General features: G+C 41.5%; 2 protein-coding genes, 2 long non-coding RNA genes and 1 pseudogene across 8 annotated transcripts; 2 read left to right on the top strand and 3 right to left on the bottom strand.

Moving 5' to 3' along the window:
* Positions 1–46591: 46591 nt before the first annotated feature.
* Positions 46592–83166, bottom strand: SLAMF1 (signaling lymphocytic activation molecule family member 1). Of its 2 annotated transcripts, XM_033197152.1 has the most exons (8): positions 82778–82969; positions 73230–73568; positions 70993–71277; positions 59968–60057; positions 59375–59457; positions 55345–55418; positions 48383–48475; positions 46650–46683 (listed from the first exon to the last, which is right to left on the bottom strand). In XM_033197152.1, exons 1-8 carry the CDS (start codon positions 82851–82853, stop codon positions 46650–46652), a joined length of 1074 nt encoding a protein of 357 aa, XP_033053043.1. In that variant the 5' UTR covers positions 82854–82969. The 2 variants fall into 2 exon arrangements, with proteins under 2 accessions (XP_033053042.1, XP_033053043.1); XM_033197151.1 differs by lacking the exon at positions 59375–59457 and having other exon boundaries at positions 46592–46683; positions 82778–83166.
* LOC117075093 lies at positions 64477–70977 on the bottom strand. Its single transcript, XR_004433842.1, has 2 exons — positions 64922–70977; positions 64477–64881 (listed from the first exon to the last, which is right to left on the bottom strand). It is a non-coding gene; the product is annotated as an uncharacterized LOC117075093 (long non-coding RNA).
* LOC117075092 lies at positions 83108–102055 on the top strand. 3 transcript variants are annotated; one of them, XR_004433840.1, is made up of 4 exons: positions 83108–83248; positions 83386–83480; positions 91427–91934; positions 101225–102055. It is a non-coding gene; the product is annotated as an uncharacterized LOC117075092 (long non-coding RNA). The 3 variants fall into 3 exon arrangements; XR_004433839.1 differs by lacking the exon at positions 101225–102055 and having other exon boundaries at positions 91427–92216; XR_004433841.1 differs by lacking the exons at positions 91427–91934; positions 101225–102055 and adding an exon at positions 85862–87940.
* Positions 102056–104860: 2805 nt separating this feature from the next.
* Positions 104861–107178, top strand: LOC117074106 (annotated as a pseudogene).
* A 7827-nt stretch (positions 107179–115005) lies between these two features.
* Positions 115006–131554, bottom strand: CD48 (CD48 molecule). Of its 2 annotated transcripts, XM_033197154.1 has the most exons (4): positions 131384–131551; positions 121129–121431; positions 117498–117755; positions 115006–115396 (listed from the first exon to the last, which is right to left on the bottom strand). In XM_033197154.1, exons 1-4 carry the CDS (start codon positions 131463–131465, stop codon positions 115317–115319), a joined length of 723 nt encoding a protein of 240 aa, XP_033053045.1. In that variant the 5' UTR covers positions 131466–131551; the 3' UTR covers positions 115006–115316. The 2 variants fall into 2 exon arrangements, with proteins under 2 accessions (XP_033053045.1, XP_033053044.1); XM_033197153.1 differs by lacking the exon at positions 115006–115396 and having other exon boundaries at positions 116719–117755; positions 131384–131554.
* Between the last annotated feature and the right edge of the window lie 9919 nt (positions 131555–141473).

Below are 141473 nucleotides of genomic sequence, written 5' to 3'. Positions count from 1 at the left end.
TTAGGTGAATGGTGGTGGGGGATATGGAAGAGGAAAAATGTTTTGACGTATGATAGGAGATTAAAAATTGTAGCAATTAAAATTATATAATTATAGTTATATAAAATGATCACAAATACATGATTATGTATATAATCAACATGTCATATTATTTAATATAATCAATATTAAGTATTATATTAATAATATATAATTATATTTATATATGGTACCATAATATGTAATTATATAATACATTAATACATAATATAATATAACTATATATATAATTATGTATAATTCCATGATATCATCATGAAACATTATGATTATGATCACACCTTATTAGGGACACAAAAAGTGTTTGATAAAAATTAAAGTTGAAAGAGATTTTTAGACTATTGAATCTATTTTGCAGATGGAGAAACTGGCTCAGGAGGAGAGGAAGTGACCTTTCCCTATATCACACAGTGAATTAGTGAACTGAAGTAAAAGCCAGCAAGTGTCACTTGGCAAAGACTGTGGCTCCTGGGCATGAGAGACAGCAGGTGCAGAGGCATGCTTAGGTGGAACTGAGCTAGATGTAACAGGACTATTTCTTGTAGAGGGTCTTCATCCTGGTTAACAAGAATGCGAGTGATTGTGTAATGTGTGTATGGGAGACGTTGTCTGGGAATGGTGATAGTAATGAATATTTGTGCCCAGAAGCTAAGCAGTTTGACCCAGCTGTTTTGGGGAGTAACGGGAAGGCTGAGGACACTACCCCTGAGACCTGGGGGATGTGTACAGCTTTTTTTTTTGACTGAGATGAGTCCTCATGCCAGGCAGCTCATTCCTAGGTAATCTGGGCCTCTAGAGTCACTCATTAAATAATCTTGCTGATCATCTCCCATATATACTTACATAATACTGCATATAGTTGACCCTTAAACAATGCAGGGGTTTGGAGTGCTGTCCCTTCAAACAGTCAAAAGTCCATGCATAAATTTTGACATCCCTAAACTCAACTACTAATAGCCTACTGTTGACTGGAAGCCTTGCCAACAACACAGTTGATTAACACATATTCTATGTGTCATATGTATTATTTACCATATTCTTGCAGAAAAGTAAGCTAGAGAAAATAAAATGGTATTAAGAAAATCATAATGAAGACAAAATATGTTTACTGTTCATTCAGTGGAATTAGATGATCATAAAGGTCTTTATCCTCATCATCTTCATGTTAAGTAGGCTAAGGAGGAGAAGGATAAGGAGGAGCTGATCTTGCTGTCTCAGGGATGACAGAGGAAGAAGAGATAGAGGTAGAGAAGGTGGAAGAGACAGGCATAGTCGGTGTAACTTTTCAGAAATACATTTAATTTTTGTCTGACTTTTTTGCTTGTTCATTTCTCTAAAAATGTTTCTATATGGTGCCCCTTCTTACTTCTACCATTTGTTTTAGTTTTAGTGCCTGTATCATACCACAGAAGGGCCTATGTCATAAAAGAAGTGAAAAAGCAGTCCCGAATAGTCAGAAGCCTTCTGCCAGACTGTCTAATGTCAGCTTGTTTTCTGGCACTGCTGCTTCTATGTCTTCTTCCTCATTGTTTGATCCTGGCTTAGAAGCATTCTTCTCCATCAAATCATCTTCCGTGAATTCCTCTGGTGTGGTGTCTATTCGCTCTTGAATTTTGACAAGATCTATTTCTTGAAACCCTTTACCCCACCTTTTTTTTTTTTTTGCCATATCCACAATATCTTTCATAATTTCCTTGATTAGCTCTGTCATAAATCCTGTGAAGTCACGCACAACATTTGGACACAGTTTTCTCAAGCAGAGTTTATTGTCTCAGGCTTAACGGCTTTCACCACTTTTTCTACAACAATGATGGCATCTTTAATGATGTAATCTTTCTAGACTTTCATGGTGGCCCTCTCCTGGGCTTCTCTTCCAAGGCATTGACAATCCTTTCCATAGAGTACGTGTATAATGAGCCTTAAAGGTCCTTATGACCCCCTGTTCTAAAGGCTGAATTAGAAACATGTTTGGGGACAAGTATATGATTTCAGTGCCTTTGCTGTTGAACTCATGGGGCTCTGGGTGGCCAGGGGCACTGTCCAATATCAAAATAACTTTAAAAGGCAGTCCCTTACTGGCAAGGTATTTCCTGACTTCAATCACAAGGTATTGATGAAACCAATCCAGGAAAAGTGTTCTTGTTGTCCAGGCTTCCTTGTGGTACAATCAAAACACTGGCTGCTGGTGTTTATCTTTTCCCTTCAAGGCTCAAGAGTTAGCAGATTTATAGATAAGGGCAGTTGTGATCATAAACTCAACTGCATTTGCACAAAACGGTACAGTTATCTAGCCCTTTCTGCCTTAAATCCTGGTGCTACCTTCTCTTCCTTACTCATACATGTCCTTTGTGGCGTTTCGCCATCCACCCACCCACCCCCACAGAATAGAGCACATTCATCTGCATTAAAAACCTGCTCAGGCAGGTATCTTTTCTCCACAAGGATTTTCTTAATGGTGTTTGGGAAGTCATCTGCTGCCTCTTGATCAGCAAGAAGATGCTTCTCTTGTTATCTTTTTTTTTTTTTTTTTTTTGAGACGGAGTCTGGCTGTGTCGCCCAGGCTGGAGTGCAGTGGCACGATCTCGGCTCACTGCAAGCTCCGCCTCCCGGGTTCATGCCATTCTCCTGCCTCAGCCTCCGAGTAGCTGGGACTACAGGCGCCCACCACCACGCCCGGCTAATTTTTTGTATTTTTTAGTAGAGACGGGGTTTCACCGTGTTAGCCAAGATGGTCTCGATCTCCTGACCTCGTGATCTGCCTGCCTCGGCCTCCCAAAGTGCTGGGATTACAGGCTTGAGCCATTCTCTTGTTATCTTGACATTTTTAAGCCAAGCCTCTTTCTAAATCATCAAACCATCCTTTGCTGGCATTAAATTCTCCAGCTTTAGATCCTTTGCCTTCCTTTTGCTTTGTCATGTAACAACTTTGCTTTTTCTTGAAACAAACTCGAGTCTATAGGTATGCCTTTTTTATAGCCTCATTTTCAAATGAGATTAAAAGGACATTTCACAAAAAATACATGGTTTTTGAACCTGTTGGTGTAGTCGCAGAGATGGCTTCACAAATTCCCTTTTTCCACAATGGTCCTTACACTGGATTATTTTATCTAGAAATGGCAGGCAACAGCAACTGCAGTTGCAGACTCCAATTTATGGTACATACCAAGCAATTCAAGTTTTTCTTGTCATGTCATGACTTTTCTCTGCTTCTTGGGAGCAATTCCAGCATCACTAGTGGTACTTTGTATGGGTCCTATGGTTTTTATTCAAGGCTTATGATATTGCACTAAACATGACAAAAAAATTAATGCAAGAACTGGCCAGGCATGGTGGCTCATGCCTGTAATCCCAGTACTTTGGGAGGCCAAGCTGGGCAGATCACAAGATCAGGAGATCGAGACCCTCCTGGCTAGCATGGTGAAAGCCCATCTCTACTAGAAATACAAAAAATTAGCTGGGCATGGTGGAATGCACCTGTAGTCCCAGCTACTCGAGAGGCAGGAGAATTGCTTGAACCCAGAAGGTGGAGGTTACAGTGAGTCAAGATCACACCATTGCATTCCAACCTAGGCGACAGAGCTAGACTCTGTTTCAAAAATTTAAAAAAAGCAAGAACTGAGAGAAGTCAATTCTCATTTCTCTCAGTTCCTGTATATTTTTGTTTATGGTGATATGTAATTTACTGGAGAGACCAATTTCTTATGTGGAAATGGTATTACAAGATTTTTAAATACTGTGTATTTTATTTTACGTTTATGTAACTTAATTTTTTATTATTCTACTTTAAGTTCTGGGTTACATGTGCAGCACGTGCAGTTTTGTTACATAGGTATACATGTGCCATGGTGGTTTGCTGCATCCATCCACCCGTCACCTATATTAGGTATTTCTCCTAATGCTATCCTTCCCCTAGCCCCCCCTCAACCCCCACAGGCCCCAGTGTGTGATGTTCTCCTCCCTGTTTCCTCCCTGTGTCCATGTGTTCTCATTGTTCAACCCCCACTTATGAGTGAGAACATGAGGTGTTTAGTTTTCTGTTGTTGTGATAGTTTGATGAGAATGATGGTTTCCAGCTTCATCCATGTCCCTACAAAGGACATGAACTCATTCTTTTTTATGTCTGCATAGTATTCCATAGTGTATATGTGCCACATTTTCTTAATTCAGTATGTCATTGATGGACATTTGGGTTGGTTCCAAGTCTTTGCTATTGTGAATAGTGCCACAACAAACATACATATGCATGTGTCTTTATCATAGATTGATTTCTAATCCTTTGGATATATGCCCAGTAATGGGATTGCTGGACCAAATGGTATTTCTAGTTCTAGATCCTTTAGGAATTGCCACACTGTCTTTCACAATGGTTGAACTAATTTACACTTCCACCAACAGTGTAAAAGTGTTCCTATTTTTCCATAACCTCTCCAGCATCCGTTGTTTCCTGACTTTTTAATGATCGCCATTCTAACTGGTGTGAGGTGGTCTCTTTGTGGTTTTCATTTGCATTTCTCTAATGACCAGTGATGATGAGCATTTTTTCATACATCTGTTGGCTGCATAGATGTCTTCTTTTGAAAAGTGTCTGTTCATATCCTTTGCCCATTTTTTGATGGGGTTGTTGACTTTTTTCTTGTAAATTTGTTTAAGTTCTTTGTAGATTCTGGATATTAGCCCTTTGTCAGATGGATAGATTGCAAAAATTTTCTCCCATTCTGTAGGCTGCCTGTTCACTCTGATGATAGCTTCTTTTGCCGTGCAGAAGCTCTTTAGTTTAATTAGATCCCATTTGTCAATTTTAGCTTTTGTTGCCGTTGCTTTTGGTGTTTTAGACATGAAGTCTTTTCCTATGTCTATGTCCTGAATGGTATTGTCTAGGTTTTCTTCTGGGATTTTTATGGTCCTAGGTCTTACATTTAAGTCTTTGATCCATCTTGAGTTGATTTTTGTATAATGTGTAAGGAAGGGGTCCAGTTTCAGTTTTCTGCATATGGCTAGCCAGCTTTCCCAACACCATTTACTAAATGGGGAATCCTTTCCCCATTGCTTGTTTTTGTCAGGTTTGTCAAAGATCGGATGGTTGTAGATGTGTGGTGTTATTTCTGAGGCTTCTGTTCTGTTCCACTGGTCTGTATATCTGTTTTGATACCAGTGCCATGCTGTTTTGGTTACTGTAACCTTGTAGTATAGTTTGAAGTCAGGCAGCATGATACCTCCAACTTTGTTCTTCTTGCCCAAGATTTTCTTGGCTATATGGGCTTTTTTTTTGGTTCCATATGAAGTTTAAAGTAGTTTTTTCTAATTCTGTGTGTGAAGAAAGTCAGTGGTAGTTTGATAGGGAGAGCCTTGAATCTATAAATTACTTCAGGCAGTAAGGCCATTTTCATGATATTGATTCTTCCTATCCATGAGCATGCAATGTTTTTCTATTTGTTTATGTCTTCTCTTACTTCCTTGAGCAGTGATTTTTGAAGAGGTACTTCATATCCCTTGTAAGTTGGATTCCTAAGTATTTTATTCTCTTTGTAGCAATTGTGAATGGGAGTTCACTCATGATTTGGCTCTCTGTTTGTCTGTTATTGGTGTATAGGAATGCTTGTCATTTTTGCACATTGATTTTGTATCCTGAGACTTTGCTGAAGTTGCTTATCAGCTTAAGGAGATTTTGGGCTGAGACGATGGGGTTTTCTCAATATACAATCATGTCATCTGCAAACAGAGACAATTTGACTTCCTCTCTTCCTATTTGAATATGCTATATTTCTTTCTCTTGCCTGATTGCCCTGGTGAGAACTTCCAATACTATATTGAATAGGAGTGGTGAGAGAGGGTGTCCCTGCCTTGTGCCAGTTTTCAAACGGAATGCTTCCATTTTTTCCCCATTCAGTATGATATTGGCTGTGGGTTTGTCATAAAGAGCTCTTGTTATTTTGAGATATGTTCAATTAATATCTAGTTTATTGAGAGTTTTTAGCATGAAAGGCTGTTGAATTTTTTTTAAGGCCTTTTCTGCATCTATTGCAATAATCATGTGGTTTTTGCCATTGGTTCTGTTTATGTGATGGGTTACGTTTATTGATTTCCATATGTTGAACCAATTACACAATTCTGACTGAAAAATTAAAACTGGGCAAACTTACCACTCAATGAGTGCCAAAGTTGTTGCTCTCTGATCAGCTAAAGGCAAGAGCAAAGCTTTCAATGGAAATTTTAAAGCAGCTGGATGATCCCACTTTGAAAATGCCTTGTAGAAGCATTTCTTCAAAGAATTATAACAGGAGATGTAACATGGCTTTATCAGTACCATCCTGAAGAAAATGTAAAATCAAAGCAATGGCCATTGAGAGGTGGAAGCTGTCTAGTCAAAGCGAAAGTGAACCAGTCAAGAGCAAAGGTCATTGGAACAGTTTTTTGGGATGTTCAAGGGCATTTTGTTATTGACTTTCTAAAGGGTCAAAGAACATTAACATTTGCTTATTATGAAAGTATTTTGAGAAAGTTAGACAAAGCTTTAGCAGAAAAATGCACAGAAGAGTTTCACTAGAGTCTTTCTCTACAACAAAGCTCCTGCTCATTTTTCAATAGGAAATCATTAGGATCCACTTTACTGTCCTGATTTGGCTTCTTCTGACTTCTTTTTGTTTCCTTAATCTTAAAAAAATCTTTAAAGAACACCCATTTTTGTTTAGTTAATAATGTAAAAAATACTACATGAACATGGTTAAGTATCCAGGACACTCAGTTCTTCAGGAATGTTTTAAATGGTTGGTATCATCACTTACAAAATTGTTTTGAACTTGATGGAGTTTCTACTGAGAAATAAAGTTTACATTTTTAGTTTTTCTTTTTAAATTTCATTTTTCGTAAATGTTTGAAGTCCGAGATTGAAGAGATTGGTATTTCTGGATGGAAATAAAAACCCAGAAGGGAACTAAATGGAAGTTCTAAGTTCGTTTCAGCATTTAGGTTTGCAACAAGAAAACATACTAGTTTAATTCTTGTTCTTTAACTTTTCATCTGGAAACACTTAAGATTTTCCCTTTATTATGGAAATTCAAGATTTTACCAGGATGTGTCCTGGTGTGATTGCATGGCATATTTCTGCCTGGAATCTATTGTATTTTCAGTCTGATGGTTCAAATCTTTCTTTAGCAAAGGAAATTTTTCTTCTGTTTCTTTGATTATGGCTTCCTTTTTGGCCTTTCTACTTGCTCTTCCTAAAAGTCCTCCTAAATATTTAAAACTATCCTCCATATTGCTGAATTAATATCTCCTAATTTTTCTCTTTGTCTTCTTGCTTTACATTCTGATAGAGTTCCTTGTAGACACCCTGTGGAATGTCTTCCAAACATGGGTTTTCAGCTATGTTTATTGCTTTCAGCTATTTGGTTGAGTTTTAAAATTTGGTAATATGCTTTCATTTCCAAATCTTTTCATAGCCTTCAGTTGCACCTGATTCATAATTATCTTTAATTCCATGTTGGAAAATTCTCTATACTAGAGAAAGGGTAGATTAAAAAACAAAACATAAGAATAAAACTCTGGAAAACAACTATAACTGAAAGAAAAGAGAAGAAAGAAAGAATTGTTAAAGCAATAGGAAGAAAACAGGAGAGGTGATGTCACGAAAGCAAAACAAGGAAGGGTTTGAATAAGAGAGAAATATGAAAACATTTTTAATTCTGCAAACAAAAGGGAAATGAAAAAGTACATGCAATTTTTATAGTGTCAAGCAAAGTTTAGGCTCTGAGTAAGCAATACAAAAAAACCAAATAGCATAAAAAGACTCCAAAAACATTTGCCTCTGTGACCATAGCTTTGAGCTTTACGATAAAATCATCAGGATGAATAAGCTAACTACTCTGATTTGATCACTATAGATTATATACATCAAGACATCACTATGTACCCCATGAATATGTACAATTATTATTTGTCAATTTAAAAAATTAATTAAATCTTTAAAAAAAGAAGACTACACACTCTCAAATGTTGGAGTCAAAAACTTGAGTTTCAAATTCAGTTTTGCTACTTACTGAGCCAAATACTTGTATTAATGTCAGGTGGTCAAGTTGAATACTTGTCTTAGTATCAGGTGGTCAAGTTGAACAACCTCTGAATTCTTTTTTTTTTTTGACAGAGTTTTTGCTCTTGTTGCCCAGGCTAGAGTACAATGGCACGATCTCAGCTTGCTGCAACCTCTGCCTCCCAGGTTCAAGCGATTCTCCTGTCTCAGTCACTCGAGTAGCTGGGATTACAGGTGCCCACCACCATGCCCAGCTAATTTTTGTATTTTTAGTAGAGATGGGGTTTCACCATGTTGGCCAAGATGGTCTTGAACTCCTGATCTCAGGTGATCCACCTGCCTCAGTCTCCCAAAGTGCTGGGATTACAGGCGTGAGCCACCACGCAAGGCCTGATTTCTTATCTAAAGGTTATTTAGGATAATTGAATGGGAAAACAACTTTAAACTAATTAATACAGGAATCATCAAAGTATAGCCTTCCTGCCCCCTGTTTATGAATGTAAAGTTTTGTTTGTTTGTTTTTGAGACCTAGTCTTACTCAGTAGCCCAGGCTGGAGTGCAGTGGCATGATCTCAACTCACTGCAAACTCTGCCTCCTGAGTTCAAGCGATTCTCCTGTTTCAACCACTCGAGTAGCTGGAATTACAGGCATGCACTACCACGCCTGGCTAATTTTTGTATTTTTAGTAGAGACAGGGTTTCACTATGTTGGCTAGGCTGGTCTGGAACTCCTGACCTCAGGTGATCCACCTGCCTCGACCTCCCAAAGCGATGGGATCACAGGTGTGAGCCACTGCACCCAGCCCATAAATGTAAAGTTTTATTGGAACATAAAAACAAAACAAAACAAAACAAAAAAATGGTCATGAGGAAAGTGAAAGGAGGAAATCGCAATTTAGATGAGAACCAAAATAAAGTTATAAGATGGCACCGTGATGCAAGTAAATGAAGGCTTGGGAGAAAAGGTGAAGGATCAATGCCCCCACCCCTCAGCTGTGCCACCCTGATCAGGTTTCTTAACCGTTCTAAGTCTTGTTTTCCTCATCTATAAAATAAGAATTGCCATATTAGCATCTTAAGTTTGTTCTGAGTATTAAATGAGAATGTCTGAAAACACTTAGCAAAATGCTTGGCACATTATAAGCTTTTAATAAATATTCCTTCTTAATAGCATTATCACTAATAGATTAATTAAAATACACCATTTGGACATTAGTGATCTGGAAAACTATCCACCAGAGGGCAACAGATTGTAAAAGATTGGGCACGAAACACTAAGACAGACAAAATTATCATTTATTGAGTGCTAGGTTTGTTTCCAGGGCTATGTTCAACACCCCCACATGACAAACAGTGAAAGAATTGGGATTCATTGGCCCGGAAAAGAGAAAACCTAGTGAGGGGGCTGTGATTAAGGCATCATGTGGATCAGTGTGATAATTACGGCCAGGTATTTGAAATGCTGGTGTTTGGTGTCAAGGAGTCTCCATGGACAGAACTAGTAAACAATAAATGTTACTCCAGGAAAGTAGAGCAATTCAACATACAGATTTTCCCTCTAACAATTGTAGTCATCCCAGAATCAATAGTTCAAGCCAAGACTGGATGGACCTTTGACATAAATGTTATTGTGGGAATTTCTCATTGTGTGGTTGAATCTTGAATGTCCAAAAACAAACACAGTCTCTCTCTGTTGTCCAGGCTGGAGTGCTCTGGCATGATCTCAGCTCACTGGAACCTCCATCTCCCGCTTCAGGTGATTCTCCTGCCTCAGCTTCCTGAGTAGCTGGGATTACAGGTGTGCACCACCACGTCCGGCTAATTTTTGCATTGTTAGTAGAGATGGGGTTTCGCCATGTTGGCCAGGCTAGTCTTGAACTCCTGATCTCAGGTGATCTGCCCACCTCGGCCTCCCAAAGTGTTGAGATTACAGGCATGAAGCACTGCACCTAGCCAAAATTTTTTCATTCTTATGCAATCTTCTCAGCTACCTAGTGTACAGGGTCATGAATTTAAAGGTTGTTTATCTAATAGATTGTGCTTTTCTAGCTGACTCAAAAACACTATCAGTAGCAACATGTGAGTAACCTAACATGATAAATATCAGTAAGGGAAGGGCTAAATCTTATGAGAATTTTGGTATTTTCAACATCAAGCTGAATTGAAGGACTTAATCACTTTCTCTGTATCAGCGTAAGGAAATCTATTTTGGGGTAATGTAAAACAAAGAAGCTTGGGTTTACCTGTTGGTCAGAAAGACCATGAAATGTCAGCAAAGGCTTAGTAGCATTTTCTCCAACTACTTAGGGAAAACAATGAAAAGAACAGCAAGTCCCCTACACACACACACACACACACACACACACACATATGTGCCCATACATTTCTTAGGTTATTTGCTCAGAGACAATTATTAGCATCTAATCTGCATCTTCAAAGCATAGGGAAAGGTTCTGCTTTTAAATAAAACCTTTTTTTCGCTTCCTTTTTTCTCCTCTCACTTCCTCTTTTTCATTCCTATTTTTTCAAAACTGATTTGAAGAGAAGATAAGTGAATTAATAAGACTCATGTTAGTTTGAAAAGACATTCTTAATAATTCCAGTAATCTTGTATAGAAAAATATAGCTGAAAAACTAATACAACTATGTACCAGAATTATTCTATTTTTGTTATTCTATTTATGTTACTATTTATGCTTACAAAAAGACAAATAAAGATCAAATAATATGTGAATTAAGCAGAATAAGGAAGAGAAAAACTAATGTGTCTACCAGAACGATGCTATGGTGGCTTTGAATGAAAAGTCAATCTTCTGGTTATTTGGACTCTATCCCTTTACCTCCATCCTGCATCATCAATTTCTGCCTCATTACTGGGCAGCAACACAAACACACATAGATATATACTTTATAACCGAGTTGCAAAAATAATACATCCTGACCTCGCTTCTTCCACTGTATACTATCTCATTTTCTTTCCTCTTATTAAAAGCAAAACATATTTTTTAAAAAGTATTGTCATCTCTCCACTTCTTTATTTTATTTTTAGCCTTCTCTGATACAGCCCCTGAGTCCACTAAGGCTCCTTCTGTCAAGTTTATCAGTGATCTCTATAGAACTCTATTGGTGAGTTCTTTATTCTCCTCCTTCTACAGTAAACGTATATATATTTTTTCTTTTTTTGAGATGGAGTCTTGCTCTGTCACACAGGATGGAGTGCAGTGGTGCAATCTTGGCTCACTGCAACCTCCACCTTCCGTGTTCATGTGATTCTCCTGCCTCAGCCTCCTCAGTAGCTGGGACTACAGGTGTGTGCCACCACACCTAGCTAATTTTTGTGTTTTTAGTAGAGACAGGGTTTGACCATGTTGACCAGGCTGGTCTCGAACTCCTGACCTCAGGTATCCACCTGCCTTGGCCTCTCAAAGCGCTGAGATTACAGGAGTGAGCCACTGTGCCTGGCCTAGAGTAAACATATAATTTATTATCCAAACCGGGAGATGTTTGGGATAAAGAAGCACTAAACTAATGAATGTTATTTGATTTTTTTGAAATATTAATATATTGGGTGAAAAAATATATATATATACTTTTTTTTTTTTTTTTTTTTGAGACGGAGTCTCACTCTGTCGCCCAGGCTGGAGTGCAGTAGCGCAATCTCGGCTCACTGCAAGCTCCACCTCCCAGGTTCACGCCATTCTCCTGCCTCAGCCTCCCTAGTAGCTGGGACGACAGGCGCCCGCCACCACGCCAGGCTAATTTTTTTTGTATTTTTAGTAGAGACATGGTTTCACCGTGTTAGCCAGGATGGTCTGGATCTCCTGACCTCGTGATCTGCCCGCCTCGGCCTCCCAAAGTACTGGGATTATAGGCATGAGCTACCGCGCCTGGCTGAAAAATATATTTTTATTAAATTGGTAAACTGTTAACATAGTTTTATTAAAAACATTTTCATAAATAATTTCTACAAATAAAATATATGTATGCTTATTGAGGTAAAATCAAAATTTTATTTATTGCTACTTATATATTAAACTATATTTATAGTATTGGTCATCTGACCATCAACAACAACATAAATAGAATAATTATTCCTGGTACATAGGCACAGCGTTGCAGTTTTTTGGCTGTATCTATCTCTTATACAAGGTCACTGGATTATTTTTCTAAAAATGTACTTTTTAACTAACTTTGATCTTATTACTTTAATTATCTTATAAAATTACCTGTAAATTCTTCAAATTTGCATTTTGTGGTTTTTTTAATGGCAACCACCATTCTGTGGTGAGCTAGCAGATTTTCCACTTGCCTTGCAGAGCCCTTCACCCTCCTGCAGACTAAGTGACTGGCACCTGGTGTGTGAGGAAGCATGGTGGCTGCAGCCAAGGTCACAGTGGCAGAGGCAGTGGTGCGGCCTATAGCCAGGGATTAGGGAGAGAAAACTGTGCTGGACAAATGTATTGGTGCCTTAAATGGCTCTTCTTTATAGACTCAATATTTTAAATTGAGAAACTAACTTACCTGTAAGGCCTGGGGTACTTGGTAAACTTAGAGTAAATTCTGCTAAATGTTCTGTGTTTTAGTCTGTTTGGGCTGCCATAACAAAATACAATAAACCGAGTGGCTTATAAACAACAAACATTTACTTCTCACAGTTCTAGAGGTTGGGAAGTCCAAGAGAGGGGTTGGCAGATTCAGTGTCTAGTATGAGCCTATTTTCTCGTAGAAGACGCCTTCTCTCTGTGTCCTCTCATGGTAGAGGAGAAGAGCTAGCTTTCTGGGGTCTCTTCTATCTATTTTTTAAAGTTTCATTTTATTTTAAATTGACAAATAATAATTATATATTTATAAAGTACACTGTGGTGTTTTAATACATATATACAATATGGAGTCGTGAATTTAGGCTAATTAGCATACTAATCACCTCAAATATTTATCATTTCTTTGTGGTGAGAACATTTGAAATCCTGTTTTAGCTATTTTGAAATAAACAATACATTATTATTATTTTGTTATTCATTATTTATTTTTTTGAGATGGAGTCTCGCAATGTCACTCACACTGGAGTACAGTGACATGATCTTGACTCACTGCAAACTCCACCTCCCAGGTTCACTCCATTCTCCTGCTTCAGCCTTCTGAGTAGCTGGGACTCCTGCCACCATGCCCAGCTAGTTTTTTGTGTTTTTAGTAGAGATGGGGTTTCACTGTGTTAGGCAGGAACAGTATATTATTATTATAGTCACTGTGCTGTGCAATAGAGCACCAGAATTTATTACTGCTAACTAAAACTCTGTTCCCATTGACCAACATCTCCCTTTTCCCTATCAACCCCCACAATCCCCAGACTGATAATCACTATTCTACTCTACTTCTATGAGTTCACCTTTTTTAGATTCCACATATAAGCGAGATCATATGGTATTTGTCTCTCTGCACCTGGTTTATATCACTTAACATAATGTCCTCTAGGTTCATGACAGAATTTTCTGTTCTTTTTGTTTTGTTTTGTTTGTTTTTTGGGGGTGAATAGTATTCTATTGTGTATATGTAGCACATTTAAAAAATCTATTCACGCACTGATGGACACCTAAGTTGTTTCCATATCTTGGCTATTGTGATCAATGCTGCAATGGATATGGGAGTGCAGACATCTCTTTGATATACTGATTTCAGTTCCTTTGAGTATGTGCCCAATAGTGACATTGCTTAATCATGTGTTAATTTTCTATTTAGTTTTTTTGAGGAACCTTCATACTGTCTTCTAAAATGGCTGAAATTACAATGCCACCAACAGTGTATAAGTATTCCCTTTTCTACATCCTTGCCAACACTTATCTTTCATCTCTTTGGTAATAGCCAATCTATTGGAAAAAACAAACAACCCCATCAAAAAGTGGGTGAAGAATATGAAGAGACATTTCCATTCTTTTGCATTTGCTGAGGAGTGTTTTACTTCCAATTGTGTGGTCAATTTCAGAATAAGTGCAATGCGGTGCTCAGAAGAATGTATATTTTGTTGATTTGGGGTGGAGAGTTCTGTAGATGTCTAATAGGTCTTCAAAAGAAGATATATATGTGGCCAAGAAACATATGAAAAACAGCTCGTAATCACTGGTCATTAGAGAAATGCAAGTCAAAACCACAATGAGATACCATCTCACACCAGTTAGAATGGTAATCATTAAAACGCTAGGAAACAACTGACGCTGGAGAGGATGTGGAGAAATAGGAACGCTTTTACACTGTTGGTGGGTGTGTAAATTAGTTCAACCATTGTGGAAGATGGTGTGGCAGTTCCTCAAGATTCTAGAACTAGAAATGCCATTTGACCCAGCAATCCCATTACTGGGCACATACCCAAAGGATTATAAATCATTCTACTATGAAGACACATGCACATGTATGTTTTTTGCAGCACTATTCACAATAGCAAAGACTTGGAGCCAACCCAAATGTCCATCAATGACAGACTGGATAAAGAAAATGTGGCACATATATACCATGGAATACTATGCAGCCATAAAAAAGGATGAGTTTATGTCCTTTGCAGGGACTTGGATTAAGCCTGAAACCATCATTTTCAGCAAACTAACACAGGAACAGAAAACCAAACACCTCATGTTCTCACTGATAAGTGGGAGTTGAACAATGAGAACACATGGACACAGGAAGGGGAACATCACACACTGGGGCCTGTTAGTGAGTAGGGGGCTAGGGGAGGGATGGCATTAGGAAAAATACCTAATGTAGATGATGGGTTGATGGGTACAGCAAACCACCATGGCATGTGTGTCCCTATGTAACAAAACTGCACGTTCTGCACATATGTCCCAGAACTTAAAGCATAATAATAATAATAAAGTCAGAGGAATTACAAAGTCTTTATTTTTAAAGGCATCAGAGAGTCTTTAAAGTGTAAGCGATGGGATACAATCACCCAAAATTCCAGAGAGGCAGAACCTTTCTCAGGTGACCTGACATCACCAACAATTTATTACCTTGAGGGGAGAGCTGGGGGGAGATTTGCTGATTCTAGACATGAGCTGAATATTGAACTTAGTCTAGGCTGAGGAGGAAAGAACAATAAAAATTTTCTTGACTGTGTAAGTGTAGAGGGAAAATTTGGAAGCTGCTATGGTCTGAATGCTCCACCCAAAATTTGTATGTTGGAAACGTAATCACCAATGCAACAGTATTGGGAGGTGGGGCCTAATGGGAAGTGTTTAGGTCATGAGGGCTCTATGTTTAAGAACGGATAACTGACAGTATAAAAAGGGCTTGTTGGAATAAGTTCATTCTCTTCTGCTCTTCTGCCATGTGAAAACACTTTATGGCCCTTCTGTCTTCTGCCATGTGAGGATGCAACAAGTAGGCCCTCAAAAGATCCCAGCACCCTGATTTTTAATTTCCCAGGCTCAGAACTGTGAGAAAATGAATTTCTATTCTTTATGAATTACCCAGTTTCAGATCTTCTGTTATAGCAGCACAAATGGACTAAGAAACCTGAGGTGGTCCCTAACACATGGCTGATTTTCTCACAGGACATTTACTAGGTTCTAGGAGTACATGGGAGTCTGGTGATCTAGATCTAGACAGATGTCTTCTAAAAGTAGAGTGAAATCTTTCACAGTCCTGCATACTGTGAAAGAGGCTGACTGTGGTGGTTTCTCCCCTAGTTGATTTGCCAAATTTTGAAGTTATATAGTATGGGAAACTGAGGAGCTGGGCAGAGAAACTCTGAAAAGAAGGGCTAGCTCTCCTATTGTCTTTCAGATTGGAGGAGATGGATGCCTGACAGTATCTTAATCAAAGGCCCAGGAGGCCACCTTCAAGGAATAGGGTGAAGCAAAGGCAGATTAAGCTTTACGTAAATTGAAATCCAGGCCAATGAAGCTGGATCCCTTACTGCCATGAGGTGATCAGTCTCTTATATCTGCCTAAGAGAAAGAAGGGAAAATACTATCTGGTGGAAGAAAGTATAACTTTAAGCATTTCTGGTTCTTTTATATATAATGCACAGCATTGAATTTAAAAAATACCAGGCAGACAAAAATATGATTGATAATCAAGAGGTAAAAAGACATTAGAAACAGACCTATAGATATTAGATTAGGATACAAATATGTTTAAATAGCTATAATTAATGTTTTGAAGAGAATAGTGGAAAAGATTTATACAATTGGTGAAAATACATACACAATAGGTGAAAATTCTCTATAGAGATATTTCAACAGAGATTTTGAATTTATTGAAAAATAAGGCCAGATGCAGTGGCTCACTCCTGTAATCCCAGCACTTTGGGAGGCTAAGGCAAGTAGATTACTACAGCCCAGGAGCTCGAGATCAGCCTGGGCAACATGGCAAAACCCTGTCTCTACAAAAAAATACAGAAATTAGCTGGGCATGGTGATATGTGTCTGTAGTTCCAGCTACCAGGGAGACTGAGGTGGGAAGATTGCTTGAGCCTGGGAGGTCAAGGCGGTAGTGTGCCATGATCATGCCACTTCACTCCAGCCTGGGCAACAAAGTAAAACCCTGTCAAAAAACAAGGAAAGAAAGAAAAGAAAAAGAAAAACAAAAGGAAAAAAAAGTGAATTGGATATTATAAGAGATAGGAAAAACAAAAACAAAAACAAAAACAAAAACAAAAACACACCATATGGACCCTGTGTCACATAATACCCAACCGTCCTTCTTCTCTTTGAAGAGACACCAGCTTAGGCACATATTGGAGACTGTCTCTTCTGGATTTGCAAACCAATATCACTAATAATGCTCTCCTTCCTACTATTTGCCATCCTGATCATCTTTCGGACAACATAGCTCTCAGAAAGAATGTTTCTGTTAGCCCCGCTAAGGTGTCAGACTTTCAGTCTCCCTCCCAGGAACCTATCCTTCCTAGATCTAGATAGATCTAGACAGGGCAGAGAAAGCCTGGCTGTTTATTTCACCAATGCAGACTTTCTCTACAGATGCAAATCTCCTCCACAAAATGCAGCTTCGCAGGGCTATTCTCATCTTCAGGTCATCTGAACAGCCATCTTGAAATATGTCAAAAAGTATATTTGGGAATGAATTCTTTTTTGTTTCCTTTAGTGATAACAAGTTGCATAGAAATGACAGTTATTTTCCGATATTTGAAAAATTATTATGCAGAAGAGGAATTAGGTTATTCAGAGAAAACCACTGGGAGAAAGTAGGCAAGTTCCAAGAAGAAGTATTTTAATGTACAACAACTTGACTCTCTAGCAATGGAACCTCTCTAACAATGAAACATGAGAAACCTCTTTAACAATGGAAATGTACCATTGTTAGCTCTCTAACAATGGAACATGAGAAACTATTGTGAGAGAGTTCAGGGAAGACATGGAGAATGTTTGGCCAGAGGAGGTGTTGGGGTTAGAGGGAGGGGGCAACAAATTATACTTCCTCTACTCCTGACTTGGAATCAATTTTAAGATAGACAGAAGATTCACACAGATGGAGAAAAAGTGTCAGCTCTGTTGTTGATAAAGCTGGTTGGCAAATGTGGCTTTAGGCAAGTTAATGCATGATTCACACTCAGGACCATACTTGGCACTTTCCTCAGTATCTTTCTTTTCTTCTTTCCTGAGTATCTTACTATGTTGCCCAACCTAAAGTGCAATGGCTATTCACAGATGTGATCATAGAGCACAACAGCACTGCAGCCTGGAACTCCTGGGCTCAAACAATCCTTCCCCCTCAGCCTCCTGAGCCACTGGGTCTACAGGCATGTGCTGCCACACCCAGTTTATAAGACTATGTTTCTTAAAATACATTTTCAGTCTTAGTTTGCTGCTGTTTCTCCATTCCCCTTTACCACTTGATACAGACCTTCTTGATTACTCTTTTTTCCCAGTTGACTGAAATTCTGTTCAGGATAAGAGTACCTCTTTTTGGCCGGGCGCGGTGGCTCAAGCCTGTAATCCCAGCACTTTGGGAGGCCGAGACGGGCGGATCACGAGGTCAGGAGATCGAGACCATCCTGGCTAACACGGTGAAACCCCGTCTCTACTAAAAAATACAAAAAACTAGCCGGGCGAGGTGGCGGGCGCCTGTAGTCCCAGCTACTGGGGAGGCTGAGGCAGGAGAATGGCGTGAACCCGGGAGGCGGAGCTTGCAGTGAGCTGAGATCCGGCCACTGCATTCCAGCCTGGGCGACAGAACGAGACTCCGTCTCAAAAAAAAAAAAAAAAAAAAGAGTACCTCTTTTTAAGACTAAATAATGCTTCCTTCCTGATTCCTTCTCTCCCAAAGTTGGCAGTAAAGTGTTGCTATACTACCATATTAACACATCTTAGGGATTCCAGAGAGCCCTCAAGGGGACATCAAACAAAATTCTCAGACAAGCCTTTAACAGAACCTATGGAGAGATGGAGGAGCACGCTGATGAAAACACTAGACCTTAAAAGTTCTACTAGACCCTTCCTTGTCCTTATTGTGAAGCACCTGCAGAATCCCCTTCACTGCCATTCACACACAAATATCTGGCAAAAAATGGTAAAGACAAGAGATAAATTTGTTTTTTATAGAGAAAGTTGGATTATTAAGGAAGGTCAGGAGTAGGAATTAAGAGAAGAATCAATGTCTCTAACTGTTTAAAGGATTTTCAGAGAGAAGAAGGATTAGATCTCATTTTACTCAGCTCCTAAGAGAAGAGAGGAACTAGTGAAGGTGAGGGGTGAATGGAGGGGGCCATGATAAGAAGATGGATATTTGCTTCACTTAAAAGACTTTCTTACAAGCAGGAATGTACTCTGCCTTATTGGGAGAGTGATTGTCCCCCTCACTAATGGAAGTGAAGCCTAGGTTACAGTGTCAGGGGTGTGGAAGAGAAGATCCAGGAATTTGGCCAAGAAATGACAGCATTAAGTGCTTTTAAGGTCTCTTCCAACCCTGACTATTCACAATCCTGTCAGTAGGAATGTTTGATCTGTGACCTCAAAGATGTTTTGGAGCAAGAAGTGGCAAAATAAATAAATAAATAATAAATAAATAAATAGCACCACCCTCCATTTGACATACAAATCTTTATTTAATTTTGCTTCTTTCATTTTACTTTTTAGTTTTCCAAATCATCTCATGCAATCCTCCCATTTTATAATCCATTATTAAATTCAGTGGCCCTTTCTAAGCTGTCTCCTTTGACAGCTGATGTGGGTCATTGTTTTGTCCTCCTTGGAATCTCTTCTCCTACCATCTGTGACAGCAAGTTATCTTATTTCCATCCTTGACTGTGTTTTAAATTCTTCTGCCTTTTAATGTGGGTAGAACATTATCAATGGCCTACTTTTTTCTCTTTCTCTCTCTAGTCTCAGCTTCAAAGTGTGACTACAATGGAGGTAACGCTCATATCTTGGTTATATTTCTTTTTTCTGAGATACACTGTCTCATCATTTGCTGCTTCATGAGAATTTCCTACTTCATTTCCATTGTCACTTCAAACTTTTTAACCTAAAATAAACTTACCCCTCTTACTTAAGAAGAGAGTTGGGTGCACCTTCCATGTGCTTACCGAAGACCCCTCACTTCCTCTGTCATTAGGGTGACTACCCACCCTAGACACTGCCCCAACGTAATTATTTTTAAATTTCTTTTATTTCAATAGTTTTTGAGGTACAGGTGGTGTTTGGTTACATGTATAAGTTCTTTAGTGGTGACTTCTGAGATTTTGGTGCACTCATCACCTGAGCAGTATACACTGTACCCAATGTGTGGTCTTTAATCTCTCACCCCCCTCCCACCATTCCCACTGAGTCCTCAAAGTCCATTGTATCATTCTTATGCCTTTGTGTCTTCACAGCTTAACACCCACTTATAAGTGAGAACATACGATGTTTGGTTTTTCATTCCTGAGTTACTTCAATTACAATAACGGTCTTCAACTCCATCTAGGTTACTGCAAATACCATTATTTTGTTCCTTTTTATGGCTGAGTAGTATTCCATGGTATATATATATATATATATATATATATATATATATATATATACATACATATATATATATATATATATATATACCACATTTTCTTTATCCACTCATTGATTGATGGGCATTTGGGTGGGTTCCATATTTTTGCAATTGTGAATTGTGCTGCTATAAACATGCATGTACAAGTGTCTTTTTCATACAATGACTTCTTTTCCTCTGAGTAGATACCTAGTAGTGAGATTGCTAGATCAAATGGTAGATCTACTTTTAGTTATTTAAGGAACATCCATACTCTTTTACATAGTGGTTGTATTAGTTTACATTCCCACCAGCAGTGTAAAACTGTTCCCTTTTCACCACATCCACACTAACATCTATTATTTTTTATTTTTGGCCATTCTTGAAGGTGTAAGCTGGTATCGCAGGGTCATTTTGATCTGCATTTCCCTGATTATTAGTGATGTTGAGCATTTTTTTTCATATTTATTGGCCATTTGTATATCTTCTTTTGAGAATTGTCTATTCACGTCCTTAGTCCACTTTTGGATGGGGTTATCTGTTTTGTTTTGTTTTGTTTTTTGCTGATTTGTTTGAGTTTCTTGTAATTCCTTGAGATGTGACTTTAGTCCTTTGTCAGATGCACAGTTTTTGAAGATTTTCTCCCACTCTGTGCATTGCCTGTTTACTCTGCTAATTATTTATTTTGTTGTGCAGAAGCTTTTTAGTTTAATTAAGTCCTCTCTATTTCTTTTTGTTGCACTTGCTTTTGGGTTCATGGTCATGAAGTCTTTGCTTAAACCAATGTCTAGAAGGGGTTTTTGTGACGTTACCTTCTAGAATTTTTATGGTTTCAGTTCTTAGATTTAAGTCTTTGATCCATCTTGAGTTGATTTTTGTATAAAGTGAGAGATGAGGATCCAGTTTCATTCTACATGTGGCTTGCCAATTATCCCAGCACCATTTGTTGAATAGAGTGTCGTTTCCCCACTTTATGTTTTTGTTGCTTTGTCAAAGATCAGTTTGTTGTAAGTATTTGGCTTTATTTCTGGGTTCTCTGTTCTACTTCATTGGTCTGTGTGCCCATTTTTTTAAAATTTTTATTATTTTTTTCATTTTTATTTTTTTGGAGACGGAGTCTCGCTCTGTCGCCCGGGCTGGAGTGCAGTGGCCGGATCTCAGCTCACTGCAAGCTCCGCCTCCCGGGTTTACGCCATTCTCCTGCCTCAGCCTCCCGAGTAGCTGGGACTACAGGCGCCCGCCACCTCGCCCGGCTAGTTTTTTGTGTTTTTAGTAGAGATGGGGTTTCACCGTGTTAGCCAGGATGGACTCGATCTCCTGACCTCGTGATCCGCCCGTCTCGGCCTCCCAAAGTGCTGGGATTACAGGCTTGAGCCACCGCGCCCGGCCTGTGTGCCCATTTTTATACTAGTGCCATGATGTTTTGATGATGATAGCCTTGTAGTATAGTTTAAAGTCAGGTAATGTGATGCCTCTAGATTTGTTCTTTTTGCTTAGTCTTGCTTTGGCTATGTAGGCTCTTTTTGGGTTCCATATTAATTTTAGGATTGTTTTCTCTAGTTCCATGAAGAATGATGATAGTATTTTCATGGGAATTGCATTGAACTTGCAGATTGCTTTTGGCAGTATGGTCATTTTCACAATATTGAGTCTACCCATCCATGAGCATGGGATATATTTCCATTTGTTTGTGTCATCTATGATTTCTTTCAGCAGTGTTTTGTAGTTTTCCTTATAGAGGTCTTTCACCTCCTTGGTTAGGTATATTTCTGAGTATTTTAGTTTTTTTGCAGCTATTGTAAAAGGGGTAGAATTCTTGATTTGATTCTCAGCTTGGTCACCATTGGTGTATAGCAGTGCTATTGGTTTGTGTATATTGATTTTGTGTCCTGAAACTTTACTGAATTCATTTATCACATCTAGGAGGTTTTTTGGATGAGTAGGGTTTGATACCTTCTACAATTACACCACCAGTGAACAGCGACAGTTTGACTTCCTTTTTACCAGTTTTGATGCCCTTGATTTCTTTCTTCTGTCTGATTGCTTTGACTAGGACTTCCAGTACTATGTTGAATGGAAGTGGTGAAAGTGGGCATCCTTGCATTCTTCCAGTTCTCGGGGGGAATGCTTTTAACTTTTCCCTGTTCAGTATAATGTTGGCTGTGAGTTTGTCATAGATGGTTTTTATTACCTTAAGTTATGTCCCATCTATGCCAATTTTGCTGAGGGTTTTAAACATGAAAGAATGCTGGATTTTGTCAAATGCTTTCTCTGTGTCTAATGAGATGAGCATATGATTTTTGTTTTTAACTCTGTTTATGTGGTGTGTCACATTTATTGACTTGTGTATATTAAATTATCCCTGCATTCCTGATATGAAACCCACTTGATCATGGTGGATTATCTTTCTGATATGCTGTTGGATTTGGTTAGCTAGTATTTTGTTGAGGATTTTTGCATCTATGTTCATCAGGGATATTAGTCTCTGTAGTTTTCTTTTTTTGTTATGTCCTTTCCTGGTTTTGGTATTAGGGTGATACTGGCTTCATAGAATGATTTAGGAAGGATTCCCTCTTTCTCTATCTTTTTGAATAGTTTCAATAAGATTGGTATCAATCCTTCTTTGAATTCCTGATAAAATTCAGCTGTGAATCTATCTGGTCCTGGACTTTCTTGTTGTCGGAAATTTTTAAATTACCGTTATTTTTATCTCGCTGCTTGTTATTGGTCTGTTCAAAATTTCTATTTCTTCCTGGTTTAATCTAGGAGGTCTGTATGTTTTCAGAAATTTATCCATCTCCTCTCAGCTTTCTAGTTTGTGCACATAAAGGTGTTCATAAAAACCTTGAATGGTCTTTTGTATTTCTGTTGTATTGGTTGTAATATCTCCCATGTTGTTTCTAACTGAGCTTATTTGGATGGTCTTCTTTTCTTGGTTAATCTCACTAATGGTCTATCCCTTTTCTTTCTCTTTCAACAGACCAGGTTTTTGTTTCATTTATCTTTGGTATTGTTTTTTGTTTGTTTTAATTTCATTTAGTTCTGCTGTCATCTTGGTTGTTTGTTTTATTTTGCTGGGTTTGAGTTTGGTTTGTTCACGTTTCTCTAGTTCCTTGAGGTGACCTTAGATTGTCTATTTGTACTCTTTCAGATTTTTTGATGTATGGCTTTAATGCTATGAACTTTTCTCTTTGCACTGCTTTTGCTGCATCTCAGAAGTTTTGATAGGTTGTGTCACTATTATTGTTCATTTCAAAGAACTTTTAAATTTCTATCTTGATTCCATTGCTGATGCAAAGATCATTCAGGAGCAGATTAATTTCCATGTATTTGCATAGTTTTGAGGGTTCCTTTTGGAGTTGATTCCCAATTTTATTCCACTGTGGTCTGACAGAGTACTTGATATAACTTTGATTTTCTTAAATTTATTGAGACTTGCTTTTCGGCCTATGTTCCACATTCTGATGAGTAGAATATATATTTTACAGTTGTCGAGAGTTCTGTAAATATTTGTTAAGTCCATTTATTCTAGGGTATAGTTTCTTTGTTTATTTTCTGTCTTGATACTTTCTAGTTCTGTCAGTGGAGCATTGAAGCCCCCCACTATTATTGTATTCTGTCTATCTCACTTCTATTTATTTATTTATTTATTTTTTATTATACTTTAAGTTATAGGGTACATGTGCACAACATGCAGGTTTGTTACATATGTATACATGTGCCACGTTGGTGTGCTGCACCCATTAACTCATCATTTACATTAGGTATATCTCCTAATGCTATCCCTCCCCGCTCCCCTCACCCCCCAAAAGGCCCCAGAGTGTGATGTTCCCTTTCCTGTATCCAAGTGTTCTCATTGTTCAGTTCCCACCTATGAGTGAGAACATGCCATGTTTGGTTTTCTGTTTTTGTGATAGTTTGCTGAGAATGATGGTTTCCAGCTGCATCCATGTCCCTACAAAGGACATGAACTCATCCTTTTTTGTGACTGCATAGTATTCCATGGTGTATATGTGCCACATTTTCTTAATCCAGTCTGCATTGATGGACATTTGGGTTGGTTCCAAGTCTTTGCTATTGTGAATAGTGCTGCAATAAACATACGTGTGCATGTATCTTTGTAGGAGCAAGATTTATAATTCTTTGGCATATACCCAGTCATGGGATGGCTGGGTCAAATGGTATTTTTAGTTCTAGATCCTTGAGGAATCGCCACACCGTCTTCCACAATGGTTGAACTAGTTTATAGTCCCACCAACAGTGTAAAAGTGTTCCTATTTGTCCACATCCTCTCCAGGACCTGTTGTTTCCTCACTTTTTAATGATCACCATTCTAACTAGTGTGAGATGGCATCTCATTGTGGTTTTGATTTGCATTTCTCTGATGGCAAATGATGAGTATTTTTTCATGTGTCTGTTGGCTGCATAAATGTCTTCTTTTAAGAAGTGTCTGTTCATATCCTTTACCCACTTTTTGATGGGGTTGTTTGTTTTTTTCTTGTAAATTTGTAAATTTGTTTGAGTTCTTTGTTGGTTCTGGATGTCAGATGAGTAGATTGCAAAAATGTTCTCCCATTCTGTAGGTTGCCTGTTCACTCTGATGGTAGTTTCTTTTGCTGTGAGGAAGCTCTTTAGTTTAATTAGATCCCATTTGTCAATTTTGGCTTTTGTTGCCTTTGCTTTTTGTGTTTTAGACATGAAGTCTTTGCCCATGCCTATGTCCTGAATGGTATTGCCTAGGTTTTCTTCTAGGGTTTTTATGGTTTTAGGTCTAACATTTAAGGCTCTAATTCATCTTGAATTATATTTTGTGTAAGGTGTAAGGAAAGGACCCAGTTTCAGCTTTCTACATATGGCTAACCAGCTTTCCCAGCACCATTTATTAAATAGGGAATCCTTTCCTCATTTCTTGTTTTTGTCAGGTTTGTCAAAGATCAGATGGCTGTAGATGTGTGGTATTATTTCTGAGGGCTCTGTTCTGTTTCATTGGTCTATATCTCTGATTTGGTACCAGTACCATGCTGTTTTGGTTACTGTAGCCTTGTAGTATAGTTTGAAGTCAGATAACGTGACGCCTCCAGCTTTTATCTTTTGGCTTAGGATTGGCTTGGCAATGTGGGTTCTTTTTTGATTCCATATGAACTTTAAAGTAGTTTTTTCCAATTTTGCGAAGAAAGTCGTTTGTAGCTTAATGAGGATGGCATTGAATCTATAAATTACCTTGGGCAGTATGACCATTTTCACGATATTGGTTCTTCCTATCCATGAGCGTGGAATGTTCTTCCATTTGTTTGTGTCCTCTTCTATTTTGTTGAGCAGTGATTTGCAGTTCTCCTTGAAGAGGTCCTTCACATCCCTTGTAAGTTGGACTCCTAGGTATTTTATTCTCTTTGAAGCAATTGTGAATGGAAATTCACTCATGATTTGGCTCTCTGTTTGTCTGTTATTGGTGTATAAGAATGCCTGTGATTTTTGCACATTAATTTTGTATCCTGAGACTTTGCTGAAGTTGCTTAACAGCTTAAGGAGATTTTGGGCTGAGACAATGGGGTTTTCTAAATATACAATCACGTCATCTGTAAAGAGGGACAATTTGACTTCCTCCTTTCCTAATTGAATACCCTTTATTTCTTTCTCTTGCCTAATTGCCCTGGCCAGAACTTCCAACACTATGTTGAATAGGAGTGGTGAGAGAGTGCGTCCCTGTCTTGTGCCAGTTTTCAAAGGGAATGCTTCCAGTTTTTGGGCATTCAGTATGAAATTGCCTGTGGGTTTGACATAAATAGCTCTTATTATTTTGAGGTACATTCCATCTATACCAAATTTATTGAGAGTTTTTAGCATGAAGGGCTGTTGTATTTTGTCAATGGCCTTTTCTGCATCCATTGAGATAATCGTGTGGTTTTTGTCTTTGGTTCTGTTTATATGCTGGATTACATTTATTGATTTGTGTATGTTTAACCAGCCTTGCATCCCAGGGATGAAGCCCACTTGATCATCGTGAATAAGCTTTTTGATGTGCTGCTGGATTCAGTTTGCAGGTATTTCATTGAGGATTTTTGCATCGATGTTCATCAGGGCTATTGGTCTAAAATTCTCTTTTTTTTGTTGTGTCTCTGCTAGGTTTCAGTATCCGGATGATGCTGGCCTCATAAAATGAGTTAGGGAGGATTCCCTCGTTTTCTATTGATTGGAATAGTTTCAGAAGGAATGGTACCAACTCCTCCTTGTACCTCTGGTAGAATTTGGCTGTGAATCCATCTGGTCCTGGACTTTTCTTGGTTGGTAGGCTATAAATTATTGCCTCAATTTTAGAGACTATTACTGGTCTATTCAGGGATTCAGCTTCTTCCTGGTTTAGTCTTGGGAGAGTGTATGTGTCTGGGAATTTATCCCTTTCTTCTAGGTTTTCTAGTTTATTTGCAGAGAAGTGTTTATAGTACTCTCTGATGGTAGTTTGCATTTCTGTGGGGTTGGTGGTGATATCCTCTTTACCATTTTTTATTGCATCTATTTGATTCTTCTCTCTTTTCTTCTTTATTAGTCTTGCTAGTGATCTATCAATTTTGTTATCTTTTCAAAAAACCAGCCCCTGGATTCATTGATTTTTGAAGGGTTTTGAGTGTCTCTCTCTCCTTCATTTCTGCTCTGATCTTAGTTATTTCTTGCCTTCTGCTAGTTTTTGAATGTGTTTTCTCTTGCTTCTCTAGTTCTTTTAACTGTGATATTAGGGTGTGATTTTAGATCTTTCCTGCTTTCTCTTGTGGGCATTTAGTGCTACAAATTTTCCTCTATACACTGCTTTAGATGTGTCTCAGAGATTCTGGTTTGTTGTATCTTTGTTCTCATTGGTCTTGAAGAACATCTTTATTTCTGCCTTCATTTTGTTATGTACCCAGTAGTCATTCAGGAGCAGGTTGTTCAGTTTCTATGTAGTTGAGCAGTTTTGAGTGAGTTTCTTAATCCTCAGTTCTAGCTTGATTGCACTGTGGTCTGAGAGACAGTTTGTTATAATTTCTGTTCTTTTACATTTGCTGAGGAGTGCTTTACTTCCAACTATGTGCTCAATTTTGAATAAGTGTGATGTGGTGCTGAGAAAAATGTATATTTTCTTGATTTGGAGTGGAGAGTTCTGTAGATGTCTATTAGGTCTGCTTAGTGCAGAGCTGAGTTCAAATCCTGTATATCTTTGTTAACTTTCTGTCTTGTGGATCTGTCTAATGTTGACAGTGGGGTTTTAAAGTCTCCCACTATTATTGTGTGGGAGTCTAAGTCTGTTTGTACATCTCTAAGGACTTTCTTTATGAATCTGGGTACTCCTGTATTGAGTGCATATATATTTAGGATAGTTAGCTCTTCTTGTTGAATTTATCCCTTTACCATTATGTAATGGCCTTCTTTGTCTGTTTTGACCTTTGTTGGTTTAAAGTCTGTTTTATCAGAGACTAGGATTGCAACCCCTGCCTTTTTTTAAATTTTCATTTGCCTGGTAGATCTTTCTCCATCCCTTTATTTTGATCCTGTGTGTGTCTCTGTACATGAGTTGGGTCTCCTGAATACAGCACATTGATGGGTCTTGACTCTTTATCCAATTTGCCAGTCTGTGTCTTTTAATTGGAGCATTTAGTCCATTTACATTTAAGGATAATATTGTTATGTGTGAATTCGATCCTGTCATTATGATGTTAGCTGGTTATTTTGCTCATTAGTTGATGCAGTTTCTTCCTAGCATCGATGGTCTTTACATTTTGGCATTTTTTTGCAATGGCTGGTACCGGTTGTTCCTTTCCAAGTTTAGTGCTTCCTTCAGGAGCTCTTGTAGGGAAGGCCTGGTGGTGACAAAATCTCTCAGCATTTGCTTGTCTGTAAAGGATTTTATTTCTCCTTCACTTAGGAAACTTAGTTTGGCTGGATATGAAATTCTGGGTTGAAAATTCTTTTCTTTAAGAATTTTGAATACTGGCCCCTACTCTCTTCTGGCTTGTAGAGTTTCTGCCAAGAGATCTACTGTTAGTCTGATGGGCTTCCCTTTGTGAGTAACCTGACCTTTCCCTCTGGCTGCCCATAACATTTTTTCCTTCATTTCAACTTTGGTGAATCTGACCATTATGTATCTTGGAGTTGCTCTTCTTGAGGAGTATCTCTGTGGTGTTCTCTGTATTTCCTGAATTTGAATGTTGGCCTGCCTTGCTAGGTTGAGGAAGTTATCCTGGATGATATCCTGCAGAGTGTTTTCCAACTTGGTTCCATTCTCCCCATCACTTTCAGGTACACCAATCGGATGTAGATTTGGTCTTTCCATATAGTCCCATACTTCTTGGAGGCTTTGTTCATTTCTTTTTATTCTTTTTTCTCTAAACTTCTCTTCTCACTTCATTTCATTCATTTGATCTTCAATCACTGATACCCTTTCTTCCAGTTGATCAAATCAGTTACTGAAGCTTGTGCAGGTGTCACGTAGTTCTCATGCCATGGTTTTCAGCTCTAGCAGGTCATTTAAGGACTTCTCTACATTGGTTATTCTAGTTAGCCATTCATCTGAAGGGGTGGCCTGCCCCTCCACACCTGTGGGTGCTTCTCATTAGGTGGAACGAGAGACTTGAGAAAAGAAATAATACACAGAGACAAAGTACAGAGAAAGGAAAGCGGGGCCTAGGGGGCCAGTGCTGTGCTTACAGAGGACACACACCAGCACGGTCTCTGAGTTCCCTCAGTATTTATTGCTCAAAAGATAAGGGAGTAAATCAGCAGTAAGACATACAGATACACGGAGATGTTCCATTTCCCAGGGACGGACAGGAGACAGATGTTTTTCTTTTACTGAGATTTAAGAGAATGGTGGTGGCCTTTAACCACAAGCAGCCTTTAGGCATTTGTTTAACAAAGCACATTCCTTACAGCCCAAAATCCTTTAAACCTTAATTACCACAGCTATGTCTCTTGTAAGGACAAGATTGGGGGTAGGGTCACAGATTAACAGCATCTCAAATACAGAGCCAAATGGAGTCTCTTAATTTACTTCTTTCTATATAAACACAGTAACAGCTGACCTCTCTTTTCCCCACATTTCCCCCTTTTCTTTTCAACAAAACCACCATTGTCATCATGACACTGAGATTATATACTTCACAAAGTAATAGAATATTACAAAGTAAGTGGGGGCAGGATGAGATCACAGGATGGTGTTAACATTAAAATTAAAATTGCTAATGAAATTTTGGGCACGCATAGTCATTGATAACATTTTATCAGGAAATAGGGTTTGAGAGCAGACAACCTGACTGACCAAAATTTATTAGGTGGGAATTTCCTCTTCCTAATAAGCCTCAGAGCACTACAGGAGGTGGGGGCTTATTTCATCCCTTCGGCTTCAACTGTAAAAGGCGGCACGCCTCCAAGGGGGTCGTTTATAGGCCTTCCCTCAGAGCGCATTCTCTTTCTCAGGGATATTCCTTGCTGAGAAAAAGAATTCAGCGATATCTCTCCTATTAGTGTGCAAAAGGAGAAGAGATATGGCTCTGTTCCGTCCGGCTCACCAGCGGCCAGTTCAAGGTTACCTCCCTTGTTTCCTGAACACCACTGTTATCTCGTTTTTTTTTTTTTTTTTTTTTTAGGATGCCCAGTTTTCATATTGTTTAAACACACATGCTCTACAAACAATTTGTGTAGTTAAGGCAATCATCACAGGGTCCTGAGGTGACATATATCCTCCTCATCTTACAAAGAAAATGATGGGATTAAGAGATTAAAGACAGACATAAGAAATTACAAAAGTATAAATTTTGGAGAACTAATAAAATGTCCATGAAATCTTTATATTTTATGTTTTTCTGCTGTGGCTCCAGCCAGTCCCTCCGTTTAAGGTCCCTGACTTCCCACAACATTCTTTCTCCCTTTTCCTCTATATAAATGTGTCATGGTGATGAAGGCTTGTTCGTTCTCTCGATTTTGGCGAAGGATTCTTTGACTGTTCCAGCACACTAAAAACAAACCGATTAAACAGAGACACATAATTCCAAAATTTACTGCAGTAGAGTTCCCAATAGACTTAATCCAAGTCATGGGGTTTAATCCATAAAGATTTTTTGTCACTTGATCTAACGCCTCAGCTCCAGGCACAATATTTAAGTGACTCTGAGAGGCTTCAAAAATCTGTTGTTTTAATTTAGAAATGTCTAAAGTGAGATTATCTTCTCTTCCCTGTAAATGGCGTCTAACCATGTCCCAGTGATGTTTAGACTCATTATAAATTTGGGGTGTAATACAAAAATCTGAAGTATTCCAGTCACACTGTAACTGGAAACGATGTTCCAAGCTCATGAGTCTATCTCCCATCCAAATGACAGTTTGTCTAAGGTCATTAATTTGATTTGCCAATTTTTGATCGATACCAGATTGTGAATTCCACAACCTTGTGGAATTCTTTTGCCAATTGTCAACAAAGCTTACTGTCTGAACAGAAGAGTGCAATGCAACTCCTGCCACAGCGGCTGTAGATGTGACTGTAATTAATCCCATAATCACTGTAATTAAAGTAAAAATGAATCTTTTGGATCTATTTAAAATGCCTTTTAATACTTCAGTTAAAATATGGATGGATGGCGAGGCCTCCCATGGTCGATCCATGGACACAGGGATCCACACGCCTTCTCTTGCTCTCACTAGCAGAATACGGTGCTGCCAATCAAAAGTCAAATCAATGCAAGTAAACAATCTGCAATTTTCAGACGTTATAGTTTGGGAGTCTGGTTTAATAACTATATTTCCTATGACTAACATATAAGGGGGCTTTACACAACTTTGTAAAGGAACTGTTAGACTGGAATTTCGGTTGATAGAGTAAAATGTCTTATAATCTCTTGTTTCTATAGTTTGGTTTCCAGACCAAATTCTAAGGTGGTATGAAGCCACAGTAAGCCTCCATAATTCTGGATGTTCAGGACCAAAAACAGGACTTATTATTTTTGGTCTTGGAGTAGAGATTCCCTTTTCTCCCCATTTCCAAGGGTAGAAAGACTGTAATTTTTTGTGTCTATGTTTGTCTACATTTTCTGTTAAGTCACTATCAACAGTTGGACTCACTAGTGCACTGGGACAGAATTGAGTTTGTCCTGTGCAATCGTGGTAGAATTGATCTCGAGGTGCCCAATCTATAACAGTTCCAAATGTATTGTTTTGTAAAATCACCGCACTATCGCCACACATTCTTCCCAAACTAAATCTCTTGTTTCTATGGAAATCTCCTTGGGGCAAGGTTTTCCTTTTGGCCTAAATTTTAATGATCTTTGATAAGAGAAGTCTTGTAAATAGTTTACCTGTGGTTTGAGTGACATTCTGCTTACCATGTGATAAGTAAATTTACAGGTGGGATTGAGAGTAGGTACTTCTATCAACCAATTTTAGATAGCAGGCATTAAACACCCTGGTGCTTTCCCGAGACATATAGGAGGATAACGATACCCAATGGAAATATTTATCATCATTCCTTCTTCCTCCGGTTTGGCAGGGCAACGATCATCTGTGGGACCAGCTACCCACACACTATTATTAACATATACTTCAATAGGATTATCCATCCATGTGACTGCCCGAATCAAGGACGGGAAAGGCACATAGGCCCAGTAGGTATAATTAGCTGCAGCTGCTCCTGCAGGCATGGGGAGACTTACCACCGTTGATACAACCATTAAAGCTGCAAGCAGCATTTTTTCTGAGGTTTGTGTCACCTTTGTGCTAGCTAGGCTTTTTCTAGCCAACAGTGTCAGCTTCTTTCACTGTGCCCAGGTCGGCAGCTCCACCTTCTTGGTGCGTGGTGACTTTATCTGTTTTTCTAATATCACCACTTGATTCATCCTGCGAGTCAATGGTGCTCGATTGCAGTGTTTCCGTCTCCGTGGAGGTGCTTTCCTTTGCATCTCCGATGGGTTCATTGTAGAACTTCAAATGTCTAGTGGGTATCCAAATAGGAAGCTGATTTTCTCCTGGTGAAGCACAAGCAAAACCTCTTCCCCAGGTTATCACCTTCCCTATTTCCCGTGTCCTATTTTGTTGTCTTTCCACCAAATCAGTTTTCCTTCATGTGGGCTGTTCTTTTTACCAGGAAGATGTTGTCTGCAGAAGTAGTAGTCTGATTTCTATAAATGTTTAAAAAATTTAAAGTATAGAGTGCTAGATTAAGCTGCATCTGAGGAGAGGTACACTCCTTACTGTCTCCCCCTTCTTTTTGTTTAACTAACTGAGTTTTGAGTGTTTTATTAGTTCTTTCAACTATGGCCTGTCCTTGGGAATTATAAGGAATTCCTGTTGTATGTGTAATATTCCACTGATTTAAGAATTTTGGAAAGCTTTACTACAATAACCTGGTCCATTGTCAGTTTTAATTTTTTCTGGAACTCCCATCACAGCAAAACAAGATAATAAATGTTTTTTAATATGGGAAGTACTTTCTCCTGTCTGGCATGTTGCCCATATGAAATGTGAATAAGTATCAGCTGTTCCATGAACATATGATAATTTTCCAAATGAAGGTACATGGGTAACATCCATTTGCCATAATGCATTAGGACACAGACCTCTGGGATTAACTCCTGCCTCTTGGTGGGCAGGTGTAGTACTTGACACTGGGTACAATGTTGTACAATATTTTTTGCCTGTTTCCATGTGACATCAATTTGTTTTTTAACCCTGCTGCATTTACATGAGTCAAAGCATGAAGTTCTTGTGCTTTTATGAATGCAGAGGATACCAGTAAGTCAGCTTGTTCATTTGCTTTAGTTAAAGGTCCTGGTAATTAGTGTGTGCTCGAATATGAGTAATATAAAATGGGAAATTCCTTTTTCTTACAGTTTGTTGTAACAAATTCAACAGCTGGTTTAACTGATCATCCACGCTATATTTAATTAGAGCTGTCTCAACATGCCTTGTAGCCTGTACTACATATGCAGAATCTGATATAATATTAACAGGTTGATTAAAATCTTCTAACACCGTAATGACTGCACCAACTCTGCCCTTTGAGCTGATTGATATTGAGTTTTGATTACTCGCTCTTTTGGCCCTGTGTAAGCCGCTTTTCCATGCTGGAACCATCAGTAAATACTGTCAGAGCATTTTCTAAAGGTTTATGTCTGTAATTTTAGGTAAAATCCAAGTAGTCAATTTTAAAAACTGGAAGATTTTTGTTTGGGGTAATGATTATCAATAATTCCCACAAAATCAGCAAGGCCAATCTGCCATGCACCAGAATTGATAAAGGCTTGTTTAACTTGTTCCTTGGTTAAAGGAACAACTATTTTGTCTGAGTCATTACCACACAATTTTATATTTGTAATCTTGTCTGACCAATTAATGTAGCTATTTGATCCCAGTACAATGTAAAAGTTTTAATTGTACTGTGAGGAAGGAATGACCACTCCACAAGATATATTTTGAACAATGATGCCTGTTGGAGAATGTGCAGTAGCAAAAATCAAAAGTTGGAGTGGGGCTAAGAATCTATTCTACTTATTTGCGCTGACTGAATTTTTTCTTCCACTAATTAATTCTTTTGTTGCCTCTGGGGTTAATATTCTTCTACTATTTAAGTCCTGGATCTCCTCTTAGGATAGAGAACAAATTTGACATGGCATAAATAGGAATGCCTAGAGTTGGCCGAATCCAATTAATATCGCCTAACAATTTCTGAAAGTCATTTAATGTTTTTAATGTATCTTTCTTATTTCTATTTTTTGTGGCTTAATTTTTCTATTTTCTATTTGCATCCCTAAATAATGAAAATGAGCAGAGGTTTGGATCTTGGCAGATGCTATTGTTAGTCCTGTGTTGGCAACCTCTGCTTGCAGAAATGTGTAACAGTCAATTAATTTGTCTCTTGTTTTTGCAGCACATAAAATATCATCAATATAGTGAATGATATAACAATCTGAAAATTTGTCTCCAACTGGTTGAAGGACTTGACCTACGAAAGTTGACAAATAGTTGGACTATAAGCATTCCCTGAGGTAAAACTTTCCACTGAACCTGGTGGCTGGTTCTTTATTATTTTGGCTGGTATAGTAAAGGCAAATTTTTCACAATCCTTGTTCTGCCAGAGGAATGGTAAAAAAGCAATCCTTTAGATCAATTATAATTAAAGGCCAGTCTTTTGGGATCATGGCCGGAGAGGGCAATCCAGGTTGGAGAGGCCCCATGGGTTGAATTACAGCGTTTACGGCTCTTAAGTCCATTAACATATGCCATTTGCCTGATTTTTTTTGAATTACAAATACAGGAGAATTCCAGGGTGAGAACGAAGGCTCAATGTGTCCCTTTTCTAATTGTTCCTTTGCTAATAAGTGTAAAGTCTCCAGTTTTTGCTTTGATAGTGGCCACTGATTTACCCATACCGGTTTTTCTGTTTTCCAAGTTAATGGAATGTGTTTAGGAGGCTCTACAGTGGCCGCCCCTAAAAAGGATACCCTATTCCTTTTCTTTTTTGATTTCTCTTAGTCTCAATTGGGACTTTATGCCATTTTCATTTTTTCCTAATCCATTTCCTGGTATATATCCCATTTTAGTCATGATTTTTTGACTCATGGGGCTGTATAATGGAGCAGGCATAATGATTTCTGCACCCCATTGTTGTAACAAATCTCAACCCCAGAGATTAACAGGAATTGAAGTAATCATTGGCTGAACAGTACTTTCTTGATTATCTGGCCCTAAACAATATAATCATTGTACTTTCATACACTTCTGAAGCTGTGCCTACGCCAACAAGTCTTGTAACAGCCTTTTGTTTAGGCCAATTTTTTGGCCACTGATTTAAAGCAATGACAGAGATATCTGCTCCTGTGTCTACTACCCTTCAAACTGTTTTCCTTGAATAATGGCCTTACACACAGGTCTGCTCTCAGAGACCAGACTTGCCCAATATGCAGCCTTTTCTGCCAGATCAGTGCTTCCGAACCCTCCTGTTCTTTTTATTTCACTGTTTCCAACTTTATATAAGGTAGGAGTAATAATTGAGCGATCCTGTCTCCTGGACTGGCACTCCAAGGAATTGAGGGACTAATAACCAATTGAATTTCGCCTTTATAGTCTGAATCAACCACACCAGTATGAATTTGAACTCCTTTTAGATTTATTGATCTTCCTAAGATTAGTCCTACAGTCCCCTCAGGCAATGGGCCGTATACCCCTGTGGGGATTTTTTGTGGAGGCTCCCCTGGAAGCAGAGAGACTGCTTGCAAAGTACGTAGATCTACTGTTGCACGGCCACTTGTGGCGGGGGATAATTGCTGTATTGTGATAACTGGCTTATCCCTGAGACACTTGTGACAGTGGGGTTGTTGTTCCTGAAAACCCTGAGGAACAAAGGTTGAATTTGGAATGCCCCAGTTTGTTGTGGGGCCTGAGGCTGGCCCCTTCTCTCGTTTCCCAACAGTGGTTGCCCATTTTTTCATATTTAGAACGACATTGATTACCCCAATGTTTTCCCTTTTTACATCTTGGACATAGGCCAGGTGGCTCTTTATCTGTTGTTGTAGTACTTGAGTAGTTACATTTTGTTTATTTGAGACTAGGCAATTCTTTTTAGATCACCAATTTGACCACATTATAGCATTTTCCCCCAAATGTTTTCACTTGTCCTTCTAAAGCAACTCCTGTGATTGCCTGAGCCATAAGCATAGCTTTATGCATAGCTCCTCCAATTCCATCGCAGGCTTACATACTCTGAGATTACATCTGATCCTGCGGGAACCCTTCCTTTTAATGGCTTAATGGCTGATTGACAATCGGATTGGCGTTTTCATATGCCATCAACTCCACTATGACTTTATGGGCATTCTCATCGGTAATTGACTTTTGAGCAGCATCTTGAAGTCTTGCTACAAAATCAGGGTAGGGCTCTTAGAGCCTTGTCTTATTGTATTAAAGGAAGGGCAGGCAGTTCCTGGGTCTTGGATTTTCTCCCAGGCCCTAAGGCAGATAGCCCTGATTTGCTCAATGGCCTCATTTGGCATTATTGCTTGTTGGTCAACAGTGCTCCAATTTTGACCTATTCCTAATAGTTGATCTGTATCTATGTTAATTGCAGGATTGGCAGTCCTATTTCTTCGGACCTGCACTTGTGCCCCATCAATCCACCAGTCTTAAATTGGTAAAAATTGAGAGGGTGAGAGTGATGACTTTTCCAGAATCTCCCAATCATAAGGAATGAGTCTATGTCCATGAGCAATGGAATCTAATAATGTTCTCATGTAAGGAGAGTTGAGTCCATACTGTTTTACTCCTTCTTTCATTTCTTTTAGCATTTTTATAGAAAAGGACTGATATCTGGCTTCAGCTACGGGAGGCTCTCCCTCTTGGGCCCCTTCTCCAGGTGGTCTTGCTTCTAAATTACTGGAATTGCCACGCCTCGATATCTCCTGTTTTCTTGCCTCATCAATAATTTTATGTATTGCACTACCTTGTACTACGCGGTGCTGTAGGATTAAGTCTCATGGTGGGCGGCTGAGGATATGGCGCCCTGCCCTGTGGCACTGGCAATGTTCCTGGCTGTCCATACAGATTTTGTGGAGGCTGCAGATACTACAGTTCAGCTGGCGGCCAGTATTGATAGGCTACTGGTGGCTGGATCTTACTTTCTACCTGCTGATATTGTGGACACTGTATTTGGATTGGCATTTCCATGACAGAGACTCTATCTTTTTCTATTTGATCTTCTTTTGGAGTTTGTACTTGTTTAACCTGCATTTGAGGTTCTAAGGTTGCAGGCATCTGAGCTGTTGTAAGAGAGTTGGCCATCGTGGTTTAGACTCTGATGGCTCTGCTAATTCTGGATCTTTTTCCTCTAATTTTAACATTTCAGGATACATTACCTCCTGTAATTGATTATTGTCAACACTTTGCGTTGACCAAGCCATTACCAGCTCTGCTACACATTTACAGTGTGAACTTTCTTTTCCTTTCCGGGATTCTATCCCTGCCTCTTTTTCACAATCTACTGCACAGCTTTTAGGGACATCAGAAATTGATATGTTATCTTCTTCTGTTTGCAACGGTTCTAAAGCTACTTTAACAATGACCCAATCATTCCATACTGTAAGTGGGATGATTTTACCTTCCCTACTTGCTTGTTTTAATCTTTGCCAATTTTTTCCCAATCTTTTAGATCTAAAGTTCCCTGTTCTGGAAACCATGGACAAACTGTCTATTGTTTGAAAGAGCGTAATTAGATTTTTGGTAGACACTTTAACTCCTCTCTTTTTAAGATAATTTACATAAAGCTGCGATAAGAGGCATATTTACTTTTAGTTTGCCCCATTGTTACCCTAGGTTCTTCCGAGCACACAAGCTTACCACAAGGCTGACTGTAGACGTACTCAGGAGTCTCTTCGACTTGTCCTCAATGACCACGCTCCAGCATACCTTCACCTTAGAGAAAAGCCCCGTTGGGCGCCAGATGAAGGGGTGGCCTGCCCCTCCACACCTATGGTGCTTCTCATTAGGTGGAACGAGAGACTTGAGAAAAGAAATAATACACAGAGACAAAGTATAGAGAAAGGAAAGCGGGGCCTAGGGGACCAGTGCTGTGCTTACAGAGGACACACACTGGCACCGGTCTCTGAGTTCCCTCAGTATTTATTGCTCAAAAGATAAGGGAGTAAATCAGCAGTAAGACATACAGATACACGGAGAGGTTCCATTCCCAGGGACGGGCAGGAGACAGATGTTTTTCTTTTACTGAGATTAAGAGAATGTGATGGCCTTTAACCACAAGCAGCCTTTAGGCATTTGTTTAACAAAGCTCATTCCTTACAGCCCAAAATCCTTTAAACCTAATTACCACAGCGATGTCTCTTGTAAGGACAAGATTGGGGGTAGGGTCACAGATTAACAGCATCTCAATACAGAGCCAAATGGAGTCTCTTAAATTTACTTCTTTCTATATAAACACAGTAACAGGCTGACCTCTCTTTTCCCCACATTCATCTAATCTTTTTTCAAGGTTTTTAGCTTCTTTGCAGTGGGTTGGAACTTCCTCCTTTAGCTCAGAGAAGTTTGATCATCTGAAGCCTTCTTCTCTCAACTCGTCAAAGTCATTCTCTGTCCAGCTTTGTTCCATTGCTGGTGAGGAGCTGCATTACTTTGGAGAGGGAGAGGTGCTCTTATTTTTAGAATTTTCAGCTTTTCTGCTCTGTTTTTTCCTCATCTTTTTGGTTTTATCTACCATTGGTCTTTGATGATGGTGACGTACAGATGGGGTTTTGGTGTGGATGTCCTTTCTGCTTGTTAGTTTTCCTTCTAACAGTCAGGACCCTCAGTTGCAGGTCTGTTGGAGTTTGTTTGAGGTCCACTCCAGACCCTGTTTGCCTGGGTATCAGCAGTAGAGGCTGCAGAAGAGTGGATATTACTGAACAGCAAATGTTGCTGCCTAATCGTTCCTCTGGAAGCTTCGTCTCAGAGGTGTACCTGGCTGTGTGAGTTGTCCGTCTGCCCCTACTGGGGGGTGCCTCCCAGTTAGGCTACTCAGGGGTCTGGGACCCACTTGAGGAGGCAGTCTGTCTGTTCTCAGATCTCAACCTCCGTGCTGGGAGAACCACTACTCCCTTCAAAGCTGTCAGACAGGGACATTTAAATCTGCAGAGGTTTCTGCTGCCTTTTGTTTGGCTATGCCCTGTCCCCAGAGGTGGAGTCTACAGAGGCAGGCAGGCCTCCTTGAGCTGTGGTGGGCTGCACCCAGTTTGAGCTTCCTGGCCGCTTTGTTTACCTACTCAAGCCTCAGCAATGGCGGGCACCCCTCCCCCAGCCTCACTGCCACCTTGCAGTTAGATCTCAGATTGCTGTGCTAGCAATGAGTGAGGCTCCGTGGGCCTGGCACCCTCTGAGCCTGTCATGGGATATAATATCCTGGTGTGCCATTTGCTAAGACCCTTGGAAAAGCACAGTGTTAGGGTGGGAATGACAAGATTTTCCAGGTGCTGTGTGTCATGGTTTCCCTTGGCTAGGAAAGGGAATTCCTTTACCCCTTGTGCTTCCTGGATGATGCAATGCCTCACTCTGCTTTGACTCTCGCTCGGTGGGCTGCACCCACTGTCCGACATGCCCCAGTGAGATGAACCCGGTACCCCAATTGGAAATGCAGAAATCACCCATCTTCTGTGTCACTCATGCTGGGAACTGTAGCCTGGAGCTGTTACTATTCGGCCATCTTGGAACCACCACTGCCTGTCTGTCTTATTTCTTACATCTAGTAGTGATTGTTTTATAAATTTGGGAACTCCAGTGTTAGGTGCATATATATTTAGGATTGTAATATTTTCCTGCTGGACAGTCCTTTTATTGTTATGTAATGTCCTTCTTTGTCTTTTAAAACTATTCTTGCTTTAAAGTCTGTTTTGTCTGATGTAAGAATAGTTACTCCCACTCAATTTCATGTCCATTTACATGCAATATATTTTTCCACCTCTTTACCTTAAGTTTATGTTAGTCCTTATGTGTTAGGCAAGTCTCTCGAAGACAGCAGATACTTGGTTGCTGAATTCTTATTAATTCTGATATTCTGGATCTTGAAAGTGGAGCATTTAGAACATTTACATTTACTGTTAGTGTTGAGATTTGATGTACTATTGTATTCATTGTGCTAGTTGTTGCCTGAATATCTTGTTTGTTTGTTTGTTTTTCATTGTGGTATTAAATTTACTTCTTTCTATATAAACTTAGGTCCTGTGAGATTTATGTTTTAAGAAGGTTCTATTTTGGTGTATTTTGAGGTTGTGTTTCAAGATTTAGAACTCCTTTTAGCATTTCTTGTAGTGCTGACTTTGTAGTGGCAAATTCTCTTGGTAGTGATAAATTCAGCATTTGCTTGCCTGAAAAAGACTTTATCTTCCCTTTGTATATGAAGCTTAGTTTTTCTGGGTACAAAATTCTTGGCTGATAATTATTCTTTTAAGGAGGCTAAAGTAAGGATAATTACTTCATTTAAGGAGATGAAAGATAGGACTCCAATCCCCTCTAACTTGTAGGGTTTCTGCTGAGGAATCTGCTGTTAATCTTATGGGTTTTCCTTTATAGGTTAGCTGATGCTTTTGCTTCACAGCTCTTAAGATTCATTCCTTCATCTTGACTTTAGATAACCTGATGACTGTGTGTTTAGGTAATTATCTTTTTGCAATGAATTACCTGGGTGTTCTTTGAGTTTCTTGTATTTGGATGTCTAGATCTCTAGCAAAGCCAGGGAAGTTCTCCTCAATTATTTCCTCAAATTAGTTTTCCAAAATTTAGATTTCTCTTCTTCCTCAGGAACACAAATTATTCTAATGTTGGGTCATTTAACATAATCCCAAATTGGTTGGAGGCTTTGTGCATTAAAAAAAAATTTTTTTTTCTTTGTCTGTGTGGGATTGAGTTAATTCAATAGCATTGTCTTTGAGCTCTGAGGTTCTTTCTTCTACTTGTTCAATTCTATTGCTAAACCTTTTCAGTATATTTTGCATTTCTCTAAGCATGTCTTTTATTTCCAGAAGTTCTTATTGTTTTTTATTTATAATATCTATTTCTCTGAAGTATTTTTGTCCATATCTTGTGTTATTTTTAAAATTTCTTTAAGTTGGTTTTCACCTCTCTCTGGTGCCTACTTGGGTAGCTTAATAATCAACCTCTGAATTCTTTTTCTGGCAATTCAGAGATTTCTTCTTGGTTTGGATCTATTACTGGTGAACTAGTGTAATCTTTTGGTGGTGTTATAGAACTCCGTTTTATTATATTGCCAGAATTGTTTTTCTGGTTCTTTCTCATTTGGGTCAATTATGTCAGAGGAAAGGTCTGGGACTCAAGGGCTGCTGTTCAGATTCTTTGGTCCAACAGAGTGATCCTTTGATGTGGTGCTCTCCCCTTTCCCCTAGAGATAGGGCTTCCTGAGAGCTGAACTGCAGTGATTGTTATTGCTCTTCTGGGTCTAGCCACCTAGTGGACCTACCAGGCTCCAGGCTGGTACTGGGGAGTGTCTGCAAAAAGTCCTGTGTTGTGATCTATTTTCAGGTCTCTCAACCATGAATACCAGCACCTACTCCAGTGGAGGCAGCAGGGGAGTGAAGCAGATTTTATGAGAGTCTTTGGTTGTAGTTTTGTTTAGTGCATAGGTTTTCTCAGATGCTGGTTATGCTCACAGTGAAGTTGTCATGTGGACAGACTCAGGACCTCTGGTTAGCCAGGATGTTACAAGTGGTGGAATTAGCTGTTGTTTTCTCCTTCCTTCGAGCAGGGCTGCTTTGTTATGAGTTGCTGTAATGGCTTGACTTGATTGTCCTCCAATCAGAAGGTGGCAATTTCAAGAGAGCATCAGCTGCAGCAGTATAGGAAGAATACAAACTTGCTCTAAGGTCACCTGGATAAGTATTTGGTTTTCTCAGGTGATGGGCAGGGCCACAGGACTCCCACAAGATTATGTCTTTTGTCTTCAGCTACCAGGGCGGGCAGAGAAAGATCATCAGGTAGGGGCAGAGTTGGGCATGTTTGAGCTCAGACTATCCTTGGGCAGGGCTTACTGTGGCAACTGTGGAGTATGAGGGTGTGGTTCTCAGGCCAATGGAGTTATGTTCCCAGGGGGATTATGGCTGCCTCTGCTGCTTTGTACAGGTAGCCAAGGAAGTGGGGGAAAGCCAGTGGTGATAGGCCTCACCCCATTCCCACAGAGCCAGCAAGGCCAGTCTCAGTCCCGCCATGCTCCTCCAATAACCAACAGAGTCAAATTTATATCCAGGCCTCTGGTAAGCAGGGCTGGGATGTTGCCCTGGGATACTATCCTCTCTGCTGAGAAGGCAGGCAGGGCTTTCAGGCCTCACCCCTCCCTGCGTACTGTGGCTTCTGTGCTCATATCTACACTTTCTGTTCATCTCCACAGATCCTGCCAGGACAATTCATACTCAGTCAAAGTTATTACAAAGTTCAGCTAGAAGTTTCCTTCTCCCTGTGGCCCTTCCCCAATTCCACTGGCAGCTGTCCCCAAGGAACCCTGTGAGATACAGTTAGAAGTGACTTCCCTGGACTTCCCAGGGGACCAGGAGTGCCTGCAGGGCTCTTCCCACTGCTTCTTCTACTATTATATTTTGCTTGGTTCTCTAAATTCATTTCAGCTCTAGGTAAAGTTAAATCCTTTTCCTGTTATTTGGATTTTCAGGTTACCCTAGTGAAGATGTATGTTCAGAGGTGGACTTTCCCCCTCTCACACTTTAGGCACTCACAGTTTTTCAGCTATTTCACTGGGTTCGCGGTGGCAAGGCACTTCTTTCAAAGGGTCTGTGAATTCTTTCAGTTTTCCTGCTCTATTCCTGCAACGGCTCTTGGAGCAAAAGTTCATGATGTGAGTCTTCACACATGTTCGTCTGAGTGAGAGTTGCAAGTTAGTCCTGCCTCCTAGCTGCCATCTCCTGCCCCAGGGTAATTATTAATAACATCTTCTTTCATATTCCAATGGGTCTCAATAGATCACATAGTGATCTGTCTGTCATAATATTTCAGTTGCCTGTGTTCTCTGTATCTCCTGCTGGATGAAAAGCTCAAACACTTAGTAGGAACTTAATAACTTTGTGAATGAGTGAAGCATTGAGTAGAACTAGAAGTCTTCTGTGAAATAAACTTAGTACAGTTAACTTTTTAGAGCCTGTCATCAATCCACCTTGGCCTCCTTATCTCCTTTCAGCCTGTAAGAACTGAGAAACCCGCCGCAGTTTCAGCCAGTCTGTGACTAAGTCCACATCCTTTAGACACAAGGAAGTGGTGGGGATGCTAAGGTTGGGTAGATTGTGTTGCTATATCACCCTCTTGTGGCTGGTATGTGAAACTCGTCACAAAATCCTTTCTGTAGTATAATCTCTAAGGTGGTAGTTCTATAGACCTCAACTCAGATCTCATTTTGGTTTCAGGTTAGATTTGGTCATCACTATTTTTTAACAGTTACTCAGGTAATTCTAATATTTAGGTAGCTTTGGTTGTTATTGGTAGGTTTGGGCCATGCTTAAGTGACGAAGTGGCCACCTTTGACAGACTACTTCTTGGTATATAGAAGTGTATTTAGTTTTCTCAGAGCTCACCAGGGGGCCAACATATCTCTAGATTAGTGGTTCTCAACTTGGGGAGATTTTGCCAAGCAGGGGACATTTGGTAGTGTTTGGAGACACTTGATTGTCACAACCAAGGACAGGGCATGTGCTATAAACCCAGTAGGCAGAGGCCAAGGATGCTGTTAAACACCCTACAGTGCACAGGACAGCCCCATGACAAAAAAATTATCCAGCCTCAAATGTCATTAGTGTGGCAGTTGAGAAACCTTGCTCTAGATTTTGTCCACAAGGGGAATTTGGTGGAGTTCAGGGAAGGGAATTACTCTGGCAGTGACAAAAATTAAACAATCCTTTCAACACAATTCTCCATGTGGAGGGTGTTTCCTGACCTTTAGTGAAAGGGATGCCAAGCTAACCCTTGTCCACCTCCAGGAAAGGGACAACCTCACATCCTATCTGATCAAATCTGCCTCCTTCAGCATTTCATAACTATGGCATGGAGACATAAAGCCAGGAAATACATCATGCCATGCTACTGTGTTATAAATCCTTTAGGAAACACAAGACAAAAGTGCAATTTCCTTGATGGACTGGTTGTAATTTATTCACTTCCGAAAAGTAGAAACATAAACTTTGGAAGAAGAATCAATTCACAGTGGCTTCTCAGCCAGCACACACCACCCCCTGTAACAATCACATCTCCGCTGTGTGAATGGAGGAAGCATCCGGAAGAGCCTGGGACTATGCCCAGTTGTACTTCAGAACATCAGTCCCTTCAAACTGAGAACGGGTGTGTTCCTCCTGACTTCTCTAGAATTCAGACATGCTTGGTCAAAAGAAAACAGCATTAGAGGGGAAACACGGGGAAAACTTATTGTTTTAAGCCTGAGGAAAATGCAAGCTCCCGCTCCCCATAGTTTCCCATTTGGGGGAAACTAGAGAGTGGTGAATGTATCACCAGAAGGGGTTGTTTTCCCACTTGTAAACATGGTCTAGGGTGAGAGGCATAATGCCAGTGATGTTTGGTGGGTAGCCCAAAAGACTCCCTCCCCAGTGAGGTCTTGAGCCCAGGGGTTCAGGATACTTAGAAGTGAAAGCCTCTTCTTCACCCTTTGTTTCTGTCCTTCCATCAGGTAGAATTCAGCTACTGGAAAAACCCAAGTGCTGGGACCTGAGCTTCTAGGACAATCTGCGTTGTAGTAAAGGAACGGGTGCTCATAAGCCCAGGGTTTACAAATCTTCATTAGTAGCTCCACAGTTTTGAGAGTAGACAGTGAACGAGGGTAAGGTTATACAAGGTTGGCATAGTGGATAATTGTGAGGCATTTTTGTCTGCCTACCACCTGAATCCCACTTCTATTATTTGTAGAATTCCTTAATTCATAAGAAGTGAAAGTGGAAAATGCCAGATATTCAATTACCAGCCTCCCTCGGAGATAGGACATGGACATGTGACCTAAGATTGACCACTCAATTCCAGACTTTGAATTATAAGCTAGAGATGAAAGGATGAAGAAGGGATCCTAGAGAATTCATTTTCATGGCAGACAGTGCAGCAGTAACAGTAATTTCAAGTTTCCAAGTCCAGCAGAGACAGTGAGGCAGTGGTAGAGTCTGTGCCTAGTGCTGGGGACAGTGGCTGTGCAGGAACAGGATGGTCATCCCTGGGCTAGTTTTGTAATTTTGGCTGTGCCCCCAAAGCCTAGTCTCCTCTTTTCCTGCTCACTTTCAAAGCATGGTTTTGCAGAACCTTCTAGCAGTTATTGGAACCAATCAGTATCTTTTCAATAGGTTCCTTTTCTACATTAAAAAGCCAAAGCCAGCTTCTGTTGATTGCAGCCAAGAACTCTATTAAAGAAGCTGGTACCAAGAAACGAGATGCACTAAGCAACAGGCTTACAATGTGAATTGACCACACAAAGGAGGTAAGATACACGGCAATAAGGACCTGAGTTTTGAGCTGGGAAGTTGGTGCCCCTTATTATGCAATTGTATGATAGTAGCTGTTTCTTACAGTACTTGCCAGGTTTATATAAGAACCAATAAGAACAAGAAGGGCTTAAATTGAAGACAGCGTGTCTGAAAGCAAAGAATAGGAAAAAACATAGGACTTTACCAAAAAAAGGTTCTTTCTGCCTGCAGCTTGCAAAATAAGTTATTGAGCATTCAATGATTTGAAGCTGTTAGACCAAAATAACTTAATTTTCTACTAGAAGATAAATTTAGTGTGAGGAGAGGTATGCAGGGAGTAGAAAGTGCCTAGGAAAGACCTTGACCTGCAATACCCCCTTGAAGCCCTGGATATAAAATACATTCAGAATCTGGTCACAGAGAGTCTTAGCTGAGGTTCCAGGTTTGTTCAAGGGAATCAACAGAGAACTGGGATTTAAACATCTTTTTTTTTTTTTTTTTTTTTTTTTTTGAGACGGAGTCTTGCTCTGTCGCCCGGGCTGGAGTGCAGTGGCCGGATCTCAGCTCACTGCAAGCTCCGCCTCCCGAGTTCCCGCCATTCTCCTGCCTCAGCCTCCCGAGTAGCTGGGACTATAGGCGCCCGCCACCTCGCCCGGCTAGTTTTTTGTATTTTTTAGTAGAGACGGGGTTTCACCGTGTTAGCCAGGATGGTCTCGATCTCCTGACCTCGTGATTCGCCCGTCTCGGCCTCCCACAGTGCTGGGATTACAGGCTTGAGCCACCGCGCCCGGCCTTAAACATCATTTTGAGAAGTGAAAAAAATCACCATGGGACAAGTTCCTCTTAGTATTCCAAGCTCTTTTGTAACAGCACCATCAAACATTTGCTACTTTTTTCTTTAAAACTGAATGCCATTTGCACAGAAGTGTACTTTTAAGACTCTTACATGGTTTCCAGTCCACTGTTCAAAACTCAGAGATCTCAAAATCGTTCTCTCTGTTTATTGACTGTTTAGCTTCTGGGTTTTGCAAATAAAATAATAATATTCTTAGCTTCTTTTATACAATAATATCAGAGTGTTTTATGTATAATAAGAAATTCACCCTTCAGCCTCTATTCAATCTTTATCCTGAGAGAGAAACTGAGGCACAGAGGCTTGATCAGGTCTGCAGGTTATCATGATCAGCTCCCAGAACAAAGTAAAGATGGCCAAAATGTAAACATTTCTAGACTTTGTGACTGGTGGTCCACTGTGTGAGATAGGTACTCAGATGTCCTGGCTTTCAGTCTTTGGTTTTTATTATCCAGTTCCAGCCAAGAGTAAGATGCCCAGTCTGAACTCACATTACTATCCATTTCATCTGCCACAACACAAAGATGGAACGCTGTTATCAAGTAACGCTCTGTCCTGCGCCTGCAGCCACGGCAGAGCAAGCTAAATTCTTGGGAAGCCTCACTTCCTTGTTCATTTCACAGATGTATGTGGAAGAAATATCACCAGGGAGTTGATCCGAGAAGGGTACAGATGTGTAGCGTGTCTGTCAGAGGAAACCTGGGGCCTGGGGCCAAGTTCAGTGTTCATTTTGTTTTCTCCATTTTCCTTCAGAAAGTCCCTTTGTTGGGTCTTTGGTATCAGCTCTCTGGAAGTGTCACACTAGCATAGACTGTGATGGAATTTGTTTCCTGGGGACAAAGCAGAAGTCTGTGAGTGGAAGGACTGGATACTTACTTCATAGGATGCAAATGAAAACAACGCTGCTGAGGAAAAGGAAAGGGTCTTAGAGATCATGGCTTGTGCAGGGTCTGTCAAAGACAGGGCCTTGTTGGGGCAGCACTTGGGTACCCACACTGCTTCTCCACCTGCAACAAGGGCCACAGCTCCCTTCCAAGCATAAGCATGCCATTATGGGGAGCATGATCTGAGGACCAGCAGTCAATGCCCTGTCTCCCCCTTTGCCCTCTCCCCTTCCATCCCCTTGTAAGGCAAACCATTTGTTTTGCTGTTAGGCATGGATCACAGTCTGGGAAAGCCAAGAGAGTTGTAAATTATTTATTTTTTAAAAAGTCTAGTGGGACTCAAAGGGAGAAGAGAAAAGTGGTATCGGTAGGAGAGAGGAAGGGGAAAAGAGGGTTATGCGCAAAGATCTCTCATGTCAAAGAAACAAATAAAAGAGAATGGGAATTTAAGGGGTTTTTCCATAAAGTGTTATCTATAGCATATTGTTTTTGTCCTTAAGTAAATTTCATTAAAAATCTATACATTTTTTGAAGCTTTTGAAGTCAGGTTTATACTTTTACTTCCCTCTTAGATATGACAGTGTACTGAGAATGGATCTCAAGTTGAAGATGGATTTCATCTTGAAATAGGGCACCTACCCAGGCATTTCTGGGTGGGTGTGTGGGCGGTAGAAGCTTTGAAAAATAAGGTGGATGCAGGCATTTGTGTGACCTTTGTGCTTCTATAATCCTAGGCTCTCTTCTGAAACAGCCCAAGTGGACCAAAGCTTTCAGCCCAGAATTTATTTCTGTTCATTCAGCAAAGGAAAGATTCCTGTCACAAGTAAACTTAGTCCCTGCTGATCTTGCGATAGGGTAGAACAGGCAAGTCTCATTTTGAGCTGCACCCCATATTCTCTTCTAGCTTTAACACCTATGCAGAGCTCCACACCTAAATATTCTGATTAAATGGGGCTGGACAGAGTCTAGGCATGAGCATTTTTACAGCGCTTCCCTGGTGATTCTGCTTTGCAGCTGGAGTTGAGAACTCCTGGACTCCAGCTGCTGTTCCTAAACTTGAGTGTGTATCAGAATTACCTGGGGTGTGGGTTTTTAAATATGTAGGTCCCTGGCTACTCTCCATAGACATTTTCATTTAACAGAATCCTAGATGGAAGGCCCTAGGAATCTTTATTTTTAACAAGTATGCCAGCTGATTCTGATGTGGTCCTTGGACAACTCTCAGAGAAACACTGGCCAGCAGGGAGTAAGCAGTGGCCCATGTGAACAGGTGTTGGGGGTTTTATGGAAATGGAAAACCAAGGCCACAGAGACTCTTTTTTGCCTGCATGCTGTGGCCTACCTTCCCCGGTCCAGGATTCATCAATGTGTTTCATTTAATTTGTTTTTTTTTAGTTTTTTTATTTTTTATTTTTTACTTTTAAGTTCAGGCGTACATGTGCAGGTTTGTTACATAGGTAAACTTGTGTCGTGGGGATTTGTTGTACACATTATTTTGTCACCCAGGTATTAAGCCTATTGCCCAATAGCTACTTTTTCCTGATCCTCTCCCTCCTCCCGTCTTTAAAAAAAAAAAAAACCTTCCTCCTTTTCCCCTCCTCCATATATTCCCCCTCTACAGAGAGTAGGCAGAGAGATGCCTCACCTGGACAGACTCTGGGACAGGCTCTGTGGCAGCAACATATATGGTGGTGCAAGGGTCCTGAGCTGGGAAGGGGTCAAGTTTCTTCTGAAGAGGCTACAAGAGAAGCAAAGAAAGCAGATTAGCTGAATAGCGAGAACTAGTTCTCACCCATCTCTCTGATGGAGAAGCACAGACTCAAGAAGCCTTGAGGCAGAATGTTCCTTTGAGTCATTTGGTTCAACCTCCTTCTCAGGTGGGAATTCTCTCTCAAATTCTCTGGAACTCAATTTGCCAGGCTTTGCTTGGACTCCCCAAGTGGCGTCTTGGAGTGCACAAGCTCCCAAGGCAGCCTCATCCATTGTTAATGCTTCCCAGATGTTTTAAATGTCTTCCTCAAAAGAAACTGAAATTGGTGTGGCTCTTACAGGGGCAGCTGGAGGGGACAGAATAGCAACAGCATTTAGTCCATCTCACTCATCACCGGCTACATGCGGAGTTCTTGCATCCCACACTGCCATTTCTACTCTTTCTCCTCCTCACATATGTCTTCTCATTTGCCTCACAACCACTCTATGTGTTAAATACTGTTACTCACACTTCACCGAGGACGAAGCTACAGCTCAGAAAGATCAAATGTTTTCCTAATGTGTACATGCAAGAAGTGTCAAAGCCAGGAGTCCCCTGCCTTAAGCTCTTTTAACTTAAGGTACATGTCCTATCACTATTCTTCTTCGGTCACCTCACGTTATAATGACCTATCCCTTACCTAAATTCGTCAGGTATTTAAAGTCTAATTTATACATTATGGCACTGTATGCTATATTTAAAACATTCTGATATATTTATGTGTTGTATCTCCAGTCTACACATTCCTTGAGAAGTAAGCTATATAGTTTTGTATTCCCCACACAACAGTGTTGGACACACAAAAATAAACGCTTCAGTTGATATTTGTTGATGTTACCTTGAACAAATTAAAATCCACAATACCTGGACAAAGACCTCAAAGTAAATTGAGACCACATCCTTGTAAGATGTGGATGCCATCACTTATAATAGGGAAGTCATTAATTCAACACTTCTCGGGGACACTGGTTATGGGATAATGGTGCTGTCCACTCTCCCTGGGTATAGAGCTAGACTTGAAGCCATGCCACATGTGTTTTGATGCGAGAAAGCTTGGAATTTTGTTATGTGATGGAAGGGTTAAAGAATTAGGAAAGTTTATTGGAGGAAAAAGGGATGGGACATAATTTTTCTCTTCATATATTTGATGAATTGCCATATAGAAAAGAAATTTGATTTGCCTGTAAAGTGTTTCAGGTTTAAACAAAGATTAGGATTTGGGGGAAATACTTTGGTTCAATATAATGAAGATCTTTCTGATAGTAAAAGATGCCCAAATGAGGGATAAATTGCCTTGACAGGCAATGAACTCCTATAGTTTTAAGTGCTTGGGCATGGTCTAAACCAGTGCTGCTGACTTTTATTATGCATATGAATTACTTGGGGATCTTGTTAAAGGGTTGATTCTATTTCAGAAGATCTGGGGCAGGGCCTGATTCTGCATTTCTAATGAAGTCCCAGGTGATGCAAATGCTGCTTGTTCACAAACTGTATTTCAGTAAAAAGGAGCTAGGCAACACTTTGGAAGTAATGTTGTAGCAGATAATTCAAGGAGTGATTGGGTGGTTCAAATAGATGACTTTCAAGATCCCATATAATTCTTAAATACATTTTGAAGAATTTTTGAGTTTAAGAAAGAATTTCTTGCAGTAATGAGATAGATTAAGAGGCTATGAAAACAGTTTATTAAGAGACCTTTATCAACACATGCAACCTCTGCTGGTCTTCCTGTTTGGGAGAACTTTAGCATGACCTGACTTAGAGGCAGAAGGAGGAAGGCAAATAAACTTACATTTTTAACATTAATTCAGAAGTTTTAGAAAGGAGAAAAATATGTAAAAGAAATCACCCATAGTCCTATTAAGACTATGTGTGTGCTTAAATGTTGGCTTCAGGATCTTTATCCAGGCATAGGGGATTATTTTAAACATAATTATAACAAGTTAGTATATTTTTGTATCTTGTCATCTTCTGTTAGGATCACTGATTTGTACATCTTTAGGGAACATCATTTATAAGCAACTCCAGGGGCATTATTTTCACATAACTTTTGTGAATGGTGCCCCCTGGAATTAATTCTGCAAGATAGTAGCTCTGATAAGTCCTAGAAGAGTTCCTAGCACACAGTAAACATTTGTTAAGCGATTTTCATGTTATTATATTCTTTATAAGATTATTTTATAACCATTCCAAAAAGACTAAAGGCATTGTTAGTTTTTAAATAATTGTCTACATTATTACAGTCTTTATAATATAATAAAGACATTGCAAATATGAAAAAGAAAATTGTGAGAATGTGGGTAAGTCTAATTATATATTTTGTATATAAAACAATAATAATTATGTCTTGTGTGTTTAAAATATATATGAAATTCAAATAATGACAAAACAGCCACATAAATCAAGAGGTGAAATTATTGTGGACTTAACGTATTATGCAGGAGAGAAGTAAACATTAGACTTTGGTAAGTCAAAGACATATTTTACAATTTCTAGGGTAGCCACTAAAAAGACAGAAAAAACTTATTCACTAATATGTAGAGGAGAAAATTGAATAATAAAAATATAACTTAAAAAAATTTTCACCAAAGAAACCCCAGTCTCAGATAGCTTTACTAGCAATTTCTACCAAATATTTAAGGAGAGAAATAAGACCAATTCTACACCCCAAATCCCAGAGAATGATAGAAAGGAAATGCACCCTGTAGTAGGTTGAACTGTGGCCCCAAAAGGTATGTCCACCCAGAATCTCAAAATGTGATTTTATTTGAATAAAGGTCTTCACAGATGTCGAGATAAGGATTTCAAAATGAGGTCATCCTGGATTAGAATAGATCCTAAGTCTGACGATGAGTGTCCTTACAAGCGATGGAAAAAAAGAAGACACAGAGAGGGAGGTCTTGTGAAGATGAAGGCAAAAATTGCAGATAAACAACTATAAGCCACCAAATGCCACGGATACCCTGGAGCCACCAGATGCTGGAAAAGGCAAAGAGGATTTTCTCCTAAAGCCTCCAGAGGGAGTATGGCCCTGAGGATGTGGCTCCTTATTTTGGACTTCTGATCTCCAGAACTGTTAGAGAATAAATTTCTGTTGTTTTAAGCCACTAAGTTTCTAGTAATTTGTTATGGCAGCCCTAGGAAACTAACACATACTCCAACTCATTATGTGAATTAGCATAAATCTTTATATCAAAACCCCACTCATTAGGCATGACTCCCCAGGTCCCTTCCAGTTCTTAAAGTCTGAATTTTTAACAGGAGAGTGACCGACTTTACCATGATGTGGGTATTAGGTAGAGTAGTTCTTTGTCATTTTGGGATCAATCTGAGGCTTGTGATTAAAGAAGAGCCCAGGAAGAACTCTGTTACTTATTTTTAAAGGATATTTGAAATATTTCTACCTCAACATGTATCCCAGTTAGATATATTCACAAGAATGCTATATACCAGCCACTGCAGTGCCTTCGTAAAGAAAAAAGGCATTACACAAGAGAATTACAGGCCAATCTCACCCAGAAACATAAGTGGAAAACAAAACTCCACAAAATATTAGCAAATAAAATCCAGTAATGCTTGAAAAGGACTAGACTAACTTGGTCTGCAACAAAATTAAGACCTCTTTGTCAACAGTTATCTCTGAGAAACTTCAAAGGCAAGCCACAGATAGGTGAAGGTATTTGCTGACATATCTGCCAAAGGGCGCATATCCAAAATATATGAAAAGCATATACTAGTTCATAGAAGAAAGACTAAACTTCAAAGGAAAATGGGCAAGAGATTAAATGTGCACTTTAAGAAAAAAGTTTAATATGGCCAATAAACATATGAAAAGTTGCTCAACTTCCTTAATAATTAGAGAGATGTGGAATAAAAGCATAATAAGACACATCCAACAGTAGGACTAAAATTAGACTGTTAATACCAAGTTTTCATTAGAATGCAGAGCAATTGAGGCCGGGAGCAGTGGCTCATGCCTGTAATCCCAGCACTTTGGGATGCCGAGGCGGTCAGATCACCTGAGATCAGAAGTTCCAGACCACCCTGGCCAACATGGTGAAACCGTGTCTCTACTAAAAATACAAAAGTGAGCCAGGTGTGGTGGCACGCACCTGTAATCCCAGCGACCTGGGGGGCTGAGACAGGAGAATGGCTTGAACCCAGGAGGCAGAGGTTGCAGTGAGCCAAGATCATGCCACTGCACTCCAGCCTAGGCAACAGAGTGAAACTCTGATTCAAAAATAAATAAATAAATAAATAAATAAAGCATAGCAATCGAGACCCTCATATGTAGCTGATAGAAAAGTAAATGGATACACCCACTTTGAAAAATAGCTCGGCCTTATCTAGTCAATTTGGAGATATGCATACGCTATGATTCAGTAATTCGACTTCTAGGTATATCTAGGTATATATTCAACAAAAATATTTGCACATATCCACTTAACGGCTTGCATATGAATGTTCACACCTGCAACTTTCATAATAGCCTCAACCTGGAAATAACCCACATGTCCATCAACAGTCAACTGGATAAATAAACTCTAGTATACTCATACATTTATATTCTATGAAGCAATGAAAAAGCATGCATTATGTCTAAATTCAAAGACATGTGTGAATCTCATAAAGATAATATTGAGCAAAATAAATCAGACATGAGAGAAAAAAGAATAAAGAATTCAATTTTTATAAAGGTCGAAGATAAAAAAGGAAAAAGCTAAACTATATTTCTAGAAGTCAGGATAGTGGTTATCTCTGGGGAGGAGAGAGGAAGTAATGATTGGGAAGTGGCACAGGAGGCCTTCAGGAAGTATGGGCAATGTTCTAGTCTTTGATCTGAGTGGCAGTTTTATGGTATTAGAAGACTCAATACTGAGGCCAGGCACAGTGGCTCACATCGGTAATCCCAGCACTTTGGGAGGCTGAGGTGGGCGGATCACTTGAGGTCAGGAGTTTGAGACCAGCCTGGCCAACATGGGGAAACCCCATCTCTACTAAAGATATAAAAATGAGCCGGGTGTGATGGCAGGTGCCTGTAATCTCAGCTGCTCAGGAGGCTGAGGCAGGAGAATCGCTTGAACCCAGGAGGCAGAGGTTGCAGTGAGCCCAAATCACACCACCGCACTCCAGCCTGGCCGATAAAGCAATCTGTAAAACAAACAAAACAAAACAAAACAAAACAAAAAACAGGCAATACTGAAAAATGTAATTTCTCCTCATATAGATCTGTAGACTCAATACCATTCTAATACATTTTTTCTTTTTATGGTACTTAATAAGTTGATTCTAAAATACATATGAAAGTACAAAAGAACAAGAATAGCCAAAAACTTTTGCAGAAAAACAAATTAGGAAGACTTGCTTTATCAAATATCGAGATATGCACTTAAGGGTAATTCAGTGGGCTGACATTAATGTGTTGTGTACTTTTTTGGTCAGAGTTGATCCTGACTGAGGAGCGCGTATGCGTGAGTGTGTGTGTGTGTGTGTGTGTGTAAAATGGAGGAGAGGACTCAAAGTGTGATTAGAAGCAGTTGGAGGTAGCAGAGGAGGTGCAAGTTAGTCCCCTCGAGTGTTTGCAAAGTAAGACATGCCTGCCCAGCACTCTTCTAGGTGCTATAGTGGCTACAAATAGAGGAGAGAACAGACTCCAGTCCTCAAAGACTTTCAGTCTTGCAGGTCAGCTCAGACTCAAATGTAGAACTGGAGGACAGTCCTGAACTGATGAATGTCACTGAATTTTAAATTTTATTTAATTCAAATTAATTTAAATTTAGAAAGCTACATGTGGCTAGTGACTACCATATGTCATGCTTAACAGTAAAAAAGAGGGATGCTAGCAGCATAGGATAGAGTAGTGAGGGAAGACACTATGGTAAAGGTGAACCTGGTTACCTAAATATGCAGATGACAGCACAGGGGGAAAGGGTTACTCTTGGGATTCTCATCTATGTAAATGGAGTTTAGTTGAGGAAAGGATGGAGCTGGGTTGTGTAATAAACCCTCCAGGCCACTAGGGGACAGTAGAAATAAGAACTTTGTCCAAGAGTCCATCTCCTGTTCTCAGAAGTGCCTTTGCTATCTTTTGAGGCAATTTTCTAAGGTACTAATCAAAACCGTCTTTACCTTCACAACCTTTACTCAAGAATTTGCCTCTTCCTACACCCCAAATGGCCAGATTCTGGCCTATACAATACCAAGAATTGCCTTCATGTTGAAAAACAACAGTGTCTCTACATCTAACCATGATGCTTTTAGTGTCTCTATCCCTTCCTTCTAGCATATCTGCTTCTTAACTTCACCATGTATCCAGTTTTTCCATCCTTCACTTCTTAGTCCAATGATCACTCTATCAACAATGCTTTCTTCTATCTCCAGTCTATATATCATCTTTCATCTCTTTAACCACACTCTAGCTAGAATTTTGAAGATCCTACCTTCCTTGTCACTTTTGCACTTTGTAAATGCCTAAACTTGGATCAGTACAACATGTCACACAATAGCTTTTCCAAACCTTCTCCTCTCTCCTCAAGCCTGCACTGTTTTCCCTAAAAAAGGAAATAATGGAGTGACATGGAGCACTAGGCTCCTAGAATGCCAGAGCTGGAAAGATACATACATACAGTATTTATTTCCAGTTTCTTCATTTTTTTGCTATGAAGAAACATGACCAGAAAATTATCCAGTATTACCCATTATTAGTGACCTTTAGGAGAACTCTTGTTCTTGACTCCTGTTCCCTACTTTCCTCTGCTCTGGATGGAAAACTGTGAATGTCCAACAGGCAAGGTAGACTGACCAGGAATCCTGTAGGAAACATGACAGGTTCATCTCAAACAAAATATAGAACTTACACCTGGTTTCTGGACTTGGGCATAGATCGTAAGGCTTTTTTTTTCCATTGTTGTCTGGTAATGGTCCGTTTTACCTGGTGAAAAGAAACCATAATGGTTATCTCCCTCTGGTCCCCAGCAGGAGCTCCTTACTCAGACCTGTCTGGTCTTTACCGTCCTTTGCATACCCACTTTCCCCAAGGGTACAATAGAAACAAAGCCCTGAGTCCCAACCTGCCTGCACATTTGTCATATTATCTTAGGTTAGTTACTTGATCACTCTCGGCCTATCTGTGAAATGGGATTTGAAATACCTGCCTCGCGGGGCTGTTGTGATAATTAAATGAGATACCACTTGTAAAGTGTTTAGAACATTGCCTGATGCATAACAAATGCCCAATATGCATTAGGTGTTTTTCTTATTGGTGTCCCATTCAATTACTTTAATCGCCGTTGTTCAATGTGCATATCTGGTCTCCTAATAGGATTCTGAGTTCTTTGAGGGCAGGGCTAGTTGTTTATACCTGTTTTGTATTTTCCAGCTGGTAGTATGTTGCTTCACTCGCAGCTTTCTCACCTCCCTATTTCTGGGGGAATTGATGTGTGGCAGGTAAGGGTGGGGGGACATGTAAAAGGGATGTTCCAGCTGGGACTATTTAGAAAATAAAGCAACAATGTCATTCTGTTGCCCAGCCTCTGGAAATTTTGCTCAGGGCCTAGGGTCTCCGGAAATTAATAAGTTGCAGAACATTTTCATTGTTAGCCAATTTTAGAAAGCTTTCTTTTTAAATTATAGGAGTAATTTATTCTCACCATAAAATAAAAATTGTGAAGAAATATATAAAAAGTATAAATCCCCTTCCCCCATTAACCAACCCAATTTCATTCCCAAAAGAAACCATATTTTTCAATACTTGTGAAAAGAAGTGGGGAAAAAAAAGAAGAAACCATTTTTAAACATTTGATGTATATCCTTGTAGATCAGCTTTGTGCACAGAACTTTCTGAGATGATGGAAATATTCCATATCTGCAATGTCTAATACATGTTACAGACATGGGGCTATGGAGCACCTGAACTGTGACTAATGCCACTGAATTTTAAATTTTATTTAATTCAAATTAAATTTAAAAAGCCACATGTGGTGAGTGACTACCATATTAGACAATGCAGTTCTAGATATTTGCTATACTTTTATAGGCTTTTTTTTTTTTCCACACAAATGGTGTCATTCTGCACACACTTCTCTGTAACTTGATCTTTGCACTTAAAATGTCTTGACGCTAGGCCAGGCAAGGTGGCTCACTCCTGTAATCCCAGCACTTTGGGAGGCCGAGGTGGGCGGATCATGAGGTCAGGAGATTAGACCATCCTGGCTAACATGGTGAAACCCCGTCTCTACTAAAAATATAAAAAATTAGCCGGGTGTGGTGGCCGGTGCCTGTAGTCCCAGTTACTCGGGAGGCTGAAGCAGGAGAATGGCATGAGCCCGGGAGGTGGAGCTTGCAGTGAGCCGAGATTGCGCCACTGCACTCCAGCCTGGGCAATAGTGAAACTCTGTCTCAAAAAACAAAAACAAAAAACAAACAAAAAAAAATGTCTTGACACTTTTCATGCTGGCACAGTAGACCTATCTCAATCTTTCTAAAGTTGCACAGTATCCTTTGTATACATCATGCAGTAAGGATGATGAGAAAGTGGCAAACTGAAGCATGGAGTTTTATTATGGGCAAAGTCCAGGCAGAAGCAATGGAGGCTAGACCCAAAGGAAATCACAGCCTTTAGGATAGACTTATTTTAACACCAGTTAATTTGTTCTCTTAAAAAACTGGGATAGGCACAGTGGCTCATGCCTGTAATCCCAGCACTATGGGAGGCTGAGGGGGGCAGATCACGAGGTCAGGAGTTCAAGACCAGCCTGGCCAACATGGGGAAACCCTGTCTCTACTAAAAATAAAAAAATTAGCCAGGCGTGTGGCACGCACCTATAATTCCAGCTACTCAGGAGGCTGACACAGAAGAACTGTTTGAGCCCAGGAGACGAAGGTTGCAGTGAGCCGAGATCATGCCATTGCACTCCAGCCTGAGTGACAGAGCAAGAATCTGTCTCAAAAAAAAAAAAAAAAAAAAAAAAAAGAGGGCACGTCTTTGAGGAAATAGCGTTTTTAGGAGACCACATTTTTCTTTGGAAGGGAAAGGCCCAGTGTGTATGTGGTGAGCATGGTGGAATGTGCTGCGTGAGGGTGTGAGTCTTGGGGAGGAAATGTGGGGCAGCCATGATGAAGTTCCAGGAATTCAAGGAAAGTCAACATGGGATTTTTTTTGCATGGGTATGAGTACGGTGTGCCTAGTGGTTTCAACTTCACTTTTTGGTCAGAGTTGATTCTGACTGAGGAGAGTGTGTGTGTGTGTGTGTGTGTGTGTGTGTGTGTGTAAAATGGAGGGGAGGACTCAAGAAGCAGTTGGAGGTAGCAGAGGAGGTGCAAATTAGTCCTTTCAAGTGTTTGCAAAGTAAGACATGCCTGCCCAGGACTCTCCTATGTGCTGTAGTGGCTACAAATAGAGTAGAGAACAGACTACAGTCCTCAAAGAATTTCAGTCCTGCAGGTCAGCTCAGACTCAAATGTAGAACTGGGAGGACAGTCCTAAATGGTCAGACAGATGGAAGAGGTGAGGTTGATTGTTGCTGCTTAAAAGGATCACTGGACCAAGATAATGTAGTCTCAGGTTATTTTTCCCAGTGCAAGAATAGATTTTTAGGAGTAAGCTCAACTCAACTACAAGTCACCAAGGTCTTAGGCTCTAATGAAAAAGTCTTGGCCTTAAAATTAGGACATCTACATTGTAGGCATCATAAGCTGCGTGGCATTGGACAAATCATGTCATCTCAGTGGGTCTTTTCTCTTACCATAACTATAAAATGAGGGTGTAGAGTGTCTAATATCCTTTTCACCTCTTACCTGAAGCATAAAGTCTTATGTTACCATGATTTAAAATATTTTAAATCTGTTCTAGGTATTGTTTCCAGATGCTTCCAGTGCAGCCTCTCCTGGCCATAGCACTTAAACATTGCCATTTTAACTCATCTACTCTAAGAGATTTGTCTGTCTGTCTATCTATCTATCTATCTATCTATCTATCTATCTATCTATCACCCATCAATGGGAACCACTGTGTTCAGTGTTTTCCGTGTATTGATACCAATCTTCACCACAATACCATGAAGTACTTAATATTACCCCCATTTTGCAGATGAGAAGTTAAGTCATTTGATCACACAGCTTATCAGTAGCAAAATCTACATCTGAATGTAAGTTTATCTAATGCCTATACCCACATTCTTAATCAATGTATTCTCCTGGACATGAAATTGCCAAAGAGTCCATTGAAAAGCCTTCAGCATCAGGCTGCATTCTGACAATTATATCATTAGAAGCTGCCAATAGAATTTCTTTAGCAAGGTTTTGTGAAAGGTACAGCAACTAAATATAAATTTTACCACAAGTTGGTGGCAGAGTTTTGTGTGTTGCTAACTTACAAGGGACAAATGGTGAATGGAGATGAGGTGAGGATGGGTATGTGTGTTGGGGAAGGTAGTGGGGAATTGTGGGATGGGGAGAACTATTCCCTTAGAGCATAACCATGTGATAAACCAAGTGTAGTTGAGGAAAGAGTATGGCGTAGGATCCCAGCAATTTTGCTAGGTAGGTAATGTGGATAAGTTCAGTTCAGTTTTCTCATCCTGAACATCCAGAAATCTCACTATTTTCTTATAGTACAAGCTAAATGTAATTGCCCTACCCCCAACCCGATAGGCTGTCAACCTAATTTCTATCTGAATCATGCATCCCTCCTGCCTGGCTAACTCTTAGATGGAGGAAATGAGACACAAGTAGGTCACTGTGCTATGATCTAGATTTTTTATATAAGCAAAACCAACATCAGAGTGTTGAGGTAAGGGCTTTTCTAAGGTTGCATGTAGATGACATTGATCTACTTGAGAATGAAATCAGTCATCAGCTCAGTGTTCTGAGGACCAAGTTCTATTTTACCATTGGAAGGCAGCCAGGGCATCTGTCCTGGTCTTGGGTCAGGACATTTTGACTCCAGTATTGGTTGGTAGTAGTCAAGATGGCTGAGGGGAGCACAATGCCCTGAGATATTGAATCACAGGGACATTTGGAAGAGAGGACAGGGGATGGTACCTCTAGGCACTTAAACTGCAGGGGAATAATTGTGCCTTATTGGTTTCATTCTAACTTTGGTGACTTTTTGGATGAGATCCAAGAATTTTCTGAATTCTGTTCCCAGTGAATACTCTTAAACCTCTTGTACATTTCTTCAGCATTCTGTATTTACCTTGACAGCAGTGCTAGTCACACTAAACTGAAATTATATGAATAGTGTCTCTCACATTAGAAACCTGTGGCTCTTCTATTTCTCTCCATAGCCTAGTAGAGGGGATCAAGACATGTTGAATTAGACTGAAATAAGCAAGGTCCCAGGATATGTTTATCTACTATTTTTGCAAAGGTGGCCCCATGCAGAAAACCAAAGTGGTAAGAGCAAGTCCGAGCCTGTGGGGAGAGGTGCCCTGCTTACCACAGAGAGTGTGATAAGAATCTCTTTATTGCCAGACACCTACCTCTTTTTCTCAACTGTAGTATTACCACCATGATGAGAATCATGATGGCACCCCCTAACAGCCCAGCATACATTGCCCATGGCTTTGTTTCTGGAAAAAAAAAAAAAGAAGTCAAAGAGCAATCTCAAAAGTATTCTGAGCTTAAAAACATCCTACATGAAAGTGGGATAACGGAGCCTCACGTTCTATTTCTGCATTCTCTCCCAAGGGAGATGTTTGTTTTCATGGTTTTAGAGATCAGCTTTAGACCACTGAAAATTTTTGTATCTGTTTTCTTATTCTAATTTCTTTCACTATTCTTTCACATTCTTAATTTCATAAAGATTTTTCTATCCAAATGCTTTATATTTAACCCAACTACCACATATCTAAAATTAAATTATCTTCATCTCTCCTAAGTCAATCTCTCTGCCCAGTTTCTCCATCTTAAGATTGCTAATGTGTCCTGTATCCATTTTGGGTAAAGCAAACATAATGGTTCCATGTGCCGTTCCTGTGAATTCACACTATTCTCATGAGACACTGGGAGGAAGAAAGATTTACTTATCTATTTTAAAAATAAACATAATAGTGCTATTGCTGTCCTTTCATGAAAATAACTGTGTTAAACCCAGCAGACCTGAACTGAATGGAAAGTATTTAGTCTTTCCTCTAAATCATCTTCATGTTTAAAATTAGCCTGAGAACTAATCATCAAGGCTCAAAATCGGAAAGAAAACTTGTATTGCTTTCTCTCCTTTACCCACTTTATCAAATTCTTTTGAACTAGGAGCAACACTTTGAAAAACAGTGAATGAGAACTATTGCCCCCAGTAAACAAGACAAGTAGGTCAATAAGATAATAATGAACAATTATTGAACATTTGCAATGGGCCACATATTTTTAGTGCATCACGTGTACTGACATATTTAATCCTCACAGTAATCTTACAATGTAGGTACACTCATTACTCCCATTTTATGGAGAAGGAAAACAGCCTGGAGAACCTCAAGAACTAGAGCTTGATTTAGGAGTAGAAATGTGGCTGAATACTAAAGACAGAATTCTTGGAGAGTCAGAGAGACCTACGGGCTTGGGAAAAGTTACACCAGGGTAATGAAACAGTGGGGACCAAGCTGAAGCACTAGAGTTCTAAGTAGAATATTTGCACTAAGGTTCTAAATAGAGTAACACCAGATGCTAACATCAATGTGTAAGGGAAACTTATGAGGATGATTGTGGAATAAGCCTGCTTGTTGTTGAACCTGTGATGAATTTGTGGGGCAGAAATTGAAAGAAAAATCATTGGGTTCCAAAGGAACAGAATCATGGTGGCCAATAGCCTGAACTTTGTGTTTCATCAGCCTATGGAACTGATCCATGGTGGCCCCAGGCTACACCCCATACTCTCCTTCCTGCTGCACCCTAAGCTGTCCACCATGCCTGCCCAGCCTTGATGCCCAGGCCAATCTTCCTTTCCTTCTGTCACCTTTCCTGACCATCCCAGCTCTTGTTCTTCCCTCTCCCTTGGACTCCTGCAGCACCAGTGGTTTATGTCATGTATCCTAGAACCTGAGTTTTGGCAACATCATCTTTACCATGGAGACCATTTTCAGTGATGTTATTTGGAGCCAGATAGATAGGTTCATATTGTGGGTCTACCACTTGATAGCTCTGTGACTACAGATAAGCTACTCATACCCTCTGTGGCTTCAACTTCCTCATCTGTAAAATGAGCATAACAATAAGTTCACAGTGTTGTTCTGAGAAACCAATATAGTAATGTATGGAAAGTGCCCAGAGCAATGTCTGGAATCCATCACGTGGTCAGTAAGTGTCAAACACAATCAGATGTTTACAGAGTCGACCAAAGATATAGACAGTCTCAATGAATTCATAAAATGCATCCCACAAGATCCAAAGGGGCCTCCAGCCTGACAGCTGACCAGAAGTTGCCTTCTGGGTTTGAAAAGATTCTTTTTCTCCTTGGGCCTTTCATACATCAAGTTAGCCCAAGGAATCTTACTGAATTGACTTTGCAAACACCTTGGTTATAGGTTCTATCCCCTAAATTAAATGTTTTAATTTTGCCAGATACCAACTTCAACAGTCATATGCTCTGATTAAAAAAAAAGTTAGGGGACAGGCAGAGAGTTCTGAATTTGTATAAAGCATGACATTTGGAATCATTGTTGATGCTGGAGGAAGGAGCAGCTCCACTCTGAGTGACTTATGGTCACTGAGAACTCTCTGCATAGGAGTGTGCCTGTGTGTGTGTGTGTGTGTGTGTGTGTGTGTGTGTGTGTGGTTGAGAGAGATTGATCCATTCAAGGTTTATGATATTGACACCAGGAACCACTGGAGAAATCACTCTAATACTAGGATAAGAAGGAAAGCCAATAGCCTGAACTTTGTGTTTCGTCAGCCTATGGAACTGATTCAGCAAACCATTATAGTAGCACTTACTATTTTGACTAGTTCCTCTTTCTTCTTCTATCATAGATATTTTGGGAACTTCCAATACAACAGTTGATTTGAGAAGAAACACCCACACCATTTATATCATTTTAAAAGATAATATTTCTCTCCAATTTCACTTGAGATTAAAAAAATAAAACCAACAGACAAAGTAGTACCTCTGAACTGGAAAATAATATGACAAAACTGCATCAGTAATGCCTGGAGAGTCAGCCTCCTGTCCCTCTGCTGCCCACCAACTCACAGGAACTAACAATGACTGGGCGCAGCACCAAGGCTTCAGGATGAGAACGCCAGCCCTCTCTATCTTTTCCAGGGTCTCAAGAGGATGAAAGCAATCTGCTACCTTTGTCCTATGACAAGCATCTGCCAGTCCATCTAGATCTGAGAGACAAGTTGGCTGTGGTCCTGAAAAGTATTTTATAAATTCTAGTTTTTTTCCTAATCTTTGGATACAAATAAGAACAATAGACTTTTTTAACCTTAAGGGAACTATAGTATAGTGCTTATTTCACCCAATCCACTAATTTTATTTTGAGGACACTGAGACTCAGACAGGAGTATCTAGAATCATAGAGCTGGATAAGATGGGAACTACAGATGTTGTGGTTTCTGCTTTAGCCTCTGGAGATGGGGTCCCCATAAAGAAGGCAGAGGTGATGTGATGTCAAAGCTCTTTGACTCAAACCTTTTGAGTCAAAAGCCCTCTGAGCAGCCAACCCATCCTTCATCATCCTCCATCCAGTGCATGCTCATTCCTGGACCTAGGCTACACCCCATACTCTCCTTCCTGCTGCACCCTAAGCTGTCCACCATGCCTGCCCAGCCTTGATGCCCAGGCCAATCTTCCTTTCCTTCTGTCACCTTTCCTGACCATCCCAGCTCTTGTTCTTCCCTCTCCCTTGGACTCCTGCAGCACCAGTGGTTTATGTCATGTATCCTAGAACCTGAGTTTTGGCAACATCATCTTTACCATGGAGACCATTTTCAGTGATGTTATTTGGAGCCAGATAGATAGGTTCATATTGTGGGTCTACCACTTGATAGCTCTGTGACTACAGATAAGCTACTCATACCCTCTGTGGCTTCAACTTCCTCATCTGTAAAATGAGCATAACAATAAGTTCACAGTGTTGTTCTGAGAAACCAATACAGTAATGTATGGAAAGTGCCCAGAGCAATGTCTGGAATCCATCATGTGGTCAGTAAGTGTCAATTACTTCTGCTAGCCTCAATTCTCCAAATAGTTGCTAGGTTCTAGGAGGCCAGAGAACATCTCTTACACTACTTTAACAGCTCTCTTAGTACTCAGTACATAATAGAGTCTCGGTAAATTCTTGTTGATTGATTGGAAAGACAAGAAAATGAGTTTGATCTCAAGTCCAAAGGAATCTCTTCACCGGTGTCCAGAGATGCTTCAGTCCCATCTGTTCTTTACTTATGACTTAGTTTCCCTATCTGTATAGTAGGCCCAAGTATTTTTACACTTGATGCTCATCCATTTGTTGCTATTTTCTGATTATATTTACATGGAAATCAAATGTCAGAGACTCCATGCTCTTAGGAATTTGGATAAATATGAAAAAAGTGCTACGATTACAGTTTGTTCAGGTCAAGCTGCACGTGATTTCTGTAATTTCTGGAAGTAATTTCCTTGTGGTTCTCTAAGTCTTTGCTCGTATAACTCTGCTTGCTCTACTCTGTGCTTCCTTGGGTACAAAGTTTAGTCCCTTCATCAGTGATATGGTTTGGCCATGCCCCCACCCAAATCTCACCTTGAATTGTAATAATCCCCATGTGTCAAGGATGGGGCCAGGTGGAGATAATTGAATCATGGGGTGGTTCTCCTGTGTTGTTCTCATGGTAGTGAATAAGTCTCACACGATCTGATGGTTTTATAAATGGAGCTCCCCTGCACAAGTTGTCTTGCCTGCTGCCATGTAAGACGTGATTTTGCTCCTCATTCGCCTTCAACTATGATTGTGAGGACTCCCCAGCCATGTGGAACTGTGAGCCAATTAAACCTCTTTCATTTATAAATCCTCCAGTCTCAGGTATGTCTTTATTGGCAGGATGAGAACAGACTAATATGATCAGTTTCCACAAACAAACCAAAAAACTTTTTTAAAAAAACCTACACCAGTAATTTTGTGGGCTTAAGTTCTCTACTGAAGATTGAAGGCTCCCAGGAAGCAAATTCCATTGTGAACCAGGCAGCTTTCACCACCCAGCAGGCTCAGACCCTCTCTTTCTCTTCCCATTTCTGCACAAGCATCATCTTCCTCCATTCTCGTACAGAACCATCCAACCCACACCCAGATTCCTCGGGGCTCTCCACCTGCCTTCTATCATTTATTAAGGTACTATCCTAAACAAATATGATTCCTTTTCAAAGAGGAATTCTAGTAGCAGTTCCTTGATTATAATGTGTTTCTTTAAATATTCTATTTTTCTACCTAGTAAGATTGTGTTTCTTTAAATATTCTATTTTTCTACCTAGTAAGATGTAGAAGTCCCACTTTGATTGCAAATTCCATGAAAGTAGGTCCTGTACCTTATTCTTTATTTGTATCCTCCATTCCACCCAAAACAATATAGGGCAAGAAGGAACTCAATATGCACTCGATGAACTAAGTTAAATTAAATTAGAGTCCACAAAAATGGATCTGGAAAAAGACTGTCATGTGCCTTTCTGTTTAAAAATTACCAGAAGGAATGCAGGGTCACCTGCTGAATGGCCCAAGGCAGGAATCAAAGGGAAGGAGCAGTGACCCACTTGGCTTATACTTTACAGTGACAAGATGGAGCCAGGAGGCAAGTGTGTGTCTGTGCCGTCGGCGCTTCACCTGTGCTCCCATTTTCAAACCACCATTTCCTGTGGCAGAAGCTCCAGCTCTTCTTCTCTTTGATCATTCATGTAGTGAGGCCTCTATGGATGGTGATGCTGAGAAATCAAAGTTGTCCTGGGGTCCACAAGCTCCTGTCTCCTTCATTCACAAAGAAATGCTACCTGAACATTTCTGAACCAGAGGTTTGGAACTCCCCCTACTCCCGAGGCTCTTAGAGGCAACTGAGCAGGCTGGTCAAGAACTCACATGCCATTTGGGAAGAGAGTCTCCACCCTGGGCCCTCCCCACCTATTGGCTGTGGTTTAAACCTGATAACTTGGCAGACAGTCACACCTCCAAGGAAAAAGCCAGAGGGCTTTTTTTTTTCTTGTCTCTAAGTCTGTTGTCACAGAAACACAAAAGCGTCTCTCTCTCTCTCTCTTCTCCAGTCCCCAAATCTTATTTTTTGTTTTTTTTTTGTTTTTTTTTAGGAAAGATGAAGAAGAAAACTAAAAAGAATCTGAGAAACAAATGTAGTTCACCCAAGAGATACTGCGATGTTAGCCTAACGGTGGGAGCGTGCCGGATCTCCTTCCTGCCTTTCATGTGGTTCTGTAAGCAAAGGCTGCCATCTTCAAGAGATACATTTTTGTTCGTGGCAGTTTCCATTCAGAACTGGGGGTGGGGAAGGACGCTCGTGAACCATATACTAATTTAAGTTCTGGGGCCATCCAAGTGAACATTTTACAGAGTTCACAGCTTCCAGAAAAATCCCTCATAACCAGTATTACAGAGGCTACTAGCTCCAGTGCGATTTCGCTCATGCTTTCGTGGTAATATGAGTCTTTTCTGGGCATGTAGCTGCTCAGCTAGGAGCTATGTGTCTCAGCTTCCCTTGTAGCGGGTGTGGCCCCATTACCAGGCTCTGGGCTGTGTGAAGTTTGCCGGTTTTTTCTTTCCACCATTGTTGCTACGCTCGCTAAATTGGGAAGACCCTAGAGAGAAACCTGTCTTTGTGCTTGGAACATCTAAGTGACTCGGAAACAATGGGAACTCCCTATTTGAAGAAATGACCTTGCTAGAAAGGGGAAGCCTCCCGAGCTCACTGGCAGGCGTCAGCCTTTTCTTTCACCGAGCTAACTCAGACGTGCTGAGCCAGCGTTTTGCTGATCTACTGAAAAAGATCCTCTCTTCAAGATGAGCTTCCAGGGGCATTCCTTTTTAGATTTCTTCATTCTAGCACAGCCGTATCTATTTCAGAATACAGTCATTGAGGATGGCAGCAAGTCACACACTGTCCAGAGCTGACCCACATCCACTGGCTTCACATGACCTAGCCAGAGTACTTCATAGCACCCTAGGATTTGGACTTTGCAATAAAGATGCTTCATCATGATAGACATTAAAACACTGGAATGGCAATTGGAATAAGGATGAATGCATGACCTGAACAAATGTCACTTAAAGAAAAAGATTTCATGGAACATACAACTTTTTGCATGGTTTCACTTAAGTGAGTCCTGTCAAGAGACAGTGCTCACATCACATTGCATTCCGTCTCATCACATCATTAACCGCTGCGAGATTTTCATTAATGAAAATGAAAAATGTCTTAATATCACTGTCCTGATGACAGATGGCGAAGCAACCTCTAATAAACCCTCAGACCTCACCCTTTCATCCCAAGACTGGGGTTTCCCTTTGTATGCCCTAGGAAAAAAGTCTTTGTTAACTGACAGTTGCTGCTTTGGCTCGGGTCTCATCATTTTGATGGATGACTGCAATAATGGCCCCCAGGAACTAGTTTTACTCTTTCTTACTCTTCTTCCCTGCCCCCTTCTGTTCTCAATACTACTGGAGTTTCTCTTTGAAAAGCAAGACTGATGATGTCACTCCTCTATCTAAAACTCTTTATTAGTTCCTATCACCTACGAGATAATACAGAGCAAGACCCAGCTGTATCTGCTCCTGCCTCTGCCTGGAATGTCTTTCATCAGCTTTGGTAATTTCTACTTATTGTTAAAACCTAGTTTATGTCACATTCTCTGGGATGCTCTCTCTAATCCCCCGAGACAGTGTTAATAATTCCCTCCTCTTTGTTGCCTTGCATATATCTCCATTTTACATAGGTCACACTGTCTAATCTAGGATCATCGTTTACTTATACAGCTGTCTTCTGCCTTAAGGCAAGGATCATGTCTTTTTTATCTTTGTGTACTCGGCCCCTAGCACAATGCTGGAATATAGTAGAGCCTCAGTAAATGTTTTGTCAAACTAAGTGCAGTGTTTTAAGAATTGGTAGTATCCATTATTCATTTGCAAACACAAATCAACGTACTAATAAAATTGTGTTTTCAGTATTTAGGCAACCTGGTATACTGCGAAGGGCAGGCCACAAACCAGCTGTGTGATCTGGTTCTGAGGCAGGGAAGGTCTGGTCACCTATCCCTGCAGGCTGGCAGGGCGGAGACGAGGCATCTCTACTTGTATTACATGTTGAATTGTGTTTCCCCAGATTCATATGTTGATTTCCTTAAACTACGGCCTTATTTGGACATAGGGTTTTCACAGAGTTAATTGAGTAAAACTGAGGTCATTAGGGTGATGTTATGGGCTGAATTGCGTCTTCCCTCCCCCAAATTTCTATGTTGAAGCTCTAACCCCAAAGACCTCAGAGGCAGGCTCTTTAAAGGTTATTAAGTTAAAATGAGGTCATTAGGGTGGTCCCTAATCTAACTTGACTGATGTCCTCGTAAGAAGAGGAAATCTGGACACACAAAGAGACACCAGGAAAAAGAGAGAGAGACCGGGGTGTGAGCACACAAAGGAAAGACCTGGTGAGGACAGTGAGAAGGTAGCCATACGCAAGCTTAGGAGAGAGGCCTCAGAGGACCCCAAACCTGCCAACACCTTGACCTCAAACTTCCAGCCTCCAGAACTGGGAGAAAAATAAATTTCTGTTATTTAAACCACCCAATCTGTTGTACTTTATTATGGCAGCCCTAGCAAACTGAGAGAGGTGGGCCCTAATCCAATATGACTGGTGTCCTTATAAGAAGAGAAAATTTGGACACAGAAATACACATAGAGGGAAGATGATATGAAGAGATAAGGGAAGATAGTCATTTACAAGCCAAGGAGAGGGGCCTGGGAGAGCTCTTTCTCTCACAGCCCTCAGAGAAAAACAATCCTGCTGACACCTTGACTTTAGAATTCTAGTCTCCAGAACTGAGAGCCAACACATTTTGATTGTTTAAGCCACTCAGTGTGTGGTCCTTTGTTACAGCAGCCTTAGCAAACTCATACACAGTGGCAAGCCTCTATTTGCAGTTCTTATTGACACACACACAGTGAATCAAGGACTGTTGACTCTGGGAGGGACTTCACTTGTTCGCCGTTTTCCTTTTACTGAGGATGAAACAGAGACCCAAGAGAGGGAAACGGCTAGATAGTTCTCTTACAAACCGAGCCAAGATCCTGACAGGGCCCTTCCTATGGTGCCAGGTTTCTACTTCTTCCTGTCCCTCCACTCCTGACAAGAACCTGCTTCCTACTCAGTAAATCTGGTTCCTGCTGGTGCATTCTTGGTCCTCAGAGTGGCTTAGATGGGTAAGTCCATCTTCACATGTTTTCTTAGAACGTCCTGAGCTGAGTGCCCTTAGTGTAAGCTTTATGGTCCACCAACACTTTGGTATGCACTAATTAAATTCTTCTTAAACTACATTGAGGAGCATGAAGAAAGTTCTGCCCCTTTTTTGGGATAGGCCAGGGTAAAATACTGAGTGCCCTGTCTTTGTACTCTAATAGGGCAGCTATACCCAGAGATGGCTGTGCTGAGGTAAGGGTTACTGCTTCCTCATTTAACATTTAAAAATACTTTATATTTATGTAGTTTTTAAAATAAAAATTACATTTCATTATGGTTTATAAGGCATTTTAAGTGCATTATCTCTTTCACTAATGCCTATGAGGCTTCCAGAATCAGAAAGTCTAGCTCCATCACTTGCTCTGTGTGTGACCTTGCTTAACCATGTTATAGCTTTGTTTCCTCATCTGTGAAGTGGGGATACTAATACTATCTATATTATTTTGTTGCTGTGAGGATTAACTGAAATGCCACATAACTGGCACATAGTAAACCGCAATGACCCACCAGTTGTTGTTATTTAGAGATGAAGAATCTAAATCTCAGAAGGGTAGAGGGACTTGATCTTGTAAGTAGAAAGGGCAACATTGGCTCTAGGACCTCCAGGCCCACATTCTGTAAGTTACCCACTATGCTGCACTGCTTGCTTGTCCTGCCAGCACCTTCTAAATGACTGTAGGTGGGCTGAGCGCTCTGAACTGGGGGGTAGCCTCTGAATATGGTTTGTATGCAAGGTGGGCAAGCAGCCAGACATAGCCAGTAAGTGAGCAGACGGGGGACTCTGGCTATGAAATGTCTGGGGAGGAAACATGCAGGGGATTAGACTCATTCAAGAACTCCCAGGGGCACACTGGAGGCCAGGTGGGATTTTCCCAGCAGTCCATCTGGGAATACTCCGGGGGAGTCTCTGTGACAGGCAGTGCTATGTGGAAGGGCATTACTTGGCTGAATTCCCCTGTCCTTCGACCACGACCACCTGGGAAAGCCCTCCACATGGACGCCATGGCTACTGTAGACAGAAGACCCATTGGAACGATTCCTATGTACCCCCCAGTGGATGCAGAGTGGAGAATGTCGGGGTTTAAGAAATGCCTTGCAGAGCAAGCACCCTGGTCCTACAGTCCCTGAACCTGCCTGAGGCAGGGACACAAGATCTGTTAGTAAAAAGGGCCTGTGTTCTGTTCTGTATCCAAGTGGTTAAATGGGCTTACTTAATAAGTTCTGTCTTCCTTTTGCTGACAGAATAATGATGCTTTTCTTTCTAGAGGAAGAACAGTCAGAAGATGTAGGTTTAGGGATTAACTGCACTATTTACAAGCCAAAGAAACTTGAAGAGGGTACTTAAATGCTATGAATGTCACTTTCCTTATCTGTAAAATGAAAGTAGAATAACACCTATCTGGCAAGGTTATTGTGAGGATCAAAAGAGATTATACAGTTGAAAGTGTTTTGCTAATGATGAAGCGCTATGCAACTTATCATTATTCTTCAAACTTCACAGTCCAGGTCTTAGTCTCTCTTTCTGACTCTCCTGATCCTGCTATGGGATTCACAGTCCATTCCATAAAACGAGGCCCTTCACTATATCCTGTGTTTCATTATTAAGCACATGTTCTACATCTTATCTTTACAATGAATTGTTAGAGAGGAGAGATCACATATCATATTTATTCACAATTTCTAACCAGGTAGGTGATCAATAAATACTGATTGATGGTGCAGAACTGCCCCAGCATTAGTGGAGCATAGACTTGGGAGCCAGGCCCACCCACCTGCACTCCCTCACCCAGCCAACCTTGCAGGTTGGAGCCAAGGAAAGAGGCAGAGAAGGCAACGCCTTGGAGACTTAGGTGCTGGGTCTGGCTCTATCACCTCCTGTTGGTTACATCAACTGCGAAATGAGCACAATAATGCCACCCGAGTCAATATGAGAGTGAGCTCACTAAATGCACATGGTAAACTTTTGCAAACTATAAAGAAAATGTAAAGTATTATTACTAAGGTGAATGCCATGACTGGGGAGCAATTGGGTCAGGTGAAGACTGAGCCCATGCTCATTAAGGTGGCACATAGGCTGCCACCAGTGTACTCACCTGAGTGGTCTGTCCTGCATCTGGGCCACGGGCTGAAGGTCTGGGAATTGTTGCTGATGGCGTTGCTCACAGTGCAGATATAGATATTGTCAGCATGCTGGGGGCCGAGGGTGAGGGACAGGAGGTGGGAGCTGTTGGCTGGGTGCAGTGGGTGGGTGCCTGCCTTTTCACTCCAGCTGTAAGCCACATGGTCCCCCTTTTCCGCTGTGCAGCCCAGTATCAAGGTGCAGGTCCCGTTCTCCTGGGTTTTGTTTAACACTTTAATTTCTGGAGTGGAGACCTGCTCTGTCAGGAGTGGGAGGAAGGGAGCCATCACTGAAATGAACCCCTGGGAATTCTCACTTGACCTTTTTGTTAGAACAAAGTACAGCCTAATAGCATTTTCCCTCCCCCTCAGTGTGATTTATTTCTAGTGGGGAATCTACTGCTTCACACTGTCCATCATGCACCACTACATCCTTTCTAAGACCACCTTGGGATAAAATAAGAATCTGCTTTTTAGGCCCCTTCTACCAATATTGTGAGGGCTTCACTCGCCCTTGATGCTGTTCTTGACCTAGGTTGCTGTTCTCCTGTCTCCTATCAGTGGAGTTTGCTGTCAACGAATCCACCATGGTTTTTAGTTGGCTTACGTTGTTACTTCCTAGACCTAAAAGAATGACTTTTTAGTGGTGGGATTTCATCTATACTGATGTGTGTGGGAGGGTGTGTGTGTGTGCTCGCACACATGCGCATGTGTGAGTGAGTGGGTGGGTGTGTAGTAAGTGCTTTTGTGTGTCTGAGATAGAGATAGGTCCTCAAGTATAACCATAGGCCTCATCAATCTATCCCACTCTAAGGCCATGAAATAGGCCAGATAAAAGGTAAACTCTTGCTTATTTAACAACTATTATAGGACAAGCACAGTGCTGGTTTTCACATTCATGATCTTTTTTAGTCTTCTCAACAATTATAACTCTAGTTGTAATTATTCCCATTTTATAGATGAGAAAGCCAAGTCCCAGGGAGGTGGAATGTCTTATATCTCACAGCTTCTAAGTGGCCAAGTTAAGATCTGAACCTAGGTCTATCTGACTTCAGCACCCAAACTCTTCCTTTGGCTTGAGAACAATGCCATGGTTGCAGAGACCACATTTTCCAAAGTAAGAATTTGATCACAAAATGTGACAAAAACAGGTAACATAGGAACCAAAGGATGGAATGTCTGGAATCCACACCATTTTGGAAAATGCATCCTGTGCAGCCTCCATGCTCATGGCAGTCTCGCCCTGGAGTCACTGCTGGAAGTGACTCTCAGGTACCTGGGGGAGGGCCATGGGAATTCCACAGGCACTGTTTGAAGGAAAGGGAATGCTGGGGCGAGGGAGGATTGGTGAAAGTATTGCTGCCTTCCCTCTAGAAATTTGAGAATTTCAAAGAAATGTTGGTTAGCTGGGAATTCCTGTCCCATCCCCAGAGATAAGGAAGTCATTTTGAAGAAGTGGGAAAGCAAGCCTCACGTGGCTATCAGGATCCCTGGGAATTCAGATGAGCCTCTGGGCCTAAGAGATGCAATCCCTGGGTGCACTCAAGAGGGACTGGTAGTTAAAGAGGCTCAAAAAAGCACTGGCCTTGGATTCAGGTGGACTTGGTTCCTAGTTTAAGTACAGCAACTAAGAGACTTTATAACCAAAGCCTTTGTTTAAATGCCAAGAGGCACTTCTTCCACCAGGTAGGTGTGATCTGGTGCCAGAATGCAGGGCTTAACAAGTGGTATGTGGTCTGAATTTTAGCCTTCTTTATCCAGAACCCCCAGGGCAGTGAAACACCTACACAAATGTGTGGAAATGGGCTAACCGCTTCTGATTAGATTTCACTGTCCTCATGTATGAGAGACTGGGTTTGATCTGTGGTATCCAATTTCTTTTAATCAGAAAAAAATTCTGTTTTCAAATAAAATATTACTTGGGGCTATAGGCCCTCCAGCCCACAGGTAGCTGGGCCCCTTTCCTTTGGGAAATGGGAGTAAGAGTAACTAATGCTTAATCAGCTATCATCAATGTGCAATTTGGAAAAAAAAAAAAACAATTTCAACCTTTAAAATGTCTTCCATGCAGCAGGTTTAAATACCCCCGAACTAGAAGATCATTATAGTTACTTCCAATTCTGAACACCTTTGCTTTTAAGAGAGACCTGAATTCTTGGTCAAAGGAGCACCTTGGCCCTTTAGTGTGGACTGGGGAAGCCGCCATTATTACCATAAAGCCTCAACTGCAAGCAAAAGCGCTGAACTGAAACATTTTTCTCCAGGGTCATAAGGTACCATCCCTCATCCTCCTTCCTGCTTTCCCAGATCCCCAGGGTGAGATTCTCCAGATAAAACTTGTAGCGATCTCCTAGGTAACGTGGAGGGCCTGCTTCAGATGGATCAAGAGACACTATTTTGTTCTCGACACTGTTCTCCAGTGATTTTGCCATTGTGACGACAATGTGGATGCTTTTGTTCATGCTCTTATTTATCCTTTCATGTGTCAGGGGCAGCAGCACTTTGCTTCCCAACTGCCCGAGAATCTTTGGGCAGTTCATCATGCGCCCACCTGTGGGAGGGAGGAGAAGAGAATCCCTTATTATTAAGGCCTTTAGATAACATCGTGTCAGCAGAACAGGAAGGACAGACTGGAGGCTCTCCCCCTTCCTCCTGGGCTATCCCTGGGGCTGCCAAGTCCTTCACGGTCTATGAGGACTGCCATGAGGATCCCCACTATATTCTCAATATTTCAAAACCGTCAGTAGACTTCTTAAAATTACTTAGGATAGAGTTGTATAGAGTAACTAGAGCACTGGGTCTTTATCAACTCAGATTTAAGGTTCAGGCATCCAAAAAGCACAGAGAAGTTAAATGACTTCCCTGACTAGTCAGTAAGAGTCAGGACTAGAATTCAGGTCTGTTAATTCCTCTACCAGGGTTTTATTCCAGCATTGAATATACAGGATGAAGGACAGAGAGCAAATGAAAGTGGATCTGAGCTCATGAGCCCAGGAACCATTTCAGATCATGAGGAAAACAGAAAAATCTGAGGAATGTGGAGTCAAGAAGGGGTAAGCCCAGTGTTCAAACTGTGGAATCCTCTCTCTCTAAAGCACCCTGAGATAGTTAATAATGTCGACAGTGAGTTATTACTGTATTTTTCTTTTTCAAAAAAGCTGAGCCAACAAGATTTAAAAAAAAAAAAAAAAAGAGCCTTTCAAACCACTATAAGGGATCCTACTGCTGATTATTTCACACCTCCTCTCTCCTCAAACCCACAACCTGCCTTTCCCCCTCCTCTCTCATGTGACGACTTTGCTTTTTGTTTCACTGAAAAATAAAATGAAGAAACGAAAAGAGAACTTCCATTTATTACCACCACTAACTCAACTTACCTACTTGGATGGATAGTCTACATTCCCACGCAAGTGGAGCCTCTTCCTCCATGGAGCACTCACCTACTTCAAGGCTTTGTTTTGGCAATTGCCTCCATCCCTCACATTATCAGGTTTTTTTTACTAGGTTATTTCCATCAATACACAACATATAAACTTGTAGTTTCCTTTATATTAAACATATCTCCCCTGATCCATCCCCAGCTACCTCTCCATTTCTCTGTTTTCCTTTTCAGTAAAGTGCTTTAATGTGTGTTTATAGTTTATTTTCCCATTTCCAGACCCATTTTTCCTTGGACCCACTATAAACAGGTGTTCTTTCCTACTGCTCACTGGAACCACCTTTGTCAAGGTCACCGTCTACTGCACTAAGCCAAGTCAAAGGTTCTTATCTTACTTGCTTTCTCAGGGGTACTTGACATAGTTCATCCATCCCTCCTTGAAACACTGTCATCATTTGGCTCAGGGAACACCATACTCTTCCGATTTTTCACCTATCCTATAAGCTGCCTCTGCTCAGTCTTCTTGGCAGGAACCTTCTGTTCTTCTGGACCTCTAAATACTGGAGCATCCCAGTTCTCAGAGTTCTCATTCTTATCCACACCAATCCAGTTTCTCACCCAATTGCACAGTCTGACATATTTCTGGGATGCTACAGAGTTATATCTCCCAACCATACCCTTCACTGCACTCCCAACTGCCAACACAAGATAGGACTTGGAGGTCTAAAGGGCATTTCAAACTTAGCAAACAAACTCTTGGTTCCAAAACACCTTCTGCACACATTATAATTCAGCCAATTTCTCAGGCCAAAACATTGGAACCATCCTTGACTCCTTTCGTTCTTGCATACTCCAAACTCAATTTTTTTTCTTTGAGTCCGAGTCTTGCTCTGTCACCCAGGCTGGAGTACAATGTTGCAATCTTGGCTCACTGCAACCTCTGCCTCCCAGGCTCAAGCAAGTCTCCTGCCTCAGCCTCCTGCGTAGCTGGGATTACAGGCACCTGCCACCGCCCGGCTAATTTTTTGTATTTTTAGTAGAGATGGGGTTTCACCATGTTGGCCAGGCTGATTTCGAACTCCTGACCTCAAGTGATCTGCCCGCCTCCGTCTCCCAAAGTGCTAGGATTACAGGCATGAGCCACTGTGCCCAGCCATACTCCACACTCAATTTAACAGCAAATCCTCCTGGCTCTGACTTCAAAATATGTCTGGTATCTGAACCCTTCTCACCTCCTGCGTTTCCACCACCATCATCCCAGGCCTGGTACTGCCATCTTCTTCCAGCTGATCTCCCTGATAGAGTAATCTTTAAAAGCCATGTCCTATTTTGTCTCTCTCCTGCTTTTAAATTTCTATGGCTTTCTAGCACTGATAGAATAAAACCATAGTCCACTACTGATATGGCTTCAAAGGCCCTGCATACCCAGTCCTTGGCACTGTTCCAACTCCATCTCCTGCCCTCCTCTTTGCTCACTGTGCTACGGTCACACTGGCTCCTGGCTGTTTCTTAAACCCACCAAGAACATTCCTGTCTCAGAACTTTTGCTTTTGCTGTTCCTCTCGCTGGAGAATTTCTTCCCTTCCATACCTGGATAGCTCATTATTTCACTTTATTTTAGGTATCTGCTCCAAACAGTTTCTCCTCCGAGAGGCCTCCTCTGACCATATCTAAAATAGCTTTCTATTTCTTTCTGCACTTATTACTGCCTTATATTATACTGTATTTTTTTTGTTTTATTTTTGTCTCTCCCACTAGAATGCAAAAGCCTCAAGAGGAAGAACTTCATTTTGTTCACTATTTTGACCCCAGGACCTAAAAACAGGTACTCTGTGCTTAGCACATAGGAGGCATTTAATAAATATCTGTTCAATTTATGAATGCTGAAAACCGTATTACCTGACCAAAGCCTCTTATTTAGGTTCAGATACATATAAGTTTATAAGTTCAGATATATATATATCTGTGTTCATAAAAGAAGGAGTCCATGACTCAAAGAGAGCATAGATTGTTCTAGCTGATAAGAAAGTCAGAGAGTAAAATAGAACCATCAGCTTAAGTAATGCAGCTACCTAGAAGAGACTCTTTCACAACTGACTTGTGGCTAAGATGAGATATTGGAAAATTGGACACACTGGCCCAAATATTCTTGTTACCAAAATACCCTGAAATCCCAATGTCGTTCAGTAAAGGGCTCAGCTAATAGTAGACTGGAGATTCAGTGACTGGGGAAGAAGAAAAAGTAGTCTCTCTGGGCTAAAATCTGGATTAGAGTGATTGAAATTCGTAATTGTTGAGGAAAAGTGAGAAAGGCAATTAGGCACTTGTTTTTTAAAATATTGCTAATATATTAAGCTTAAAACAGAGTGCTCTCCCCTGCTGCTTGATGACATGAGGAACATTATAGTTATTGTGGTGGTGGTTGTTTTTACATCAATAAACTGGGAAGCATGTTGGATTTTCTTCCAACCACACTTGTGGATGCCTGACTGTCTAGATAATGTGACCCCTTTGGTGGCCGCATACCTGAATTGTAGGCACAGTACTTAAGAGAGTAACTTGAGTCCTGAACCTAAACTTCTAAGTATAAAGAAATGGGGAAAAATTTAGAGCCATATGTGCAAGAATGAAGTTCCAAACTTCTGTGTAAAAAGTTGTGTAGATGCGCATATGTATATTTTTCTGGGAGCTCATCCATAAATGCCATCTCTTAAAGGGATCTGAGATTCAAAACAAGATTAAGAATTGCTAGCATAGTGTTGATTTTTAAAGACCAACTTTGATAGGGGAGAAAAAAAATTTTTTAATTCCATTTTCAGACCATAGCCCATCGCCACCACTCCCCAAAATGGCTCCCATGCACCCCTTCCCCCCTAACCCTGCACACTCTTTGCACCATGATTGCTTTCAGAACTTGGAGTTGGTTGGGGGAGGAGAAAGAGGGATATAAGAGAGGTAGTGAATAACCAAAAAAAAAAAAAGAAATCAAAGAACAAAATCAAAGAAAGAAAATAGAAGGAGAAAGAGGAAGAGGAAAGGGGAAGGGGTAGATGAGAGAGACTGAGTGGCTTATGCACACTCAATCATGAGGAGTGGAACCAAAATTTCATCAGGAAGAGACCCTTACACCCCACAACCCACATAAAGAATGATGACGCAACACCTGAGTGTGTGTGTGTCGGGGTCTGGAGGGGGTACTTGAGATCACCCTCACCTAAGCATAAGGTGGAAAAATAAGTGGGGGCTTTAAAGTGGTTCATAAAACCCCTCAAGTGGCGTCCCTGCTCCTGAAACATCCTGCTGCCTGATGAGTGTTTTCCAGTGTGTCTGTGATTCAGCCAGCCCTTGTTTGCTAAAAGAGTCTGGGAGGAAACATTTGTAGCTGTTAACACCAACTCACTTTCCTTCGCGGGCAATTCTACTTCGAAAAATGAGTGATTCACATGGGCCTATGGAGTTTGGTCAAAAATTATTAATAGTATGATTTAGCCAACCCTCTCACAACATGAGCTTCTACCTAATGATAACCCTTTTTGTTTTATTGTATCATATTTTTTTGCCTAGCCCTGATACTTTCATATGTGCTTTTAGCACCTTGCTACAGCATTCTTTCAGGAACAGAAGGAACAGAACTTATGGACTCCACAGTTGTTTTGGTAAATTTAGGCTCAGAAAAAAAAGACAACTTGTCCATGTTTGCTTTTTAAACTGTATCCCCATCAGTCAAAGTCCTATTTTTATTCTTTGACACTTCTGGGTCATTCTATCTTATACTATTAGCATGTACCTTCCCTAGCCTTAGAGCCTAGAACCACTCTTTATTTGCCTAGCTAACAACTTCCATCTTTCTGGTCTCCATTTTGACATCTCTTTCATAGGGAAGACTTTCCTGACTCCTGGATTAGGTTGGGTTGTCCAGCCACAGGCTTCCAATGGATGATGAATGCACTCCTTCATATCATTCATCATGTGTTCAACTCTGGTTCAATGCCTGTAATCCCTTACTCTTATAAGCTTCCAAGAGTACGGACCGTGTCTGTTTTATTCACTGCAGTATCCCTAACACCCACTTGGGACATAGTAGGAGCTCAGTAAATCCTTGTTGCCCAAGTGAATTAATAAAAAAAATGGATGAATGAACGAATGAGCAAATGACAACACAGAGTCCAAGTCCTCCTCCCACCAAAATTGTAATGTACTCTGATTTGCCTTTATAACATCCCTAAGAGGTATGTTATGGAGCAAAGTGGTGGGGACCCTTTTCCCCACTTGCCAGCAGAGGACATGGAAGTGCCTTAAATATAAACCCTAGGTTTCAGGTACAACAGACAACTTGCCATTTCCCCTGAACACTTGAAACCCTTTACCTTTGCATTTGTGCCTCCTTCTGGAATACTCCTTCTCAAGTTCCATAAAAATCAAACCCATCAGACCTATTTATTTGGAGCTAAGTTTTTAATATTCATTTTTATTAACTTTATCCCAAATGTGCACATGAGATATTCTGGAGTAGATTCAAATTTCTTATTAAATGACTCACAGTAAATAGTAAATGCTTTGGCCCCCGCTTCCCCCTAGGATGATGTGATAAGAGTTTTATGTGAGTAACCAGACACTCCATAGGTAAGAAACAAGGACAAATTATTTTCCCTACCTATAAAAGGGGAAGGAGGCAGCTATCCCCCCTGCCCTTCTTAAAGGTCTGCTCCTTATTCCAACACTTTGATAGGTAAATAAATCTCTCCAGGAGCCAGATAGTCCCTTACATGACTTGGCTTTTATGGCAAGTCCTGGGACTTGTCTCCAAGTTCTGGGGCTCATTCCTTCTTGCATGTTGCGAAATGAAGGCACAAGCTTATGCTAGCCTGCTTAGGAAGATAGCGACTCCAGGCTTCATGGCACCTTGGGCGCTCTACCTAGGGACGTTGTTCAGGCTGTAACCATTTGGTCCTCTTGGGAAAAGTTTTATTATTCATTTGGATCAGAGCAATTACCTATACAAATGACTACAGATTTAATTCTCATGGTATGAAAAAAGTGTCAGGAAGCTAGTGTTCTTCACCAGGACACTGAAAAGTCCAGAAAAGTTTTATTTCCCCACCCTCTTTATCCTTAAGTCTCTGATTTCTTCTCTTAAAAAATTGATACATAATAGATGTACATATTTTCAGGGTACATGTGCTATCTGATACATTCGCATGTTGTGTAAAGATCAAATCGGGGTAATTGGGATATGTATCACCTAGAGTATTTCTCTTTCCTTTATGCTAAGAACATTTGAATTATTCTCTTCCAGCTATTTTGATATGTACAATAGATTATTGTTAACTATAGTCACCCTACTGATCTATCAAACACGAAGACCTATACATTTGAAAAGACACACAAGAAACTGGTCACAGTGGTTGCCTCCAGCATGAGGTATGGAAGGCAGATTAGTCTTCACTAAATACTCTTGTGTACTGTTGAAGTTTCATAGACATGACATGTTTTACAGATGTGATAATCAATAAACAAACTAGTTAACAAAAAATTTAAATGAATGTTTGCATGATGAAAAACGTTTTCATTTTCCAAATTACAGGTCAAATACTTCTTATATGCCCTCTACATTCTTCTATGATTTTTATCAGTCTCTCACCTTTTGAACATTTCTATACTTCAATTTATTTCAATTCAATTCCACTCATATTTTTCAATTATAGATAGCACATTCTAATTTTTACCATGGGATCTGGATACAAATTGTGGCATTCTCCCCACCCTGCTTCCCAAACATGGGCTTGTCCAGTTTCACTCATTGAGGCCTCTGGAGTCAGATGGCTATGTGAGCACAGAGAAATTGCTAAACTACTCTGTGCCCCTTTCCTCATTTATAAAGTTTTAATGGTACCAATAATACATACATATTTTATAGGGTTGGTGTGAAAATGAAATGACTGACACACATAAAGCATTTAGAACAGTGCCTGGTATAAAGCAAGTATGCAGTATATGCTAATATTATTCACTCAACAAACATTTGTGTACAGGCTTTCAGTACAGAAACAGTGTCAGGTGCTGTGCAGTGGCTGTTGTTCATTTTGTTTTCCCCACACCTTGCACCCTTGCACCCTTGACAAATGATGTGGCTGCCACATAATTTGTCCTTAATAGCTGCTGAATGGGATCATTCAAAGTCAATCTATGGATAAAAACAATTAGCCCTGATACTCTGATTTCCCGTCCAGTGAGGGAGACAATGAAAGTGACAGCATCACATCACATCACAGTATTAACATTTTTGAGAAATAGAAGTGCCTAGATTGACATCTTGGGATAGAATGGGCCACTGAACATACAAGGTTAGGCCAAGTATAGAACCCACGCACGTCCCTCACCTTCCCCCAAAGTGTGTGAAGGGGGTGCGGAGGAGCTGCATGGAGGAATAAAAAAACTCACTGAGGTAAGGTCATCAGTTATAACAAATGTACCACCCTGGTGGGGGATATTGATAACAGGGGAGGCTATGCATGTATGGGGCAGAGGGTATATGGGAAATCTCTGTTCTTTCTGCCCAACTTTGCTGTGAACCTAAAACTGCTCTAAAAAATAAAGTCTATTAAAACAAATCTCATTGGGGGAAATGAAAAATTCACTTCACTTGGGGACGGGACATGTGGACTTTTTGATTTTTACAATTCTGACTGGGAATTAGAAGTTGAGCTGAGTAGAAATGAGAATGGGAGTGGGTGCCAGTTTTACAAGTATCAAGCTTCTTGCTTGGGCAAATCTGTCATGACTAACCTGCCCCATTTGCAAAGCATTTCTGCCTGAGTTTTATTGAGGCTTCACAAAAGGGTGTGTATTTAAAAATAAAATCACTGAAAAACTTTTGTGAAGATTCAAAGAAGAAAACATGCAATGAAGTGAGCAGCCTCTGATTGGATAGACTTGCCTTGTGAGGCTGGGCTGCTTCTCCCTGACCGGTGACTTCCAAAGCCTCAATGGGACCAGCTATTGGTCAGCAGTGCCTAAGATGCTATGGGCCAGGCTGGCCAAGAGGCAAGCAAGCACAGAGATGGAAAAGTCCAGCTCACAGTTCAGCACCATCACTCCTTATAGTCACCAAGAAGTGCTCCAAAAATGGTGCAGTCACAAATTGGTTGCAGCAAGGGAAGCTTGGCTTTCCCTGTGACCACTTAAAGTGGTTCAGTTTGGTTTTCTGAGCCCTGAGCTCAGTTCTGTCTCTCCTAGACCTTGGGAAGTATGACCCATGGGTCTGCAGATTCCAAAAGAAAGTGGCTGAGCAAGCCCTGTTCATCTGGATGTCTGGTAAAAGACACATCCATTGTGCAGTACCCCCACATCCCTGGTATATCTCGGTGCTTTTCCTGGAAAAGTCCATATTGGATTTGCGGTCTTGAAAACCCCAAGCTTAAAACACCCTGGGCCTCAGGATTTCCCCCCCTGTCCGTAATGCCACCTCTTCTACTCCAGGCTACCTCCCACAGTCTAAACAAATAAGCAGAAAGAGATTCTCACCCCACTCACACAGGCAGTCCAAAGTCCACTTCTTGCTTGGCTTTTTCTTTCTCAAATACCTTTTCTCATAGCCCTGATACTTCTAAACAGAAAGCAAGAGCCTGCCTTGGGAAGAAGATATCCAGAAAGACAGGAACAGAGTCCAGATCCAAAGGTAGCCCTTGTCTGGCCTTCCTGCTGGAGCTACTCTCTGAGGGTCCCCAATTTGCGTTTCCCACATACCGTAACCAGCCCTAGGCTCCAGAAATCCCAACTTCTTCCCTCTTGCTTTCTTGGACCTTCTCTTCCAAGAAAATACACACCAGTATGACCGCACTGTGGTCACTGCTGGTTATTAGCCAAAAGCCTGGAGTTTTCACTTCTACTCTCTCTTCCCACTCTAGCCAATGCTTTCTGTTGACCCATGCTCCTGGTTTGTCAGCCTGCATGGGCACAGATTCCCTCCTAGGGCAGGGATGTAGGGCAAATCATCTCCCAGAGCTCACTCCATCCAGCTCAGTCTCTCTAGGCTGGATCTTTGTCAGAAGAATGCCCATGTAAAACCAACCACTCAACCAGGACTTCTACCAGAGCCTGTCACCCTAAGACTGGTCAGAAAAGTGACTGGAGCTTTTGGCTTAGAGCTCCTCATTTCCTTGGAAACTGGGGTTGGTGGGATTGAGTCTTGGAAACCCAAGGGCCCAGGAACTCATAATGTTCCTTCCTCTTTGAAAGAGGCAGTTGAAACTGACAGCCAGTCCCTAAGGAAGAGTGACCAAACACAATCCCCAGCCCTGCACCTTCTCTCCATCCACAAAGATATGCTGAATCCAGGCAGCTAACGTGGGACTCAAACCATCAGGCAGATGAACACTCACCTGTTCCGTAGCTTGCCCCAAAAGCCAGGGAGAGAAATAGCACGAAGGTCAAGGCGAGGAGCCCCTTGGGATCCATCAGCCAGTGAGGAGAAGGAAAGGGTCCTGGTCAGAGCCTGGCAGCTGCTCACAGATGCTAGGCAGAAGCGAGCTTCGTGTCATGCAGTGCTGCCTTTGCTGTCTAATTTATGTATCAGGAACCAGCAGGTTCCTGAACCCGCTTCCTGTATCACCGGGACTTTTTCTGCTTGTGTCTTGAGGATTGCTCATCTCCCATGAGGCTTTAAATCACTTTTTTGTTCTCAAGAAGCAGGCTTCTCAAGAAGCCAGGCACTTAGCCTATGGGAGTCAGGAAAGGGGGTGTGTAGTCACCTCGGCCAAACCCCAGCTTTGGGCAGAAACATGCACCCCTGCTTCTTTCCTTAGCTGTCCCCAGGAACCGGATGTTGCAGATTATCTGAGCAGTTCTCTCCGGTAAGTCTTCTTGGATTGCAAAGAAAAGATGGTTTGTCAGATCACTCCTCAAATTTGGCAGTTCACAGCTGAACTTAGATGACTGCATTTTGATGAGCTCATAGACCTCTTACTTCTGTTTTATTTCATAATTTCAGATAACACCTCAACATGTAGTCTGGTGCGGGTGCCACTGTCACAGAGAGATGGGATAGGCAAGTGCGGGTCACTTGGAAGAAACCCTGTGACCCCAGTGAGTGCAATGTGGTATAATTTAGTGTCCCATGCTCCTAGTTTGTCTTCTCGCATGTGTGTGGATTCCCTCCCAGGCAGGGATGTAGGACAAATCTATCCCAGAGCTCCATCCTTCCAGCTCAGTCTCATTGTTGTGTTTGCTTTTTCCTAATTTTTAATGTCTGTGTGTGCACAGTAGGTATATATATATAGATGTATGGGGTATATGAGATATGTTGATAGAGGCATGCAATGTGTAATAATCACACGTTGGGTATTATTACAATGTGTGATTATTAGACACATAGGGTAAGCGGGGTATCCATCACCTCAAACATTTATCCTTTGTGTTACAAACAATGCAATTATACTTTTAGTTATTTTTAAATGTGCAATTAAATTATTATTGACTATAGTCACACTGTCGTGTTATCAAATACTAGTTCTTATTCATTCTTTCTATTTTTTTGTACCCATTAACCATCCCCGCTTCTTCACCAACCCCTACTACTCTTCAGCCTCTGGTAACCATCCTTCTACTCTCTATGTCCACAAATTCAATTGTTTTAATTTCTATCTCCCACAAGCAAGTGAAAGCGCGTGAAGTTTGTCTGTCTGTGCCTGCCTTATTTCACTTAACATAATGATCTTCAGTTCCATCCACGTCGTTGCAAATGACAGGATCTAATTCTCTTTTAGCTGAATAGTACTCCATTGTGTATATGTACCACATTTTCTTTATTCACTCATCTGTGACAGACACTTAGATTGTTTCCAACCTTGGCTATTGTGAATAGTGCTGTAATAAACATGAGAATACAGATATCTCTTCAATATACTGATTTATTTTCTTTTAGGTGTACACCGAGCAGTGAGATTGTGGATCATATGGTAGCTCTATTTTTAGTTTTTTGAGGAACCTTCAAACCATTCTCTGCAGTGGTTGTACTAACTTATAGTCCCACCAACAGTGTACAAGGGTTCCCTTGTCTCCATATCCTTGTCAGCATTTGTTATTGCCTGTCTTTTGGATAAAAGCCTTTTTAATTTAACTGGGGCTGTGTTGTATTCTGGGAGTTGCATTTATTTTAGAGTTTGTGTCTAACTTTTCATTGAGGAGAAGGAACTAGTATTGGCAGAAGGAAGATCCCGCCCTCTTTCATGAGTTAAACTATAAGAATGGGATACTGGAAGTATAACCAATGCTCACAGGGAGACTTGAAAGAGTAGGGAAGTGTTTTTAGAGTTCATTGTAACAGGTCATAGGCACTCTCTGATGGGCCTCCCCATGGGGACCAGGTAATAAAAGTTGGTGGGATATGTGAACTTGTTCTTTATCCTCACTGTTTTCTTCCTTCCTTTCCCCAGCACTCAACTGTCCTCCTCACAACTATTCCCAGTGGTGTGTGCTTGAACCAGCATGTACCAATTAATAGAACTGTTAAATTTTCAGGAATCTGGACCGGCACAGTGGCACGCCTGTAACCCCACCACTTGTGGAGGCCTAGGTGGGAGAGAACCTTTGAGGCCAAGAGTTTGAAAACAGTCTGGGCAATATAGTGAGACCTCATGTCTACAAAAATATTTTTAAAATAAAAATAAAAAATAGATTTTCAGAAAGCTTGTGAGGTGCTTGATGAACATGGCCATTATTAAACATATAAAATTAAATTAAATTATATAAACTTACAGTTAAGCTGGGCGTGGTGGTACATGCCTGTAGTCCCAGCTAGTTGGGAGACTGAAGCATGAGGATCCCTTGAGTCCAAGAGTTTGAGGCTGTAGCATCTTTATAGCAGTGTGAGAATGGACTATCATGATCATGCCTGTTGGCGTGGTTTGCCGCTGTATCCCCACCCAAATCTTATCTCGAATTGTAATCCCCATAATCCCCAAGTGTTGAGAAAGGGACAAGGTGGGAGGTTTTGGAACATGGGGGCAGTTTCCTCTCCATGCTGGTCTTAAGACAGTGAGTGGGTTCTCACAAGATCAGATGGTTTTAGAAGGCAATATTTTCTGATCTTGGCTGCAGTTCTCTCTCCTACTGTGATGTGAAGAAGGTCCTTGCTTCTCCTTTGCCTTCTGCCATGATTGTAAGTTTCCTGGGACCTCCTTAGCCATGTGGAACTGTGAGTCAATTAAACCTTTTTCCTTTATAAATTACACAGTCTTGGGTAGTATCTTTAGAGCAGTGTGAGAATGGACTAATGCACCTGTGAATAGCCACTGCACTCCAGCCTGTGCAACAGAGCAAAACCCTGACTTTAAAAGAAACTTTACAACTAAATAAATTATACTAAACAGAGGGAATAAAATATCAAAGCTCATTGTTTCTTAATTATGTTATGACATTACTGATATCTATGTTCTTGAGGTAATTGACATCTCTTATGTGTCTAGAGTGGAAATTAAATACTGGATCATTGGTGCTTCTGGACCTGTCTTCCCCACTCTGCATTCAATGGCATTATGTTGGGAACTTGAAACTGGCCATGATGAGAGTTTATGCCACGGAAATCAGCAAGCAATATAAATCAGAACTTTATTGTTTTGTTGATTGTCTAAATGTAAGAAAGTAATAGAGAAAACATAATGATGCAGAGTACACTTAAATGTGTGCTATGACTGTGGCCCTTACATTGGGATTAGCATAAAAAATTGAGGAAACATTTTTCCAGTATTCAAAAACTATCATCTGATTCAGCAAAAAGTCACTAGTGTCACTGATGAGCAAGTGATGTTCCAACATATATTTTTGTTGTTTCACATTTCTTTAACTTCAAAAAAGACATTAACCAACATTCATCTTGGAACTACATTCCTTTGTCAATTGTAACCACAGTTCAGCTGTGGATATGAATTAAGCCAATATGAAAGCAAGCAGCCTGTGAAATCAGTGGCTATATGGAATTTACAATAAAGGGGATTGTACATTTTACTAAAATACAATAAATTGTATTTTATAAATTGCATGTTACACAGTCTTCATATAAGCAAAATTTATAACAAACTCATTTACATATATGCATACATTATTTTTCATTATGGTTAACCATTTACCAACACACCACTGTTACAATAACTGAGAATCAAATAGTGAATGGCATACTGTCTACATATTCATAAAATATCAGTTGAAATAACTAAATGATGTGAGAATACTAGGATCCTGTAAAAATGGGAAACCAATGATCCAGGTCTGATTTCAAGACTGGTGTTCTCTCCTCGAGCTGCACGGCTCCTGGAATGCATGCTGTCTATTCATTTCAAACCATTCTCTCTCAAAGACAGACACTTATTCTCTTGTTTACTTTGCCCTTCCTCTCATTTCCAGAATTAGCCCTACTCCAGCCTCACCATGAGGCATCTCCACTCTGATCTCCGGGATCCCCTTTGCACAGAAAACTGAGCTAATGCTAAGCACTATCTGAAGAGTTTCCCTGTTTGGTGCAATCTAGAACTCAATAAAAACATACATTGAATGAGGGTCAGAAATGGTTTAGATGAAGGTTCTGAGATTCTAGAGTGGATTCTATAGAGTCCTCCCTGCCCCCAAATTCTTCTTCACCCGGAACGTCTGAATGTGGCCTTATTTGGAATAAGGATCTTTCAGATGTAATTAAGGAAAGAATTGAGATGAGATTATGCTGGGTGAATTAGAGTGATCCCCAAATCCAATGAGAGTAGTGCATCTTTATAAGAAATAGAAAAAGGACACACAGAGACACAAAGAAGATGGCCACGTGAAAAGACAGAACAGAGACTAGAGCTATGCAGCCACAATCCAAGGAACACCAGAGACAACCAGACGCTGGAAGAGGCACAGAAAGATTCTCCCCTGGAGCTTTCAGAAGGAGCCATGCCCTGCCAATATGTTATTTTTAGACCTTGGGCCTACAGAATGGTAGGAGAATGAATTTCCGTTGTTTTAAGTCATCAGGTTTGTGATAATTTGTTACAGCAGTCACAGGAAACTAATACAGGATCTGAGGGACAATGTGACTGACCAGAGATTTGCAGTTAGTACATCTAGTATACTGAGCTGCTTCCTTCAGCTATTAAGAGCAGATGTCAATAGACCAACAACAGAAGATACACAGATGATAGTGCCTTGTAGTTACAAAGTCGTTTTCAAAAGCCTTCGCATTCACTGCCTTATTTGATCCTCCTAACAGCCCTACTAAGGAGCTAGTGGCATTTGTAAGGCAGGATCTGGACCAAACTTGGGAATCCTGACACTGATCAGAGCTCTTTCCATTTTCCTGGTGAGTATTTATCACCATGAATACTCAAGAGGATAAGGAGGAAGGAAAGCTTGCTAATTGAACTCCCTGGATGCCTGGGGTCTCCACGTGTGTTATTTCATTAATCTTGGTAGCAGTAAGAAGCAGGAATAATTATCCTCATTTTACAAATTGAAGTATAGTGCTGCTAAATAACTTGCTCAATGGCTCAGAGCCAAAAAAAAAAAAAAAAAAAGCAAGAGTTGGATTCAAACCCTGGATTATCTGACTCCAGAGTCTGTGCTCTATCCATTCACCATACCACTTGCAATATACCGAGCAAGAATCTTAGCCAGTCTTCAGGCTTGTGTAGGCCAATGGCTCATTATCTGTGAAACATTCCTTCCAGCACAGGCCACAGTGTGGGCAATAGGAGAATCCTAGGTGAGCACTGTTTCCTGTCCTAGCCTCCCATGTCTGTGGCTCAGCACCATTCTTTCCCTTTGGCGATGCAGAGCCCCTCCCTGAGAGTGAGGAGGACTACTTTTCTGTGGAAAATAGCCTTCCCCAGAAAACCTCAAATGGGTTATCCATCGAAGACATCTCCCACCTCTTATACTCTTAAATGTGTCCCTAAGACTTGCCACTCTCTCTCCTGACACTATGGCTATGGGTGCCAATATCACCTGCCTGACAGTGTCTGGGCTGGACTGTTCCTGAGTGTCTTGGCTTCCCAGCCAATGGTAATCATCATCATAGCTTCTGACCAGAGGTCCCCTATAGAATGAACTGACCCCACAGAGAAGGGCCACTAAGGCCAGATCACCTGGCCACATGGAGCTCATGATGAGCATATTTATCTGGATAAGAAAAAAAAAAAAAAAAAACCTGCAAAACCAAAATGAAAATACAGAATTCCCCCAAACTCTGAAACCTCTCCTAGTAGACCTGATTGAAGAGTTTAAAACTGGCCTGGGGAAAGCACTGGGAAAAAACACCGGTCCGCCCTGCTGGGTGAGATGAGGAAGCCCACAGGGCAGATGGCTGACATGGAGGCTGAGCAGACTAGTCAACCAGATAGCCTTGTTGTGGCGCTGGGGCTGTCAGGGTTGAGGGGAGAGTGGAGAGAAAACTGGGCTTTGAAGTGGCTCTAGCCCAGATCCAGGCTCAGGCTCTACTCAACTCCTTTATGCTGAATGTTCATGTCTGCCATCAGTTCCCTAGCCAGATGGATGAGCTGAGTGACCAGGCCTGGGCAGGAGAGATGAAAATCCCACTGGCAGTGCCTTCTTCCCTGTATCCTGTCTGTGGTACTGGGATTGCCCACTGCAAGGCCCTCACCAGGTTTCTCACATCAGTGAGAAATTCAGACTTGCTTCAGGGCACTGGAATCTGGAAGTGGAGAGACATCTGAGGGTCTTTGCCATCTGAGGACTTCCTCTCCAAACTGCTGTCATTTCTACTGATGCTCCTCCATCCTTCCGGACCCCAGACCCAATATGTGGGGATCCCTCCCTTCCTGGGGCCTGTGCTGAACTGACTTGGAATTCTTCATGTCCCTTAAGGGGTGACTGTGACCGAGAAAGAGTCACTGCTTCACAGACTCTCTCCACAGCATTTTTAGAAGCATTCTTGGTAGGACTGGGGTGCTTCCTACTACCTTTCAAATGACTTCATGTAGCAGTCATGTAATTTGCTAGCCTGCTTTTTACTGGCATACATTGTTAAAGAAAGGGAAATGCCCATGCCACTCTACTCCTTCTAGGAAGAAATAGGGTTCAGGAACTGGTGACAGTGGTTATTCAGTCACCAGCCTCAGATCTTTTCTGTGCTCCAAAAACTGCCTCCCATAACCCTGGTCTTCCTTCTTAGACAGAGTGGTAGATACGAGAATAATTTGCAAAGTACCTGGAAACCCTGTGTAACCACTATCAGAAACAGAATTCATTTCTGTCTCTGAATAGTTCTGGTCCTTAACTAACCAGTCACCTCCCTGAGAAACAGAGACAGCTGGGGAATGGGCGCTGTGTGCTCCATGAAGTCATTGAACGACCCTCTGAGATACTCATGGGCCATTTATGCAGTCCAAAGCAGTGATTCCTGCACTGTCACACCAATGAGGTGGGCTGACCAGAAATGAGTCCAGGAAAGAGGGGAGAGCTAGGACACTTGAGCTGCTTGGAAAAGCTAGCTATAGGGTAGAAATCTTCAGTGAACAATTCTAACTGGAACCACTGGAGAGAGAGGTGAATAGTGGAGAGTAACTCCAGATGAAGCCCAGTGGTGGAATCCCAATCCACCTGCTTCTCCATCCACTTGCCTCTTCTCCATCCACCCACCTCTTCCCCATCTACCTGCCCGCCCCAGCACTGACTATGAGAAAACCATTCCATTGGTTTAAAATATAGTGACTCTAAACATCCTTTAGTGATATATTCATACTTACCAAGAATAACAAATCTAATTGTCAACCACTTAATGACTTTATCAGATAACACTGCTAGTTAAGAGAAAAATATTTAGGAATTGTGGTCTTTTTTTAACATTGGGGTTCCATCCTCCAGTAGTTAATTTTATGTGTCAACTAGATGGCATTATGAAGTGGCCAGATTAAACATTATTTCTGAATGTGTCTGTGAGGGTGTTCTGGATGAGATCAGCATTTGAATCATGTCTCAGGAAAGTAGATTGCCCTCCATCCAATTCATTGAGGGCCTGACTAGATCAAAAAGGCAGAAGGAAGAATTTGTCCCTTTTGCTTCCCGCCTGCCTAGTGAGCCCTTGTGCTGGGATTTACGCCGTCAGCTCCCCTGGTTCTCAGGCCTTCAAACTCGAACTGGAATTATACCACTGGCTTTCCTGGATCTCCAGCTTGCAGACAGCAGGCCATGAAACTTCTCAGTCTCCATAATCACATGAGCCAATTCCTCATAATAAATCTTTTTATGTATACGTATCCTGTTGATTCTGCTTCTCTGGAGAACCCTAACTAATATTCATCTCTTCTTTTAAAAATCACAAAAGTAATATAGCACTGAAGAAAATGTCTATAAAAGAAAGAAAATAAAATGTGATCCAGGTATAGTGGCTTCCGCCTGTAATCCTAACACTTTGGGAGGCCAAGGCAGGAGGATTATTTGAGGCCAAGAGTTTAAGATCAGCCTGGGCAACCTAATGAGACCCCAGCTCTACAAAAAAAAAAAATTTTTTTTTAAATTAGCCAAGCATGGTGGCGCATGCCTGTAGTCCCAGCTACTTAGGAGGCTGAGATAGGAGGATTGCTTGAGCCCAGAAGTTCAAGATTACAGTGAGCTATGTTTGTACCACGCACTCCAGCCTGGGTGACATAGTGAGACCCTGTAAAAAAAAAAAACGAAAACAAAAAAGAAAGAAAGGAAAATCTGCCATCATTTTTTAACCATCACAATTGCTTTCAAGTTTGCAATTTTCCAAACCTTTCTTTATAAGGCAGCAGACTGGTTCAGAACTCTGGCTACATGGTCAGATAGTTCTGGGCCCATGTCCCCATTCTGTTATTTATAAATCATCCCACCTTAGACAAGTTACTTAATCTCTCTAAGCCACGCTTTCCTCATCAGTAACAGAGTTAAGACGAAGAACAATCTCATAGGATTGTTGGGAGAAGTAAATGGCATGAATACAAGTAAGATGTTCACTGCAGCACCTGACATGTGAAAGCCGTTTTGCATTGGTGTCTATCACTTTTTATTGTTTCCTGCAGGTGGTCATGATTAATTAAATGGCGAACCCCATAAATCTGCAGCTGGGGATGCACAGGAAGTTCTGCTGTGTGGTCAAGATCAAGGACACTCCTCAGAGACATGGAGCAGAATGTTTCAGGCACCCTACAAATGAATGTCATTCCTGGGCATCTCTATTGGAGGCAATGATAACTTGGCAACATAAATTAGGGACAAAAGCACACTATAGACTATTAAGACCTTTTAGCAATTGAAGACAGAGAGATGGACTTTATGTAATAAGTGTTTTAATTCCCTGTTGTAAAAGAATTGAAATTTCTTAGCATAGACTAACATTTCATAAAGAAAATATCAGTGTATAATAGAGAACAGGAAGAGTTGTATATGTAAACCATGAATCAGAACAGAAAATGTGAAACAGAATGAAAATGTGAACTGAACCCTTGGCCACACCTGATGCAGTTTCACAGAATCCACATGTGGAGGGATTGGAAGACAATACCAAAATCACACAGTACAGTAAATGCGGTTAGTGTTTATTTTCATTGTATACAACACCTCTGAGGGTCTCATTCTGTATGGTGGGCTTGGTCACTTCAATTTATCTTTTTGCTTTATTATAAAATTTCAAGTAAAAAAATGCCTCTGGTTATCATCATAAGTAAACATCTGATAATTAGGCTAATCTCAAATAATAATTACAGTCAAGATGCTGGTGCCTGGGATAGACACCACGTGCCTTTTACTAAGCAGCGGCTTAAGTGAAGTTTTTTCTTGCCTCAGTGGGCTACTCATTCCAGAAGCACATTTGTAACAACAGTCACTGGGTTGCACCTAGTTTTGTATTTTTTCAAATTTAACATAATACGTTACAATGACTCACATGTTGTTGCCTAGTTTAATGAAGAACAATTTCTTAAAGAACATTGTGTTCATATCTCTCCTTGAAAAAAGAACAAATGAAGATCAAGAGATTGTTTAAAATGTCAAATTTTAAAAAGCATTCTATGGAGTAAAAGAACTAAAGATCGTACTCAGAGATACACACTTCCTTCTTTAGTTTTATTGTTTCTAAATTTTGCTTTGTTGAGCAAGATAATAGAGTTAAAACAACAAGGAGTATGTTTTATCTTAAGAAATTTTCCAAGGGGTGAATATGTCAGTTAAGAGGCAGCCTCTTTTTCTGTTGTATTTGTCTTTAAGAAGGATGGCTCATGGTGCCCAGTTCTGATGACAGAACCTGGATAAACACTATTAAAATGAACTCTTGTCTTGTCTTGGGCCCCAACTGGCTGGGATATTGTCCTGCACGCTCAGATGGCATTCTGAGACCCAGCTGTCCTTCTTGGATTTTCTTCCAGCCAGAACCTCCAGCGAAAGTTTCTGTGGAGCCATTTCCCTGCAGCTTAGAACATCTACTATTTCTCCTGGAGGAGACTCCCACTCCACCAGAAAACCCTTCCCTGGAATAGAGGGCTGGGAGAAAGACAAGCAATTACTGTTGCTTCCTATATTGTTTACTGAACTCTTTAAAATACAAGAATCTATTTTAAGAACCTGGGTCCTTAATTTGGCTTCCTCACAGAGGTGTGGTATATCATGGGAGTACAGGAAGATGAGAATTCTACAGCAGTACAGCTGAACTTTTCCATGAGCTCAGCACCAGGTTTAACCTTACTATTACCCACAGGTGATTCACAGATGAGGAAACTGAAGCTTAGAGAGTTAAATAACTTGCTTGAGGTCATGCAGTAAATAAATAGCAGACACAGCCCTTGGATATAATCTCTACTGCCTCTTACCACACTGACCCAGGATACATGCTATTGAGCAAAGCCATTATCAGAGCCCTTCATATCTAGGGGCAAGAAGGCCAGATAAGGAGAGATCAGGGAAAGAGAATAGCGGTGGTCCTATGCCCTCCTTTTATGACATATTTTCTAAGCTCTTGCCCCATATCCTAATCTACTTATCATTAAGGATTTTTGACTCTTGATTTCCCTTAGTCTTTCCCGTCTTCTTAGAAACTGCCCCAGCCTTCACCTGGGGCTTTCTCTTTCTCCCCACTCCTTTCTGCCCTTTGAGTTGTCTCGCTCCCAGGAGATTTCTTGCCACTGGCCTAGGTCAACAAACAGACTCATCAGGGTCCTACCATAAGCATGATTCTGCTCTTCTTATCCTGAGTTATATACTGAGGCTCCACAGGCCCTGATATTTTTGACGTAAGACGGGTGAGATCCAAAATTGGGGCTTAGCCCAGGAGGGCTCTTGGCTTTGCCCAAGGAAGAATTCAAGGGTGAGCTGGTGGTGTTAAACAACGACTCGCAGAGCAAGGCTACCCCAATAGGCTGTGTGCCCAAAGTAGCAGATCAGAGGCAGTTTTGCACTCACATTTATACCCACTTTTAATTATATGCAAATTAAGTGACAATTTATACAGAAATTTTTAGGAAAAGGGTGGTAACTTCCTGGTGTCAGGTCATGGCCATGGAAAGGGGCAGTAATTTCTGAGTGTTGCCATAGCAGTGGTAAACTGACATGTTACACTGGTGTGTGTGTCTTATGGAAAACTGCTTCCACTCCAGCCCTATTTCAGCTAATCCTCAACTAGGTCCTGTGTCTGAGCCCTGCTTACACAGTCAAGTCCCACCTCCTACTTTACTTCCACTGTTTGATAGTCTCATGGCTCTCTATTTGGGATCTTAGATATTTGGCCCCACTATTGCCCAGCTCTGCTGTTCCTTGAATGATTAATGTTTGAACAATTTATACTGCCACCCAAAGAATCCGAGGGTTCAAGTTTGACCTTATGCTAATAAAATTTTTATGCCAAGTAAGTTTCTTTTTTATTTACATTTTAGATTCAAGGGGTGCAGGTATAGATTTGTTATTGTGCAATGCTGGGGTTTGGACTTCTACTGAACCCATCACTCACGTAGTGAATATAATACCCAATACGTAGTTTCCAACCCTTACCCCACTCCCTTGCTCCCCACTCTTGGGGTCCCCAGTGTCTGTCTATTGTTTCCGTCTTTATGTCTGTATGTACCCATTATTTAGCTCCCACTTGCAAGTGAGGACATGCTGTTTTTGTGTAATTTATTTAGGATAGTGGCCTCCAACTGCATCCATGTTGCTGCAGAAGACATGATTTCATTCTTTCTTACAGCTGCATAGTATTCCATTGTGTACATATACCACATTTTCTTTATCCAACCCACTATTGATGGGCACCTAAGTTGATTCCATGACTTTGCTATTGTGAATAGTGCTGCAATAAACATATGAGTACAGGTGTCTTTTTGATAAAACTATTCCTTTTCCTTTCAGTAGATTCCCAGTAGTGAGACTGCTGGATCAAATGGTAGTTCTAAAATAATTTTGAGAAATCTCCATACTGTTTTCCATAAGGGTTGAACTTATTTACAGTCCCACCAACAGTGCATAAGTGTTCTTTTTCTCCACATCCTTGCCAACATTTGTTATTTTTTCACTTTTTAGGAATAGCCATTCTAGCCGGTGTGAGATGGTATTTCATTGTGGTTTTAATTTGCATTTCTCTGATTATTAGTGATACTGAGCCTTTTTCATATGTTTATCGGCCACTTGTTGTCTTCCTTTGAGAAGTGTCTCTTCGTGTCCTTTGCCCACTTCTTAATGGTTGATATAAATGGATGTTTCTCACCTCCAAATGTTGAAATGTAATTCCCAGTGTTGGAGGTGGAGCCTAGTGGGAGGTGTTTGGGTCATAGAGGCAGATCACTCATGAATGGCTTGGTGTCTGCCCCACAATAATGAGTTCATGAAAGAGCTGGTTGTGTAAAAGAGCATGGCATCTCTCTCACTCCCTCTCCTGCCATGTGACATGGCCTGCTCCCCATTACCTTCCATTATGACCGTAAGCTTCCTGAGGCCTCACCAGATACTGGTGCCATGTTTGTATGGCCTGCAGAACTATGAGCCAAAAAACCCTCTTTTCTTTATAAATTACCCAGTCTCAGGCATTCTTTCATAGCAATGCAAAATGGACTAACACAATGGGGTTGTTTCTTTCTTGTTGATTTGCTTAAGTTCCTGATAGATTCTGGCTATTAGTCCTTTGTTGGATGCATAGTTTGCAAATATTTTCCCCCATTCTGTAGGTTGTATTTACTCTGTTGATTTTTTTTTCTTTTGCTGTCCAGGAGCTCTTTAGTTTAATTAACTCCCATTTGTCAATTTTTGTTTTTGCTGTATTTGTGTTTGAGATATTAGTCATAAATTCTTTCCTAGATTAATGTCTGCAAGAGTTTTTCCTAGGTTTTCTTCTAGGATTTTTATAGTTTGAAGTCTAACATTTAAGTCTTTAATTCATCTCAAGTTAATTTTTGTATAAGGGGAGGGGTAGGGGTTCACTTTCATTCTTCTGCACATGACTAGACTGTTTTCCCAGCACCATTTATTGAATAGAGTGTCCTTGCCCCATTTTTCACTTCTGTCGACTTTCAAAGATCAGTTGGTTATAGGTTTATGGCTTTATTTCTGGGTTCCATATTCTGTTCCATTGATCTATGTGTTCATTTTTGAACCAGTACCATGCTGTTTGGGTTACCATGGCCTTGTACTATAGTTTGAAGTTGAGTAATGTGGTACCTATGGCTTTGTTCTTTTGCTTAGGATGGCTTTGGCTAGCCAGGCTCTTTTTGGTTCTATCTGAATTTTAGAATTTTTTTTTCTAATTCTGTGAAAAATGATAGCAATTTGATAATAATTCTGTTAATTCATAGATTGTTTTGAGAAACATGGTCATTTAAATGGTATTGACTCTTCCAATCCATGAGCATGGAATGTTTTTCAATTTGCTGTCTCATCTGTGATTTCTGTCATCCATGTATTGTAGCTCTCCTCATAGAGATCTTTCACCTCATTAGTCAAATGTATTCTTAGGTATTTTATATTTTGTGGCTATTGTAAATGGGATTGAGTTATTGATTTGGTTCTCAACTTGAATGTGATTGGTGTATAGAAATGCTACTGATTTTTGTATATTGATTTTGTATCCTGAACCTTTGTTGAGATTATTTATCAGGCCTAGGAGCCTTTTGGAGTAATCTTTAGGGCCTTCTAGGTACAGGAACATGTTGTCAGTGAACAGATAATTTGACTCTTTTCTTTTTTCCTATTTGAATGCCTTTTATTTCTTTTTCTTGCCTAATTGTTCTGACTAGGATTTCCAGCACTCTACTGAATACGAATGGTGACAGTGGACATCCTTGTCTTGTTCCAGTTCTTAAGGGGAATGCTTACAAATTTTGCCCATTCTATAGGATGTTAGCTGTGAGTTTGTCAGGGATTGTTCTTATTATTTTGAGGTATGTTCCTTTAGTGCCTAGTTTGTTGAGGGTTTTTCTCGTGAAGAGATGTTGAATTTTATTGAATGCTTTTTCTGTATTTATTGAGATGATCATATGGTTTTTGTTTTTAATTGTTTATGTGGTGAATCACATTTATTGATTTGTGTATGCTGAATCATGTCTGCATCCCAGAAGTAAAGCCCACTTTATCCTGATGAATTGTCTTTTTGATGTGCTGCTGAATTCAGTTTGCTAGTATTTTGTTGAGAGTTTTTGCATCTGTGTTCATCAGGAGTATTAACTTGTAGTTTTCTTTTCTTATCATGCCCTTACCAGATTTTGATATTGGGATGATACTGGCTTTATAGAATGAATTGAGGAAGAAGCCCTCTTTCTCAATTTCTTGGAATAGTTTTAGTAAGATTGGTACCAGCTGTTCTTTGTACATCTGGTAGATTTCCACTGTGAGTCCGTCTGATTCTGGGCATTTTTTAGTTGGTAGTTATTTTTTTTTATTACTGATTCAGCTTTGCAACTCATTATTGGTCTGTTCATAATTTCAATTGCTGCCTGGATCAATCAGGAGATTATGGGTTTCCATGAATTTATCCATTTCCTCTAGATTTTCTAGTTTGTGTGCGTTCATAGTGGTCTCTGAGGATCTTTCGTATTTCTGCAATATTAATTGTAATGTCACCTTTGACATTTCTGATTGTGCTTATTTGGGATCTTTTCTTGTTTTTTCTTGATTATTCTAGCTAGCAGTCTATCAATCTTATTTATCCTTTCAAACAACCAACTTTATTTTTTTGATCCTTTGTGTGAGGTGTTTTTTTTTTTTTTTTTTTTTTTTTTGTCTCAGGTTCATTTATTTTTGCTCTGATTTTAGTTATTTCTTTTCTTCTGCTAGCTTCATCAAAAAAGGTTATAATTGCATGGTTGTATGTATATAGCTAAAGGAACATGAAGACAAATATGAATTAGAGCCACAGGGATTTCGCTCATTACTTGTATGACCTAGGATAAGTCATGGTGTTGGCGAAAATCAGTTTTCTTATCTATAAAATAATGCACTACAAGTTATCTCACATAGTGGATGCTATGATGTGCTGTTCAGATCTCCCCCTCAAGACCAAAGCAGTCATTTCCATGCAGGAAGTATTGGTGGCTGACAGCTCTCAGCTGAGTTCCTCCTCAGGAACTGCCCTTAGCCAGTTCCTTAGCCAGAACCCACATCAAACAACTGGGCCAATTGGTTGATGAAAGGATATAAAAGTCCAGTTCCCTTTTGCCTCAATTTGCAACAGCTCTGAGGGTCATTCCAGCTCCAAGGCTCCTCACTGAGTCAGCTGAGGACTTTGTTGCAACTGCATCCACAGCTCAACTTCTCCCTCTGCTCACTCTTACTTCCCTCACTCCCTCACAGGTATTAATTACATCATGGGCACTCCTCCATCAACTTTTCATACACAAATCTCCATCTCAGAGTCTGATTTTTGAAAACCTGAGCAAAGACACCTAATATGTTTTCTGAGTGTTAAAACAACAGTGTATTTAAAGTACAGTATTTGCTATATTGTGAACACTCAATATTTGCTATTCTCTTCTCTTCCTCATTGTTTTGATCTGTTTTTCTTTCATTCCTGCAAGGATACACAACCCAGGACTTCCCATAGGAGGCAGTGTCTCCCCTTTCACCTGATCAAAACTCCTTTTTGCACACAAATAATTATACACATTCTTGGAAAGCCATTTATTCTTTGATGGAAGCCACCAAAAGTTTTAAGCAGCTGAGTGACCTGTTCATATTTTTGCTTTAGAAAGATTACCTTGCCCAGGCGTGGTGGGATTACACACCTGTAATCCCAGCACTTTGGGAGGCTGAGGTGGGCAGATCACCTGAGGTCAGAAGTTTGAGACCAGCCTGACCAATATGATGCAGCCCCGTCTCTACTAAAAATACAAAAATTAGCCAGGCCTGGTGGCATGTGCGTGTAATCCCAGCTACTTGAGACAGGAGATTCGCCTGAGACAGGAGAATCACTTGAACCTGGGAGGCGGAGGTTGCAGTGAGCCAAGATTGCACCATTGCACTCCAGCCTGGGCAACAAGAGCAAAAATCTGTCTCAAAAAAAGAAAAGAAAAGATTACTTTGGCCTTAGTGTGAGACAGATTTAGGTAGACCTACAGGCTAGGAACAGATTTGAAGAAATGATGGGTCTTAACTGGAGAAGTGACAATGAGGTGGGAGAGAAGGAGGTCCACTGGAGAGTTATCTCATAGGTGGATTTTTCAGGGTTTGGTGACTAATTGAATGTGGACTGTGAAGGATAGTGGTCTATATACTATGGCCTTTAAACTTCCAGCTTAATTTCCCAGTAGATGGCAATGCCATTCTCTAGGAAAGGAAGTATAAGAGGTGGAGATAACTTTGGGGCAAAATTGAGAGCAAGGGGTATAAGATTATTTGTTGGCTTGGGATATGGTCAGTTGAAGTGTTTACAGTTCATGCATATGGAGAGTTCCAGGGGCTATTTGAAAACACAGAGCAGACTTTGAGAGGAGAAGTATAATCTGAAGGAAAGCAAACAAATTTAGAAGTCATATTTTCAACTCCTTCATTTCACCCCCAGAAAGCTAAGACTTAGAGACTAAAACTTCTAAGGGACTTACCATACAGCTAGTTTTTGAAAAGCCATGACCAAAAACCAAATCTCTTGGGTTTAGGTCAATGCACCCATATCCTGATTGAGTTTCATTATGTTCTATTTACCTTCATGGTTCCCCAATCTAACAATGCCTGATATAAAGCAAGTGCTAAAAACGTTTGTGGAATGAATATACTGATTGCCGCCTTCTTTGGTGGGGGTAGAGCTGGCCCCACATCTTCACATCATCACTGGAATTACACCTCAGAAGCATCTTGGAAGTCAGCAGACCTAGGGAAGTCCTACTTAGCCATGAAATTTGCATTTCCCCAGGTACCTCCCAACGCCTCTCCACTTCCTCTGAGAGCAAAACCTACATTGTTCATGTCACACCCATGGGCAGCCTTTGTGCTCGGTGCACAGACCTGATTGGGAAGACTGATAAAAGCAAAATAGAAAGAAGCCGTGATCTGGGTCATATGAGTTATATAATCAATTCCCTCTTATTTTACACTTGGGGAAACTTAGGTTAAGAGATCTAGTCTTAATTCATTCAAATTAGAGTTGAGAGCCCAGAAGAGAGGAAGGAGCATTTGGGACAGAAGAAGGCAACTAATACTTATTGAGCACTTACTGTATGGCAGACTTTATGTGGAATGATTTATTTAGGTTATCTCATTTAATTCTGATTTTAAAAATCATCCACATATGGAAACTGAGGTTTAGAAAGTTTACTTTTCCTGAGGTGCTGAAGCTGGTAAATGATGGTTCTGGAACTCAAACTCAAGGCTGTCTGCCTCCAAAGGTCATGCTCCTTCCCCTACACAATACAGCCTCCCAGAAGCTTGAAATGTGGTTCTGGGTACCAGGTATAAGCTTGAAGACCAACCAAACATGCTCATTCCAGTGCTCTCTCTAGGAGCCAACAAGTCCTCCAACATTGCCACCTTAGAAGGTCCTGCAAAAGTGAGTGGTCTAGGGTTTGACAGAGTCCAGAAGACACTTACGAAAATAAGATGGGCAGTGGGTCAAGTCCCAGGGAGTACCCAGTAGTATCAACAAAGAAAGGAGAATGTGTATTTGCCTTCTAGCCTCAGCCCTGCTGGTAACTTGCCAGATGGCCTTAGGCTGGTCACTTCCTTCTTGTCCTCCTCCAAGATTAAAGAAAATTAGGAAATGCAAATTTTATGGGCTTTCCTGCTGACTATTTCCAAGTTTTCTTTGTAGTAATCATTCCTTTCACAGAGAGGGTGGGTAAAGGTGATTATGGACCAGGGAGAGAATCTTATTCCTAAGAAGTGGTTCTTGGACTTTGGAGAGGCAACAATTGGTTTGAGTCTTAACAAATGAGTGGGAGTTTGTTAGGCCAACGAGGAGTGGGAGGGGATTCCAGGAAGTGTAAAAGTTTGAGCAAAGGCATTGAGTAAATTCGGGAATTTGCTAGCAGTTCAGGAAGGTTGCAGCATTCAGTGCAAAGGAGGGGCCAAACTAGAAATTGGACAGGAGAAATTCACAGAAACCAAGCCACATAAGGATAGTAGAACCCTGTAGGCTCTTCAAAGAGCCTATCCTTGAAGGATTTAAGTATGAAAATGTTGTCATTATTTAAACCTAGACTTTAAAGAGATCCTTCCGCTCTGTGTTCCTGCCCTCTGCCAGAGATAGCAAGGCTGACAGAGACTCTGAGTCTGTAGCCTGGGAGCCAGAGTGGAGAGACACATTGGACAGAGCCCGGCAGAGTCACAGGAACTTGTAGTCCTCATCTATTTGTTATTCATGGAAGCTTTCTCCTTTTCTTGATTGGATCAACAGGAAAATAAACTGTCATCTTTGGCAGATGATTCAATGGGAATTCAAGGGATTCAATGGGAATTCAAGGTTGAAAATGATAATGTACTCTGAGAACTCACAGGTCGATAAAAGGAGAGGCCTATACAAGGAAAGAAGAGGATGTGGTAAATGCAGAACAGACCCTCAGCATCTTGAAGGACCACCAAGGGGAAATAAGTATTGCAGACCTTTCATTAATCTGTATTTTTAACTTTTTGTTTGAAAATAATGTCAAAAGAGTTGCAAGAAACAATTATTATTAATAATAGTACAAAGAACACCCTTATAAATATCTTGCAGGGAGGGAGCTACAAGTTGGCTGTGACTGTGAATACCTGTCTGTAATGTTTTGCCCATTTTGCTTTAATGTTAGCTATCTCTCTCCCTCTCTCTTTCTCTGTCTCTGTTTGAACTATTATAGGGTAGGTTGCATATGTCTTGGCTTTTTATCTTAAATACATCAGTATGAAGAGTTAGGATAATTTCTTATACAACCACAACATAGTTATCACTTAAGTAAATTCTACATTGATAACAATATTCTTGTCTAACCTACTGTTTGTACTTCAGTTTTGTCAGTTGACCCTATAGTGTCCTTTGTAGCCATATTTTTCCCTCCAGGTCAGGATCCAGTCCAGTATCAGGTATTCCATTTAGCTGTTGTATCTCTTTAATATCCTTCAACTGGAACATTTCCATAGCTATATCTTCTCTTTTATGACATGGATATATTTGAAGAATGCAATTTTCCCACCCTTTCTTTTTTTTTTTTTTTTTGAGACGGAGTCTCATTCTGTCACCCAGGCTGGAGTGCTGTGGTGCAGTCTCGGCTCACTGCAACCTCTGCCTCCTGGGTTCAAGCGATTTTTCTGCCTCAGCCTCCTGAGTAGCTGGGATTACAGGCATGCACCACCACACCTGGCTAACTTTTTTGTATTTTTGTAGAGACAGAGTTTCACCATGTTGGTCAGGCTGGTCTCAAACTCCTGACCTCAGGATTCGCCTGCCTCAGCCTCCCAAAGTCCTGGGATTACAGCCTCTCTTTTTTAATAGCAAATTCCTCACTTGGGGTTTTTTGGTATTTCCTTACAACTAGATTCACATTATGCATTCCCAGACTAGGTATTACACAAGTGATGTTGTAATCTCAAGGTATCACATCTAGAGACCCTTGATGTCTTCTCATTGATAATGTTAATTTTGATCACTTGGCCAACACATTGCCAGATTTCTGTATTGTATAGTTACTTTTTCTTTTTCCATTTTAACTAATAACTATATATTGGCATACAGTGGAAGGCCATGCAAATATCTTACTCCTCATCAAAATTTCCTCTGAGATCAGCATCCATTGATAATTTTTGTCTGAGCCTGTCTTAATTGTGATAGTTGCAAAATAATAACTTTCTTCACTTTAGCACCTCACTCCATATTTGGCATTGTGTTGTAAGCAAGAACCCTCCTTTCACCTCTCTGATCTATCGCATCTGTCTTCTCCAGTCAGTTTTGGTAGTCTGTGTGATTCTTGAAATTTTTCCATTTCATCTAATTTATTTCCTTACAATTGTTCATACTATCCCCCTTATAATCATTTTTATTTCTTTAAAGTCAATAGTAATATCCCCTTTTAATTTTGATTTTGGTCCTTTGAGTCTTCTCCATTTTTCACTTTATCAGTCTAGCTAAACATTTGTCAGTTTTGCTGATCTTTTCAAATAACTAACCTTTAAATTTGTTTTTCTCTTATTTTTGTATTCTCTCTTTCATTTCTTTCCCCTTTTATCTTTATTATTTTCTCCTTCTTGTTTTGTTTGCGTTTAGTTTATTCTTCTTTTTATAGTTTCTTAATGAACTTATTTGTTCTTTTTATAGTTTATTTTCTTTCTTTCTTTTTTTATTTTTATTTTATTTTATTTATTTATTTATTTTAGACAGGGTCTCACTGTGTCACTCAGGCTGGAGTACAGTGGTACAATCACAGCTCACTGCAGCCTTGATCTCCTAGGTTCAAGCAATCCTCCTACCTTAGCCACTCAAGTAGCTGGGACTACAGGTATGAGTCCCCCAACCCGGCTAATTTTTTAAAATTTTTTGTAGAAACAAAGTCTATGTTGCTGGTCTTGAACTCCTGAGCTCAAGTGATCCTCTTGCCTCGGTCTCTCAAAGTGTTAGGGTTACAGGAATGAGCCACTAATCCCAGCCTATAGTTTCTTAAGGTAGAAGGTTAGATTATTGATTTGAGATCTTTCTTTTTTAATTTAGGCATTTACAGCTATAAAAGTTTCTCTAAGCATTGATTTCCTGCAACTCATAAGTTTTTGATGTGTAATATTTTTAGTTTTATTCATCTCAAAGTATTTTGTAATTTCCCCTATGATTTATTCTTTGACCTATTAGTTTTAGAAGTATGTAGTTTGATTTGCACCTAATGGTGAATTTTCCAAATATCCCTCTGTGATTGATCTATAATTTCACTCCATTAAAAACACACTTTTGACATTTCTGTAATTTTAGTCATATCATATTTGTTGAGACTTGTTTTATGGGCTAACATATAGTCTATACTGGAGAATGTTCCATGTACATTTAAGAACAACAAACGCATATTCTGCTGTTGTTGGGTAAGGTGTTCTATAGACTTTGGTTAAGTTTAGTTGGTTTATAATGTTGTTTAAGTCTTCTACTTCCTTGTTGATTTTATGTCTAGTTGTTCAATCCATTATTGAAAAGGGATATTGAACTCTCAGTGATTATTATTGAATTGTCTATTTATCCCTTCAATTCAGTAAGTTTTTGCTTCATGTATTTTGGGGCTCTGTGCATATATGTTAATAATTGCTACATCTTCTTGATGCATTAACTCTTTTATTTTTATAAAATGTCCTTCTTTGTCTTTACAACAGTTTTTGTCTTAAATCATATTTTGACTGATCTTAGTTTCTAAACCCAGCTCTCTTTTGGTACTGCTTCCATAATATAATATATCTTTTTCCACCTTTTACTTTCAACCTATAGGTGTATTTGAATCAAACTGTGTCCTTTGTACACAACATATAGTGGGCCCATTTTTTTAAAATCCAGTCTTATAACCTCGGCCTTTTATTTATAATGTTTAATCCATTTATATTTAATGTAATTTCTGATAAGGTAGGATTTATGTTTGCCATTTTCCTATTAGTTTCCTATGGGTTTTATTTTTTGTGTGTTCTTCTCTTTATTAGTGCCCTCTTTTGTATTAAATATATCTTTTCTACTGTACACTTAAGTTCCCTTGTCTTTTTTTTTTTTTTTACTGTATTTAAGTTATTTTCTTCATAGTTGCTTTGGAGATTACAATGATCTTAATTGCAATAATATAATACTTTGTTCTCACATAGCTTTTTCTCTTGCCCCCATTTTTTGCTGTTATTGTCATACAAATTACACCTTTATACATGTGTGTCATTAACACAGATTTATAATTATTGTTCTATAAAATTGTCTTTTAAATCAGATAAGAGAAAAAATTACAAACAAAAACTACACTTATACTGTCTTTTATATGCATTTTACGTATCCTATACCAGGGCAGCCCGGGAGAGCGAGGGAATGAGGAGCGGAGGCGACCTGACCCAGGGAGCGAGTGCCAGCGCAGGTGAAGTGAGGGGAAGCCGCCTACCCCCGACCCACTTCCCTGTTCCTTCTCTCCCCATCCCCGTTTCTCCCCTCCACCACACCGCCCCGCGCAACCCCGCCCCCGACTCCGAGCAGCACCAAGTCTGCGCCAACGGCCTAAGTCGGTAAAAAGGAGTTCAACTCCAACTGCAACCGGGCAGACGAGACCTCAGAAAAAGAATAGCAAGAAGCAGTTGAACGTATTGGTGAAGTACAAAATGAAACAGACTTCATGAACAAACCAGTGAGGAGAATTTGAAAGTAGAACAGAAATAGAACAAACTCTGCCAACCATTTTTTCAGAAGAGGTCAGAATTGATCATTGATTGCCCAAACCCCTTATTTTTGGGTAATATCATTTGTCAACCACCCACGAGTGTCTGCACTGCTTGTGGAGGAGGACTAAGAGGAACTGCATTATTTGACCAGAGTTGAAGTGACATAATTTGAAGATACTAAATCAGGTTACAGAATAGATTTTTATTTTGATGAACATCCTTACTTTGAAAAGTTATCTCCAAAGAATTTCATCTAAATGAGAGTGGTGATCCATCTTCAAAGTTCATTGAAATCAAATGGAAATCTTGAAAGGATGTGACAAAACGTTCAAGTCGAACAAAGAATAAAACCAGTAGGAAGAGGCAGCCTGAGGCACCAGAGAGATTCTTGACCTGCTTTACTTTCTGATGCAGGTGCTGGTGAGTTAGGAGAGGTCATCACAGGTAGTACTTGGCCAAACGCATAACAATGCTTCTTGGTTCCCAATGTGAATGAAGAAGAAGAAGAAGAAGAAGAAGAAGAAGAAGAAGAAGAAGAAGAAGAAGAAGAAGAAGAAGAAGAAGAAGAGAAGAAGAAGAAGAAGAAGAAGAAGAAGAAGAAGAAGAAGAAGAAGAAGAAGAAGAAGAAGAAGAAGAAGAAGAAGAAGAAGAAGAAGAAGATGATGATGATGAAGAGGAGGAAGGATTAGAAGATATTGATGAAGAAAGGGATGAGGATGAAGGTGAAGAAGAGGAAGATGATGATGAAGGTGAGGAAGGAGAGGAGGATGAAGGAGAAGATGACTAACAGAACACTGATGTTCTGAACATTTTTTAAGAAAATTTTCTCCAATCCCTGGGAGCAAGTTGCAGTCTTTTTTCTTTATTTCCCCTCTTGTGCTCAGTCACCCTGTTCTTGAGGTCTCTTTTCTCTGCACCATGGTTTTCAACTTATTCGGGGGGCAATACCTTGAGCATAACACAATGGGAAAAGATTCTCTACCTCTTTCTGTTCAGAATTCATTCTTATCTCTTCCTGTCTGAACAAGAACTGTATGGAATCAACACCACCGAGCTCTGTGAGAGAAAAGAAAAACCTTCTCCCTTCACTCTGCTGGAAGCTGGAGAGTGCCAGACTCCTGTGTAGTAGTGCATAGAATTCTAGCTTCTTTCCTCCTTTCTCTGTATATTGGGTCAGAGAGCACAGCATGTCTCTATGTGAATATGGGCAGTCATTTACCAACATGTATCTGTCTACTTTCTTTTATTTAAAAAAAGGAAGAAAAAACCTTTTAAAAATGAGGTTATAAAAAGTTATCAAAGGGTGGATATGAGGTATATGGTGGGTTAAGTGGGTATTTTGACAGCATGGCTTCTCTGTTGGCATGTTTAATTGTGATGTTTGACAGACATCCTTGCAGTTTAAGATGACACTTTTGAAATAAAATCTCTCCTAATGATAACGAGCCCTGCCACTCAATGAGAGAATCAGCAGAACCTGTAGGATCTTATTTGGAATTCACATTCTCTTTTGTAATTTTATTCCTGTTTATTTTTAAATTTTCTTTTTGTGTCACTAGAAAGGAAGGATGATGCTCAGTTTTAAACGTTAGAAGTGTACAAATTGCTTTGTTAACAATAAAACTGAATGTATATACACAATAATAATAATAACGAAGCGGCTATGTTGTATAGGGGTATATCTGGCCTGAGGACCTGGCCGGTGCTACCAGTAACTATCTTTGACTCTACCTGGAAATTCACAAAAGAATAGAGCTGATTATTCTCCAGTCTTACCCCTCCAAAGCCCCTGCAAGAGACTGGGGAGGGATCACTGACGCTTTTCAGTGTCTCTTGCCTTACTAGTTTTTCCTTAGAAAAAAATACACCACACTTTACCATGAATATATATATATATATATATAGTTCTTTACTGAATTGTTCAGTAGATGTCAAAAGAACAGGGAACTTGAGAAAGAACAAAGGTTATACAAATTTGCATAATGAAGCATAGTGTCACAAGCCTGGAAAACAATTGGGGCTGATTCATCTTGAGAATTCTAAAATTTTGCACATTAAATCTTGCTATCTAGATGCTAATATTTAGTTTTTCTCTTCATTCTTCAAGTTACTACAAAACCTTGCCCGTAAAATTCTTCCCCACCTTTATTTATTTGGGTATCCTGCATACAATCAGCTGATATAGGAGGCATAGTTTCCGTCTTTTTCATCCTTTCTCATCTTTTACAAATGCAAATGCCTCATCTTTGGCCAGATGCTAAGTGAAATTCTCCTTTGCTCACTCAAAGGTGATTTTAAACTGGGGAAAGGTAAACACAGGTGTAAGGGATTAGGCAGAAGATGGGTCCACTGCATTCTAGCTGAATCTCCCTACCGGTGAGATTTTCTCACTAGTTTTCTAAATAGATAAGCAGGCCTCAGTCACGTTAGGAAAAGAGATTTCTTTCATTAATAGGACTCTGATTTTGTGAAATCATAACCTCAGAATTATTATGACAAATAATATTTCATACTTTGAGAACTGGTTTACTTTTCCAGAGCCACCAGTCAAGATAGCTATTTGCTGTCTAGAAATTAGGCAACAGCTTTATTTAGGCACCTTTTTGTGCGAATCTTTCCGACAACCAGATTGTTTTGTCCTTCTCTGCCATCCTTGCATTCTCCTACTTCTTCCTCCTTGAAAGCTTTTCCACACATACTCTCCTGACCTACCTAACACCTTTCATTTTTCAGTCTCGATTCCAAAAGGAAGCTCTCTCTGACCCTCAAAAGAAGATTCAATCTTTCTGACTTATCTCAGTCTGAAATAGTTCTTCCATCTAGCAATTGTCATGACACATGCAGCCATTGACATCATTGGTATTAAATTACTAATTTTCCTTATGACTATCTTCCAGACTAGAAGGAAATATGTAGGAAGACAAAAACTATGCCTGCCATTCTCATTCTCAGTGTTGAATCTGCAAAGGTGTTTGACTCATAGCAGCTGTTCAATGAACACATCTAACCAGTTTCTTGAACAGTCTGAACTTGGTGTGTTGGGAGCTAACATCAAAGAACTGTTTTCCCCCATTCACATGAGGACTGTGTCAAATCTGCCTCCCATCACTTAAGGATGTTTTGGGAAAATCATTCACTTTCGTTTCTATCACTTCCAGTAACTTAACAGTACGGCTCAGATGTAAAACTCCCCTTTTACTTGTTCCTGTCACTTCAGCCCAAGCTTGTCTCATGATCTAAAAATCTGTAATAGGGAAGAGGGTGTGGTCTGATCTTTCCCCTTCTATTTTACCTCATCTAGTTCCAGCTTCTCAAATGATATAGGGCCAGGAGGAGAGGACCACATTATGTCTTAGTTACCTGGCTGCTGGTGGTTGTCTGTTTTTTGTAGACCACAGGTGTAACGGCTTTCAGGGTGGGGGTGGGGGACTCTCCACTGAGTACTGTGCTGATGTGGAAGATCTCTGGCTTGGCCTCTTCCGGCCCTCCTCCCACTCAGCTCTCATCAGTGATGTATCAATAAAACCTCTTGCTGCTGGGATCTGCTTACCTGGTGGCCAGGGTGGCAAGACAAGTGAAGCTTGACTATGCCTGCAGCGTCCACTGTGGAAACTACTACATCTTTGTCATGCCAAACAGCAGATGTGCAGGCTGCTCCAGATCTTGCTGCAATGTCATGTTTCTACCATGAAGAAAATCAACAGATCCACTACCCAACCTAGAATTGAGACCTTAGTCTCCCTTTCTTTTGCATACCTTGAACCTCTCACGTGGCACTCTTGGAGGTCTCTTTCATGTGGCGCTATGGGTGGAGAAACTTACCCGTAGGAAGGGAAGGGGAAGGCTGCATGTCTCCTCAAACTCCAACACTTTTGATGTTGATGATCCTCTTTCTCTTTTCTCTCCCTAGTCAGCTCTGTTTATATAGAGTGGGGGTGAAGAGCATTGGGGTAGTAGAACCAGTTCAGTCACCCCTTCCTAAGCCCTAGAGGTGGTGCTGCCGCAATTTATTTACAGCTTTCTAGAATGTGAAGTCTTTTTGTCCTAGCCCTTAAAATGAGGCATTAGGAAAAGTGCCTCTGGGAATCCTGTTGCAAATATCTGTTGAGAGAACCAACTGAAGTGTTTGCTGCGTTGTTGGCTCCTTAGGGAGTCTCTGACCAAGTTAGTCACGGGGATAGGAGGCACTTGTTGAGGGAACTATGTTTCCTATGTCAGTAGAGGAGGAAGGAAACAACCAAGGCACTGCCTGTCAGGGGATGTGCAGACCCTCATGGGCAGCTGGAACTTCAGAGGCAGAATTGGCATGAAGTGCCAAGTGAGGTCTGGGTGAAAAGTGAGAGTTATGAAAAAAAATAATCAGCAGGATAGGGTGAGACAGAGGAACAGAAAAATGAGAGATGGAAAGATGATGGGAATAGAGTATGATGGTGACAAAAATTTGTAGGAGAAGAAGATGGTGGAGGAGAGAAGAGGAAAGACAGACAGGTTGGAGTTGGGGGAGGGGACCAGGCAAAAGGAGTGGGCTCTCACCCAACTGGAGCAAAGGGCTGGGCAGAGCAGCTGGTGAAAGAAAATAGAGCCTGTGGTTAGCATTTGCCAGCTGGCGCAGGTGGCTCTGGGCTAAATCCATCCTCTGCCCCACCATGCAGTCTTCTAAGGAGGTTAGAGATGGGGGAGGAGGAGTGGAAGGAATTGTGGGGAAGAGAGAGCATACTCTCCAGGTGCAGGAGCTGCCACTTTAACAAATGCACTTGAAGATAGCGCAAGAACACTGTGGAGGAGCTTGATCCTTTTATTCCTGGACAAGAAGGGACAATGAGAGATGTCCTTTCTCTCTCTTTCTAAGGCTTTCTAAGGCTACTTTGATCATACCAACAGTTGTGTAAAATTATTCTGGCCAAGGAAACCATTTAAAGTCCAAATCCTCAGTGAAGACTTTTGGAGACACTTCCACTCCAAACAACCTGCAGCCCTGTTCCTTAAAGAAAGCCACGGCCGCGCGCGGTGGCTCACACCTGTAATCCCAGCACTTTGTGAGGTGGAGGCCAGCAGATCATAAGGTGGGGAGATCGAGACCATCCTGGCTAACATGGTGAAACTCCGTCTCTACTAAAAAAATACAAAAAAACTTTGCTGGGCATGGTGGCGGGTGCCTGTAGTCCCAGCTACTCAGGAGGCTGAGGCAGGAGAATGGCGTGAACCTGGGAGGCAAAGCTTGCAGTGAGCGGAGATCACACCACTGCACTCCAGGCCTGGGTGACAGAGCGACTCTCTGTCTCAAAAGAAAAGAAAAGAAGAAAAAAGCCATTCAGGTAATGAAAGCTCAGCACAGAGCCTGGAACATACATGGGCTTAGTCAGTGTTCCTTATTAATAAGCAGCTTCCAGCATGGGACCCCTAGCATAGGTAAGCACTTGGTAAATACAGGCCATAAATGAGGGGCCAGGTCTATGTATATGTACCCCTACCTGGTCCCAACACAAGGGCCCAATCCAAGCTGCTTATTTGTGCAAAGCCAGATATGAGGGTTACATTCTCTTAGTCCACAGGAGCTCCTGGCCTTGCCAGCCTTCCATGTGTAACCTCATGCTGGCTGTTGAGACAAGCTGGTTCCCACCCAGACCTACTGATTTAGAGCCTGCATTTTCACAAGCTCTCCCGGTGATTTGCTGACAAGTTAGGGTTTGAGAAGCACTGACCTGGCCGGGCGCGGTGGCTCAAGCCTGTAATCCCAGCACTTTGGGAGGCCGAGACGGGCGGATCACAAGGTCAGGAGATCGAGACCATCCTGGCTAACCTGGTGAAACCCCGTCTCTACTAAAAAATATAAAAAACTAGCCAGGCAAGGTGGCGGGTGCTTGTAGTCCCAGCTACTCGGGAGGCTGAGGCAGGAGAATGACGTGAACCCAGGAGGCGGAGCTTGCAGTGAGCTGAGATCCGGCCACTGCACTCCAGCCTGGGTGACAGAGTGCGACTCCGTCTCAAAAAAAAAAAAAAAAAAAAAAAAAGAAGAAAGAAAAGAGAAGCACTGACCTAATCCAAGGCTTTAAGTTTTACTTAAACTTGCTGCGGTGGAGCCAGCAGAGGGCAGTGCCGGAGCTTGCCTGAGCTGCCTGAAGGACAAGGGGAAGCAACTTATCCTGAGACCTCAGTTCACTAGAGGCTACTCATGACTTGAACTTGAGGCAAATTCTGGAGTACCCACTTTGCACAAAGACAAATGGGCTTGTGTATACTGAGAAGGGAACACACTAACCCTTTTTTTTTTTTTTTTTAAGATACAGAGTCTTGCTTTGTTTCCCAGGCAGGACTGGCAGTGGCTTTTCCCAGGTGCGATCACAGCACACTGAAACCTCCAACTCCTGGTCTCAAGCAATCTTCCTACCTCAGCCCTGGGAGTAGCTGGGACTACAATGTATGCCATTGTGCCTGGTTTCTACTAACTTTTGATGCATAGAAACATATCAGGGACTGGGGAACATAAGAACCAGGCCTTGTGACTTCTAGAGAAGGCTGTTGCCTTGATGTAAGATATTAGTTGTCTCTAAGGTAAATTTGGCTTAATGAGCTTGTGACCTGTGCAGTGACATGGGGCCCCAGGTCAGAAGAGTCCTGTACCTGGGTTAGTGCTCTGCTGTTGCTGTCACTATCTGGAAATTCTTGATAATTTTCTCTTTCAGCTTCTGCTTTTTCACTGAAGTCCTTTGGGACAATGGAGCATGCAGATGAGAAGGGAAGATACGTGGAATCTGCATATCTGCCACCATTCCTTTTTCATGTCCCATGAGCACGGCACTCCAGCGGACCTACCCAAAATGTGTGGGAGTTCAGTGAAACTTAAAGCAAGTGCAAAGTAGTAATGTTATGGGAGCCACTGGCTGTCACAGAGTGTTGGAAGAACATGTATGCAACAAGAAGTAAAATAAAAAAGTTAAGTTGGATTTTTGCAGCGTTTGCACACTTCCAATAAGAGCAAAATATATATGCATGCATGAGCCATGAAATATGAACTGAGTAATTGCAATGATTCCAAATATGAATTAAATATTTTATTTTCATTTAAAACTGATATTTTAAAATATAGAAAGTAAAATTCACGAAAATTTAAATTTTTAATTTGCCTTTACTTAGAACAGCATTAAATAGCAAGCAAATAAAAAAATACCAATTCAAGTAGAGAGACTGTGGAAGAAAGGAAAAAGCTTAATATTTCAGTACTGTTACTGGCACATTTTCCTTGCTTTTTAAACAAGGGGGGCCAACATTTTCATTTTGCACTGAGCCCCACAAATTATGTGTCTGGCACTGCCTTGAGGGATGGGAGGAGCAGGGAACCATTGGTGCCTGTGACCTGAGCCGTCTAAGGTGAGATTTACCTCAGGTTTCCAAGTAACTGGAAATAATACAAATGCAATGTCTGCAGAGGTGCGCTGGTTCCTTAGCAGCTGAGCAATGTGCTTATTTGTGACAGAAAGTGGCATTTGTTTCCTTCTTACTGCTTGTTTATCCCATTCGCGCTCGCGTGTGTGTGTGTGTGTGTGCGCGCGCGCGCGAGCATGACATTCCCGAAAAGAAAACCTCTTCTTTCACTGAGAAAAGTGAGGGGAAGGAGAAGGGTGGATTGGGTCCATGTGCAGGATGCAGAAAGGGAATGGAAATGGTCCATGTGCAGGATGCAGGCTGCTCAGGGGTAAGTTCGAGTGGGACTGCAGACTACTCAACGGTGAGTTCGGATGGGGCTTCAGGCTGCTCAGAGGTGAGTTTGAATGGGAATACAGGCTGCTCAGAGATGAGTTCGGATGGGGATGCAGGCTGCTGAGGGATGAGTTCGGACGGGGATGCAGGCTGCTCAGGGGTGAGTTGGGATGGGGATGCAGACTGCTCAGAGGTGAGTTGGGATGGGGCTTCAGGCTGCTCAGGGGTGAGTTGGGATGGGGCTTCAGGCTGCTCAGGGGTGAGTTCATATGGGATGCAGGTTGCTCAGGGGTGAGTTCGGATGGGATGCAGGCTGCTCAGGGGTGAGCTCGGATGGGATGCAGGCTGCTCAGGGGTGAGCTCGGATGGGATGCAGGCTGCTCAGGGGTGAGCACGGATGGGATGCAGGCTGCTCAGGAGTGAGTTCGGATGGGATGCAGGCTGCTCAGGGGTGAGCTTGGATGGGATGCAGGCTGCTCAGGGGTGAGTTCAGACGGGGATGCAGGCTGCTCAAAGGTGAGAGTTGGGATGGGGCTTCAGGCTGCTCAGGGGTGAGTTGGGATGGGGCTTCAGGCTGCTCAGGGGTGAGTTCATATGGGATGCAGGTTGCTCAGGGGTGAGTTCGGATGGGATGCAGGCTGCTCAGGGGTGAGCTCGGATGGGATGCAGGCTGCTCAGGGGTGAGCTCGGATGGGATGCAGGCTGCTCAGGGGTGAGCACGGATGGGATGCAGGCTGCTCAGGAGTGAGTTCGGATGGGATGCAGGCTGCTCAGGGGTGAGCTTGGATGGGATGCAGGCTGCTCAGGGGTGAGTTCAGACAGGGATGCAGGCTGCTCAAAGGTGAGTTGGGATGGGGCTTCAGGCTGCTCAGGGGTGAGTTAGGATGGGGCTTCAGACTGCTCAGGGGTGAGTTCGGATGGGATGCAGGCTACTCAAGGGTGAGTTCGGATGGGATGCACGCTGTTTGGGGGTGAGTTCGTATGAGGAGGCAGGTTGCTCAGGGCTTAGTTTGGATGGGATGCAGGCTGCTCAGAAGTGAGTTAAGTGAGTTCCGATGGGAATGTAGGCTGCTCAGAAGTGAGTTTGGATGGGGATGCAGGCTGCTCAGAAGTTATTTTGGATGGGACTACAGGCTGGTCTTGGGGTGGTGGGTTTCTTCGGGAGCCCACGTTGACTTGTGGAAAAGAAAAAAGCCTACCTTTCTTATCATGCTTATGCAATGCAGGGCAGGCAGCTGCCTTCCAAACAATGGCTCCGATGCAGTTCCTTGCATCATGTAGCCCCACTTTCTGAAGTCCTTCACTCCTGCCATATCCATTCCACCCACTTTCTTTTGGGCAGATTTCATGACATGGCTCCAGCTAAACACAAAAGTAGCTGGGAAAAGGAGTTTTTTCACTCACCCAGGGGAAAATGAGAAGGTGTGGCAAACACACACAGCACCGTCTCTATCACCAAGGAGATGGGGTGAGGAGGGAAGGGCCACAAGTGAGGTTAGGGAGGCTGGTCTGGTTTTAAAGGCAAGCAGTCTGTGGCGGGCAGTTTTTTCTGAAGGGGAAGTGCATTCTGTAGTGACTCTCTCAGCTCCAGGCACATGAGAGGACTTAGAGGAGGGGACATTAAGCAAAAATCCCAGGTGTTATGTCATTGGTGGGCCTGGGGACTCCTACCTGCATATAGCGGACAACTCTGGTGAGACCACTGTGTCGATCTGATGGTTTTTTGGGATCCCATGAAGCAACTGAGAGTTGAAAAGTTGCCCACACAGCGTCAATGGAAAAGAGGAGAGAGAACTCAGCTCCCTACACAAGGCCTGTGGGGCAGGAAGGCTTCTTATGAGGTAGAGCTGCATCCTTCCTTCTGAGGGAGCAAGCCTGAACCTATGTTTGCAGCAGACTTAAGGAGAGTGGTCCTCAGAGGGGCTAGAGCAAGGCAAGCCATTGGAAAGGAGGCAAAGGCTTGGCAGGGGAGCTGGAACCCCAGGAAGCTTGGCATCGATGTTGGAATAAGGGTCAGAGGTAGCACAAATTGGCTCCTCAGCTGTGTTGACACACAGGAGCCAGTGGCCCCAGACTCTCCCCTCTATGTTTCCAGATTCCAGTTTCTCCCGGCTGATGGAGCAGGCACTGTCTGACAGATTTGGGACAACTTCAGGAATTCAGTTAGTTGACAATTATATCAAATGTTTATTTTTTTAAAAAATAATAAAACATTCACGGTGTTGTCACAATTTTTGGTGGGAAAAACGTGTGTGTATCTCTATGTCTCTATAAGTTTACTAGAAAACCACAAAGAGATATAAAATTAAATAATAGCCAGTTTTTAAATGTTAACTTGAAAATCCTCGTTGATAATTCAGCAGCATGCTTCCACTCATCTTATACAGTTTCTGTCCTGGTGAGGAGCAAAGTTACCAACGGGCAAGATCCTCTGGCCTCGAAGTTTCACTTGAGTTAAAAGAGCTCATCTCAGATAAGTAACAGGCCAAGAATGGTGGGCACTGTGACCACTAACCAACTTGCAATCCATTCTACTCCAAAGGACCGGGCTGAAAGAGCAAGAAAATCCTATACACTTAGGTATCTTGACTAATGTATTGAGAAGGGGCAGGGTTAGTGGACACTGGTGTGGGAGCTCACAGAACAGCCGAATGAATTTCTTCCCTGAATCCCATCCTATTTCCCTGGGACATTCTCTTCCTCAATCTCCCCAAACATAAAGTATAAAAAGTGCAGAAATTCCTTAAATATCACTGGCTTAGCTGGGTCCTGTGCTCAAAGGTTACCTTGACCTATCTGTGGCCTGGGAAAGCATCACTGCCCTACTCTGGACATCAACGAGGTAGGGTAGGTCTTCAGGTACAGACAGATGACCACATAATACAATGCACAACTGACTTTAGAGAGAAAAGGATCACTTCCTTTCCTTGTTTCTCCACCCCACTACGTATCTGCACTAGCTAGAAAGAAGAAGGGAAGGGAAAGGAAGACAGAAAAGGAAAGAAAAAGAAAGAGGATGGAAGGAAAACTTAGATGCTGGGGTGGGGCAGGGCTGAGCTGGAGAAAATCAAAACAAAAAAGGAATGAGTGATACAATAGGGAAGGGAGTTTGAGGGCGCTTTCTAGGATAATTTGGGTGACTAAAAACTGACAGATGGGTTTTACCCTTCCAAAAAGAAAATGGATTTATTATTGCTTTTATCTGCTCTTCGGATGAACAGTCACACCCATTTTATAGAGGACAGGGAATGTGCTTCTGCCTTTTTCTGGATCTCAGGATGTGATATTGATATGAAGGTGGTGTTGGAACCACCAGCTAAATTGTGTTCTCATGGTCAAACACCAAACTGTCACAGTGGCTCTATGGTGGCAGAAGAACAGGGCATATCAGGAGAGGCTGCTCCTAACTCCAGTGAGTTAGGAAGAATAAGGAAGAGCTGGCGGCAGAACCCACATCTCCCAGCTCTCCCAGACACCTTAGGGATGCAGGCTCCGTAGTCCACATGTGAGAGTAGAGATAAAGAAATCAGTGCAGATGAGGAGCATAGAGAGAGCCCAGGAAGACCACGAAACAGCAACTTTCTCAGAGGCCAGAATCCCTGCTGACTGGGCATGACAGGGGTCACAGGTGAAGGTGAGCACCTCAGGTCTGAGTTATTCTAGAAGAATGTGTACGCCAGGGCTCAGGAATCTGACTTCGGGATTGTGGAGGGTAGGGGGCCCAGAGTGCTGGAGATACTGATCCAAGTTTATTAAGGGGTCCCCAAAACTCTAAGAGACTGCATCTCATTTAGTTCCTGCTTATTAAGGACTTGTCAAGCACTGTGATAGGCAGGTTCCATGTCTTGTCTCATTGAATCCTTAGCACGAGATAAGAACTGTTATTTTGTCCTTTATTTAGGAAGAACATGACTTGGGGAAGCTAAGAAACTTGTTTAGCTAGTAAGTGACAGTCCTAGAAGTGATCTCAGCTGTGACTGACTCTAAAACCCACAGCCTTAGCTGTCCCATGCTAGCACCAGTGTAGGCCTGATCTGGAGCAGGTGTGACACTCCAATGAGTGGATCTTCCCAGGAGACAGGGGAATTTGGCTTCCTAACTTCACCTAGGAACATCAGCCTGAGGAGGAGAAGCTTCGCCTGAAGCCAGGCTGTCACGCCTCCTCTATGGCCTCTCTCAGGCCCATTTCCTCAGTCCCTCTTTCCTTAGCTGACTTTGGCTGTCTAATGACCTCGGTCCCTCTTTCCTTGGCTGACTTTGGCTGTCGAATGAAGCTCCTCTAGACAGCTGCTTGCCCACTTGCCCTTCTTTCTCCTTGCTCACCCTGATGTTTCAGACTGCTCTACGATGACCCTGGCCTCAGGTGTCAGGACTATGCTTTGTTATACCGGGAGAGGAAAGAGGAGCATCAGAGATCTCTGTCAAACGTCCTTTGCAGGTGAGAACACTGAGTCCCATGAAGGTGAGGTGAGCTGGCTGGGAGTTGGTGGTAGAGCTGGCGGCAGAACCCACATCTCCCAGCTCTCCCAGACACCTTAGGGATTGACCACAACACCGTGCAAGGAGGCTGCATAGAACCCCCAGCCTTTCTTCGTTCAACAGAACTCCAATTACCCTGTGCCTCCCTCAGCTCCCAGGGATCCTTCTTACCCACGGTACAGGGTGGACTGAAGCAGACCGTGCCATTCTCGCTGCTCACGGAATTGCTGACTTGGCAAGTATAACACTTGGAGTGTTTGTGTGGCTTAAGGGTGGTTTCAAGCACACTGTTCTGGATCTCCTTCGGGAGTTCCCCATACCAGGTGTAGTTTACAGACTCGCCAGGTGTCACACATGACAGTTTCAGATAACAGTTGTCATCCACATCTTCTCTCTTCTCAATTTTGATGACAGGCTTGGGTACAGGGTCTGAAAGTGAGGAGGATGTTATGAGACAGTGAGGCATTCATGCTGTGAAGGTTTAGCTAACAAAGAACGAAGGGACCCAGGGAAGGGGCCTGAGTGCCCCAGGAGGCAGAGTCATGAAGAAGAAGTTCTACAGAGGGAGCCAGTGAGCAGCCTTGACCTCCTGAGGCCTCACAGACTGCAAGCGCTGCTCCTAGGCAGTGAAGCTAAGCTGGGTCCTGGAGGGGGCGCCAGAGTCCATTATATGCTCTGGGAACTAATGGGGTTATGATCATGTGTGAGCCTGAACGAATAGCCCAGAGAATTGCTGGGATCAAACTTAGTATACCAACTGTCTGTGATGCTCAGGGACACTTCTCTAGCAATGGTTCATGGCAGGCACCTTGACTGGTCTGTCTCTCAAGAATTATCGGGTTCAGATTCGGCAAGAGCCCTAAGGTAAGAGGTACCTGCCTGTGCGTGGCAAAGTCCTTTACACAACCATCCAGTGCAGGTGCCAACCTTCTAGACTCTGGCAGAGCTACAGAGAAGAACTTCATGTAACTTCCAGCCATGTCAATTGTGACAAACAGATTGGTCTGCTAGCTTTGATATCTCCATGTCTGGCACAATCCCTGCCACACGGCAGGGATTCTATAAGTATCTCGTGAAAGAATGAATGAAGTGGTTATGAGATAGAAAGGATAAAACACAGCCAGGTGCAGTGGCTGACACCTGTAATCCCAGCACTTTGGGAGGCTGAGGCAGGAGGATTGCTTGCAGCCAGGAGTTAGAGACCAGCCTGGGCAACATAGAGAGACTCAGTTTTCACAAAAAAAAATAGAAAATAAAAGTAGCCAGGTGTGGTGGTGTGCACTTGTAGTCCCTGATACTCAGGAGGCTGAGGTAGGAGGATTGCTGTAGCCCAGGAGTTCGAGGCTGCAATAAACTATGATTGTACCCCTGCATTCCAGCAGACCTTCAAAAAGGTGAAGAAGAAGACCTTCAAAAAAAAAAAAATAGAAGAAAGAAAGGAAGAAAGAGAAAGAGAAAAAGGAAAGAAGGGAAGGGAAGGGAAAGGAAGGGAGGCAAGCAGGCACAGAAACACTAGTTTTGGAGTGAGACCAGTCTGGGTCCTGGACTTGACTCTAGTGGAGTGACATTAGGCAAGGTAGTTAACCCCCTTGCTGTCATCTGTAAACTGACTCTACCTCATCACACAATGCTAGTACAGATAAAATGGCACCTGTCATGGATAATTGCTTTTTGCAGAATGTAAGTATTACATACATTCTAGAGGTCATTTTACCATTTATTATTGTTGTACTGCTGCCAGAGAGAATGAGAGATAGTCCCTGCATCTGGTCTTTCCTTGGCTAAAGCTGGTTTGCCTGCAGTCCTCTGAGATCTTTTCATTCTGGTCAAGGGCAAAACATCTGCAGAATCAATGCAGCTCAAACCCCATAAGATTAAAATATTGACCAGATCAGAGCTTGTCTCTTGTTTGTATGTGTGGAGAGGCTCTAGAAGCTCTACCAATCTGGTCTCTAGAACTCTGGTTTTGTCTCCTCTGTGAAGCTGATCTCAGATTGCTAAGAGATTGCTCAGACTACAGAGGAGATAAAAGTTGACTGGACTTCCCCTACATGCTTTAATTGAGCAATTTTTATCCTGGTTTTCATCATTTCCTGTGTTCTGGCCTCATATCTTACACTACTTCTGCATTTCCCATGGTGATCAGCATACCACTGGACACTTTGCTGATAGAATTAATTGAGCCAGCTTGGGTTGTCCAGCTCCAAGATGCTCGCTACGAGCTGTCAGAAATGCTTGGTCTGGACCAGAGGACCATTTTTTTTCTGCTAACCACATCCTGGAAATCTCACCCTCAGGCAGGGTGTGCTGAAGCCCAAGACAGTTTGTGGATTTTTAAGTACTCAGAAATGTTGCAAGCTTTTTGTGAAACCATTAGTTTATTGAAATCAACTGTGATAGTGGTATTTAAACCACAGAAATTACAAAGTTGGTAAATGATACACATTAGGGCTTTAAAAAAAAAAATCTTGTAGAGCATGTTAACCAGAAAACCACTGTAAGAGACCTTGAATATTTTTGTTCCCAGGACTTTCTGAATTTTCAGCCCATATGACATGGAAGAAGAGTGAAAAGGGAATCTGACTGCTTGGATCAGGGACTGTCTGGCTGGTGGAACTTGAATGTATACAACACTCTTCATTTGCACGTTTTGACATTTTAAAACACGTTTTCACTTTCCTTATCTACTTTGATACTAATAACATCCTAAAAGGTAAGTAGAATTATTCTCATAATATGATGAAGAACCCAAGGCTCTCAAGGGAGCACCACTCTTGGACACTTAGCCCCACTCTTCTACAAGAATTGCATACCCGAACCGCTGGAACTCTCCCCATATCCATGTTTCTGCCTTATAATCTGACCCTTTCACCATAATTGTTTAGATCAGGTACACATACTTGAACTAAATTGGGACTATCAGTTTCTCTGTCTTTAAATTGCCCTGAGAATTGAAACTCAGAGGAGCAAAAGTCTAAGCTTTGAGAGATAACATGTGTAAAATGGCAGGAATCCAAATCCATAGGCACAGTCCACAGATTCCTGAAGCTAGGGGTTCTAGCTTGACCCTGGTTTTCAATCTTCTCCCCTTCAGCCCTTCCTAGCTCTTTTAATTGCTTTGAATAGCCCCAGTTTCTTAAACTAAATTCTTCTTTTTTGGTAAAGGTACATTGGATTAGTTTCTGTTACTTGCTATCAAAAGAGTCTTACCTAATATGGGCACAGAGATGTGAAGATCTTTTTTCAAGGTTGCACAGCTAGTCAGCAACTGACCAGAGTTTTGAACCCAAGTCTGTCTGGCTCCAAGTATAATGTCCTAGTCCCTATTCAATATAAACTGGTTAGACTGGAGCTATGAGTGGAAGTTTTTTTGTCCCACCCATTATGAAAGTTGAAAAATTCTCCTAATAACTCCTGCCCCATTCTTTATATTAATACATTCTCTTTTATCTTAAGTCCAGTGAAGCCTAATTTCAGAGATATAATTAAGATGAGCTGAGCTGATTTAGGATGACCACAGGACAAAATGAAGGAAATAGGAAACATCTCTAGTTTTCCTTCTCTTCAAAGCTTAGACTCACTAATTTCAGAAGAGATGTTAAATGTCCTAAGATTGTTAATTTGGGGGTCTGTTGACCTAGGCTCACTCCCAAACAGAATTGGATCAAGGAAAAACGAATCAAACCTGTCCTGAGGTTTTCCTCTCCTCCTCCCCGAGAGTGCCCCATGCCTGCCAGGAAGCCACAGTGGTCCATCCAGGGCCACTGGAGTGGGGATTTGCCCTTTGGCTCCCCTGACTCACCAAGCACCTGCAGCTTGATCTTCCATTCTTGCTCATTCCCATTCTTTTTCAACACCCTCATGATGTAGGTGCTGTTGTCCTCTTTCTGGATCTTAGAGATGTACAGTGCACCACTTTGAGGATCAAGTCTGACCCTGCCTATAAATTTGGATTCAAAGTACTTAGATTTTCCGGAATCCCATTCTACAATCTTCTGGTTGAAAGTATAAAACCAGGTTAGTTGTTTGTAGTTCTCAGGCAGGCTCTCAGAGATGTTCAGAGTAACATTGCTGCTGGAGACCACGGTCATATGTACCAAGTAACCTGCCAATGAGAGTCACAGTGAGACCTGACACAGAGAAGGCAGTGTTGCTGAGAGGCCTAGGGTATAGCCTGGGCTGGTGGAACAGGCGAGAAGGAAGGGATTTCTGCTTAGAAGAAGCGAGTATGGTTTTCACTGGAAGTCCAGGTCTCCTGCTCAGGAACTCAAGAAAAGTTGGAGCTTGAAAAGTGGGCATGGGGGAAGGGGGTGTTGCTTATAATTCATCTAGTACTGTCCCCAGAAATAAAAGAATTGAGTAAGGCCAACTGAGGTTGGGCCTGGCTCTCTCCCTTACTCTCATACCAGTAGGATTTCAAGTAAACTGATGACAAGTCATATCTCCTCTCTGGTCTTGTGTTTCCTGTCTATTCCTAGCTCAGTAAGCATTTTGTTAGTCCCTAGAGGCATAGACATAAAAAGTACATTATTCTATTTAAAAATATTTAGTACACCAATGTGGGAGGACAGACACACAAACCAATAATCCTAATATATTATCTTGATGACTACAATAAAGGTAATGTGGGGACCAAGGGAAAGCTTCCCCTCCCCCTTCTGAAAGTTTGCCAAAAATCACTGACAAGAGGCAGATTAAGGAGGAAAGGCATACAGATTAACGTGTAAGCAGAGCCTGTGGAATGAATGGACTTCCAATGAAAACTAAGCAGTCTAGGGCAAATTGTTCATTTTTATGCTTAGGTTCAACAAAGAATGGACAGTCATGGAGAAATATGATTGGACAAAAAGGGTATGATCGAATGCCAATAGACTGTTTGGGGGAAACCCAGCAAGGCCTGTCTGTCTAGATTCTGCTTGGCCTCTGTGTGCCAGATTCCTTCCTTCCTTCCTCCTGCATGTGGGGCAGGCCTCTCTAGAATGGGGGTCTTATGATTCACAATTAAACAAGATAGGTCAGATAATTTTTTTTTTTTTTTTTACATAGAAAGGCTCAAGGAAAGTTAGGGTGGTATATTTAAGTTTTATAGCTGGCTTGGGGGAAAAGGGGTTTTGGCTTCTATGGCCCGCCTTGGGAAAGAGGGATTCCAGTGTCTATGGCTAGCCTAGGGGAGAATGGGACTGATAGACAGGAGGGCAGGAGAAGGTCAGGGAAAAACTTTCACTTCTGAGGCTGCTTCTGAGGCCATGATTTTGGGGCACTGTTTTCTGAGTCCTGACAATAAACACAGTGGGCTATGGGAATGTATTCCTATCCGGAGGGTAGGGATAGAAAATTGAGAAAATAGGCCGGGCGCGGTGGCTCAAGCCTGTAATCCCAGCACTTTGGGAGGCCGAGACGGGCGGATCACGAGGTCAGGAGATCGAGACCATCCTGGCTAACATGGTGAAACCCCGTCTCTACTAAAAAATACAAAAAACTAGCCGGGCGACATGGCGGGCGCCTGTAGTCCCAGCTGCTTGGGAGGCTGAGGCAGGAGAATGGCGTAAACCCAGGAGGCGGAGCTTGCAGTGAGCTGAGACCCGGCCACTGCACTCCAGCCTGGGCGGCAGAGCGAGACTCCGTCTCAAAAAAAAAAAAAAAAAAAAAAAAAAAAAAAAAAAAAAAAAAGAAAATTGAGAAAATACTAAGAAAAATCTCTTCGGGGCAGATGACCACTAAGGTAAGCCAAAGGATGATTAAAAGCTAATATTTGTTGAGAACTATCTGTCAGGCACGATTTGAGACACTTGGGATACATCAGTGAACTAAGCAGCAAAGATCCCTACCTTAACAGAGCTTGCGTTAGAGTGGGGTGAAAAGACGTAAGCAATGAACACACTAACCGAACACACTATATAGTATGTAAGGAGGTGATAATTGCCATGACAGAAGAGAAAACCTAGAATAGGGTAAGGGGAGTCACAAGTACTGGTAGGGGTAAAAGGGTGAACTTCATTTATAAGATGATAAGTAGGTCACATCTGAGCAAAGACTTGGAGGAGAGAGGTGGCCAAGAGGATATATGGGGTAAGAGGGACCCAGATAGAGGAAAGAGCCAGAGCAAAGGCCCTGGGGCAGGGATTTGCCTGCCATACGTAAACAACAGCAAGGAGGCAGTGAGTGGGTAGTGTGGAGTGAGCAAGGGGATTGGATGTTGAGAGACACAGTCAGAGAGGGAGTGGGATTGGGGAGAGTAGATGGTGACATTTTAGCTTTAACAATGTTTTGTCCTGTTAAAAAAAAAAAGTGTTCCTGTAAAAACGGCTCATGTCTTGTGTGTGCATTTACAATATATTTAGAAGCAAGTTATTGGAAGGTAAGAAAGTGGAGACTGTTTAAACTATCATTTCACAAAGTGTGGATCAGAGGCAGATTTCCTGTGAAAGTGATGAAGCTGAAGCTTCGGGGCTTCTTGGACGGCCCTGGAGGAGCCCTAGCAGTGTATTCATGGAATCCATTTTACAAAACATATCTTAAACACAAATAATTAGACCACAGCCTCTGTCTACTACAATATCCCCTTCATCACATTTCTGCTTTTGTTGGTTGGCATCTCAGTTATGGGCATTTTGAGATCTGGCTAAGGGGAAGTAGAAATGGGAATTACTTAGTTGGGATTAGTGGGATACATGTATGAGGGTTGCAAACTCTTGGAAGTTCCTGCTAGCCACTTCAGTGAAGTAATTACATCCAGGAATATTCCTGCTGCCCTCTGCACTGACTCACCGGCAATGGCCGTGGACACGTTGCAATTGGGCTGCAGGTGGGATGCAGAGGAGAAAGCAGGTTGGAAGTGAACAGCAGCCAGAGCTATTCAGTAGCAAAGTATTATGGAAGCATGAAGGCATTTCATTAACTAAAAATATGGTGCTATATTTTCTGCTGTCATGATCTGAGTAGAATTTGTATTTTTTAAACTTGTACTAATTCCCTGGGATTTCTTTTTTTGTTGTTCTAATTGAATTTATTTTTGTTCCTATTTGTATTTAGTTTTGTTCTTTTCTTTTTCTTTTTCTTGAGAATACTCCAAATTGTATAAGCCTTGGGGTATTTTTTAAAACCTGGTTTGGTTAAGGTAAGGAGAAAAAAAAGATGATAAGGACAAGGTACAAGATGAAGTGAGGTCTATTGGCTTTTTTTGTGGAGAGAGAACTTAGAAAATGTATACAAAGCCTAAAAAAGAGCAGTATAAAAAAAACTAAAGGTAGGAGAAGAGGAAATATGTCCTATATCACTCTGGTGTCTATGCTGCCACACAAAAACTCAATTGTACTCTTCAACATAATGTATACTAGCTGTTCACTTTCCACATATCCACCATTTCCAAAACATTCTCAACCACTAAAAGATTTTTATCTGTGTCCCCAGGACTTTCAAGTTCCTGTTCATTCAGCTTTCCAACCATTCACCTATCTATTCAACAAATGTTTATTGAGTGCTTACCCTGTCCTTGTTTGTACTCAGAAATACCTAGGCATTCATTTCTACAGTGCTTCTGATTGGTCCAGCCCATGTCCTATAATCCCTCTGACAAAATCAGTTCAAGCCAGCAACAGTCATCGCACAACCACAATATGCTTGGCACTGTGCTAGACTCTGCTGTCAGCAAGGTGGATAGAGTATCTGGCTTCTTGGAGCATACAGCCTAGGAGGACATTCTTTCCAGGATTTTAAAATCACTAGACATATTCCTGACTTATTCTCCTTCTGTTACTTGTTTCCACATGAATTAACAGAAGTGGTCATAATAGGCAGTCTAGATCAATGTTTTTCAGTCTTGACATTATTGACATTTTGGGCCATATAATTCGCTTTTGTAGGGAGCTGTTCTGTGCATTGTAAGATGTTTGCCAGCATCCCTGGTATCTGCCCACTAGGTGCCAGTAACACTTGTCCAGTTGTGACAGCCAAAAATGTATCTATATATTGCCAAATGTCCCTTGAGGGACAAAATTCTTCCATGTTCACCCTGGTTGAGAAGTACTGAGCTAGGTCATCCTTGGCAGACTCCCCAGCACGTCTCATACACTCAGGAAGATAACACAATCCGGCCGGGCGCGGTGGCTCAAGCCTGTAATCCCAGCACTTTGGGAGGCCGAGACGGGCGGATCACAAGGTCAGGAGATCGAGACCATCCTGGCTAACACGGTGAAACCCCGTCTCTACTAAAAAAAAAAAAAAAAAAAACTAGCTGGGCGAGGTGGCGGGCGCCTGTAGTCCCAGCTACTCGGGAGGCTGAGGCAGGAGAATGGCGTAAACCCGGGAGGCGGAGCTTGCAGTGAGCTGAGATCTGGCCACTGCACTCCAGCCTGGGCGACAGAGTGAGACCCCGTCTCAACAAAAAAAAAAAAAAAAAAAAAATCCACTGTCTGATGACAGAGGCAGGTAGTAACACCAGACAGATCATTTATATATATAATTTTTTGATGGAGTTTCACTCTTGTCACCCATGCTGGAGTGCAGTGGTGCAATCTTGGCTCACTGCAACCTCTGTCCCCCAGGTTCAAGCAATTCTCCTGCCTCAGCCTCCCAAGTAGCTAGGATTACAGGCATACACCACCACCACGCCTGGCTAATTATTTGTATTTAGTAGATACGGGGTTTCATCATGTTGGTCAGGCTAGTCTCAAACTCCTGACCTCAGCCTCAGCCTCTCAAAGTGCTGGGATTACAGGCGTGAGCCATCATGCCCAACCCATTTCAGTATATTATGAGTGCTGATGACAGGTACGCATACAATATTGTATCTTTCCTCCCTCCCTCCTTAACCACCCATGTGTAACAATTCCAAAAAGGCTGTCCTGATGGTTGGCTGTAACTTCTTATTAAGAAATAAAGAAGTGATTAACTGCTGATAAAATCTGGATTTGCCTTCTTAACAATTCCATCTTTTAGGAAGTAGGTGAAGCAACCTTTTAAAAAACCACTATTTTGATTTAATTCTAACAGGAAGTATTTGGTGATATGTCTGGATGGTTGGGATAAAGTAACAAAGTTGGATCTTATTCCTTTACTTTCTTAATAGACTCACTTTCGCTTTTAAAAAAAAGAACAAATAGAACCAGATCCTGCCTGTGCCCACCCATGTTTCTTGTCTGTAGAAAAACAGAATTGTAAAGGGAAAAAATTCAGATCAAAGGAAGTCATAATCCCATATCAAAGAGTCTCCCCAGGAAAGAGAAAGGTTTTAAAGAGTAAGTTCTGGTTACTCCAAAAAAAAAAAAACAAGACACATGGTTGACTTCTTTGGTTTTCTTGTATATTGAGAAAAATAAAAATAATAAAAACAAACACACGGCTTCCAGTAAAATTCTTAAGGAAGAAAAGAAGATGGGTGTTAAAGATGTGGAGACAGAGTTACCTGGTGCTCTCTCATAAGATTAAATATTTAACAAGCCTGTACAAACCTTTTTAGGAAGTAATTTTGCAATAGCTACTAAGACCCTAGGTTTGTGTCTTGGTGAGAAGCTAAGTAGGCTACTATGTTTTGAGATGGGAACTATAATGAGTTCAGTGGGCAACACTGCAATGCAATTTGAAGGTGAGGAAGGAGAAACAATAAAAATAGACTCTTCTCTTCAGACATTGCAATTTGAATGGGAAAAAGAATGGTAGGGCATTATGTAAAAGGTCATGAAAAAGTAGAGAGTATTTTGTTTTTGTTCTTAGTGTTATTCAAAGATGGAAAGACTTAAGCTAAGGTAAGCCAAGGAAAGGATTCAGTGGAGGAAAGACATGAAGAGAAGGGAGGTGTTTGATGAGCCTGGGCTAGGGGGGCTCAGAGCAGAGTTGATGGCACAGGTCTTGGCTGGGACGAGGGATACTTCATCCTGTGAAGGAAAAGAGGAGGAGGAAAGACAGCTGGTGGTGGAGAAAAGTTTCTAGTTTGAAGATAGTGGGCAGGAAGTTGAAGGGCCTCCTGCCTAATGGTCTCTAGTTTCCATTTCTTCTGCAAAGAAGGAGGCACATACCTTGCTGAGAGGTCAGAGGACTGAGGTAAGGGGCCTTGAGGATAGGGTGAAAGTTTGAAATAGCCACTGGGAAATGTGAGAAAGAATTTATCAGGGCCAGTAAGAGCTACTCTGAGATCCCAGCTTGACTGAAACAATGACAACATTTATTCCTTCCCTCTTTCCTTTGCTTCTTTCCTCCCTCCATCCACCCATCCCTCCATGCATACATGCATACATGAACTTCCTCATGTATTCACTCATCTAATTACTACGCAGTAAGCAGGTACTATGTGCTTGACTCTGTATGCATACAATAGACAGATGCAGCTCCTTCCCTGAGCTTCATTCCAGTGAATCCACACAATTAATCAGATGCTTCACTACTGATGATAAGTGTGAGGAAAAGGAAAATATGGAATGCTTAGAAAGCATATAAAAGGGAGCACATCACTTGAATTTGGGGGTTGAGAATGGCTTCTGCAAAAGGAATTAGTCTAAGTGGGATGAAACCAGGGAAAGATGAGGACTGGTGGTAGTGAATAGTCCAACAAAACGGGAAAAGAATCAAAAGCTCAGAAACACCAAAATGAGATTCATTGATGGAACAGGAAGTAGCTCACTGGCAAAACATAGACTAAGGAGGGCAGGAAGTGAGCTTATTATGAAATGTGAACTTTACGCTCACAGCTTCTGCTTTCTCATTTCCCACAGTGGCTACTGAAGATTTTAAGCAGAAGAGTGAAGTAAACAGAGAACCATTTTAGAAAATGTATACCAACAGCAGGGTGGAGAATAGGTTATCTAGAGAGAGTGCAGTAAATAGAGAAGTTAGGATAGTGCATCATTGTGGAAATTGGTGATAAGAGAAAATGGTGGCTCGATCTAAGATAGATAGCATGGGGGTGGATGGAATTGTACATATTTGAGAGGTATTTTTGAAAGTAGAATTAACAGGACTTACTCATTGGGCATGAGAAGCAAGGGAAATAAAAGAATCAAGGGTGATTTCTGGAATTCTGGCCTGAGCAACCGGACAAGTGGAGATGTCATTTATAGAGGTGGGGAACAGTGGAGGAGCAGTATGTTTTGGGGGAAGAAGGATTGTAGTAGGTTTTTTTTTTTTTAAAGTCTGTAAATTTTTTGACAGTCCTTTCATCAAGTGATGGACTTTGTGCCCCTTCCCCTTGAACTTGAGTAGGCTTGGTGATGGCTTCAATGAATGGAATACACCGGAAGTGTGAACTGCAAAGCTAGCTTAGAAAAGACTATGCAGCATTTGCCTGTTTCTCTTGGGACACCAACTCTGGGAGGCTTCCACTGGGTGGTACCAGCCACCCAGCTCTTTGAGCCTCCCTCAGTTCAGGCAGTAGCCCTGTGAGTGAAGAGCCTTGCATGACTCTAGGCCACACCATAATGTGATTGCAAGCACATGAAAAGCACCAAATGAGACAGGATGAACAGTCTTCCCCCAGATCTGTGGGCAAAGTAAATCATTGTTATTATTTTAAGCCACAGTATTGTGGCAGCTTGTTAAATAGCAATACATAGCAGGAATAGAGATGATGAGTTAAGTTTTAGACATGTGTCTGGAAAGTCTAGAGAAGATGTTTAAGAGATAGAAGTTCTGGTCTTGGGCTCAGGTGAGTATTTGGGGCGTAGGAATTTACTGATGCTCTTTCCAGGCTTTCATCTGTATCAGATCGTGTGTGTGTCACAAATGCAAAGCAATTGCACATTTTTTATTTGATTTGATCTTAATAGCAACCCCTTGAAGAAAAGAGGAACAGATTATTATACCCATTATAGAGCTGAGGAAGCTGAGCCTCAGGAAGCTTTAATGATTTGTTGAAAATCTCGCAGCATGGAACCAGATAGAACACAGGTCATCTCATTTCTAGTACAATACTCCTTCTACTTCACCCTGCTAGGTGTTGTGGACAGATGGGGAGTTGGCTAGTTGTGGAGCATGCCCTGAATCATTGCCTTGAAACCGAAGAGCTGAGAAACCCAAATCTGAGGAGAGAAGGAAGAAGAGAGCTAAAAGTGCTTCTCAAACTTTTCCACAGAAGCATCCCTTACTGCAGAGGAGAAAACTACTTGCACTTTCAGGAAGATATGGATGTGTCATCCAAAAGGAAGCTTTTTGAAGTTGTTCATGCATTTGTGTAACAATTATTTATCAAGCACATGCCACACTCCAGGCCTGTGCTAAGTGCAGCAGCACAACACTGCACGTGGTTTCTGTCTTCATAAAGTTCAAGGAAACAGATGATCAATCAAGCAATTCACAAACCATAATCTGGAGCCTCAGGTTCCAATCTGACCATGCCTTCAGAACACAGTCACAAGCAGACAGGCCAGGAAGAAGTCACATGAAAACAGATGCCTAAAAGAGAGGCAGGGAGAGGGGAGGAGGGAGGGAAATCGAGGTGGAAAGAAGGCATGTACATAAACCAGAGGTAAGAGAAAACACCTCTTTTAAGGCAAACAGTAAAATTAAGAGATTTAGGCACATTGACCTTCATCAAGATTCTCTGGCCTTAGTCTAGGAAAGGCATAATCGTAATAAAATGGTTTGGAAGTTAGACCTGTGTGCCCTTAGGAGGATTTCTCAATCTCTCTGAAAGACAGTATTCTCATCTGAAAAATGTAGATAATAATAGCCACCTCGCTATTTTCTAATGAAAGTTAAATGAAAAAGTATACAAAATGCCTAGCACAATGTCTGACACCCAGTAAGTGCTTAATTTGTATTTTACTAACCTAGGTTATAGAAATAGATAACCTAACCTCATCAAAACCAATATTATCCATTCAAAGGATAACATAATCAGGTGTGGTCTGCGTGTTTCAAAGAAGAATACATGACCAAGATGAAGCCTAGAAAAGAAGTCAGAGAACCACCAACAGTCAGGATGTTTTCAGTATGCCAAGAGAAAGTCCTGAAATATTCCAGTTCTCATTGGCAACCCTGTTTTTCCCAATAGTTAGATGAATACTTCACATCCGTCCCCACTCCCAAGGCCATACCAATGTCCTATGCATTGAGTTAGGTCAACAGAACCCATACAGCTCACATAGTAGAACCCATAGTAGACTCACACAGTCATGAACCAAAGGATTCTACCTGAGAGGCAGAGCATGTGAGACACCTATCCTCCACACATTCTGCCTCACGTCCCTAAAAGTTACAAACTATCATCATTTTATGCCACGGTGTAACTACCGCATGCTTGTTCCTTTTTTACTGTTTTACTCGGAGTGGTGAGCATTAAAGCCCTTTAAATTAAAAAGACTTGAGTATTTACTTGGGGGAATAACAAGAAAGTCAAAGGCTTCACTACTGTTTCTCAGCTGGCATAAGAAGACAGGTACTGGATGAAGAAAGAAGGTGAGGTAGCTCTAACAGGAGAAGGAAAGTTAGCTCAGCCCTTGGGCACATGACGGGGACTGAACAGGCTGTGGCAGAGGAATGGACTTTAACTCTTAGTAATCAGATGTGTTAAGGATCCCTTGTTGCTGACGCACTTCCAGCCTCTTCTCAGACCCTCATTCAGAGACCCCAGACAGCAATCCTTTCCAAGCTTTTCTTCCTACAATTCTGATCTATCTTTTCTTTGGGTCAATGACAATATCATTTACCTTGGCTCAGGACACAACACCTCACATATACAGAGGTCTCAAAGAATGCCTAATGAAGTACAATGTATCGGAGCATAAAATGCAGCAGCTGTCAGTGTAGAGCTTCTTCTTATTCAAAATGAAAACACACTTTTCCACAACTTCATGGACCACCAACCAAGAGACAAAATATGAGGAGCCTACTTCTCCTTCTCCCCAGGGTCCTGTTTTGGTCACATCCTCTTGGGAAAGGAGATTAAGCTCAATCCTTCAGTGCTAAGAAAGGTTCCTCAACCATGCCATGGCCATGGTATTGGAATGGAAATACCTGCTTTCCAGATACCAGATCCGGCTTCTAGGGTTGAACTACATCCCATCTCCCCTTCCCAACTGATCATGCCTTCAGTGTACAATCACAGGCAGACAGATGGTAGAAAGTACCTTGAATGCTGATCGCCAGGAGTGACAGAGGCAGCAGTAGCAATTCCAGAGCCAGACACCAATTCCAACCTCTGGAGCCCATGCTTCCTTCCAGAACTTCCCAGCAATGCAGGAGACAGTTGAGAGCCTGGCTAGAAAGAGGCCAGGGCTAAAAGGGGAACTTACCAAACAGGGTTAGAGAAAAAAAAACCACTGAGCTTTTCTCTCCACCCAGCACACTTGTGTGGGGCCCCGGAAACCAGAAACAGGAGGCCTTGTAAATTTTTTAATCTAAGAGCATCATGGAAACTGAGAACAATTTTGTTTGAACGTACATGAGTGCTTTTTTGTAGGGAGAAGATTCATAGTTTCTACTGGACTCTCAGTGGGGGCAGTACTCAGAAAAGATTAAGAGACCCTGATAGAGAATATCTGCTTTTTGTTCCCAGGAGGGAATCACTCTGATTAATTCAGGGGCTAAGACATAGGAGGTGCCCAGTCAAGCCTGGGTAAGTGTCACTCAGAGCAGGTAGTCTGGGAAATCAGACCCACATAGCCTTAGTGCTGCACCTCTTACCCCCAGCACCACCCTCCACTCTTCTTCCTTTATGATAATTCACTATTTGAAGCTTGACATCAGCCTATCCACTGAACATTAGAAGAAAAGTAAGATTACTTGGCCCAAAAGAATGGATTTCCCACCCCTGTGGTCTGTATTAGTCTGTTTTCACACTGCTAATAAAGACATATTCCAGACTGGGTAATTTATAAAGGAAAGAGAGGGGTTTTGTTTTGTTTGTTTTGTCTTGTTTTTTTGAGACATAGCCTCACTCTGTAGCCCAGACTGGTGTGCAGCAGTGCAATCTCGGCTTACTGCAACCTCCACCTGCTGGGTTCAAGCAACTCTCCTGCCTCAGCCTCCTACACAGCTGGGATTACAGGCAAGCACCACCATGCCCACCTAATTTTTGTATTTTTAGTAGGGTTTCACCATGTTGGCCCAGCTGGTCTTGAACTCAAGTGATCCAGGTACTTCGGCCTCCCAAAGTGCTGGGATTATAGGCATGAGCCTGTGCCTGGCCAGGAAAGAGGTTAAATTGACTTATAGTTCAGCATAGCTTGGGAAGCCTCAGGAAACCTACAATCATGGTGCAAGAGGAAGCCAATACGTCCTTCTTCATATGGTAGCAGGAAAGAGAAGAACTGAGCAACAATGGGGAAAGCCCCTTCCTTGTAGAGCCATCAGATCTAGTGAGAACTCACTATCACGAGAACCTCGCGATGGTAACTGCTCCTGTGATTAGCTTACTTCCCACTGGGTCACTCGCAAGACATGTGGGGATTATGGGAACTACAATTCAAGATGAGATTTGGATGGAGACATAGCCAAATCATATCTTGGTCTAGGAAATTTCAAGCCCATTCCTATTGAATATAAATTAGTTATTTGCCCACCCAGGACCCATAGGCAAGCCACAGTTCCTGATATAACATATTTGTAATCATTTTTTAATTGGGAACATTTCTGATTCTCAACATGGAGATGAACAATAAAATGTCTGCTCTCCTCAATCCTCACACTGGAAGGACATTATGTTAAGTGAAGTAAGTCAGGCACATAAAGATAAATACCACCTGTTCCCAATCATATATGGAAGCTTAAAAAAAGAGCTCATAGAAGTAGAGAGTAAAATTGTGGTTATCAGAGGCTGGGAAAGTACTGGGGGAAAACCCCACCCCTGATATTTAACACTGGTTCTTTTCTATTTCCCTAAGCATCTCGGTTTGAGAAATAAAGGGAAAGAGTACATGAGAGAGAAATTTTAAACTGGGTGTCCGGGGGAGACATCACATGTCAGCAGTTTCCATGATGTTCCCCGAGCCGTAAAACCAGTAAGTTTTTATTAGCGATTTTCAAAAGGGGAGGGAGTGCTCGAATAGGGTGTGGGTCACAGAGATCACATACTTCACAAGATAATAAAATATCACAAAGCAAATGGAGGCAGGGAGAGATCACAGGACCACCGGATGGGGTGAAATTAAAATTGCTAATGAAGTTTCCAGCATGCATTGTCATTGATAACATCTTATCAGGAAACAGGGTTTGAGAGCAGGCAACCTGTCTGACCAAAATTTATTAGGTGGGAATTTCCTCTTCCTAATAAGCCTGGGGGCACTATGGGAGACCGGGGCTTATTTCATCCCTTTGGCATCTACCATAAAAGGTGGCCGCCTTAACAGGGCCATCTATAGACCTACCCTCAGGGCGTGTTCTCTTTCTCAGGGATATTCCTTGCTCAGAAAAAGAATTCAGCAATATTTCTCCTATTTGCCTTTGAAAGAAGAGAAATATGGCTCTATTCCATCCGACTCACCAGTGGCCAGAAATCTTCTCTCTCTTGTTCCCTGAACATTGCTGTTATCCTGTTCTTTTTTCAAGATGCCCAGATTTCATATTGTTCAAACACACATGCTCTACAAACAATTTGTGCGGTTAATGCAATCATCACAGGGTCCTGAGGTGACGTATATACTCCTCAGTTTACAAAGAAGATGATGGGATTAAGAGATTAAAGTAAAGACAGGCATAGGAAATCGCAAGGATATTGATTGGGGAAGTGATAAGTGTCCATGAAATCTTCACAATTTATGTTCAGAGATTGCACTAAAGCCAAGTGTAAGAAATTATAAAAGAATTAATTTTGGGGAACTAATAAATGTCCATGAAGTCACAATCTATGTTCTTCTGCTGCGGCTTCAGCCAGTCCCTCCGTTCGGGGTCCCTGACTTCCCACAATAGGAAGGGTAGAGGGGTGTGGAGGATGGGGAGAAGTTGGTTAATGGATACGAAGTTACAGCTAGAGAAGAGGAATAAGTTCCAGCATTCTGTAGCACTATAGGTTGAATATAGTTAAGAATTATTTTATGTATATCTTCAAAAAGCTAGGAGAGAGGATTTCGAATGTTCCCAACACAAAGAAATGATCAATGTTTGAGGTGATGGATATCCCAGTTACTTTGATTTGATCATCACACGTTGTATACAAGTATCAAAACATTACTCTGTATCCCATAAATATGTACAATTATTATATGTCAACTAAAAATAAAAGAAAAAAACATAAAAGTGCAAAGAAAGAACTCTGCAAAGCAAAATTTGAAACAGCACCCGAATCAAATTCCTCTTGGTCAAATTGGTTACACTTTGGAACTGGATGTTATATTTTTCCCAGTGAATTGATGTAACCTTAGGACATAACCCTGCTCCTTCAGCAAGTAAAAGATAACATTGTGTTAAATTTTTAAAAGAGACATTGTAAATTAATGTGACATCCTCTTTTTAGGGGGGAGGGGAGCACAGGCTCCCACTCTGTCACCCAGTCTGGAGTACAGTGACCACTACGCTTGGCTATTTTTTTTTTAATTTTTTTGTAGAGATGAGGTCTCACCATATTGCTCAGGCTTGTCTTGAACTCCTGAGCCACGGGATCCACACTCAGCTAGTGGCAGGACCGGGTGTGCTGCTGTGACCTGCTTCCACCTCAGGCATCAGTGTCTAAATGAGAGGAACACAGTGGCACTAAGAAACTCGGAGATGCCAACAACTGCGGAGCCCCAAGGGGTGTTACAGCTTTGCCTGGGGAGTCCCAAGGTCTGAGACCCCAAGAAATGTCTCTCGTTCCTGCTACCTGCAACTCAGCAAATGAGGGCATGTCACAGCTCTCATTCAGTCCCACTGCCTGCAGCTCAGCAAATGGCGACATGTCACAGCTCTTATTCAGTCCTGCTGCCTGCAGTTCAGTGAATGGGGGTGTGTCACAGCTCTCATTTGGTCCCACTGCCCACAGCTCAGCAGATAGGGGTATGTTACAGCTTGTTCCTGACACCTGAAGTTCAGCAGGTCCTGGGTTCTTGTCCTGCAACCAAGAGGAATAAAGCATGCAGACAATGGAGAGTAGGTAGGGCACCAACTCAACTGCTCAGTGTTTAACTGCCCAGTAGCAGGGAGACCTCCCTGCCTTGCTCACTTCTCTTTTACCTTATAAAAGTGTTCACTTTTTGCTCCAAAGGCAAAGTGGCACATTTAAAGGAGGACACTTCCTGCCCTCCTCCCAAACTAGCTTTGGAAATACATTCACTTTTCTTGTGCCAGGCCTAGTGCTTGTAAATTGGACTCTACATGTAGCGTGCGACTGACCTGCTTTTCAGTTACACCAGTAGGGGGCAGTACAACAGTGCCTGAGTAGGCGCCAGCTTGGAGGCCATTCCCCAGGGAGACTAAAAGAACGGGCGGACTCAGGACGATAGTCCTAGGGTAAATTTAACATTTAAGAGACAATAGAAAAAAGGGATCCTGAAGAGGAAAATAAGGAGGATCAGTCAGATAGCAAGGAGAAGGTGGTCTCAAAATGTGAGGGCAAAAATTTCAAGACTATATCCAGATTAACAAAAAGTGCTTCCATTTTGTTTAGCAATTGTGTGGTCATGAGCCACCTTGGCCATGATGAGAGACATTTTAGTGGAGGCAGAAGCCAGATTCTCCATTTCTCACCTCCTTTTTTCTGATCCCCACTTCTCTTCCTTTCTCCCTGTTGGATATTTCTTGAGCTGCATCTGGAGATGTAGAAATTAAAGTCATAATATTGCTCTTAAGCAGCTCACAGTCTCATGGAGAAAACAGAGAAGAAAAACACTGAGAAGTTGCAAAATGGGAAACTGTGGTGTCACATAGAAAGGGTGCCTAATACAAACTATGTATGATCAGAGGAGGTTGCTGTAATGAACATGAGTACAATCTTTTCTTATACACGAAAAAAATCAAGTAACAATAGGGGTTTTTGTTTGTTTGTTTGTTTTTGAGACGGGGTCTCGCTCTGTTGCCAGGCTGGAGTACAGTGGGGCAATCTCGGCTCACTGCAGTCTCCGCCTCCTGGGTTCAAGCGATTCTCCCGCCTTGGCCCCCCAAAGTTCTGGGATTACAGGCGTGAGCCACTGCGCCCAGCCAAAGGGTTTATTTTTATACCTTTACTACCCAAAGAACTTGGCCAGTTCAGGAAAATGAGGATATTAGTGTGGCTGAAATAAAGACTGGATATGGAAAGCAGATCCAGCTTCCAGACTGGTCCAGATCACTAATGTTTTAGTGTACATGATGAAGGGTTTAAATTTTATCCTGAAGACTCGTGAAGGGAGGTAATTAAAGGATTTTGAGCAGGTTAGTGATATAGTGTGGTTCACAAGTTAAAAAGAATATTCTGGTAAACAGGAGAATGAGACCACAAGCAAGGGGGGACATTTTAAGGCTATTGGAGGGATCCAGCTAAACAATAATGAAAACGTTGGCCTTCATTATTGCTCAACTTGGCTGAAGCAGAGGTGGTGGTGTGAAGGGCAGGGGTCAGAATGAGCAGAACTTGATACCTGGTTGCATATGGGGGTAAAGGAAGAGGGAAGAGGAAGAGTCTGGTTCCTGACCTGGGTGGTTACATCAGTGGATAGGATAAGGGACAAGTTGGGACATGAGAGATGATAAGTTCAGTTTTGAATATATTAAGATTAAAATGTCTAAGAGGTAGATGAATATATGTATCTGCGGCTCAGGGGAGAGATCTGTGCTGTGTGCCAGCACACAAGTAATTATGGCCACAAATTCTGACTCAGAAAGAATATGTAAAGTGAAAGGAGGTTGGGGATGGAATCCCCTGGTAATACCAACATTTAAGGGATGGCAAAGGATGAGGCATATGTAAATGAGACTGACAAAGATTTACTAGAAAAGAGGAAAGAAAATTAGACCATTTTGGCCAGGCACAGTGGCTCAAACCTGTAGTCCCAGCACTTTGGGAGGCCAAGTGGGTGGATCACGAGGTCAAGAGATCAAGACCATCCTGGCCAACGTGGTGAAACCCGGTCTCTAAAAATGCAAAAATTAGCTGGGGGTGCTGGCGCGTGCCTGTAGTCCCAGCTACTCAGGAGGTTGAGGCAGGAGAATCACTTGAACCTGGGAGACCGAGGTTGCAGTGAGCCGAGATCGTGCCAGTGTACTCCAGACAGAGCAAGACTCAGAAAGAAAGAAAGAGAGAGAGAGAGAGAGAAAGAAAGAGAGAGAGAGAGAAAGAAGGAAAGAAAGAAAGAGATAGAGAGAGAGAGAGAGAGAGAGAAGAAAGAAAGAAAAGAAAGGAAGAAAGAAAAGAAAGAAAAGAAAGAAAGAAAGAAAAGAAAGAAAGAAAGAAAGAAAGAAAGAAAAGAAAGAAAGAAAGGAGGGAAGGAGGGAAGGAGGGAAGGAGGGAAGGAGGGAAGGAAGGAAGGAAGGAAGGAAGGAAGGAAGGAAGGAAATTAGAGCATTTTAAAGGAAATTAAAGAATTTAAGGAATTAAGATATTAAGGGTGTTGAGTGCCTGCAGCTTTTACAGGCTGAAGACATAAGCAGCCAGTGACTCTACCAGTGTCAGGTATTACTTCATAGCAATGCAAATTGAACTAATACAAAAAAAATAGAACTGAGGAGTTGGGCATTGCTATAAAGCAATTGCTGAAATGTGGAAGTGGCTTTGGAACCTGGTAATGGGCAGGGATGGGAAGAGTTTGGAGGGCTCAGAAGAAGACTAGAAGATGAGGGAAAGTTTGGAACTTCTTAGAGACTTGTTAAGTGATTATGACCAAAATGCTGACAGAACTATGAACAGTGAAGGCCAGGCTGATGAGGTAATAATAATGAACATGGGAAATAGAATCAGTGGAGAAAGACAACAGAAGTGGTGCCATGGAGAGCCAGATAACATAAAGTTCTGTGGAAGAAATGATGAATGGGTCAAATGCATCTGCTTCTGGTGAGAGCCTCAGGAACCTTCCAATCATGGTAGAAGGTGAAGGAGGAACAGGCATGCCACATGCAAGAGAAAGAGCAAGAGAGAGAGGGGAGGAGGTTCCAGGCTCTTTAAACAACTAGCTATTGTGTGAACTAATTGCTGCAGGGAGGACACCAAATCATTCCTGAGGGATCCAACCCCATGACCCAAACACCTCCCATTAGTTCCCATCTCCAACACTAGGGTCACATTTCATTTGGAGGGGACATACATTCAAACAATATCATCTCTGAACTAGCAAATTAATGTTAGAAGTGAGAGATTTCTTGAGGAGTAGCCACTAATTTCACATTTGACTAAACTTTGAAGATTCTTTCTAGAGGTTAAGGGAGTACAGAAAGAGGCACCATCGCCTCCTCCCCTTTTGGATCTTACAGAATTGCAGGCACACTCGATCATCAGAGGTGGGGATTCATAACAAAGAAGTTAAAACTCTACTTTTCTGTGGTGGTGGCAATGTACTGTAAGAGATTAAATTGCATTTGTTATGCCCAGACCCTTTGTTCCCCGAAAAAGACCACCAGAGTCCAGAGTCAAAGCCAAGCGGCAAGGATCTTTAATGCAAGTTCGAACTTGGTCCCTCCGTTCCACAACATACAGGAGGGCCCAGAACAATGCGTGCGCTTGCCTTTTATAGCCTAATGTAAACAGGACTTGTAAAGTTGCAGAGGAACGAGGGAATTCTCTAGGTTACAGCATTACAATTGGTTAACATTTTAAGTTTATACATTTAGCAGTTTTTTTTTATGGTTCCCGTGCTCTCACAAACGGCTGTTTTCTTATCGGGGATTTTCCAGGTGGTGTCCTTCTAAAGTTGAGATATGGTAGTCTTTGAATTGAAAGATATATGGTAGGGAGACATATGGTGGGATGAGCCCAGGAAGTTGAGGGATATATGGAGGGGAGACATATGGTGGGATATGTTTATACTGGGCTCAGGAAGTTGAGAGATATATGGCAAGCACTAGTAATTAGAACAGAAAAAGAACAAGACAGGGACTTTCACATTGCTTGTCTATACAACATCTGAAATCTATAGATAACATTATCGGTAGGTCCGGCATCAACTTTTAACTAGGCTCAAGGCGCCGCCCGGGCTGTCTGCCTGTAGGGTCAACTTCTAACTAGGCTCAAGGCGCCGCCCGGCTGCCTGCCTGTAGATTTCATTTGGTCTCTTTCATTCCTCCCTTTCTCAAGTACCTCTAGAGCCAATCTTGGGTCTTATAAGTCTGATTCTGTTTCAGCATCTACAGGTTGGTATTGGGCTCTGAGGACCATGAGCTGTATGGTGTCAAACCTCTCTCTGACAAACCGCAAAATTCTGTAACAACACAAGGTCCTACGGTAAACAGAAATAGTAGACTTAGTAGAGGTCCAATGAAGGGGGCCAACAGAGAAAACATATAAGAATTCCACCATTGATTTGCAGCTGAGGCAAACTGCTGTTTTCTCATTTCTGTGCTTAACTTGCGTAGCTGTTGGACCCTGTTCTCTACAAGCCCTGATTCATTTATGTAGAAGCAACAGTCCTCTTTCAGGAACATACATGTACCACTTTTTCAGCAGTGAGTAGGTCTAGGGCCCTCCGGTTCTGTAAGGTCACCTGAGCTAGGGATGTGAGCTGTCGTTGAAGGGAGGCAAGGGACTCAGCTGATTCCTCCATAGCCACGGCAAATTGTTGGTACAATTTGTTGCTTTCTATGAGGGTGTGACCTAGGGCTCCCCCTGCCAGTCCGGCCGCAATGAGGGATGATGTGAGGGAGATTCCTACAATGAGGGGGAGAAATATTGCTCGTGTAGGTCTCAGTTTAGGGATTGGGTGAATGGCAGTACTAGTCCAGTTACCGGTGTACCCCAGGAACTCGCCGGCAGTTAGTAGAGTTAGTCGGGGAACTAGTGTGACAGGAAGACACAGTAGGCTGGCAACAGAGGGACTAGGTAGATTCTTAGATAATGTTCCATTGCACCAAAAGAATATGCCCTGCGGGGCTCTTAGGGAGGCACTAGGGGGCGTCACAGTGATGCTACAGAGGCTGGAGTTAGTGCCTGAAAAACAGTAGGGAAACTTTTTCTGACTAGGGTTTTGGTACAGTGGCACATTAAGAATGGGGGCGTCCGTGAGATTCTGAAAGTCCCTAGTTTGGGTGGAGGATTCCCAGGGCAGAGGGACAGCGGTTAGTGGTGGATGCCCTAGGGTGGCACACAGAAAGCAGCCAGACAAGCTGTGAAGTCCCGTAAGGTTGGCAAGCTCTAATCCTTCTTGTAATATTTCCAGCCAGGAGAAAGGGCGTAATTCTTGTGTTAGTCTGTCTTCCTGTCGCTGGATATCCCCATGGACTAGGGGCAGTATTTGAACTAGGCCACGCCACAGATAGAGGTGACTACTAGGCCATGTGGAGGAAGAGGATAGTATACAGCCCCATGTTGAGGCGTGGTCCAGCGGGGGTCCCAAGGGTCCTTAACTATCCAAGTATAGATACCGCCTCTACCCTGTTGGTAAAAATTCCACCCGGATTGCTTGTTCCACCCTCTGACTGAGTGCATCTTACAGTAATTGTAGGGGCAGCCTGCGTTTTGGTGCCACCAATAGTGTTTACAATTGTGTTTAGTCTGATCAAACTCAAAGCATATCATTGGTGCCACTGGTTTGGCTATCTGAAAACCAGTAAAATTCAGCAAAATTGGGGCACTGCACCCTGAGGAGGGACAATCAGCACTGGCCAATAATTTCCCGGGCTTATGAGGTTGCCCTGGGTGGGTTTGGTTTTCATAAAGCCAGAATCTCCAAACAAAGGGATTAGAAACTGGTTTTGTGTTAGCCCCCACGGCCATTAGGGCGACTAACATTAGGGTTAGACTACCTAGCTGCATGTTTGTAGTGAGCTATGCTGCCGGCGCAGGGTGAGTTTTAAGGGGTTGTTCTTAGCTTTGTCCACAGTCCACGTGGTCGGTGCTTCAGTCGCTATCGTGACGGGTCCGAGAAGGTCGGAGGCTGGGTCCACCGGCTTGACGTGGGTGTAGTGGATCCACGACGCGATGCCTTCTACCTTTAGGGCAGTGGGTGTGGTTAGGAGTACTTGAAGCGGTCCCTTCCACCGGGGTTCTAAGGTTTCTTGCCGGTGTCGCTTGACTAGGACCCAGTCTCCCGGCTGGTACGGGTGGGGTGTCGGTGGGGGTCCGGTTTCATATAATTCCTGCAGCTTAGGCCAGATTTCCTGATGAATTTTCTGCAAGGCTTGTAG

The sequence above is a fragment of the Trachypithecus francoisi genome, unplaced genomic scaffold, assembly GCF_009764315.1.
Source record: "Trachypithecus francoisi isolate TF-2019V2 unplaced genomic scaffold, Tfra_2.0 Lachesis_group5, whole genome shotgun sequence".
In the NCBI taxonomy this organism is placed as follows: Eukaryota; Metazoa; Chordata; class Mammalia; order Primates; family Cercopithecidae; genus Trachypithecus; species Trachypithecus francoisi.
Note: the sequence above shows the minus strand (reverse complement) of the source record. Positions and strands in the feature narration are given on the sequence as shown.

Excerpts from the sequence above, each read along its gene's own strand:
- CD48 (XM_033197153.1), bottom strand. The coding sequence starts at position 131,465 with ATGGGCTCCAGAGGTTGGAATTGGTGTCTGGCTCTGGAATTGCTACTG. Across the intron at positions 121,432-131,383 it reads CCTGGCGATCAGCATTCAAG|GTTACTTGGTACATATGACC; the intron begins GTACTTTCTACC and ends TCTCATTGGCAG. Across the intron at positions 117,756-121,128 it reads GATCAAGCTGCAGGTGCTTG|ACCCTGTACCCAAGCCTGTC; the intron begins GTGAGTCAGGGG and ends CCTCACTTTCAG.
- SLAMF1 (XM_033197152.1), bottom strand. The coding sequence starts at position 82,853 with ATGGATCCCAAGGGGCTCCTCGCCTTGACCTTCGTGCTATTTCTCTCC. Across the intron at positions 60,058-70,992 it reads ATGCAGGACAGACCACTCAG|AAACAAAGCCATGGGCAATG; the intron begins GTGAGTACACTG and ends TTTTTTTTCCAG. Across the intron at positions 48,476-55,344 it reads CCCAAGTCCAGAAACCAGGT|CCTCTTCAGAAGAAACTTGA; the intron begins GTAAGTTCTATA and ends CTTCTCTTGTAG.